This window comes from Trichomycterus rosablanca, chromosome 10 (assembly GCF_030014385.1).
Source record: "Trichomycterus rosablanca isolate fTriRos1 chromosome 10, fTriRos1.hap1, whole genome shotgun sequence".
Lineage (NCBI taxonomy): Eukaryota > Metazoa > Chordata > Actinopteri > Siluriformes > Trichomycteridae > Trichomycterus > Trichomycterus rosablanca.
In genome coordinates this window covers 3,846,487-3,969,786 of record NC_085997.1, presented here as the reverse complement: position 1 = coordinate 3,969,786, position 123,300 = coordinate 3,846,487, and the positions used below count along the sequence as shown (strand labels likewise).

At 41.0% G+C, this 123,300-nt stretch overlaps 3 protein-coding genes across 3 annotated transcripts; 1 reads left to right on the top strand and 2 right to left on the bottom strand.

Moving 5' to 3' along the window:
* Window positions 1-8,273: 8,273 nt before the first annotated feature.
* rgs7b (regulator of G protein signaling 7b) lies at window positions 8,274-70,444 on the bottom strand. Its single transcript, XM_063003552.1, has 17 exons — window positions 70,355-70,444; window positions 67,148-67,260; window positions 37,913-38,009; window positions 29,158-29,208; window positions 25,939-26,045; window positions 25,695-25,746; window positions 23,278-23,342; window positions 22,329-22,405; window positions 22,141-22,222; window positions 19,423-19,497; window positions 17,969-18,067; window positions 17,805-17,866; window positions 16,066-16,176; window positions 15,640-15,765; window positions 13,961-14,147; window positions 9,813-9,902; window positions 8,274-8,294 (listed from the first exon to the last, which is right to left on the bottom strand). Exons 2-17 carry the CDS (start codon window positions 67,223-67,225, stop codon window positions 8,274-8,276), a joined length of 1,380 nt encoding a protein of 459 aa, XP_062859622.1. The 5' UTR covers window positions 67,226-67,260; window positions 70,355-70,444.
* Window positions 70,445-76,872: 6,428 nt separating this feature from the next.
* Window positions 76,873-81,790, bottom strand: fh (fumarate hydratase). The gene is made up of 10 exons (XM_063003551.1): window positions 81,637-81,790; window positions 80,421-80,555; window positions 80,175-80,285; window positions 79,836-80,012; window positions 79,513-79,695; window positions 79,246-79,411; window positions 78,956-79,159; window positions 77,438-77,565; window positions 77,189-77,342; window positions 76,873-77,090 (listed from the first exon to the last, which is right to left on the bottom strand). The coding sequence occupies exons 1-10, from the start codon at window positions 81,757-81,759 to the stop codon at window positions 76,948-76,950; spliced, it is 1,524 nt and encodes a 507-aa protein (XP_062859621.1). The 5' UTR covers window positions 81,760-81,790; the 3' UTR covers window positions 76,873-76,947.
* A 5,557-nt stretch (window positions 81,791-87,347) lies between these two features.
* On the top strand, window positions 87,348-94,967 carry hhex (hematopoietically expressed homeobox). The gene is made up of 4 exons (XM_063003550.1): window positions 87,348-87,847; window positions 92,873-93,051; window positions 93,369-93,419; window positions 94,613-94,967. The coding sequence occupies exons 1-4, from the start codon at window positions 87,457-87,459 to the stop codon at window positions 94,823-94,825; spliced, it is 834 nt and encodes a 277-aa protein (XP_062859620.1). The 5' UTR covers window positions 87,348-87,456; the 3' UTR covers window positions 94,826-94,967.
* Window positions 94,968-123,300: the final 28,333 nt, after the last annotated feature.

The following is a 123,300-nucleotide window of genomic DNA, read 5'->3' as shown; positions in this document are numbered from 1 at the left end:
TTTACTTTTCTCCCGTTTAATTAGAAAGTAAACGAAATCATGTTTGTACAGACATCTCTTACATCTTACATCTTACATCTTACATCTTACATCTTACATGCACAGCTCACTACTGCGGTCAAGCCAGCCTCCACCTCGAAATGCTCAGTCAAATCAGCCTCCACGTTGTTTTTAAGGATGTGCCTATACTAAACATTACGGTAATAGCGTCTGGAAAAACTGATAAAAAAAAGTCACGACCTGAACGTGACTACATCAGTTATAAATATAGAAATATATCAGTTAAAATATATATAAATGTATCAGTTAAAATATAGAAATATATCAGTTAAAATATATATAAATGTATCAGTTAAAATATATAAATATATCAGTTAAAATATATATAAAGGTATCAGTTAAAATATATATAAATGTATCAGTTAAAATATATATAAATGTATCAGTTAAAATATATAAATATATCAGTTAAAATATATATAAATGTATCAGTTAAAATATATAAATATATCAGTTAAAATATATATAAATGTATCAGTTAAAATATATAAATATATCAGTTAAAATATATATAAATGTATCAGTTAAAATATATAAATATATCAGTTAAAATATATATAAATGTATCAGTTAAAATATATAAATATATCAGTTAAAATATATATAAAGGTATCAGTTAAAATATATATAAATGTATCAGTTAAAATATATAAATATATCAGTTAAAATATATATAAATGTATCAGTTAAAATATATAAATGTATCAGTTAAAAATATATATAAATATATCAGTTAAAAATACAGAAATATATCAGTTAAAAATATAGAAATGTATCAGTTAAAATATATAGAAATGTATCAGTTAAAATATATATAAATATATCAGTTAAAAATACAGAAATATATCAGTTAAAAATATAGAAATGTATCAGTTAAAATATATCAATATATCAGTTAAAATATATATAAATATATCAGTTAAAAATACAGAAATATATCAGTTAAAAATATATAAATGTATCAGTTAAAATATATACATTTATCAATTAAAAAAAAATATACATATATCAGTTAAAAATGAAAAAAATAAATAAACCCATTTCTTCTTGCAAACTGTATTAGGGATACAATTTCAAGCTTTGAAAAAAAGAGTTGGTAATAACCTGACAGCAATTCTGATGTGTCTTTTCTAAATAAAAGCCTTTATATTGTTATATTTCTATTATTTTCACTCTAGACTGTTATTAAAACGAATTCTCTAGTTTCCACAGAATAATTCCACTTCATCATGATAGTACACCATCTGTAGATGTAACTCAGTTAATATCAAACAATTCTGATGTGTCATTTTTAAATAAAGGCCTTTAGTAGTGTAAAGTACAGATGGTACACTATCATTATTAAATGGAATTGTCTTGTGGAAACTAGAGAATTCCTTTTAATAAAAGTCTGAAAATAATGGAAATTTGACAATATAAAGGCCTTTATTTAAAAATGATACATCAGAATTGCTTGATATTAACTGAGTGACATCTACAGATGGTGTACTATCATTATGAAGTGAAATTGTTGTGTGGAAACTATAGAATTATTTTTAATTAGAGTCTAGATTGATAATAATAGAAATATAATAATATAAAGGCCTTTATTTAAAAATGACACATCAGAATTGCTTGATAATAAAATGGACCAGCCCCAAGCTACCTTCGCGGTCTAATCAAACCCCGCTCTGTACCACGCAACCTCCGAGCCACTAGTCTCGCTCGACTTGAGCCTCCACCCAGGACTAAAGGAAGACAAGCATCAAGGCTCTTCTCTGTTCTAGCACCCAAGTGGTGGAATGAACTTCCTCTGTCTGTCCGAACATCTGAGTCTCTTGCTGTCTTTAAAAAACGATTAAAAACCTTCATCACCTTTTTACTAAACACTTAAGCTGACTTGTACCTACACTGTAAAAAGGACACTGTGAAATGTACAGTAACTTGCTGGCAGCAATTAGCCGGTAAGTTGCTGTAATAAATTTTACAGTACGCATACTGCAAATTTAAATACAGTATCTATAAAATACTGTAATATTTATTACAGTAATAATCACAGTACTGCAGCTCTTATTACAGTAATTTCACACTACTGTAACCTATTTACAGCAATCACTTTACTGTAATTGTTATCACAGTAATGCAGTCTTTTAATTACAGCAAATACAGCAAAGACTACTTTAAAAGCATTACAGCATTTAACACTAAAATAATATTCGAAAAATAACTATACATTGTAAAAATTAAGACACTGCATTTGTAACAAAAAATCATCGTTTTTAATAAAGTCTACAGTTAAAATAATAGAAATTTGACTATTTAAAGGCCTTTATTTAAAAATAATACATCAAAAATGCTTGATATTAACTGAGTGTAATCTACAGATGGTGTACTATCATTATGAAGTGGAATTGTTGTGTGGAAACTAGAGAATTCCTTTTAATAACAGTCTAGATTTAAAATAATAGAAATTTGACAATATAAAAGCTTTTATTTAAAATTGACACATCAGAATTGCTTGATATTAACTGAGTTACATCTACAGATAGTGTACTATCATTATGAAGTGGAATTATTCTGTGGAAACTAGAAAATTCGTTTTTAATAAAGTCTAGAGTTAAAATAATAGAAATTTGACTATTTAAAGGCCTTTATTTAGAAATATTACATCAGAATTGCTTGATTTTAACTGAGTGTAAACTACAGATGGTGTACTATCATTATGAAGTGAAATTATTCTGTGGAAACTAGATAATTCCTTTTAATAACAGTCTAGAGTTAAAATAATAGAAATTTGACAATATAAAGGCTTTTATTTAAAAATGACACATCAGAATGACTTGATATTAACTGAGTCACATCTACAGATGGTGTACTATCATTATGAAGTGAATTGTTGTGTGGAAACAAGTAGATTCCTTTTAATAACAATTAAAATTAAAGAGCTAAGATCAAATTTTAGTTGACTTTAAATTTAAAGTAAAATCATAATGTCAGGTTATTAGTAACTCTTTTTTTCAAAGCTTGAAATTGTATCCCAAATACAGTTTGCAGGAAGAAATGTTTTTTTTTAATTATTAAATTTTTAACTGATATATTTATATATTTTTTAACTGATATATTTACATATTTATTAACTGATACATTTATATATTTTTAACTGATATATTATATTTATATATTTTAACTGATATATTCATATTTTTAAGTGATATATTTATATATATTTGTAACCGATATATTTTTATATTTTTAACTGATATATTTATATATTTTTAAGTGATATTTTTACATATATTTTAACTGATATATTCATATTTTTTAAGTGATATATTTATATATTTGTAAGCGATATATTTTTATATTTTTAACTGATATATTTATATATTTTTAACTATTATATTTATATATATTTTTTAGATGATTTATTCATATATCATGGAACAACACGCAGGTAGGCAGCGGTTATGATTTTATGCTGCTGTGTGGTTGATCTGGGTCGCTGTGCTGTTGTTTAACATGCACTTTCATTTTGCAATGATGGCAAAGCATTATTAAATATTGAACTATTATCAAATATTTTTCGGGATTTTTTTTATACTCATTTCTGTGTAGTAAAATGGAGCATAAATGTGAGATTCTGCTGGTTTGTTTGATATAAATGTTGTCAATATGAATACAAATACAGCCCTGTAATAATACAAAATATAAACACTACAATGTTTTGTATTTTTAAGATAACTTATAAACAATATAAGCTAATATAAGTGGTCTGCCATTGTACCTTAAGTTTACATTATATTGTATCGTATCGTATAGCGCCACTTCTCAAAGGCATATCGAGATATGAGTTTTTTAGTCATATCGCACAGCCCTAAGTATCGGTATTGGTATCGGCGATACTGGCCCTGTATTTACTTGGTATCGGATCTATACCAAATATTGCAATATCGCACACCACTAACTGAAACCCGATTTTATGGAGATAATAGTGTACGTAAAGTATGGACGCACCTTACACACTTTGCGCACCCTACACAAATGAATCGGAGCATGCGTAGTGAGGCTCTTATTCCGTGTGTTTATGTTTTGACTATGTGCTTATAAATGTAAACAGGATAGCATCGATTTTTTATTTTAAATGAACAAGGACACATATATTCAGTCAGTATTAAAAATGTACATATTTATTCACCCAGCAAACACAACTATGTGGTATGAGTTAGCCGCTTGGTGGTGATACACCATGATGGTAATGTTGTGAGAAAGTAAAGCACCAGAAACAAGAAATCGGACCGCTTTAAAGAACTGAATTTATTTACAACCCGAATGAGAGCAGCTACTTACAATAAATGTATGTATTACAATAGTACACTTAAAGGTCATGAAAATTCATTCAGATTTAGCAGTTTGATGATGCATCTACCTTAATTATTAAAAAGTATCGATATCGGTATCGGTATCAGCGATACTGGCCCTGTATTTACTTGGTATCGGATCGAAGACCACTACCTAATCCCTCAGACGATGCTGCATTCAAACACACCCTCGATCTGTGTAATAATATGATGTAAAGAATAATGATTCAGTGATGCATGAACTATTTTGTCCTTGTACTGTTTGCTAACTGTTTATTTGCTTTTTGTCTAGTGTCCCACCCAGCTCTGTATCCTTTCGTCATCCTTTCATACACTGAGCGTCGAACTTCGTGAACGAATATGAGGCAGTGAACGCTGCATGTAAGTACTGTAATTCACATTTATCACGTGATGTGTTCGGTCGACCGTTATTATAATTATAATCAAAAATAGGGTACAGGATGATTGTGCAATTAAAAATACACTTATTCTTAGTTTAGTGTTTCTAAACTTTACTTTCTCTCTTTGCTTATCCCGGATATGTACAGAAATTTACAAAACGCATGTCCGAGGCAACTATGTCATTTAAACATCCCTTTACACCTGTGTTAACATGTGGCAGTGCGATTAACCGTGAAGGAAAACGTGATAAATTACAAAGAAATCATACAATTCTTTCATAAAATAATAAACAAGCTTGCCAACTTCAATATAGTACAGTTCGTACAGTATATACTCATTTTGTTACTATTCACAGATTACAACAGACAGCTAGAGCTGATGTGTGAAACTATATTAATATGGATTCATTATGGATGCATTATGGATTCAAAATCTAAAATACATCAATAAATCCAGAAATGTATATAAATGAACCAGCATAATATAAAAGACCTACGAGTAATTATAAAACACAATTAATTGAATTAAATGAATTGATTCATTCATTTATTCATCATTACTTATGAACTAACAGGGCTTGTGCCGAAACACTGGGTCACTCACACCAGGTACAATTTAGACTAGCTAGTTTACCAACACGGGCGGCACGCTGGCTCGGTGGGTAGCACTGTCGCCTCACAGCAAGAAGGTCCTGGGTTCGATCCGCAGGCCGGGCTGTCCGGGTCGTTTCTGTGTGTTCTGGAGTTTGCATGTTCTCCCCGTGTCTGTGTGGGTTTCCTTCGGGAGCTCCGGTTTTCTCCCACAGTCCAAAAACATACAATCAGGTTCATTGGAGACACTGAATTGCCCTATAGGTTCATGTGTGTGTGTGTGTGCATGTGTGTCTGCCCTGCGATGGACTGGCGCCCCATCCAGGGTGTTACTGTGTGCCTTGCGCCCATTGAAAAGCTGGGATAGGCTCCAGCCCCCCCCCCCCGTGACCCTGATTGGATAAGTGGCTAAGAAAGTCAGTGAGTAAGTTTACCAACATATTTGTTGGCGCTGTTGGGCTCCTAAACAAGGCCCTATACCCTTAATTGCTTGCACTGTATTAGTAACTGTAACTCGCTTTGGATAAAAGCGTCAGCTAAATGCCATAAATGTAAACATAAAATGTTTATAGAACATGGGAGGAATGTAAAGTACCTGGAGAACATACATTTTGCATTTACATGTACTGCATTCAGTAAACCATTATTTAAAATCCAAAAGTGACTTAGAATTAGGAATACAAAGCAAGAAATTCCGGATAAAGGGCCTTGATAGGGGGCCCAACATTGACAACGTCTGATCACCAGTCCAGTACCTTAACAACTAAGCTAGCACTATCCTACAAACCAAACCCAGGTCCTGATGCTGCTTGCATCCGACCTACCTGCTGCTCCACTGTGCTGTTCACTGTATTTATTTTGTGGTGGAGCAGGACGCTGGCGCAGTGGGTAGCGCTGTTTCCCCACAGCATGAAGGGCTTGGGTTCTGTTTCTCGTCTCGCCACTTGGGTTTTCCCCGATGGTCCCATTTCCACCATAAATCCAAAGACATCCAGTCCGGTTAACTGGAGCTACTAAAATTGGTGTGTGTGGACTGGTTACCTGTCTTGGGTGTTTCCTGCCTTTCGCCCAATTAATCAACCCTGACCAGGATAAAACAGACAGTGAATGAATAACTAGGTGCTCGGATAGTGCAGTGGTAAATTACACTAGCCCACTACTCGAATCCACAGTGGTGCTATCAGCCGGTTGGGCGTTTAAATACAGACATGATTGGTTGTGTCTGAGATGTGACTGAGGCCCATATGAAAAATAATATTAACGTTTTACAGTAAAAACACACTCCAGCACACCAGCGCTGGGATCTCGAATACATCGTATCGAATCTCAGCACTGCCACATGAACGACGATCGGCCTGTTGTTCATATAGGGGTGGGGTAGTAGTAAGCCAGATAGGGTCTCCTGGTAACTGATGCAACTACGATCTCTGGTGGCTGATTGATGGCACCTGCACAGGGGCAGGGAAGGAGTGCGTTGTTCAGGGTGTGTCTCTCCGTACACAGGGCTGATTCGCATATATGCACTCGCCTAATGCAGGTGAAAAGATGCATACGGCTGCTGCCTACGTGTCGGAGGGGGCGTGGGTTAGCTTTGTTCTCCTCAAATCAGAGTCTTTGGTTCATTTATAGATATTTCTGATTATGCTGACAGCCTGTTTTAATCCACAATTTTCTAAATTTCATTTGAATTTAAAGATGAATCCATACTGACTGAGCAAACGGAAGTCTGTAAAAAATAAAAAGAAGTCCTTAGCCGGGACAGATGCAGACGTGTAAATAGAACAGAAATCCATAGCTGACCTCCATCTATCAGACATGCAGACTGCTCTACATTCCTGTGGATTTATGATGCTTTGTAGTACATGGAAAGACTGTACAAATCGTTTACTCTTCTTCTACAGCTCAAGTGTGATTGCAAGAAGGTGGAGGACTGAAGAACCTGCATGGAAGAAGCCAGAAATGTCAGTACATCAGTACAGCACATTCACAACACAATCAAATGCAAAACATAAAGTATATAGAATTACCAGAGTATTATTTGCCACGCAGATATTTTCTGAGGTGAATGATGATCTGTGGTACTCACTGGCCCTTAATTTTGTAACCATGGCAAAAAAAATCTCTTGATGCATGCTCAATAATCCAGGTACACAAATCCACAAAATTGAATCAGTTCATCTGGACACAAGTTTGTTGTAGAGATACGTCTGAGCTGGTGGTGAATACCCCAACCTTATATGTAGGCGATTTGCATAATGACCATTATGCAAATAATATTGACAATACGCTGATTAGACCCACCCAAAAGCCTCGTGTCAGCCACATGCCCCGACTGTAATACTTATCTTTGACTGAATTGTATTTTTAAATAAACTTACCGTCCGCCGCTCAGGTGGCGCAGCAGTAAGAAGACATGCTGCAACCAGAGCTGGATTCTGAGTACATCGTATCGAATCCAGCTCTGCCTTACCGGTTCGAGGCTGAGTGGCTGGATGAGCAACGATTGGCCGGTTGCTCAGTTGGGGGGCGGGACAAGGAACCGGATGCGGGTCTCTCTCTGTCAGAATGCGATTACGACCTCTGCCGGCTGATTAGATGCGCCTGCACAGAGATGAGGAAGAGTGCCCTTAGGGTGTGTCTCTCCGCATGCAACGCTAGGTGGCACAACACTCATCAATGTGTGGGTGGCAAAAATGCCTCCGGCTTGCTGCTCATGTTTCGGAGGGGATGTGGGTTAGCTTCGATCTCCTCGGTCAGGGCAGAGTTCGGCATAGACAGAGAAGAGGCACGATGCAAATTGAACAATTGGATGCGCTAAAGGGGGGAGAAAAAGGGGAAAAATTAAAAATAAATAAATAAATAAACTTACCATCCAAATACTCCTTCAGAACAAGTTCTTACTTTTCTGTAAAGAAAGGAAATAATAATATGTAAGTTATCTTCATTTTTCATGTAAGTTTTACTTCATTTTTTAGATCCTGGTCTAGGTACATAAGTGCTGCTTAGTCAATGTGTGTATTGTAACCCAATACCTGGAAGCAGATACAAAATCCCAAATGCTGTCCTATTGTACTGGTATTACAACCCCAAATCAGAAAAAAATAGTTGCTGATAACAGTCTGGATGGTCCTTTTTGCCTTTGGTCATTTATTTTCCAAAAAAGACCTGGAATGCTGATTTATCTGACCACAATACACGTTTCCACTGTGTGATGGTCCATCCTTGATGCCTCCGAGCCCAGAGAAGTCGACGCCGCTTCTGGACATGGTTAACATAAGGCTTCTTTTTTGCACAGTAAAGTTTTAGGTGGCATTTGTGCATGTAACTCTGTATTGTAGTGCTGGACAAAGGTTTGCCAAAGTAATCCCTCACCCATGTGGTTATATCAGCTATTGTTGAGTGGTGGTTCTTGATGCGGTGCCGTCTGAGGGATTAAGTGTGCACCCTTGGCCTTTATGCACTGAAATTCCTCCTGATTCATTGAATGGTTTAATGATATCATGCACTGTAGAGGGAGAAATATGCAAATCCCTTCCAATCTTTCTTTGAGGTTCATTGTTTTTAAACATTTCAATCATTTTCTCACACATTTGTGGACAGTCTGGAGATCCTCTGGTCATCTTTACTCATCAAAGACTCAGCCTTTCCTGGTGCTGCTTTTGTACCAGTCCATGATTACAATCACCTGGGCAGTGAATATATGTTGCTTGAAGGTTATTCTGTTCCCCTGTGCACAAAGTCAGGTCCCTAAAGACATGGTTTAATGAGCTTGATGTCCAGGAACTCTTGTGGCCTGCACAGAGCCCTGTCCTCTGTATTAAACACCTTTGAGATAAATTGACACATTTCAAAACATGATGGAAAGCCTTCCTTTTTAAAAGAGTGGCAGCTGTACAGCAGCAAAGTGAGAGGAGCTTTATAATCGTGCCCATGGATTTGGAATGGGGCGCCCAACAAGCTCTTGGACAAGTGCCCACCCATATAAATAAAAGAAAATGAAGAGACAAGCACTGAAAGCAGAATGCAAAACTGGGGCAGTAGGAGGCAGCCGAGGACAGATCTACGCACTAGGGGGAAGAGGTGGGCGGAGAGGAGACAGAAGAGGCAGCAGAGGGTAGCATGAGGCAGCAAATAACTGAACAGATCAAAGGAATTATAAATGGGGCAGTTGAAAGGAGAAATATTGGCAGTGGATGAAAAAAAAAAAGTGCATATGAAAGCTTGACGGGGAAATAAAACGAGAAAATAAACTGGGATATTATGAAGCAGATGGTGACCGAGTGGGCCAGTAGGCAGACTGGGTTGAAAATGAGAAAGAGGAGGCAGCAGAGGGCAGAAACGTGCAGAAAAGAACAGCAGGCCGGGCAGATGTGCTTGCTGATTGAGGTTAGATAGCAGTCTTTAGTTGTTTAAGAAACTTTACCTTCTTCTTGGCCTGTAAAAGCTCCTGGTAGGCACTGGATCGAATGAAGCGGCTGTACGAGTCGCTCTTCATCAGCTTGTAGATGTGCTCCTGAAACAGATGAGCCGTGAATTTAATTCTCATGCACAGCTGGTCCTCGTATGCCCCAGAGCTGGGGGTGTTTTCAATTTGCATCTTCAGTGTTGGTGCTGCTTTGGTCTATTTCAGAGTTTTCCAACTAGGGGTGCGTAGCAGCACTATAAGGGATTCATACGAGTGATGAAAATACACCGATCAGCCATAACATTAAAACCACCTATTTGTTTCTACACTCACTTACCATATAGAATCACTTTGTAGTTCTACAATTACTGACTGTAGTCAATCTGTTTCTCTACATACTTTTTTAGCCTGCTTTCACCGTTCTTCAATGGTCAGGACCCCCACAGGACCACCACAGATCAGGTATTATTTAGGTGGTGGATCAATCTCAGCACTGCAGTGACACTGACATGGTGGTGGTGTGTTAGTGTGTGTTGTGCTGGTATGAGTGGATCAGACACAGCAGCGCTGCTGTAGTTTTTAAATACCGTGTCCACTCACTGTCCACTCTATTAGAAACTCCTACCTAATTGGTCCACCTTGTAGATGTAAAGTCAGAGACGATCTATTGCTGCTGTTTGAGTCGGTCATCTTCTAGACCTTCATCAGTGGTCACAGGACGCTGCCCACGTGGCGCTGTTGGCTGGATGTTTTTGGTTGGTGGACTATTCTCAGTCCAGCAGTGACAGTGAGGTGTTTAAAAACTCCAGCAGCGCTGCTGTATCTGATCCACTCATACCAGCACAACACACACTAACACACCACCACCATGTCAGTGTGACTGCAGTGCTGAGAATGATCCACCACCTAAATAATACCTGCTCTGTGGTGGTCCTGTGGGGGTCCTGACCATTGAAGAACAGCATGAAAGGGGGCTAACAAAGCATGCAGGGAAACAGATGGACTACAGTCAGTAATTGTAGAACTACAAAGTGCTTCTTTATGGTAAGTGGAGCTGATAAAATGGACAGTGAGTGTAGAAACAAGGAGGTGGTTTTAATACTACGGCTGGTGGTTTATTTAAATTGAACTATGAAAATTAACACTACTGTGTCGCCGTGACTAAAATGTGACTGATTCATGGACTTAAGTCAGTGGACCGTGTATTGTGATTATTATTTTCACGTTACAATTTAAAGCAGATCTCAGTACATTAAAGGCTGGGTATGTATGCAGCCCCATGCCAGCTTTTCAATCCACCACTGCCAAATCACCCCACTGCTGTGCCGTAGCTGCTCACATTTAATTTAGGCAAGACTATACAGTGATGTAGCCTAGACCTGCCTCAATCCCCCATGTGCAACTCACACCCTTTAAGCCAGAAGCCTGCCTAATTTTGATTTATCACTCAGGACTCAAGGAGGAAAGGCACCAGGGTACTGGTGCTACCAGCCAGCTGGTGGAACACAACTCACTTGCTTACAAAGTCTCTTGCTGTCCTTAATATTACCTTTTTACTAGATATTAAAAACAAAACTAACCACCATGAATGTACTAATTGTAATACTGTTGTCTTTTGTATTAGAGCAGGGGTGCCCAATACCTCGATCGTGATCTACCAGTCGATCACACAGTAGATCAGGTCTCATTCAAACTGGTCAACACGATTGACATGAAATGTGGCCACCGTTTCTTTAATTTACAGTTTGTTACCATAGCTACGCCTCAGCCCACCTACAGCACTAATGATCTTGAAAGTTTTCATTAATCATTAGCCAGTTTGCACCATTTTTACATTTTTCCTTTTGTTATCTACACTGTTTGTGAAGACAATTTTGGAACTTGCTGGCTGAGAAAAATATCCAAACATGAAAATTTGCCACATATTTGACAGCATTTTTGGATCAACCTACTTGTGTGAAATAGCCTTTTTCAACATGAAAATAAATAAGTCCAAATATCAGTCCACCCTTACTGATGAACACTTGGAAGACTGCTTGAGAATTGACAACAGCAGCTACTGTCCAGACTTTTTAAACCTGGCTGAAACCATTCAGCACATCGCAATCACGATGACCTGTCGACTGAAATAGTAGATCTCAAGCCACAAAAGAAACACTTCGATAAGTTGCTCTGGATGCTGTCAATGTTGGTGTTCAAAAATGATCATTACGGTGGTAAAAGGGCCACTAATAGCCTGTATCCCCTATAAGGGTGCAGTCCACTAATGCCCCCTATAAATCACACCATTGCTCTCTGTACTCCCTGGTTAAATGGCCATCTTTCTATATGTCATAATATCCACTGGTTCATGTTTATTTACAGAACTCTTCTTGGTTACTCTCCCCTTTATCTAACTCAGTTACTGCACCCGATGTCTGTGGCCGAGTATAATACAAGGTCTTCACAATAAATCAGAGTAAAAACCCATAAATCCAATAGACTCCTCGGTCGGATATTATTTCAATTTGCTGGAATCTGTGACATAGTTGCTGCACTTAAGGATTCAATCAAGGGCATTTTTAAAGATACTTGTATTTGTTTTATAAAATGTGTGATGCGTCTCTTTTCTTTTTGCTTTCTTTTCCCCTGTCCCTCTTTTCCTTGTATTCTTCTTTCCACAAGTGCTCCTTGGCACTTGCCAGACTGTCACTGTAAATAAGAACTTGTTCTTAATGTCTTGCCTGGTTGAATAAAGGTACCTTGCTTTGCATAAAATATCTGTTTCATGCTATGACAGTGTTACTTAACTATATGAATACATTTGCCTTGAACTCTTGCCTAGGCCATGTGAGCTGTAGTCGAATCCTTTTGCAGCAGCTTAATCACTAGTCACTAGTTCAAACCCCCCCAAAACACCACTCAATTCTGTCAAAATAACAACATTCAGTTTGAAAATGTCCCAAGACACAGAAACCTCTTAAACAGGAAGTGGAGTGCGTTTGAGTCAGAATGCTGTGGGTGTTAAAATGCAGGCTCACTCTGTCGCCCACTTAAACATCAAGTACCATTAGCGATAATACATCAGCCCACAGTGACAAAGGACCGGAGGACTGGAGGCCGCGTGTTCATAAAGAACGCGGAAACAACTACTCAGAAATACATGTAACAGATATTGTGACACTGGAAGATGTTTAGACTGAAATGGAGACCTAATAAATGAGGGGAAAAACATAACAAGTGGTTCCGGACAGCGTAGCTCAGTATACATTAAATTAAGCATTTAACGTCCTACTATGATCTGTGGCTTAGTGGTGCAAAAACCAGAGGCACCGGCACACAAAAAATGATCTTGACAAGTGAGTGACAGTAATTTAATTTCAGGAACAGGTTGGATTTGGATGCACAAGAATCAGTGGGTGCAATGCAGTAACACACTCCAGACAGGACACCAATCCCCCCTTCAGACATAGCTAATTATGTCTGTATGTAGACACCCAACTGGCTTATAGCACCCTGGATTTGAACCCTGGATCCCAGCGTCAGTAGGCTGGCATAATGTACCACTACGTCACCTAAGCACCCCAAGTGGATAGTCCAGGAGTTAATGCTTGCTGTAAATAAGGTAAAGAATGTGGGAAAATTTTTTACACTAGCAGTATTATTGATACTCAGAATGAGTAGACATATTTAGGGCATGAATGCCAGTAGTCATTTACCAATGTTCCAAGAATACTGCAACAATGGAATGTTACTGGATGTGTACATGGTGTACATGTTGCATTTTATGACCTCCAAAGCCCAGATCTAGCTGACCAGTTTGGACCAGTTCCTATTCTAACTAAGTAGAATCTTCCACAGCCATACAAGCTTACTGATGGGAGTATAAAGGGTGTTATTTTCTTTCTGTCTTATTGCATTTACAGAGTCTCCATGTGAGACTGGGTTTTTCCACCATAAGTTGGCGATTCAGATGGGGCAGTTTATCTGAGGTCTGACCTGGTGGATGTGGGGGCGCCCATGAGGACTGAAAATTGATCTTCATCCTTTTACCTGACTTTTGGAAATGAAGGAAGTTTTGGCTTCCCTCCAGAGTCTTTTCCACTAATCGCCCAATATCGTCATCTGGCCTAACACTGTACCAGACTTTCTAAATCGTAACCAATATACTGTAAAATCAGCCCGACCTGAGCATCTTCAAACGTGTAGCGTCCGGGGTCCTTGACGTTCTGCATGGTTTTGTCGTAGCTCTTGGAGTCGAGGTTAATGGCACTCGGCGCCCCAGGGGCGAGGAACTCCTGCCAGATCTCTTCCACACGACTGGGTACTTCACGGATCGTCCTCTTCTTTAACTCCTGCACGGCCAACCAGAACCTGCGACACACAGACATGCCAAACGATCAGGCAGACAAAACACAAACATATAGAAGCACTTTGTAGTTCTACAATTACTGACTGTCGTCCATCTGTTTCTCTACATGCTTTGTTAGCCCCCTTTTATGCTGTTCTTTAATGGTCAGGACTCTTCCAGGACCACCACAGAGCAGGTATTATTTAGGTGGTGGATCATTCTCAGCACTGCACTGACACTGACATGGTGGTGCTGTGTTAGTGTGTGTTGTGCTGGTATGAGTGGATCAGACACAGCAGCACTGCTGGAGTTTTTAAATACCATGTCCACTCTATTAGACACTCCTACCTAGTCGGTCCACCTTGTAGATGTAAAGTCAGAGACGATCGCTCATCTACTGCTGCTGTTTGAGTCGGTCATCTTCTAGACCTTCAGCAGTGGTCACAGGACGCTGCCCACGGGGCGCTGTTGGCTGGATATTTTTGGTTGGTGGACTATTCTCAGTCCAGCAGTGACAGTGAGGTGTTGGAATCAAGGGTTCAAATACCTTGCGGTGCTATCGACCAATCAGGCAGCTGCATGCAGACATAATTGGCTATGTCTGAGGCGGGGAGGGCAGCAAAGGCCCCAAGAATGGAGCTCGTCAACATCTTTTTATCTCCTATTTATTAAAACAGTAGCATTACATGTTTACCTTTGAAAATACAGACTCATGTCCTTCTGCCTTGCCATTTATGCACTAGTTGGTGGGTTTGGATGCCATCCTTGGCTTGTTCTTGTTTTTTTATTTTTACTTTATCCGCCATATTGTGACATCTAGTTTTCATTTCTGCTTGATCCCTTTTCTATCCACTTTCTCCATTGTGGGCTGCGGGTATTTTTATAATTTCACTTGTTGCTTTGTTGGTTTCTGATATTTTTACCTCTTTACCTATTTTTGTTTGTGGTTTTCAGCCACAGTATTGTTCTACCTTGGTTAAGCAGTGGTGTCACATGACCTGCCGCATTACACATACATTAAACTTTAATAATACTGTTATTAATGTTATTATTCTACTGTATTCCAAACAGTGGCAGCTTTTTTTTCCAACAAAGTGTTTCACTCAGTTATAATTTGAATGGTTGAAATTGAATGGTATGATGAGTAGAAATCAGATACTATGGCCTCCATCCAAATAAACACCTGTAAGAGAATTTGGTGTAGCAGTCTTATATGTTTACCCACCAACATGAACAATTTAAGCTCCTAAGTTTGAATCTTAGCAGTGCTACTGGCCTGGCCAGACACTCGACAGACACAAATGGTGTGTCTGAGAGCGGGGTGGTCGGATATGATTTTTTTTTTTTATTGGTGCCTCAACAGTGACTCCTGCTTTTTTGGTATAGGCACTGACACAAGTAGTGGAGGAACACATAGGGCATAGTGTAACTCACTGCTGGCTGGTGTAAAAAAGGTCAAGATATACGTATTTAGTGCATGAATGCCAGTAGTCATTTACCAATATTCCAACTTACCACAAGTTTTCTGAACTGAATTCTGATTCCAGAAACTTCAGGAACTGGTCTCTTCCTACGGGATCCTTTAGAACCTCGTCAAAGCTGAAACCCCACCGCCTCACCCTCTGCTGACCCGGCTCCTTACTGTCATAAAGAGAGAGAGAAGTCGGATTCACACATGAACACCCGTTTTATTTCTCAGCAAAAACAGCACAGCATCGTCCTGCTGGGAATTTCACTTTAAACCTTCCCTCGAGTCACTGTCATCTCAGAAGTTTGACTTTTTCCCATGTCCAGATTTCCTCTGGGTACTCCAGTTATTTCCTACTACAAAAATATGCAGTTGATTTGCTGGCTGATGTAAGTGAATGGGAGTGTGTAAGGAGCTCAACACCCTGTACACCCTGTACAGCCTTTAGCCCAGTGGTTCCAGTGGATTCCTACCTGGCTTCCAGTTCCCAGAGTGTATTGTCGTCTGAGATCCAGGGGTTTGATGGTTCAGGTGAGTTGAAGACGGGGTCGTACTCCATATATTGCTCCGTATAAGACAATAAACTGTTGTAAGAAAGACCAGACATAGTAGTAGGAGTTTTAGTAGCAGTAACAGCAGTAGTGGTATTAATACATGTAGCAGTAGCAATAATAGTAAGCATTGTAATAGTCTTAGAGTATCAGCATCAGTAGAAGTAATAGTAGAAGTAAGAGTTAGTAGTTGAAGTAGTAGAGTAGCAGTACTATCAGTACTTGTACGTTTTAGTAGTTGAAATAGTAGTAGAAGCAGCAGTGGTAGTTAGAGTTTTAGTAGTAGTAGTAGTAATAGAAGAGCAGCACTAGTACTAACAGTAGTAATAGTAGATTAGCAGCTCTAGTACTAAAAGTAGAAGTAGTAGTGGAGTAGCAGTAGTAGTAATAGTAGTAGTAGCAGCAGTAGTACTAAAAGTGGAAGTAGTAGTAGAGTAGCAGCACTAGTACTAAGAGTAGTAGTAGTAATAGTAGTAGTAGCAGCACTAGTACTAAGAGTAGTAGTAGAGTAGCAGCCCTAGTACTAAAAGTAGAAGTAGTAATAGTAGTAGTAGTAGCAGCAGCACTAGTACTAAGAGTAGTAGTAGTAGTAGTAGCAGCAGCAGCACTAGTACTAAGAGTAGTAGTAGTAGTGGTAGAGTAGCAGAACTAGAACTAAAAAGTAGTTGTAATAGTAGTAGAGTAGCAGCACTAGTACTAACAGCAGTAGTGGTAGAGTAGCAGCACTAGTACTAATGGTAGAGTAGCAGCACGAGTACTAAGAGTAGTAGTAGAGTAGCAGCACTAGTACTAAAAGTAGAAGTAGTAATAGTAGTAGCAGCAGCACTAGTACTAAGAGTAGTAGTAGTAGTAGTAGAGTAGCAGCACTAGTACTAAAAGTAGAAGTAGTAATAGTAGTAGTAGTAGCAGCAGCACTAGTACTAAGAGTAGTAGTAGTAGTAGCAGCAGCACTAGTACTAAGAGTAGTAGTAGTAGTGGTAGAGTAGCAGAACTAAAACTAAAAAGTAGTTGTAATAGTAGTAGAGTAGCAGCACTAGTACTAACAGCAGTAGTGGTAGAGTAGCAGCACTAGTACTAATGGTAGAGTAGCAGCACTAGTACTAAGAGTAGAAGTAGTAGTGGTAGAGTAGCAGCACTAGTACTAAGAGTAGAAGTAGTAGTGGTAGAGTAGCAGCACTAGTACTAAGAGTAGAAGTAGTAGTGGTAGAGTAGCAGCACTAGTACTAAGAGTAGTAGTAGTAGTAATAGTAGTAGTAGTAGTTCAGCACTAGTACTAAGAGTAGTAGTAGTAATCGTAGTAGTAGCAGCACTAGTACTAAAAGTAGAAGCAGCAGTAGTAGACATCCAAAAATTGTAGCAAACACTGTAACTGGTATGAAAATTTCGACTCTCTGACCCATTCATTTCTTATATCTGGACACATCAACAGTTATTATTTGGCTATAAACACGTTTCACATTTTGTTTACCTAAAACTTTGATTTTAATTTTTAGTTTTAATTTGAATGTTCTGACAATAAATTGCTCATATTTTCCACATTTTTTATTGGTAAATTAAACCTGCAATTAAAACTGCAATCACCCATACTTCCATCAGTCATGTTTTAAACACCCCCATGTTTCCCACTACTGACCCCATCAACGAGAGAAAACAAAACAAACCTCTCAGCCACTTTCGACATTTTTAATCGATGTCTGTCCATCTGGCTTTGCCAGTACTGTATCTGCAAAATAAAAACACAGTTACAGGGCATCATTTCAGGGCATCGTTTTCTGCATTAAGATGATTTAAGTTACATACAAGTAAGTAATATATTTATTGGTACCTTTTCCTTCAGCTCATCCTCGGTGGGTTCTTTAACTTCAGGTGTGCTGGTTTGTGTGGGACTGTGACTGCGGACATCGTTCTGTAGACCGTACACCGACTACAACAACAACCACAACCACAAGTACTAACAGTAGTAGAGTAACAGCACTAGTACTAACAGTAGAAGTAGTATTAGAGTAGCAGCACTAGTACTACAGTAGTAGAGTAGCAGCGCTAGTGCTAACAGTGGAAGTAGTATTAGAGGAGCAGCACTAGTACTACAGTAGTAGAGTAGCAGCACTAGTACTAACAGTAGAAGTAGTATTAGAGGAGCAGCACTAGTACTACAGTAGTAGAGTAGCAGCGCTAGTGCTAACAGTGGAAGTAGTATTAGAGGAGCAGCACTAGTACTACAGTAGTAGAGTAGCAGCACTAGTACTAACAGTAGAAGTAGTATTAGAGTAGCAGCACTAGTACTACAGTAGTAGAGTAGCAGCGCTAGTGCTAACAGTGGAAGTAGTATTAGAGGAGCAGCACTAGTACTACAGTAGTAGAGTAGCAGCACTAGTACTAACAGTAGAAGTAGTATTAGAGGAGCAGCACTAGTACTACAGTAGTAGAGTAGCAGCACTAGTACTAACAGTAGAAGTAGTATTAGAGTAGCAGCACTAGTACTACAGTAGTAGAGTAGCAGCACTAGTACTAAAGTAGTAGAGTAGCAGCACTAGTACTAACAGTAGCAGAGTAGTAGCACTAGTAATAACAGTGGAAGTAGTATTAGAGGAGCAGCACTAGTACTACAGTAGTAGTAGAGTAGTATTAGAGTAGCAGCACTAGTACTAACAGTAGTAGTAGTAGCAGTAGGAGGAGCAATATGTAGAAGTAATTTAGAGCAGCCAATCCTCCTTTTGCATGTTTTTGGCCTATAAAATACCCAGTGGAAACCTACATACACACTTCTACAGTGGAATAAAATGATTGTCTGCATATCTCAGAGAGCAGGGACAAAACAGATAGGGGTAAGGGCCCAACGGTAACTGCTTGGCAAGGCCAGGATTCAAACCCCTTAATCTGCCAATTGACAACCAAGAGCTCTAAATACTGACCTAGCACTGAGCCATTAATTCAAATGGTTCTTGTGAGACCAGCTCTGAAAAGTGGTCACCACAGCACAGTTTGCCCCTCCTGATGCAACCCTTTTATCCGGGCTTCGGTACAAGCACTGAATGTCTAGGCTGTTTCGGCCATAACCCCCTTCCCCAAGACACTAGTCCATCATATATCTTTCAGTCTAGACACCCGACCGTCTGATAGCACTACCGAGATTCAAACCCCGGATCTCAGCGGTAGCAGGCCAGCCACAGGAGTCTCTATTGAAAAGATTTATTAGCAATTCTCTCTCTACTTTAGCAGGATTTTGATGTTCAGCATGATGTGTGAGAGTGAGGGGAATAATCTTGAGGAGGTTTTTACCTTCCGTGTTTTGTGAGGTTGTTTCATCCTGGAGGATTTTTTGATGTCGGCTTCTGTCGTGTTCACACAGCCGGGCTAGAAACAATCACAAAAACGGAATTAATAACGAATCAGGTTTGATTTGTACAAACAAACAGCACATGAGATGACGCTGCTTCTGCTTTTTCGGCAAAAAACTTCAGCCCTAATGTGCTGACAATGGAGCAGTTTTTCATATATGGCATTCTTTTAGCTCTCTGTGATTCAAAGCTTGCTTGACTGTGGCCAAGATCTTGTGAGTGACTGATTAGTTTTTTTTTTGCATTGAAGTGTGTATTAACAGGGTTTTAGTCTAAGATACAATAAATTCTTCTGAAAATTAGGTTCAGAGCAGATTTTCAGGATATTTTGCAAGAATTAAACTGCTTTTCTGCATGACCGCATGACAAAACGGTCAGCAGCTTAAAGGAAACAAACAGAAAGACAAAAGTAAAGGACTGATCAGCATTACGTCTCTTTCAGCAGCTCTAATCCCATCAGCTAAACAGTAAATGTTAGTAAATGTTAATAAAGCTTGTCATGTAAATACAGTCTAAACGTGAATATAATCAGATTATAACTCATACACTGCAGAAACGTAAACTGCCATTTCCAATTATTCTGCACAACCTGTTCATGCAGACTGCAGTGTGTGTGTGTGTGTGTGTGTGTATGTGTGTGTGTATGTGTGTGTGTTCCGTTAACACTACAGGGTGCTAATGAGAAAATAAAAGAGAAGCCTCTGTCTGAAAGTGTCACTGTATGAGTGTGCACAGACGTGTATAGTAAGGTGGCCTGTAGGTGCAAAACAAACTAGAAAATAAAAAAAACACCCCAGCAAAGCATGACCGAGTCCTAATCCGAAAACACGGCAGCAAAAGTAAAAATATGCCATTAAATGCCAAAAAAACTGTTGTGTTTTTAGATTTGTTGATAGATTTGTTTTCTGATAATATTCCCATATTCCCACAGGATAATAACGTCCCCACTGTCCCCCATACATACGGCTCAAATTATTCATAACAGTTTGATAAAAAATTAAAAAAGAAAAAAAAACACATCTGGCATATTTTAAATAGCAGAGGTAATCAGAATACCCAGATGCTCTCTTTCGTCTGTGCGTCTCAACTGGCAGCCTCCTATAATTAGCCTACTTTATCCTCGAAATATTGTAATTTCATCCTCAAAATACTGCAGTTGTATCCTAGAAATATTGCAATTTTATCCTAGAAATACTGCAATTTTATTCTCATAATATTGCAATTTTATCCTCATAATATTACAACTATTCTTACAATAATACGACTTTATTCTCCAAGTCAAATATTTAAACAATATTTTTGTATTTTCCCCCCAATTTTCCTCTCAATCTAGTCGTATCCAATTACCCGGTTGCATTACGCTTCCTCTCTACTAATGCTGATCTCCACTTCTGATTGAGGAGAGCGAATCTGACACACGCCCCCTCCGACATGTGCAGTAGCCGACTACATCTTTTCATCTGCACAAGGCGAGTTCTCATGCGGATCAGCTTTGTGTATGAAGAGCCCCACACTGATTAACGAATTTTTCCTAGACTCTGTGCAGGCGCTATCAATCAGCCAGCAGAGGTCATAACTGTATCAGTTATGAGGTCCCCATCCGGCTCCCCACCCTGTATGAACAACAGCCAATCGTTGTTCGTGTAGCCGACCAGCCCAGCCGGATGGCAGAGCTGAGTTTCGAACCGACGATAATGTCAGCTCTGGTGTGCTAGCACGTTTTACTGCTGAGTGTCCTCATTTAAACAATCTTTAACAGTGTCCCTATGATGTTTATATGATAAAGTCCTCCTACATACAAAGAACACCCACATAGATGAATTCAGAAAGTGCCAAGTTCATACAGACAGTAACCAGAGGGATTGAACCCAAATCCCTGAAGTTACAATAAGAATTAATATTAATATGTAATTAAATGGTTTGAAATGTTATTAAAAGTGGAACAAATCTATACAGTAGAGATTCGATGTAATTAATATTCATGCTTGTTCATTACAGTCTCTCACTGAAAAGCCCCGGTCTAATTGGGACTGATTTACATAACCTCTTCTATTCATTAAAAACTTCACTCTTAATTATTTTCATCAGCACAGGCTCCTTCATTCAACAATGCTTTCTCATTTCCTGTTTTAAGATCCTGCTTTATGTATACATAAATATACGAACACAAAATTAAATCAGTATAAAAGAGAACCGAATCCTTTAATGAGGTCAGATTTAAAGGTGCATTTTAGCTCCAGTAGTTACAAGGTGAAGTAAAGGGCTGATGTGTTTTCTCTGCAATCACAGTATCATAAAATCCTAGCCATTCAGCAAGGTAATCTGCCATGTTTTCATTTGTGAGTAGTAAAGACTGGTGAAGTGAAGGGCTCTTTAGAGCATGTCTATAACGTGACTGGCATGAGGAACGTAAACAAGCCAGTCTGGTTTTCAGATGCTGTAAATAAATTGTTTGAGTAATTCAGTTTCATTGTGTTGACCAGTCCACCTTTAATCAGTTACAGTAATGCTGAAAGTCCGTAATCTTAAAACTCATCCCACTAGAACATTTAATCAATCCCAGAGATTAACTCAAATGATTGAAAATCACTTTAACCAGTTTAGTACTGGACGTTATTAGAGAGCTGATTGGCTGGAACGGGGATGATAAATGGCTCACCACAGGTCTGTGTACGTCCCAGAATGCTCTCTCCTGACTGTCCAGGATCTTCCTCTCGACTTTGTCTCGTTTTTTATCCACCCTAAAAGTGAAATACATATCCAATGAACCGATAATAATGAATGTAACATGATGTAGATCATTAATGTTCAGATTTCTATATTTACCTGTATAATTCTCATACTCACTTAGCTTGTGCTTCTGCCTGCATGAAGATAAACTCCCACTTACGTGCAAATGCTCTCTGTAGCCGTGCTAAACTCTCCTAAACACACACACATCCACATATATACATATATACACACACACATCCACATAAATACACATATGGACACAGACATACACATGTATACATATATACACATATGGACACACACACATACACATGTATGCATATATACACATACATGTACACACGCACATCCACATAAATACACATATGGACACACATACACACCCATATAAATACACATATGGACACACACATACACACCCATATAAATACACATATGGACACACACATACACACCCATATAAATACACATATGGACACACACATACACACCCACATAAATACACATATGGACACACACATACACACCCACATAAATACACATATGGACACACACATACACACCCATATAAATACACATATGGACACACATACACACCCATATAAATACACATATGGACACACACAAACAAACATGTATACACAAATATATGCATAGACACAAACATACATACACATATACAATCACACCCACATAAATACAAACAAACGTATATACATTCATACACACGTGCATAAGGATGCACACCCATGCATAAATGCACACAAAGACACACACACAGACACATATGTATGCGCGCACACACACACACACACACACACACACACACACCAGTGACGGGTTAGCACATTAGACCACTGCACTACCCAGGCTCCTTTTATTGAATTATTTAAAAAGAAAAAACCATACAAACTGATACAAATCAATGGCATCAATGTATGCCACTAATACCCATCAAATTTTTTTTTTCCAAAAACGGAAAGTCTGTACAAGCCTGGTTAATCACACATTAATAGACAATACAGTAATAAATGGTGTAGGAGAAACAAAGGGTGGTACTTACAGCTTCGTAGTCAGCAAGTTCAAGCCTGGCTTTATTCTGCATTGTTCGTTTGCAAAGATATACAGCTACATAGAGAGAAAAGGGTGAAAGAGGAGAGATCAGAAACTGAAAGAAAAAAAGTTGGCATTGCAATGTGTGTTTAAACTTTTAGTCATAACAAAACAACACATGCAGAAATCATTGCAATCCCAAGACAGCTGTATTGCCCTACAGGTGTATGTAAACGTTTGACCATCCATCCACTTACCATTGATACATTTGTGTGGCTGTAAGTCTGTCAGACTGTCCATCCATCCATCCATCCATTTGTTAATTTATTTCTATCTATCTTCTTTACTTCCATCTATCTATTCAACCCTCAGTCCAACCATCTATCCATCTACCCATCCATCTACCCATCCAATTATCCATCCATTAATCTACCCATCCATTCGTCCATCCATCTACCCATCCATCCATCCATCTATCCATCCATCCATCTACCCATCCATCCATCTATCCATCCATCTACCAACCATCCATCTACCATCCATCCATCCATCCATCCATCCATCCATTCAATTGCATATCGACGTTCTTATTACTGACCACAAACATAAAGTGTATTCTATTAAAAACTGGAATAAAAGTAACTTGTGATGTGAGACAGTTTGCATAATTAAATCTTTAACAAAACTATAATTCTGTTCTGTTGCTTCGACTTGGTGACATTAGTTTTTATTTACTGAAGTAAACTGACACACCACCCTGGAGATCAGTGTATACAGTAACCACCACGTCACACATACACACTGCATATTGATTTCTCCTCAGGCTTCAGTGTGCCGGACAAAGAGTTTTACTTACAGTCTGCATGTCCGGTTAATAGAAAACTAAAATCAACAGAGATCAAAGGTACAGCAGTAGAGGGCGGAGGAGGGATTTTCTCTCTATTGTGTGGGCTGGAGACAGGAAGTGAGACTCACTGGAAACCTTCATACATGCAGATTTGTTTACTTGGGAGCACACATGTTTCTTTAAAAGAAGAACCTTGCACCCATCCGTTCATCCATCCATTTGCCCATCCAACCGCCTGTCTGTCTGTCTATCCTTCCATTCACCTACCCATCCATCCATTTGTTTATCCATTTACTTATCCATCTTTTTAACTGTCCGTCCATCCATCCTTCATTCCTTTCCTTTTGCCAACCATCCATCCATCCACTTACCATTCATACATTCGTGTGGCTGTAAGTCTGTCAGACTGTCCATCCATACATCCACCCATCCATCCATTTATTAATCAATTTACTTCTACCTATCTACTTTACTTCCATCTATCTATTCAACCCTCCATCCTTTGAGCCATCCATCCATTCATCCATCCATCCTTCTTTCATTCCTTTCCTTTTGCCATTTATCCATCCATCAAGAGGAACACAAGAGGAACATTCATCCATCCATCCATCCATCCATCCACCCAACCATTCATACATTCGTGTAAGTCTGTCAGACTGTCCATCCATCTATCCATCCATCATTCCTTGTTTTATACATCCATCCATCCATCCATCCATTTGTTAATTTATTTCTATGTTCTTTACTTCCATCTATCTATTCAACCCTTTGTCCTTTCATCCATCCATCCATCCATCCATCCTTCTTTCATTCCTTTCCTTTTTCCATTTATCCATCCATCAAGAGGAACACCAGAGGAATATTCATCCATCCATCCACACATACGTGTAGATCTGTCAGACTGTCCATCCATCTCTCCATTCATTTCTTTTTTTCATCCATCTATCCATTCATTTGTTAATCCATTTACTTATCCATCTATCTATTCAACTGTCCATTCATCCATCCATCTATCCATTCATCCATCCATCATTCCTTGTTTTATCCATCCATCCATCCATTTATCCTTTTGTTAATCCATTTATTTATTCTTCTATCTATTCAACTGTCCGTCCATCCGTCCATCTATCCATTAATCCATCCACTTATCCAGCTATCTATCCAACAAAACAACCACCTTCAGCCATACATCCACTATCCATCAATCAGTTCATCTGTCTATATTCATCCATTTATCTGTTCATACAAAGTGAATTAAATAGGTATTCAGACCCCTTGACTTTCTGCTCACTTTGTGTTGTGAATTTGATTTGAAATAGATGTAAACATCAAAACTTAAACTAAAGTCATAAAAATTACCAAACTGTGGTATGGTGCATCCTGACTTTAATTGCTTTAGTAATCTGTGAGATCCTGCAATCTAAATGGGTTGAACATGGTTCGGAAAGATAAACACCTAGAAGGGCCCACAATTTATGCTACATTGTCAGGACAAAAACCGAACAATGAATCCAAAAAAAAGTGTCTGTGGATCTGTCGGTCATCCAATAAATGTAGGATGATGAACTTGGTGTACTTACCATAGTCTGTGTTCTCTGGTTCCCAGCAGTTTGATGGCCAGAAGTAGGGTGTCTGCAGGAAATGGAAAGAGTAAGGGTGCTAGCAGTGATGTTGCTTCCAGTACAAAACTGAAGACAATCACAGAACTCCAAACACAGGTTTGATGATTTATAATATTATAATATATAATAAGTAGAGAGACGTGTATGAATTAGATTTTAACAAAAGGATTCATCTTTTGGATAAATAAGTTGCTGTTTTTACCTGAAATCTGTAAAATGTCCCATCATCCTTCAGTGTCAGTACGTGATCTGAGATGGGGAAAAAATATCCATGTGCAGACATCAACGTTCCCAGATGTAGCACCTCGACTAAAACACACAAAGGAACACACACACCCATGAGCTCAAAGGTTTACATACACTTGTAAAAGACACTGATTTCTGCCAGGATTTGGGATTTCATTGGTACTAGTGTCCTCTGTAACCGTGTTAAACCTAAATGCACACGCACAAACATGTATACATATAAAAACACATATACATGTATACATACACACAAATACATAAATGCACACACATACACACATGTATACATACAGTGCCTTGCAAAAGTATTCAGCCCCCTTGAACTTTTCAACCTTTTGCCACATTTCAGGCTTCAAACATAACGATATGAAATTGTAATTTTTTGTGAAGAATCAACAACAAGTGGGACACAATCGTGAAGTGGAATGAAATTTATTGGATATTTTAAACTTTTTTTAGAAATAAAAAACTAAAAAGTGGGGCGTGCAATATTATTCAGCCCCTTTACTTTCAGTGCAGCAAACTCACTCCAGAAGTTCAGTGAGGATCTCTGAATGATCCAATGTTGACCTAAATGACTGATGGTGATAAATAGAATCCACCTGTGTGTAATCAAGTCTCCGTATAAATGCACCTGCTCTGTGACAGTCTCAGAGTTCTGTTTAAAGCGCAGAGAGCATCATGAAGACCAAGGAACACACCAGGCAGGTCCGAGATACTGTTGTGGAGAAGTTTAAAGCCGGATTTGGATACAAAAAGATTTCCCAAGCTTTAAACATCTCAAGGAGCACTGTGCAAGCGATCATATTGAAATGGAAGGAGTATCAGACCACTGCAAATCTACCAAGACCCCGCCGTCCCTCTAAACTTTCAGCTCAAACAAGGAGAAGACTGATCAGAGATGCAGCCAAGAGGCCCATGATCACTCTGAATGAACTGCAGAGATCTACAGCTGAGGTGGGAGACTCTGTCCATAGGACACAATCAGTCGTACACTGCACAAATCTGGCCTTTATGGAAGAGTGGCAAGAAGAAAGCCATTTCTCAAAGATATCTATAAAAAGTCACCTGGGAGACACACCAAACATGTGGAAGAAGGTGCTCTGGTCAGATGAAACCAAAATCGAACTTTTTGGCCACAATGCAAAACGTTATGTTTGGCGTAAAAGCAACACAGCTCATCACCCTGAACACACCATCCCCACTGTCAAACATGGTGGTGGCAGCATCATGGTTTGGGCCTGCTTTTCTTCAGCAGGGACAGGGAAGATGGTTAAAATTGATGGGAAGATGGATGGAGCCAAATACAGGACCATTCTGGTAGAAAACCTGTTGCAGTCTGCAAAAGACCTGAGACTGGGACGGAGATTTATCTTCCAACAAGACAATGATCCAAAACATAAAGCAAAATCTACAATGGAATGGTTCACAAATAAACGTATCCAGGTGTTAGAATGGCCAAGTCAAAGTCCAGACCTGAATCCCATCGAGAATCTGTGGAAAGAGCTGAAAACTGCTGTTCACAAACGCTCTCCATCCAACCTCACTGAGCTCGAGCTGTTTTGCAAGGAAGAATGGGCAAAAATTTCAGTATCTCGATGTGCAAAACTAATAGAGACATACCCCAAGCGACTTGCAGCTGTAATCGCAGCAAAAGGTGGCGCTACAAAGTATTAACGCAAGGGGGCTGAATAATATTGCACGCCCCACTTTTCAGTTTTTTATTTCTAAAAAAAGTTTAAAATATCCAATAAATTTCGTTCCACTTCACGATTGTGTCCCACTTGTTGTTGATTCTTCACAAAAAATTACAATTTCATATCGTTATGTTTGAAGCCTGAAATGTGGCAAAAGGTTGAAAAGTTCAAGGGGGCTGAATACTTTTGCAAGGCACTGTATATACATGTATACACACATCCACATAAATACACATATACACACACACATGTATACATACAGTATATACACGTATACACACACATCCGCATAAGTACACATATGCACACAAACACGTATACATATACACATGTTTACACACACATTCACATAAATACACATATGGACACACATATACACATGTATACATATATACACATATACACACATCCACATATATACACATATGGACACACATATACACATGTATACATATATACACATATACACACATCCACATATATACACATATGGACACACATATACACACGTATGCATATATACACATATACACACACAAATACACATATGGACACGCATATACACATGTATACATATATACACATATACACACAGAAATACACATATGGACACACACACACATATACATAAATACACATATGGACACATAAGTATACATGCATACACACATGTACACATGCACACATACATGCACACAGGAATAAAAACAAATAAGTTCTAAAAAACACTCATTTCTGCCAGGATTTAGGATTTCATGGGTTTCTGCAACTCTTCTTTTTCTGTGACTAAATGACCAATTGAATGGCCAACAAACTCATGATCATTGTTTTTCTTTTAGCTGGTTTTTAGTCATCGCCACAGCAGATCATAATAATAGTTCGCATATTAGACTTGGCACAGTTTTTATGCCAGATCCTTTTCTTGATGCAATCCTTCTATTTTTATTAGGGCGTGGGACCTGCACTGAGAACGCACTGACAATGGCACCTCACAATAACATTTCAGTTCTTTTGACTGACTTTTGACTGACTGATTATTTCGCAAAAGACTTAAGCCACCATAGCTTTGTGGTGACCATCCATATGTATTTCTTGGTCTCTGTTTATAAAATACAGTAAATATGTAAACATAATTAAAAAAACAAAACAAAATTGCTTCTAGAGGCAAAGGATCCTGGTCAGGTGTCCACAAACCTCTGGCAAAATAATGTACATGTTTTATTATATGTATTGGATTACTGTCTGATTACACCATAAACCAAAATGTAAGGTCCAGAAGGTGCAAACTGTAACCAGAGAATCCATAAATGAGAGAATGTGAGGTAGAGAGAGAGAGAGAGACACACAGCGCCTCTCCAGGAGATGGGAGGACAAGTTCAAGGTCAGAGCTAGAAGCATCAGGGGGTTTTTTTCTCTCTCCGAGCAAACAGAATGACTCAGACAAACAGGTTACAGACAAACAGCGTAACTCACTTTACCTGGATCATCAATGTTCAGGTTTTTCATCATCCACTGCACAATATCTGAGCCTGAAACACACCAAGCAAGAAATGAGAACGTTTGTTGTTTTTCAGCGGTTTTAATCAGAAGCTTTGCTGCACTTTTTATTCGCTGAATTTGATGTGAAAAGGTTTGAATATGTTTCCTTTTCTATTTCCAGCTTCAATATTAGCAGACGCTTTTATCCAGAGTGACTGACAGAGGGGCTTTGTGTTCCTCCAGAGAACATTAGAGAACATTGTCTTACCTCAGTACAAACAGACAATAGCATAAGAACACACACATAAAAGACCTTTTTACTATATAGAATAAATACACACACAAACACACCATATAGAAGCACTTTGTAGTTCTACAATTACTGACAGTAGTCCATCTGTTTCTCTGCATGCTTTGTTAGCCCCCTTTCATGCTGTTCTTCAATGGTCAGGACGACCACAGAGCAGGTATTATTTAGGTGGTGGATCATTCTCAGCACTGCAGTGACACTGACATGGTGGTGGTGTGTTAGTGTGTGTTGTGCTGGTATGAGTGGAAGACACAGCAATGCTGACTGAGTAGACTGAGAATACTCCACCAACCAAAAACATCCAGCCAACAGCGCCCCGTGGGCAGCGTCCTGTGACCACTGATGAAGGTCTAGAAGATGACCGACTCAAACAGCAGCAATAGACGAGCGATCGTCTCTGACTTTACATCTACAAGGTGGACCGACTAGGTAGGAGTGTCTAATAGAGTGGACAGTGAGTGGACACGGTATTTAAAAACTCCAGCAGCGCTGCTGTGTCTGATCCACTCATACCAGCACAACACACACTAACACACCACCACCATGTCAGTGTCAGTGCAGTGCTGAGAATGATCCACCACCTAAATAATACCTGCTCTGTGGTGGTCCTGTGGTGGTCCTGTGGGGGTCCTGACCATTGAACAACAGGGTGAAAGCAGGCTAAGAAGGTATGTAGAGAAATAGATGGACTACAGTCAGTGCTTCTATATGGTAAGTGGAGCAGTGAGTGTAGAAACAAGGAGGTGGTTTTAATGTTATGCCTAATCGAACACATATTTCAGTGTTTTTATACCTTTTGTACCTCAAAGCCACAAATTCTACTCAACTTCAGTCTCAGATTCAGTACGGAACTAATCCACCCTTCTCTGTCTAAGTGCTGTAATCACTGCAGGCCTGGGAAATCTCCTTAATCCTTCAGCTACCCCTTAGCTTCAGCTTTACTCTCAAAGAGTGTGTATATGGAATAATAGAGAGAGGTTTTTAATAACCTCCTGCTGCCATTTCATTTTCAATAAAAAAAACTGTTTATGCAATAATTGTATGCAGAAAGTGTTACATTCATAAGTCTTGGGTCAGGGTTGAAACTCCTTAACACCAACTATTGGTGGGTACTTAGAAAGCACGTCTTGCTGTTTCAGACATACATCAACCCAGCGGTCTGGTCACAAGTGATTTCAACACGTGAACTACCTTCAAGGGCAGTTGAAGCCTAGTGGTTAAGGTACTGGACTAGAAATCAGAAGGTGGCTGGGTTAAGCCCCACCACTGCCAGATTGCCACTGTTGGGGCCTTGACCAGGGCCCTTAACCCTCAATTGCTTATGCCAAGTTCACACTACACGACTTTGCAAGTGGTCAGGTCGCTGTACAGTTCACACTACACAGCTGGATCTCTTGTAATCGGGAGTCTTTTAAGTCGGTGTGTATTTTACACTATAGGGGGTTACACACTACACGATCTATCAACAACTGGAATCGCAGGCGAGCTTCTCTGGTCTCCTAAACTACGTTTTGTCACGAAAAAAAAAAAGTAGTGACAAGGGGTCTAATGATACCACGTCCAAAAATGCACGTCAACAAGTAGCGAGCGATTCAAGTTTGTGCGCTGATGTGCAGCGTAAAATCAAGGAGAAAAAATAAATGAATCTGAGTGGATTTGGCAACTTGACCAGCAGCAGGGATGGATTGTTCTATAGTGAGTTGGAGGTTAATAAATATTTTTGCAATACAACATTAGTGTTATGTTTTGTAGAGAACGATAAGGTCAGAAATACTGTATAAAACGTGTGTGTGTGCTGATGTATTCTGATATAAACTGTATTATGCCCCGTCCCACCTTTTACACTCCTCCCCTGTGTTTCCCCCCACACCGTATCTTGCGTTCTCATTTACTGTTCGACATAGCACTCATTGCCAGTTGGGCGACTCATATTTAGATATTTGACATGCTAGATATCTGTCTTCAGTCGCAGAGCGCTCGGCGAGTGCTCGGATCGGTTTGTTGAGTAGTTCACACACAGCGATTGAGAGCCGAGCTTCGATCGCCGAGCGAACGCCGAGTTCCTCCCGAGCCGGCAAATCTAATTCCGACCAGTCGGCGAGCGAAAATCAGGGCAATCAGGGCATTAGACAGTGAGTGTATATCTTTTTATCTAAACATAAGGTTTTAACCAATATTTAGGACTCAAAATAGGTGTAGTTAGGACTCAAAATACATCCAAAACTCATACAAGCAGGATTCAACAGCTCAGATGCATCACACCTAATGTTTAGCTCATCACCAGTGTTAAAATAACATTCAATTTGAGTCACGTTAACCCCTCTTTTGTTCTGTACCAGACGTAAAAAACTTTGGTTTTCTATGGCATCAATGACTCTTGGCCTCCCAACAACCTGTTGGCGGTTCTACCTTGTCCCTCCTTGTACCACTGTTGATGGGTACTCAGCAAGCACCCCTTGCTGATTTTGAGATACATCAACACATTCATCTGACCATGACGATTTGGGGCTTATCAATGTCCTTCAGGTCTTTATGCTCATCATAGCTGCTGATTTCAACAAGTAAACGATCATCAAGCCAAGATCTAACAGATCCCAGACCACCAAATGCACAATTGTTACCAAACAGGCAAAGCAATGCACATTTCTTAGGGTGGTCCTACTCCTTTGGCTCATGAGTGTATATCTTTATATCTAAACATTCAGTTTTAACCAATATTAGAGTCGTTAGGACCCAAAATACATCCAAGCAGGATTCAACAGCTCAGATGCATCACACATAGTGTTGAGCCAACAAGCGCTTGGTGCACACAATAATAATCCTCCTGATACTGAGGCATGTTCAGCACTACCACACTGCTGGCAACTTCCTCCACTCCACCAGCACCAGCTGTTACCCACAGCTAAATATATACACCTTTAATTATCACTCCTTATCCTCACCCCCTTGTGTCCTCCATATGTTTCCTTCATTACTTTAGATATTTACAATCATAACATGTCCTCATGTCTCATCGTCTTCCACCTCTCATGCATCCTGTTTCCTACCTATTCTATCGCTCTGATGTCCAGTTCCGATGCCAGCCTGACCACTGTAGACCACTGTGCGTGTTTCCAGACATTTTAACCGGCCTGATAACAGAGGGGATTGATGCAGTGTGTTGTGACACAATTTATACAGTTGCTTCAGGGTAATTATGCGATTTAATTCAAGCTATAATGTAAAACAACTGACAGTCAGGATTAGGTATAATATCAGATGAGTCGAGTACACCTGCCACGCCCACCTTTCCAGGAGCACATGGTGGAGGAGTGTTTGTTTTTGGTGACAGGCCAACTCCCCCTCAGTATGATTGGTCTCCTGTTAACGACCCACAGCTGAACCTTGTTGAGGGATAATTATCTGTGTATTTAAGGAGGCGCTCGTTTGCTGTGACTCTGTTTTGGCGGTTTGCTTTATGCTTGAGTTCACCTTGGTCTGTCTGTCAGTTTACCCTTTACCTTAATCTTTGTTCATTAGCCTTAGCCTTTGTTTGTTTAGCCATTAGCTTATCGGTTATTATAAGTCGCGTGTCTTGTCTTGTGAATCCCTTGTCTTGTTTGTATAACCTTTGGGTTTGGTCATTAATAAATTGTGTTTATACATCTCTGTGTGTGTGTCCAGCCCCTCTTGTCTAGTCATAGCCCAAAGAGTTACAAATTCTAACAGTTTAAGGACAATATTTCATTAAAATTAGGAATTTAACCTATGATGATGATTTCACCATCTACAGTCCATACAATTATTTAAATAATTCATTGCTCAAGGGCCCAACAGAGGCAACCTGGCAGTGGTGGGGCCTAAATCAGCGATGTAGTTTATTTACAGGGAGCCATATTCTGTGTGTGGTGCTTCTTAGTAAGAGAGTACAGTTGCTAGACTGACCTGTCTGCAGTCCAGGCAGTATCTGATAAAAACATGAAGCATTATGAAGCACACAGAGAATCAGAGAATCTTGACTGTTGAAAACAGTAGCTACTGTAGGGCAGTGATAGAGCAATGGTTAAAATACTGGAAGGTTGTTGGTTCAATTCCCACACTTGCTAGGATTGTATTTGGTCCTGATTGTGTCGCTTTGGATAAAAGCGTAAAAAATAACTACAAATAATTTGGATAATGTAATCAAAGTGTGTAATATGAAATATACACCGACCAGGCATAACATTATGACTACTGACAGGTGAAGTGAATAACACTGATTATCTTTTCTATTACGGCACCTGTTAGTGGTGGGATATATTAGGCAGCAAGTGAACATTTCATCCTCAAAATTGATGTTAGAAGCAGGATAAATGGGCGAGCGTGAGGGTTTGACGAGGGCCAAACTGTGATGGCTAGACTCTTGTGGGGTCTGCAGTGGTCAGTCTCTATGGTCCAAAAGTGGTCCAAGAAAAGGAACAGTGGTAAACCCGGCGACAGGGTCATGGGCGGCCAAGGCTCATTGATGCACGTGTGTGTCCGATCCAACAGACGAGCTTCTGTAGCTCAGATTGCTGAAGAAGTTAATGCTGGTTCTGATAGAAAGGTGTCAGAATACACAGAGCATCACAGTTTGTTGCGTATTGGACTGCATCGCCGCAGACCAGTCAAATAGGAAGGTGGTCATAATGTTATGCTTGATCATTGTATCAGAAAACAGACAACAATACAGTGTCTGATTAAAACAATTCATGGCATGGATTAATAAAAGAAACGGATAAACAGATGGATTAGATAAATAATCATTTACTGCAGCACTACAGTGGTCTGGTCTCTAAACACCCTGAATCACAGGACAGCGGAGCTTTTATGATTGAAATGAGTGACTGATTGTGTAATAATAATAAATAAATGTAAGACAGGCTTGATTTGTGTATGCATGTGACGAGATGAGGACATGATGTTCTGCTCTGTAATCAGGCGCTCCTGTGGGGGGAATCCAGTGCTGCGTCCCTAATGGCCACGCCGCCAGAACACTGCCAAATCGAGCCGAGTACGCCTTATCCCCCCGAGTGTGTCTGTCTGTATGTATGTACGTCTCTCTCTCACGCACACACACTTGGGTTACTTAGATTAAGTTAGGACATTAAGAAAACTTTAAATAAAAAAGACATTTATTTGTTTATACACCAATCAGCCATAACATTAAAACCACCTCCTTGTTTCTACTCACTGTCCATTTCATCAGCTCCACTTACCATCTAGAAGCACTTTGTAGTTCTACAATTACTGACTGTAGTCCATCTGTTTCTCTACATACTTTTTTACCCTGCTTTTACTCTGTTCCTCAATGGTCGGGACCCCCACAGGACCACCACAGAGCAGGTATTATTTAGGTGGTGGATCATTCTCAGCACTGCAGTGACACTGACATGGTGGTGGAGTGCGCTGCTGGAGTTTTTAAATACCGCGTCCACTCACTGTCCACTCTATTAGACACTCCTACCTAGTTGGTCCACCTTGTAGATGTAAAGTCGGAGACGATCGCTCATCTATTGCTGCTGTTTGAGTCGGTCATCTTTTAGACCGTCATCAGTGGTCACAGGACGCTGCCCATGGGGCGCTGTTGGTTGGATATTTTTGGTTGGTGGACTATTCTCAGTCCAGCAGTGACAGTGAGGTGTTTAAAAACTCATACCAGCACGACACACACTAACACATTAACACACCACCACCATGTCAATGTCACTGCAGTGCTGAGAATGATCCACCACACAAATAATACCTGCTCTGTGGTGAGTCCTGACCATTAAAGAACAGCATGAAAAGGGGGCTAACAAAGCATGCAGGTAAACAGATGGAATACAGTCAGTAATTGTAGAACTACAAAGTGACCAGTCCAGACTGTAGGCAGGCCGGTCTTGCACCTGTACTCTAACTACAGAGGCAGGTTTTTTATAACAAACTGTAATAACCTAGCGTATAGAGCTTTGGGCTATCAATCGGAAGGTTGTGGGTTTAAATCCTGGCTCTACCATGCGGCCACGGTCAGGATCTTGAGCAAGGACTTTAACCCTCTTGTCTCCAGGGGTGCCGTACAATGGCTGACCCTGCGCCCTTACCCCAGCTTCCAAACAAGCTGTTCGTTTAGGGTTACTGTTGGGCTCTCTCCTACCACACTGACCAACCCTCTTCCAATCTGGATGCTCAATAAGACCGCATGGTACACTTGAGGAAGGTAAAAGATTGCAGCAGGTGTAGTTCTAGACACATCTTAAAGATAAGTAAAGCCAACAGGATGCACCTGATCGCTATTCGGAGTGCCCCAGCCAGTGGTGGGAATACTTGTAATACTTGTGTAAAAATTTGGGTTTTATGGGTTAAAGTCAAGAGATCTGAATACTTTCTGAACCCCACATCGCCCCATCAGACATAGCCAATCACTTCTGTGTGTAGATCCCCACCAATATCATTGCTAGGGACTTGAACCTGCATCCCAGTGGTAGTAAGTTAAATCAATTTACCACTGCACTACCCAGTTATTTAAAAAAATCAAAGAAAAACATGTTTTTTATTACTTCCAGGAGACCAAGGATAATTACCAGAGTCTCCGAGCAGATCCGCGAGGGCTGGCAACCCTATCTGCACTGTGCGTTATCAGCAGTGTCACAATGCTATCTGCTCTGCTAGCTCTACTCTTCATTAGTGGGATCATTTAATGAGTTTAATGCGCTCTCAGCCTGTACCACGCGTACCCACTCTATCCCCTCTTTATTACGATACGCTGTACTGTGAGCACTGTCTGTACCTGATGGTAGGTTGTCTTTTTTTTTTTTTTGCCTAAAAGCTGTAGAGGACCAAAATCCAGCACGGACGTTCTAGTAAAGCTAGAACAGCAAATCCTACAACTAATATACAAGCATGTGTACAGAAGTGAAATTTACATTACGCTAGTTATTTATATAACTCTAAAATGCCAAGCGTATCAAATTTGATACATGAGTTTTAGAGACCTCTACATCATCAGTATGTATATTGTTTTTTTAAAAACAAATTAGATACATGTCTTCTGCCCCCTGGTTAATTATTCATGTACTGTATGCACCAGAGGACCTTTTACTGAGAATACTGTCAATTAGTGACCCACCTGTGATTTTGCATGGATGCTTTTACCAATTTTGTGAAATATAAGGTTTACTAATCTTTTAATATGAATATTTAGTGGATTGACACACTCGATATTTTGTCATTTATTTTGTTGTAAAATCATGTTAAATTTGCGTGTATCAAATTATATACAGCGGGTATATAAGGTCATTATCAGTCAATTGTAATTTTATGCATTTACATTTATGCATTATGTATTCCAAAAAGCAAAATACACAGCCATAACTTTAAAACCACCTCCTTGTTTCTACACTTACTGTTTATTTTATCAGCTCCACTTACCATTTGGAAGCACTTTGTAGTTCTACAATTACTGACTGTGGACCCCCACAGGACCATCACAGAGCAGGTATTATTTAGGTGGTGGATCATTCTCAGCACTGCAGTGACACTGACATGGTGGTGGTGTGTTAGTGTGTGTTGTGCTGGTATGAGTGGATCAGACACAGCAGCGCTGTGGGGTTTTTAAACTCCTCACTGTCACTGCTGGACTGAGAATAGTCCACCAACCAAAAATATCCAGCCAACAGCGCCTTGTGGGCAGCGTCCTGTGACCACCGATGGTCTAGAAGATGACCGATTCAAACAGCATCAATAGATGAGCGATCGTCTCTGACTAGGTAGGAGTGTCTAATAGAGTGGACAGTGAGTGGACACGATATTTAAAAACTCCAGCAGCGCTGCTGTGTCTGATCCACTCACACCAGCACAACACAGTACACACCAACACACCACCACCATGTCAGTGTCACTGCAGTGCTGAGAATGATCCACCACCTAAATAATACCTGCTCTGTGGTGGTCCTGTGGGGGTCCTAAGCATTGAAGAACAGGGTGAAAGCAGGCTAAAAAAAGCATGTAGAGAAACAGATGGACTACAATCAGTAATTGTAGAACTACAAAGTGCTTTTATGTGGTAAGTGGAGCTGATAAAATGGACAGTGAGTGTAGAAACAGGGAGGTGGTTTTAATGTTATGGATCAGTATATATTTCCAACTCTACCAGTCCCACTAGCAGGTTGGTCATTGCTGCACACTTGAACTTTGCTCAAACCCACACTTTTTTAATAATTTAGTTGACATCCAAAGGTTTCTGGGGTTTTTTGAGAACCCAGTTATTGTTTTAAAAAAACCTGATGTATCAGATATGCTACAAAAAACTCATATATGCAAGATCTTATTTAATTTCTTTTTTGTGTATAACATTTTCTGCCAATCGTTTGGTGGTTTAGGCTTTCCAAGGATAATGAAGTCTGTCTTGACACATGGCTTTTTTTCTAAGATCTCAGATTAGCTGTAACCAGGCATTTTTACCTCACCTGAAAAGACGCTGGGGATCTTGGACAAAAAACTCTTGACTGTGCGAATGGGGATTCCATTTTTTTCATCTTGCATTCGAGCTATGACGTCCTCCATCTGAAACAGAAGTGAGAGGAAAAGGAACTGAAGCAAAGATGGACATGAACCTTGGAAACAAGAGACATAGGAAAGGGGAAAGATGTAACCAAAGAGAAGGGTCTTACAGTATCATTAATAATCGGGATAATCACGGGCTCCCTAATGAAGCTGTTTAGTGTTTAATTACATGCTAACCTCTGTGTAATTACATGTGCTGAATCAGGCCTCACATTTACTCCTTCAGTCCTACACACAGGGACCGGATCTCACAATCTCATGCCACGCCTATTACTGGGTTTAGGCGATGGTGTCCATTTGGTGTCCTGCAGCCAGTAGGCATTGAAATATAAATAGTTGCCATTCATTTCTCCCTTTTTCTCCCAATTTAGTGTAGCCAATTAATCTTCCGCTGCTGGGGACCCCGATTGCATCTGAGGAGGGTAGATTTGACACACACCCCCTCACCCCCCAATGTGTGAGCAGTCCATGACCCCTTCTTATTCGCCCATACTGTGGTGAGGCCAGTCTTGCACATGGAGAGTCACGCATCAATCTCCTGCAGGCACCGTCAATTGTGCCTGCTAGGAGCGCCCAGCCGAACGGTAGGAGAGTTCAGAATCCCAGCGCTGGTGCGCTAGTGCTTTATCCCGAGGTCAAAATATTTTGTCAGCAAATGTATGGTGGTGCGGCTAGAATTCTTGCCTCTGGGCAGTCTGTGTAAGAAGTTCACTGCTGACCCTCATTCTCATTAGCTTAATGATCTCATTGAATTAGAAAGCCCTTCAACGTTACATCAAGCGTCCGTTGGCAGAAAACAACTCCGCGGGGCGATGGGCCTCCTTACTGATAGAGGCCTCGACTTTAAAATGTTTAATATGTCAAAAAAATAAAGCTGTGTGTAATTTATGGATTAAAATGTTCTACCTAGAGTAGTGAAAATCAATGTTCCATCACATGGTGCAAGTACCCGCTCTCCAAACTGATGCTTTGTTTTTAGTGAACCTCCGGATCAATGGCTTCTCGGGTCGATCTGATCAGCAGACCTCGGCTGCGCAGGACTTTGTTTAATAGCTGTGGAAGCAGTCGGGGTGCACTTACTTTTTCCAAACGTTGCTTCTGCATGTTGGCTGACCTTTTGGCTAGAAATGTTATACCTGGTGTTTGTCTGCTGGTGTTAATGTACTGAATTGTATGACCTGGTTAGGGGTCACTTTTGTGACTCAGGTTTTTTGGTGGTGCTATCAACCGGTCGGGCATCTATGTAGACACGATTGTTTATGTCTTTGGGATGACGATAGCCGAAGGCCTGAAATAGATTGGCACCTGGAAGACCGGAACTTGGTTAGGCAATGTCCAGGTCATCTATTCATCTAGTAATCTTCAGTAAGTACTATATTCTGGTCAGTGCTGCAGTGTATACAAAGCCTACCTAGTACACAACAGTACTGCCTTACTCATTGCATTATTTCTTGTATAGGATTGATTCTATACATTCATTCATTATCAGTTTGACCACTGCTTTATCCTACTCAGGGTCCCGGTGGGTCCAGTTCATTGGGTGAAAGGCAGGAAACACCTCGGGTAGGTCGCCAGTCCATCACTCCACACAGAAAGGACCCGGACCGCTCAACCTGGGAAACCAGTAGCAATAGATGTGGCTGAAACAGACGAACTCGATCATTAGGACGAGCGTCCACGTGTTTTAAAACACACAAAGTATAAAGACTAGGGCAACTAGGGCAGCTGTGGGCTGCTCAGGTGGCGCAGCGGTAAAAACACACGCTGGAACCAGAGCTGGATCTCGAATACATCGTATCGAATCTCAGCTCTGCCTGCCGGCTAAGGCTGAGCGGCCACATGAACAACGATTGTCCTGTTGTTCAGATGGGCGGGACTAAGTCAGATGGGGTTTCTCTCTTCCATGACTGGTGCAATTACGACCTCTGCTGGCTGATTGATGGCGCCTGCACAGAGATGAGAAAAGAGTGCTGTCAGGGTGTGTCTCTCCATACACAACGCTGAGCTGCACTGCATTCGTCCAAAAAGTGCAGGTGATAAGGTGCATACGGCTGCTGCCCACGTGTCGGAGGGGGTGTGGGTTAGCTTCGTTCTCCGCAATCAGAGCGGGGATCGCATTGGTGGAGAGGAAGCATGATGCAATCGGGCAATTGGATGTGCTAAAAAGGGAGAAAAAGGGGAGAAAATGCGTAAAGAAAATAATTTTAAAAAACTAGTGCAGTTGTAGCCTAGTGGTTAAGGTACTGGACTAGTAATCGAAAGGTCACTGGTTCAAGCCCCACCTCTGCCTTGTTGACACTGTTCGGACCTTGAGCAAGGCCCTTAACCTTCAATTGCTATGGCAATACACTGTGAAAGTACTGTAAGTCGCTTTGGATAAAAAGCGTCTGCTAAATGCCGAAAATGTAAACGTACCCTGATTACACACAGCAGTGCTGCTGTGGCTTGTTTTCAAAACCACCCCAGACAAAATGAACCATTAAGGTTATATCACATCCCTAATTTAAGGATTGAAAACCTTATAGTTTGTACCAGTGTCAGAACTAAACAAATACCACACCAGCACTCTCCGGCGGGCGAGCTAAAAGCCGCCGCTGCTACACACACCCAGCACACGGTGTGATCTTGTTTACAGCTGAAGGTGCCGAACGCTGGGAAATCGAACACAAGACGAATAGGTTTAATCAACTTACACTTTGGAAAGATTACCCTTTTACACCCCTTTCTATTTAATCACACTCAGGTCCGTGAGCAGCATTACTCTGATTCAGGTGTGGGTGTTTGGTAAAGGAACTGGAGAGTCTTTCTAGGAAGGGTAAGTCTTGCGGGGCCAGACTGTTCTTCTGGTCAGATTTAAGTCTGGACAACCTGTCAGGTGGTAATAATCTCAGTTTGAACTGGATATGCTGACCTTCAAAGCTGCCTTGTCTCAAATTGCACACTACTGTACTTATTAAAACCTCTGATTAGCACACTTAGTGGTTTTTATTTATATTATTGATATTTATTCAGTACTAGAATTCCCTTTTGGCAGAAATTACAGCTGCAGGGTGTGTTAGATAGATAGATAGATGGATGGATGGATGGATGGATGGATGGATGGATGGATGGATGGATGGATGGATGGATGGATATATGATAGATAGATAGATAGATAGATAGATAGATAGATAGATAGATAGATAGATAGATAGATAGATAGATGACAGACAGACAGACAGACAGACAGACAGACAGACAGACAGATAGGAAATTAAGGAAACAATGTCGTCTCCCTATCGGGGAATCGAACCCCGGTCTTCCACGTGACAAGCAAAGATACTGTCCACTATACTAATGAGGGATACGTCTGTACAAGATTTGCACACCAGGATTTGGGCAGTTTATCCCATATTTCATGACAGATCCTCTCAAGTCCTGTCAGATTGGACGATGACTATCCATGAACTACCAGCTTCAGATCTCGTTGCTATGGGTTGCCATATGCCACAAAAGTGGCTTTCTTGGCCTTATTTATGAAGTGCTGACGATAGTGCGGTCCAAATTTGGCTAGAAGAATGTGGTTAAAACAATTTGGTAAAATGTGCATCCCTAATTCCCAGCCGTGTCCTTGTAGCTCACAAAGCTAGCTAAAGAAACAAGCTTCAAATACCAAACCTCTCTTAGCTATTCTGCTACCTTTAGGTTTAGTAAAAATGGTGTCTTAGCTCTGCTACCGGTCACCTGAGCGCCCCCTAGCAGGCACAACTGGCACTACCTGCAGCAGACAAAAATTGGCTACCAGTCTGCTAGGTGGGAAAGACCGGAGTAATAAGTGGGTGGGGTCTTTGATGCTGTGTAAGGACCCTGGTTTGCAGCCTGAGGTGCCTGTTCAGAAGTCTTTAACTTTCAGTGTGTGATATCCAGCCTAACATGCAAATCCACAGAAGTATGGGTGAATAAGAAGGGGTCTAGGGGACGAATATACACCCTTCTTGGACATGATCGGGATCCCCAGAAGTGGATTAATTAGCTACACTAAAATCGGGGAAAAAAGGGAGAGTGCATAAATAAAAATAGTAAATAAATAAAATAAGTTCTTCTTATATTATGAAAGCAATCTCAGCTGCCTCACACTCTTCTAAAACATGAATACTCTTGATGCTTTGCAGATTTTGTACGCAACACACTCCTCTGATTATTCTGCTCTGGTGTTTCTAGGAAACTGAACGCAGCCTCGCTGACTCATAGGTTTTATTTTTATGCTAAACATCTAGGGTTTTTCCTACTGAGACCTACTCAGTTCTGAGGGCGCATTTAGATAAAACCAGCAAAACGGCTTTTGTACTGACTGTGCCATCGTGTCCAATGGAGTGTGGAGGTGCCGCTTAGCTTGCCACGGTGCTTCCCCAAGCGGTGGGCACTGCGTGCTTTTCCCGTATTGACTGACGAGTTTAGCACTGATTAAACTTGTACATGGTAAAAGCGACTCATGGCTCCTAGCAACACCAAACTTCTCCCAATTATTAATGGTCATAAGTTCTCACTACGGCTGAAATGATGAACTTTTTCCTCCAAACTAGTCGTATCCAATTACTCGACTACATTTAGCTTCCTCAATACTACTGTGAATTACACACGCCCCCTCCGACACATATGCAAAGCTACTACATCTTTTACCTGCATGGATAAGATCATACGGGGTTCAGTCTAGCGCACGGAGAGTCACGCACTGATCCCCATTATTCCAGCAGAGGTCGTCACTGCATCAGTTATGAGGAATTCCCTCCTGCATACAACCCAATGGACCCAATGAATGATTGTTCGTGTAGGCGCCCAGCCTGCCGGTTGCAGAGCTGGGATTCAAACTCAAGAGTTTGAGATGTCAGCTCTGGTGTGCTAGCAATAAACAATGCACTTAATAATAATCTTTATTTAAGGCAAGGCAAGGCAAGTTTATTTGTATAGCACCTTTCATACACAGTGGCACTTCAAAGTGCTTTACATAAGGAAAAATTTAAAGCATTAAAACATTCCTGAGATCTAAAACCTCAGAAAGACTTCTTGCAAACATTTAGTTACAATTAAGAGAACATGAAATTAAAACAGAGAGATAAAAAATTAAGAACATGAAAAAACTAAAAGAAAATATAGTAAAATGAGGGCCACACAGACCCAGAGCCACACAGACTCTCAGTAAATAATGATAAAAAACGGCCACACAGACCTTGGGCCACACAGACACTGGGGTCACACAGACTCCCCTTAAATAATAATAAAAATAGGCCACATAGACCTTACCACACAGACCCTGGAGCCACACAGACTCCCCTTAAATAATAATAAAAATAGGCCACATAGACCTTACCACACAGACCCTGGAGCCACACAGACTCCCCTTAAATAATAATAAAAATAGGCCACATAGACCTTACCACACAGACCCTGGAGCCACACAGACTCCCCTTAAATAATAATAAAAATAGGCCACATAGACCTTACCACACAGACCCTAGAGTCACTAAATCCATTCCATTTCACTTTAGCATGTTACAATGACTGGGTTTAAACCTAGTCACTGTCTAAAAACTTCTCCCAGTGCTTGTGTGGGTCCCAAAACATCCAAAAGTTGGATTTACTCCCCAATGTGCTGTTTATGCAGGCGCCCAGCCTGCCGGCAGCAGAAATGTGATTCGAACTCATGACTTCGAGATGTCAGCTCTGGTGTGCTAGTGCGTTTTACCACTGCGCTACCTGACCACTGCTTACTTTTATTAAACAAACTATATCAATCTTTAGGTGGTAAGGTTTCTGTTTTAGAGCTGTGCCACCTAAGCGCCCCTCCAGAAACCCATTATAAGGTCTGTTCAGGCGACTTAAATCCTAATCCTATGTGTGGTGTAAATATAACAAGGCAGGAACTATCTTTAGATCGATACGTTCCGTACCAGTGATTCAGACTCTAGATTCACTGCTGACGTGCACTGATTGAGTTCATACAGGCTGTAATCAGTGTTGTGTAACAATGCAGCCGTTTGACTCATCTGGTATAAAATCCTCCTCCGAAATTAGGAACATTTATGCAAACAGACTTTTTTTTTCCAGGAGTCAGAACAGAAACTGATAGCAGAGCTGAATCATCGCTACTAGCGATTCACACTACATGAGTGTGTGTGTCACTACAATTATGTAACGTAGGTATTATTGAATGCAGCACAGCAGTAAAGTTTGGACGGAGTGCTCTGATCCTCGAGGAACGAGGCGATAAAACAATTTGTTTCGAGTCACTGATTCCATTTAACTTCAGCATGTTAATAATACTAATAACTCAGGAATAAACCATGACTCTAGTCACTGCCTGAGGAGTTTAAAATGTTGAGGCTCAGACTGGGGTCAGCATTGCACCACGATGGAGGGGGAGTATGAGGTGCCACTAATGCCTTGTTCACACTACACGACTTCTGCCCTGATTTTCGCTCGGCGGCTGGTCGGCGCTAGATTTGCCGGCTCGGGAGCAACTCGGCGTTCGCTCGGCGATCGAAACTATGTGTGAACTACTCAACAACTCGATCCGAATCGAGATTTCTAGCATGTCAGATATCTGATCTGAGTTGGTCGACTGGCAACGAGAACACATGACACGGTGTGAGGGGAAATGCAGGGGAGGTGTGTAAAAGGTGGTACAGGGGCTTATATAGTTTATATCAGAATACATCAGTAAACACACAAGTTTTACAGTATTTCTAACCTTATCGTTCTCTACATAACACCCACGCTGCATTGCAAAAAATATTTATTAACCTCCAACTCACTATAGAACAATCCAAGCAAAATCCACTCAGATTTATTTATTTTTCCTCTTTGATTTTACGCTACACGACTTGGAAAGCTCTTGGCATACCTCTTCAATATGCTCGTCCCTCAGACTGGAGCTACATTGCTTTTCAGTGCTAGTTTAGCATAGGAACGTGATACAGCACTTTAACCTCATGCCTAGAGCTGAACGTCCCAGCCTGGTGTGTAAAACACGATGACGTCAAATTGTCTATAAAGGATACAGAACGGTCACTTCACATCCAGCCTTGAGCTCGGAGAAAAGAAAACGCAGCACAGAAATAGAACGTCAGCGCCACTTGAGTGCAGAAGTAACGACGGTACATTTCTGTCTCACAAAGACATAGAGGACGTTCAGCCCGGTCTCACTCAGTCACACTGATATAGAGGTGAGAATTCATACAAAACACACAAAAAAAGACAGATGACCTTCTGACATTCTGTTTTATCAGGACAATCAGTAGGAATTAATTGGGCCTCGCCGCCTGAACGGCTCTGGGAATTACACGAATAGCTGTCATTGAGCCGGACAAACATCTAAATACTTTCACAATGGATGCACAAATGATGGCCAATTAACAGCAAGCGTTGACTAATAACTGCAGCATCATGAACACAACCCCCTCTAGCTCCATATCCATAAACACGGGGATAATTTGCAGATCCTAAAAACAGTAATGTATACACTGATCAGCCATAACATTAAAACCACTCATTGTCCATGTTATCAGCTCCACTTACCATATAGAAGCACTTTGAAGAACAGCATGAAAGGGGGCTAACAAAGCTTGCACTCAATGGTCAGGACCCCCACAGGACCACTACAGAGCAATTATTATTTAGGTGGTGGATCATTCTCAGCACTGCAGTGACACTGACATGGTGGTGGTGTGTTAGTGTGTGTTGTGCTGGTATAAGTGGATCAGACACAGCAGTTTTTAAACACCGTGTCCATGTACTTTCTACTCTATTAGACACTCCTACCTAGTTGGTCCACCTTGTAGATATAAAGTCAGAGACGATCGCTCATCTATTGTTGCTGTTTGAGTTGGTCATCTTCTAGACCTTCATCAGTGGTCACAGGACGCTGCCCATGGGGCGCTGGATATTTTTGGTTGGTGGACTATTCTCAGTCCAGCAGTGACAGTGAGGTGTTTAAAATATATGTGCATATACACATAGAGATAAAAGTGGATTGGTCATATGTAAAGCCCTACCAAATTCACAGCCGTGAAAATTGTGTCACGAACTGTGAAATGAGCCTTTTGCTGTGAAATGCAAAATTTAGGGTTTGTGTTTAACGTTTAACATTTAACGTTAATTCGCACTAGTGTAACCGAGCGTCTTTATGGTCTGCTGAGTTTATGAAGTAAGAAATAAACTATACATAAACAACCTATCAAGAGTGTAAAACTTTACTGGCTTGTTATGTTGAGGCACAGCACAGACTACAGAGAGATGATCACATGTGTAAAGAAGCACACTTGATTACTGATTATGGAATCTGCAAAGGGACAAAATGCACTCAATACATAAGACACTACAGCACAGAAAAGTCTGTTATAGTAGCAATCCTACGGCAGTTCAGTTAGCAATCGGTTAGTCAAAACGTCCAAGATGTTGATGTTTAAAGCAGATAAAAACACTTCGCATGTCAAACTAACAACTAACAACTAACTGATGGGCATGTTTTAGGGAGAACAGAAACAAAACGGCATCAAACCCAAAACTCTGCAGTTGTATAGCACCAATGCTACCTGCTGTGCCTCCCTCAAAAATCAAAAGCATCTTAGCCGCTCAGGTGGCGCAGCGGTAAAAAGAAACGCGCTGCAACCAGGGCTGGATTCTGAGAAGCGTGGTATCGAATCCAGCCTTGCTTTACCGGTTCGAAGCCGAGTGGCTATATGAGCAACGATTGGCCGGTTGCTCATGTGGGGGGTGGGACAAAGAACCGGATGTGGGTCTCTCTCTGTCAGAATGCGATTGCGTTCTCTGCCGGCTGATTGGAGGCGCTTACACAGAGATGGGAGAGGGTGCCCTTAGGGTGTGTCTCTCCGCATGCAACGCTAGGTGGCGCCAAACTCGTCAATGTGTGGGTGGCAAAGATGCATCTGGCTGCTGCTCGTGTTTCGGAGGGGATACGGGTTAGCTTCAATCACCTCCGTCAGGGCAGGGTTCGGCATAGACAGAGAGGAAGCACGATGCTAATTGAACAATTGGATGCGCTAAAAGGGAAGAAAAAAGGGGTAAAAATTTTTTTTTTAAAACAAAAAAAACACCAGATTTACAGTAGTAACAGGCTGCCGATTTCCATTTTATCATTTCAGATAAGTCACTCCCTGCAAGGCTCCAGGCTAAGTGAAATCTGGTCAGAGAATTGGTTATGTGTCCAGCAGGCCTGACGAGTGATGACCCCGCTTCAGCATTTTAACAGCACTGTGAACACTGGGCCAGTGGTAGCTCAGTGGTTAAGGTACTGGACTAGTAAACAGAAGGTTGCTGGTTCAAGCCCCGCCACCACCAAGTTGCCACTGTTGGGTCCCTGAGCAAGGCCCTTAACCCTCAATTGCTCATCGTGTTCAGCTCATTGTGTAAGTCGCTTTGGATAAAAGCGTCTGCTAAATGCTGAAAATGTAAAAATGTAAATGAACAGTTCTATTCTGGTCAGCGTCGCCGCAGGTCCACTAGGCATAAAGTAAGTACACCCAGAATAGCACGCTGGTCCCATCGCAGGGCTTCGGCCAACCCCTTCCTCTCCTAGGTAGTCGCCCAGAGATACAAACCCGCGGGTCAGCGACAATAGCCCGCATCAACAATCAATCGCTTTTTGCTGAAGTGTCTCCCAAAATACAGAATACAAAATACAGAGCGGCAGGAAAGATAAAAGCCTGAAAGAAAAGAACCTTTTTTATTATGAAGTCCACAGAGATCTGTGAAACCGACTCTATTATAAAGGCGGCGGGTGCACTAATATTTCGGTCCGACGTAAAAGTCTCCGATCCGAAGCTTCTCGCGGTGCGTCTGCATTAACGATCTGTGCGAGCCGGGTGAGCGAGGAGAAGCTCTTTTAACACCCAGGGTAGAATATTATTTCCAACACACCATTAAGTGTGCTTTTAACACTGTGTAACTTGCATTTACACACACACACACACACATACCAGTTTATTATATGAGCAGAAACCAGTGGTTCTTCATTCATTCTGTCACACTAGGAGCCTTTGTGTGCTCCAGTGTGCCTAGTTGCCACACCCTCTCTTTCGATTGGTTCCCAAGGACTAATGGGCTCCAGCTGCCCTCTATTTAAGAGGTGTGCTGGAGCACAAACATTGGGAACTGTTTTGTTTTCATGTGGACTTTTGGTGAGCACGGTAGGGGTTTTGTTTCTAGCCTATGTTCCTAGCTTATGTTTAGCCTATGTTCCTAGCTTATGTTTAGCCTATGTTCCTAGCTTATGTTTAACCAATGTTCCTAGCTTATGTTTAGCCAATGTGCCTAGCCTATGTTTAGCCTATGTTACCAACGATGTTCTTAGTTTATGCTCATGTCAAGTCATGTTAGTAGTTTATGCTCATGTCAAGTCATGTTAATAGTTTATGCTCATGTCAAGTCATGTTAATAGTTTATGCTCATGTCAAGTCATGTTAGTAGTTTATGCTCATGTCAAGTCATGTTAGTAGTTTATGCTCATGTCAAGTCATGTTAATAGTTTATGCTCATGTCAAGTCATGTTAGTAGTTTATGCTCATGTCAAGTCATGTTAGTAGTTTATGCTCATGTCAAGTCATGTTAGTAGTTTATGCTCATGTCAAGTCATGTTAGTAGTTTATGCTCATGTCAAGTCATGTTAGTAGTTTATGCTCATGTCAAGTCATGTTAGTAGTTTATGCTCATGTCAAGTCATGGTAGATAGCACTGTTCTTTATTAATAAATATATTAGTAGACATCTCTGCGTGTGTGTCCGCCCCCTTTTGCCTCGGTCCGTTGACCCCGCGTGACATAACAGTTCCCCCTCTTACCAGGACACAGCGAGATGTTTTTGGTCCATGAATTCCCGGAGTTTAACTCCATGAGGTTTCCTCAGACCGTACCGTTAAGTAGGCCAGCTCCTTATGATGGAAGCGACCCGTTTGTCGAAGGCTTCCTGCTTCAGAGCCAGCTCTACCTGCAACACCTTCGGGACCCCCAGCCAGCTGAAATCGACAAAGTTCGGTTCATGATGTCTAGGCTGAGGGGTCCCGCTCGTGAGTGGGGCAGGCAGCTGTGGTCTGACAGGGGAGTTGTGCTGAACTCGGTTAAGGTGTTCAAGGACCTCATGAGAGCAAAATTCTCACAGCTGAGTGCTGTTTCTCCAGTGTTTTCTCCAGTGTTTTCTCCAGTGACTTCGGACGCCTCTCCAGGGTCCTCACAGCTGAGTGCTGTTTCTCCAGTGTTTTCTCCAGTGACTTCGGACGCCTCCCCAGGGTCCTCACAGCTGAGTGCTGTTTCTCCAGTGTTTTCTCCAGTGACTTCGGACGCCTCTCCAGGGTCCTCACAGCTGAGTGCTGTTTCTCCAGTGTTTTCTCCAGTGACTTCGGACGCCTCCCCAGGGTCCTCACAGCTGAGTGCTGTTTCTCCAGTGTTTTCTCCAGTGACTTCGGACGCCTCTCCAGGGTCCTCACAGCTCAATGACGTTTCTCCAGTGTTTTTACAGCTTATTGCAGATGCATCTTTTCAAGGCTCAACGCAGCTGACTCCCGGAGTCTCTTCACCAGGCTCAACGCAGCTGACTCCCGGAGCCTCTTCGCCAGGCTCAACGCAGCTGACTCCCGGAACCTCTTCGCCAGGCTCAACGCAGCTGACTCCCGGAGCCTCTTCGCCAGGCTCAACGCAGCTGACTCCCGGAGCCTCTTCGCCAGGCTCAACGCAGCTGGCTCCCGGAGCCTCTTCGCCAGGCTCAACGCAGCTGGCTCCCGGAGCCTCTTCGCCAGGCTCAACGCAGCTGGCTCCCGGAGCCTCTTCGCCAGGCTCAACGCAGCTGGCTCCCGGAGCCTCTTCGCCAGGCTCAACGCAGCTGGCTCCTGTTTCCTCGATGGCGCCCCCTGACGGCGCTCCTGTTTCCTCGATGGCGCCCCCTGACGGCGCTCCTGTTTCCTCGATGGCGCCCCCTGACGGCGCTTCTGTTCCTGAATTGGCGCCCCCCGTTGGCGCTCCTGTTCCAGAGTTGGCGCATCCCGAGGGCGCTCCTGTTTCTGAGATGATCCTAGTTGGCGCTTCTGTTTTTGGGGTGGCGCACCCCGAGGACACTTCTGTTCCTGAGTTGGTGTCTTCCGACGACACTTCTGTGCCTGAGTTGGTGTCCTCCGACGGCACTTCTGTTCCTGAGTTGGTGTCTTCCGACGACACTTCTGTGCCTGAGTTGGTGTCCTCCGACGGCACTTCTGTTCCTGAGTTAGTGTCTTCCGACGACACTTCTGTTCCTGAGTTGGTGTCTTCCGACGACACTTCTGTTCCTGAGTTTGTGCCCTCCGATGGCACTTCTGTTCCTGAGTTGGTGCCCTGCGACGGCACTTCTGTTCCTGAGTTTGTGCCCTCCGATGGCACTTCTGTTCCTGAGTTGGTGCCCTGCGACGGCACTTCTGTTCCTGAGTTTGTGCCCTCCGATGGCACTTCTGTTCCTGAGTTGGTGCCCTGCGACGGCACTTCTGTTCCTGAGTTTGTGCCCTCCGATGGCACTTCTGTTCCTGAGTTTGTGCCCTCCGATGGCACTTCTGTTCCTGAGTTGGTGTCCTCCGACGACACTTCTGTTCCTGAGTTGGTGTCCTCCGACGACACTTCTGTTCCTGAGTTGGCGCATCCCGATGGCGCTCCTGTTCCTGAGTTGGCGCATCCCGATGGCGCTCCTGTTCCCGAGTTGGCGCAGCCCGATGCCGCTTCTGTTCCTGAGTTTGTGCCCTTCGACGGCACTCCTGTTCCTGAGTTGGCGCCCCCCGTTGGCGCTTCTGTTCCTGTGTTGGCGCCCCCCGACGGCGCTCCTGTTCCTGTGTTGGCGTCCCCCGACGGCACTCCTGTTCCTGTGTTAGAGTCCCCCGATGGCTCTTCTGTTCCTGTGTCGGAGTACCCTGTCGGTGCTCCTGTTCCTGTGTTGGAGTTCCTCGATGGCACTCCTGTTCCTGTGTTGGAGTTCTTCGACGGCACTCCTGTTCCTGAGTTGGCGCTCCCTGTTGGCGCTCCTGTTCCTGAGATGGCGTACTCCGATGGCGCTTCTGTTCCTGAGATGACGCCCTCCGATGGCGTTTCTGTTCCTGAGATGGCGTACTCCGATGGCGCTTCTGTTCCTGAGATGACGCCCTCCGATGGCGTTTCTGTTCCTGAGATGACGCCCTCCGATGGCGTTTCTGTTCCTGAGATGACGCCCTCCGATGGCGTTTCTGTTCCTGAGATGACTCTCTCCGATGGCGTTTCTGTTCCTGAGATGACACCCTCCGAAGGCGCTTCTGTTCCTGAGATGACGCCCTCCGAAGGCGCTTCTGTTCCTGAGATGACGCCCTCCGATGGCGTTTCTGTTTCGGAGATGACGCCCTCCGATGGCGTTTCTGTTTCTGAGATGATGCGCGACGGCGCTTCTGAACTCTCGTCGACACCCCTAGATGGTGCTCCTGGCTCCTCGTCAGCGCCCCCCGACATCGATTCTGAACTCTCGTCGGCACCCCTAGATGGTGCTCCTGGCTCCTCGTCAGCGCCCCCAGACGGCGCTTCTAAACTCTCGTCGGCACCCCTAGATGCTGCTCCTGATTTCTCGTCAGCGCCCCCCGATGGCGCTTCTGAATTCTCCTTGGTGTCCCCAGAGGGCACTTCTGAACCCTCGTTGACGCCCCCCGACGGCACATCTGGATTTCTGTCGGCAGCCTGCGTGCCACCATTTTTATCACGCCTGCCTGAGGACATCTTAAATTACTTCAAATTTGCCCCTCAGGGCCCAGGACCTCCTTGTCTTTTTTTTTTTTTTCCTATTTTTAAGGCACTCCTGGAGTAGTGCCTTTGGGGGGGGCATATGTCACACTAGGAGCCTTTGTGTGCTCCAGTGTGCCTAGTTGCCACACCCTCTCTTTCGATTGGTTCCCAAGGACTAATGGGCTCCAGCTGCCCTCTATTTAAGAGGTGTGCTGGAGCACAAACATTGGGAACTGTTTTGTTTTCATGTGGACTTTTGGTGAGCACGGTAGGGGTTTTGTTTCTAGCCTATGTTCCTAGCTTATGTTTAGCCTATGTTCCTAGCTTATGTTTAGCCTATGTTCCTAGCTTATGTTTAACCAATGTTCCTAGCTTATGTTTAGCCAATGTGCCTAGCCTATGTTTAGCCTATGTTACCAACGATGTTCTTAGTTTATGCTCATGTCAAGTCATGTTAGTAGTTTATGCTCATGTCAAGTCATGTTAATAGTTTATGCTCATGTCAAGTCATGTTAATAGTTTATGCTCATGTCAAGTCATGTTAGTAGTTTATGCTCATGTCAAGTCATGTTAGTAGTTTATGCTCATGTCAAGTCATGTTAATAGTTTATGCTCATGTCAAGTCATGTTAGTAGTTTATGCTCATGTCAAGTCATGTTAGTAGTTTATGCTCATGTCAAGTCATGTTAGTAGTTTATGCTCATGTCAAGTCATGTTAGTAGTTTATGCTCATGTCAAGTCATGTTAGTAGTTTATGCTCATGTCAAGTCATGTTAGTAGTTTATGCTCATGTCAAGTCATGGTAGATAGCACTGTTCTTTATTAATAAATATATTAGTAGACATCTCTGCGTGTGTGTCCGCCCCCTTTTGCCTCGGTCCGTTGACCCCGCGTGACACATTCATTCATTCATTCATTCATTCATTCATTGTGTTTTAACGCCGCTTTATCCTATTCAGGGTCGCGGAGGGTCCGAATTACTGGGCGGAAATACCCTGGACGGGTCGCCAGTTCATCACAGGATACACACACCTGACTGCATGTCTTTGGACTGTGGGAGGAAACCGGAACACCAGGAGGAAACCCACACAGACACTGGGAGAACATGCAAACTCCGCACACCGGCGAATCAAGCTGTAAGGCGACAGCGCTACCCACTAAGCCATCGTGCCCCCCAGTGGGTCTTAAACCTTTTTAAACCTTTAACTGGACTCCAACAGGTCACAACAGTAAACGGACATCCAGAGGGACTCACAAATGCTTTGATGTTTAGTATTAATAGGTCCAAAGGACAGCGCAGACCGAACCTCCACATGTCGTCAGGTGTGCGTGGAATAATCAGAATCAGAATCAGAATACTTTACTGATCCCAGAGGGAAATTGCAGTTTTTACAGTAGCACCCAATTATGTAGAAATAATAAACACTCTACTAGCTTAAAACAAAGAAAATAAGAAGAAGAAAGTTTGCAAATAGAAGTTAGAAAGTTATTTACACATAATTAAATAATTAAAATGCTTATGTTATTATTATTGCACATATTAATACTGAATATTGCACAGATAAACCATAGTGAAATATATTTAATAATATAATATATTTAAAAATATATTAAATTAAAACTAGTGATCTAGCAAGTGACCCAGGCAGAGAAGGGATCAGATGTTTACATACAATTTTAAGGAATTTCATTTACCTTGTGTGGTGGAGATGTATAGTGGGGACTCAGGGTATCTATTATTCTAAGTCTGGAGCACAGCTGGTGCATAACTTAGCACTAAAACTTAGGCATAAAATATAAAACTCAGAGAAAAAGGCGAGAACGAAGTGAGCCTCCCGTCAAGATAAAGCTTCACTCATGTAAACACAGAGACATGCGTCAATTAGTGGACAATTACTGAACTACTGGGATTTTTAAACAATCAGACCGGGCATTTGGTTTTCCAGATTTTGTCTGTTAAATCCAAAATCTGTTAAATGGAGGTCCGTTAAATCGAGGTTCCACTGTAATTGTATTAAGGAGTTAATTTTAGATTCTAACACATGCAAAAGAAGAAAGTAATTAGGTGAATAAGGAAAAATATGTAGAGCAAAGTTTGTCACCCTGTGTAGGGTGTATACCTGCTTCACACTCAGTGATTCAGAGTGGCACCGAATGTACCATGACCCTGATCATTTTGCCACACCACCCACCTATTTTATTAATACTCAATTCTGCATTGCAAATTTCTTTATTGATTTGATTGATTGATGCCCTGTCATAGATTCTGTGCACATACTGTGAGTCTAACGGCTCAGACCGTCACACAGATTGATTCGTCTCCGTGTTTGATCAATCATGAATGCATGAATGTGAAATAAGCCTGCGTCCCAGTTCACCTCCGCGAGCTTCGTCCTTCTTCCTCTCTATTACAACCATGACGCTGAGAAAAAGTGACTCGGTGCAGCCGAGGCAGCGGAACAGCTCGATTCCGTTCAGCGTTTCAGGGAGGGGCTGAATCTGGAATTTTTTTTACATCCCTATTAGGACGTGACCGGTCACCCGAAAATAGGACGCAGCCTGTTCCGTTGATAGCGCTGGGACGAGCTTTGTTATTACGATAGCTAAAATAAACCCGTTCCGACCGAGGTGTGATGATGAGAGCTGTCGGAGGGACACTCGGGGACAGAGCCGTCAGAAAGAGAAGAAGAAAGAGACGAGGAACGGAGGGAGAGTCGAGATGTTAGAGGTGACAGTCAGCCGTCGATGGGAAGCGGTTCTATTTTTATAAGCAGGTCTGGATAAGCAGAGATGTCCAGATGTGCAAAAACATGCACAGGCACTTGACGATTGTGGATACCTGACAGCTCTGCCCGTCTCATCACCCTTAAGGAGACACTCATGGCTAGACAGCGTGCACATGATAATATCATGTCTGTTACTTGTTGGATTCTGGTTGCGGCATTACATTTATTTATATTATTTATACACTGATCAGCCATAACATTAAAAATTACCTTGTTTCTACACTCACTGTCCATTTTATCAGCTCCACTTACCATATAGAAGCACTTTGTAGTTCTATAATTACTGACTGTAGTCCATCGGTTTCTCTGCATGCTTTGTTAGCCCCCTTTCATGCTGTTCTTTAATGGTCAGGACCCCCACAGAGCAGGTATTATTTACATGATGGATCATTCTCAGCACTGCAGTGACACTGACATGGTGGTGGTGTGTTAGTGTGTGTTGTGCTGGTATGAGTGGATCAGACACAGCTGCTGGAGTTTTTAAATACCGTGTCCACTCACTGTCCACTCTATTAGACACGCCTACCTAGTTGGTCCACCTTGTAGATGTAAAGTCAGAGACGATCGCTCATCTATTGCTGCTGTTTGAGTCGGTCATCTTCTAGACCTTCATCAGTGGTCACAGGACGCTGCTCACAGGGCGCTGTTGGCTGGATGTATTTTTGATTGGTGGACTATTGTCAGTCTAAAAAACGCTACTCTTTAACCAGTAGAAATAGTAAAAAAACAATTGCACCTGTGTAGTGCATCTACAAGTAGAATACAAAGGAAAACATAAAAAAATAAGAAATGGAAACCAAAGTACCCCGAGAACACCCACATGGACCCTGGGACACCCTCCAAGCAAGATCTGAACCTAGGTACCCAGGACACCGCTACTACAAAGCACCCACACTACCTGCTCCACAGTGCTGTAATGGTATGATGATGTTTACCAGCTTCATCAAAGCCCATTAGCTGTACAATTAATCGTATGATTGGCCGCTTAGACAGGTCAGTTCTTGGAGTGGCCTGAATAACACTAAATGCTTTTGATCTTTTATTCTTTCAGCTGACACCACCGGTCAAACACTTTCAAAGAGATCAGAAGAACCGTCAGATCTTTTCATTGATCCGGCTGCGCTGTCCCGCTGGGCCCTGGGTCACCACAGAATAGAAGCAACATCCTCGGGAGGACAGAAATCCCAATACTTCCCTTTTAAACACATGAAGTAGAGCAGCTGTTCAGTCCACAGAGGTGAGTACGTCTTCACATCAAGGTGACGTGAACAAAGCGATCAGATGGCTCGGAGCAAGGTTTGGAGCAAGAGGAAATGCGCTCCTCTGGGAAGTGTATCTGTCGGAATTATTACCTATTTATCCAGAAAAGCATTTGATGTTGGACATGGTTGCTTGGCGCGCAGTAGTTCATCCCAAAGGTGTTCGATGGTGTTGAGATCAGGGTTCTATGTGGGCCATTGAAGTTTGTCCACACCAAACTAACCCAATCATGCCTTTATGGACCTGGGGTAGAGTCATTCTGAAAAGGAAAAGAGCCTTCCCCAAACTGTTCCCACAATTTTTGAAGCATACATTTGTCCAACATGTCTTGGTATGCTGAGGCGTTCAGATACTGATCAGCCATAACATTAAAACCACCTCCTTGTTTCTACACTGTCCATTTTATCAGCTTCACTTACCATATAGAAGCACTTTGTAGTTCTACAATTACTGACTGTAGTCCATCCATCTGTTTCTTTGCATGCTGTTCTTCAATGGTCAGGACCCCCACAGGACCACCACAGAGCAGGTATTATTTGGGTGGTGGATCATTCTCAGCACTGCAGTGACACTGACATGGTGGTGGTGTGTTAGTGTGTGTTGTGCTGGTATGAGTGGATCAGACACAGCAATGCTGCTGGAGTTTTTAAACACCTCACTGTCACTGTTGGACTGAGAATAGTCCACCAACCAAAAACATCCAGCCAACAGCGCCCCGTGGGCAGCGTCCTGACCAACTCAAACAGCAGCAGTAGATGACCGATCATCTCTGACTTTACATCTAGAAGGTGGACCAACTAGGTAGGAGTGAGTGGACACGGTATTTAAAAACTCCAGCAGCGCTGCTGTGTCTGATCCACTCACACCAGCACAACACACACTAACACACCACCACCATGTCAGTGTCACTGCAGTGCTGAGAATGATCCACCACCTAAATAATACCTGCTCTGTGGTGGTCCTGTGGGGGTCCTGACCATTGAAGAACAGGGTGAAAGCAGGCTAACAAAGCATGCAGAGAAACAGATGGACTACAGTCAGTAATTGTAGAACTACAAAGTGTAAGTGGAGCTGATAAAATGGACAGTGAGTGTAGAAACAAGGATATGGCTGATCAGTGTATGTAAATAAAAGCATTCTAATTCACTCCCCATGTCCTCCACTAGGCAGCCAACTACACTATATTAATTATTCTCTATTAATGAATATTAATCGCTATTGTGAAATGAGCTCTTATGTAGCACGGCGTGACCTTGTAGCCTCATAGACGTGCTATAAGGTGTGAGAGATTATGAAATCTGGGTCAGCCAAAACAAAGCCTTAACACATCATGATGGATTTGGCATTCATTGTTACTTTTGCTGTTGACCTACATATGTGAAGATATGCAGGAACACACACACACACACACACTTGTTTAGTGAATGTTTTATAACCACTATTTGCACTGGTAATATTCTTAGCTAGATGGATATATGAGCTGCCACAGGTGACATTGAAGGAGAACAGCCATGCTTAGACATGGACCACAGACTCTTTTGTATTAAAGCAAAAGAAAATATAGGTGACATGGTGGCACGACTGGTTAAAATGGTGCTGTACAACCCTCGAGTCCTTGGTACTTCAAACCTTCACTCCAGTCACTGTCTGTGAGGAGTTTGGCATTTTCTCCTCGTCATTATGCATTTCACTTCATCGTGTTGCCCTGCCCAGGGTGTGTTGCTTGATCCTAGTCTTGGAAAAAACTGGGCATGAAGGTACACCTAGACTGGAATCCACTCACCCCAACCTGGAGGCAAATCAAGGCTAGCCAATCGCCGCTCGGGTGGCGCAGCGGTAAAACACACGCTCTTCACCAGAGCTGAGATTCCGGATACATGGTATCGAAACTCAGCTCTGCCTTGCTGGGGCATGCGGGCGGCTGCATGAACAACGATTGGCCGGTTGTTCAGATGAGGGGCAGGACTTAGCCGGATGGGGACTCTCTCTCAGACTAGTGCGATTACGCCCTCTGCTGGCTGGTTGGTGGCGCCTGCATGGAGATGGGGAGGAGTGCGGTGGAAGGGTGTGATCCTCCGTACGCAGTGCTTCGCCACGCTACACTCGTCAAGTGTAGGTGATAAGATGGTTGATTGCTGTGCACGTGTCGGAGGAGGCGTGGAGCAGCTTCATCAGCCCTAAATGGGAGCAGGGATCAGTATTAGTGAGAGGATGACTGACGGGTAGAAATTGGATGCGCTAAAGTGGGAGAAAAAGGGGTAAAAAAAAAAAAAGACTAGCCAATCTATTATCCGCATGCTTTGGGAGGCTGGTGGAAACCAGAATACCAAGCAAAAACCTTTAAAGACTTAAGAAATAGGGGGAATTTCTCAAATAAAGGATTCAAGAAAAGGATTGAACCCAGATCCACAGATCCTCTGTTGCTGTTCAGCACTCACACCACCACGCCTTTTTCATTTTAGTGCCACAGCTAACGATAATATTATAACTGATCCTGGTCCGTGTGTTGACACGAGCGAGGATGTGAGTGGGTGATCCAAAAACATAGAAACAGAGGAGAACGAGAAGAGGGTAATGAATCGCATCCTGGGAAATGAAACACGCCCCGGCCATCGTGACGTCATCATCTAGACTCCTCTTGTCAGCTAGCAGCAGAAAGGACATGTTTACCCGAGCTGAAAGGGTAGACACACAAGCACACACCGTCATGCCAATCAGTCTCAGACACGAGCCTTGGCGGGTCTCGGGTATGTTTATCCCTGCCAGTGTATTCCTGTATCCAGGCAGCGCATCATGCCTGGTGTAAAATGTATCAGCGGGGTGTGCGGTGCATTATTCAGAGCCAGAGTAGCACAGACCTCACCCAGTTTGTACTGAATTATTAAACGTTATTAAATATATTCAATACGCGAGGCAGCGAATTAGCGCCGGGGTTCTCATCAAGCCTCCCACAACGGAAAAGTCCCACAAGGACACGCACGTGTCTCAGCAGGTCCGGAGATTAGTGCCGCCGATTCGGCAGATGCCGAGTCTTGTAAGTTTGCTAATGTATCAGGTACGTGTGGTCAAATATTCCGACCGCGAGGGCTAGATGCCCCCTCAGGAGAAAGTAAAGGTGCAGCACTAAGCGCAACTTGATACGGCCACATTATGGCACCCGTGATGCCTTGGACAGCAACATTCGATTCACGAGGGTTGTATCCAATTACACAACCTGTGCTTGGCACTGCCTACTAACTGCACTCTGCTTCCTGTGGAGGGTTTAAAAGCTTCTCAGTATGGTCCAAAAGTTCAGCAGCGAATAGAGATGAAAGCTCAGGTTCTTTTTACAACCCCAAATCAGAAAAAGTTGGGACGGCATGGAAAATGCAAATAAAATAAAAATGCAGTGCTCCTTACATTTACTTTGACTTTTATTTGATTGCAGACAGGATGAACCTGAGATATTTCATCTGTTAATATACTGTACCTCCATTACTGCATTTCAGGCCTGCAACACATTCCAAAAAAACTTGGGACGGGGGGCAATTTAGGGCTAGTAATGAGGTGAAAAAACTAAATAATGATGTGATTCCAAACAGGTGATTGTAATCATGGCAGCATCCAGGAAAGGCTTTGATGAGCAAAGATACTCAGAGCATCTCCAGTTTGTCCACAAATGTGTGAGAAAATGATTAAAATGTTTAAAAACAATGAACCTCAAAGAAAGATTGGAAGGGATTTGCATATTTCTCCCTCTACGGTGCATAATATCATTAAACCATGCAAGAAATCAGGAGGAATTTCAGTGCATAAAGGCCTTCTTGTTATGGAAATTACATTCATTTGCACAATGACTAGGAAAGTAAAGGCACCAAGTAAACCGGCAAAATACACTCGCTAATCTGTTGTTGTTTTTATCTAAACTTACAGATTATTTGTTTATTTCTATGCTACATTTCCAATATATGTTTTGTGTAGATTATATTGACTCGTGACTCGACTCAGACTCGTATTTTGTGACTTGTGAACATCTCTGGTAAGAGTGCAGTTGGGAGCAGCTCTCAGAACTCCATTTCCCAGAAGCCCCAGCACTGATTACTGCTGATTATGGCTGATCAGGCACACCTGCAGGGCTCTGCATAAAAAGCTCACCCAAACCATGGCTCAGTGCTGCACCTTTGTAGAGGGGCAGACGGTATGGTAACTAGAAAAATGGTGAAAAGCAAAGAAAAATACAAGTGAAAGAAAGAAAGAAAGAAAGAAAGAAAGAGAGAAAGAAAGAAAGAAAGGAAAAAACAGAAAGCTAAAACAGAGTAAAAAAAGTAATATAATAATAATATCAAAGGAAAATCTGGGTGAAAAGTGTGAGCTGAACTTAAAGGGTTTAGCTCACTGTCCTTGTCTAAGTTTAGTAACTTCTGAGAACACGAACATTGTAGTTAAAGGAGTGTTTTCAGCCCTACGGCTGAGGATAGTTTTGTGTTGGACTTTATCTGTTTACTACTTATTTAATTTTTAGTAAGAAATGCTGTTATTTGCATTTATTCAGTTTGCATCACACAGATGATGTGTGATTTGCTTACTATTGTCTCCCTTTGTTTGAGTATGCCATTTTCAGCATCTCCTTTGTTAGCCGTTCCCTCCTTTTTTTTTTACCACCACTTTTTGTGAGTTATTTTTCCACTCGTTTTTGAACTCCCACTGGAGAGCAGTGGTAAAGCACTTTGGTAAAGCTCCTTGGTTCAGTGGGTTGCCGGTTCGAATCCGGCCTCAAGCACTCAACTGTGAAAGCACACAAACACTGTATGTTCATCTCCACAACTCATACATGGTTTTCTTTGTTATATTAGTTCACATTCACTGTAAAGTACTAAAGTAAATGAACCAGGATCTCTGCTCCCCCCCCCCCAATCCCATAACATGTTGCACCAGCCTTCCTGCATAGTCCACAGCTCATGGTGACATTGGTTGGCTCGCTCTCACACACCAGGATTAGTGGTTGGTTTTGTGACATGGGAAGATCAGTACAATCTTGTGGCTGCTACACAGCGACTTGGGTTCAATCCTTGCCTCGAATCACTGTCCAAAGAGTTTGGCTGGTTACCTGCTACGACTCTGAAGTAAAATAGTAAAAGTAAAAACAGAAATGTAAAAATGATTGCAGGTTTATTTTAAGTGTTGTGCTGAAGTCAGACATGCAATCATTCAGTCTTTTATCTGAATAAAAGCCATAATTCAGCCTTTGTGCTCATAATGGCCTGGAATTAAACTCCGGCGAGGCTCTTCTTTATAGGCCACGTCACCAGTGCACACACAATACACACTACGCATGGTAATGATTAAAGAATCATTATCAGTCATTGTTCAAATAATGCTGTCGGTTAAAAAGGTCAAATACATTCATCAACACCAAGAAGTGACGTTTGATTTGAGCCGAGAATTCAGGCTGCTGTTCTAATTTGAACGTCAGCATGGAATCTGTCTGCGTGTATAGCTGCAATCAGAAATATTCAAATCCCATCCAGCTTATTAAGTATAATAGTAATGTGTGTACATAATTTAATAAAAATCTACAAGAGGAAACAATATTTATAAGATACATACCAGCAATTTTGAGAACATCAGTCAATATCATGTTGAGTTCTCTTGACAAATGTCCATTTGCACTATTATTCCACTAGCCTCAGTACTTGGTGGAACATCTAACAGAAAATGGGCTTCTGACACCTCTTGTGGAATCTTCACCCATTTCTTCTGCAGTAGCTTCCAGCTCTTTGAGGTTTGATGGCTTTTGTGCTGCACAAAGATTTTTACATAGGATTTAAATCCAGAGACTGACAAGGCCAGGATATTCCAGGTTTAATTCCTTAACCAAGCTTCATACCAAGGATCACAGTCTTGGTGGAAAGTCCATTTATCACCAAGGTTCAGTTTGTCCACAGTAGGCAGAACATTCCTCCTCAATTTCTTGGTATGTCTGTGAATCCATGATTCCAGTCACATGGTGAAGCATAAAAACAACCCTATGTCGTCACTGACCCACCTCCATATCTGACCGTGGGGGTAGTACTCTTCTGGTTATAAGCCTTGCCTTTTCCAGTCTTGAGTCTATGATTCAACTCCATAGAATCGTGTCCCAGAACTTTATCCTATCTAAATCCCCTTCTGGTGTATTCCAGTTGACCCTGTCTGTGCTTCTTGGACCATCTGTGAGTCTTTTGCAGCAGCAATTGGTGTTTTTATTGTCCGGATGAAATTGCTGGGACCTCTGGATGATATCTTGGGTTTTCTGCTGCGCCATAGGGTTGGAACTTCCATGCAATACTTCCAACACGGTCTTACATTTACAGTATTTAGCAGACGCCTTTATTCAAAGTGACTTAAATTGAGACTGTACACATTGGAAGCAATTGGAGGTTAAGGGCCTTGATTTAGGGTCCAACAGTGGCAAGCTGGCAGATGTGGGGCTTGAGCCAGCAAGATTACGAGGTAGTCCTGTACCTTAACCGCTGAGTTACCCCTGCTCCCATTGCTTCTTACACCCTGCATTCTTACACCATTCCCTTTTTGGTGCAATGAGATGATCCCATCTCTTAGCTTTTGTGACGGTCTTCATGGTTTTGATGAAAAAATGCAACTCTGATTTATAATTTGATGAGATGTTTTATGCTTGCTGGTTATTAGTTAACCATCAACTAATGATGGTCACAGAGCGGTTAAAAGACTTACAAATGGCCAAATGTGCACACATACAGAGCCACAACGCTGTACTCCTCAATGTACTGAACACCGTGGATGATCAAAGATGTGAATAAGTAAAAGTGAAAGTCTAAAGATAGTAGCTTAGCCTGCTTGGATTTCCACTGAATGGAGAAATTGGAGTAAAAATGGATTCAAGCAAGAACAGTATTTTCTCTAATAAATAATAAAGGCTTGTCATTTCCTATCAGCATCATTTCATTGACTCCATGCTCTTTGTGGTTGCTCATGTGGATTTCTCCTCTCATTATCCATGTTAGCCTGTACATTTGAAGAGAAACTACTTCAGCCAGCATGTTCTCTCTCATTTTATCTTCTAATGCTTTTTCTGGAGAGGTGGAGAGGGTCACAGCAGCATCAGGCAGGTTCCTCCATCCAAAAAGCCAAGCTCCTACTCCTTACTGAGGGATAAATTTGTCCTGGAAATGCCTGGAGCAGCTTTAGCAAAAGCCAGTCAGGGTCACCTTGATAAGATTTCCAAATCACACCGACTGGCTTCTTTTAATTCAGTGGAGAAGTGGCTCTGCTCTCAAGAATGGCAAAGCTTCTTACTTATCCGTTCACGGAGAGTAAGCCCAGCCACCCGGGGGAGGAACCTCATCTCCACTTGTACACACATCCTTGTTCTTTTAGTCATTACCCATAGCTGTGATGACAACAGAAAGCTTTTTTTCACAAGCTTAGCTTCTACTATTCCAACCAAAATCAATATCATGAACACATAACTGAATGTCGCTTTTATTACACATCTGTCCAAACCGTGAGTGAATTAAATGTAACTAAATGGTCATTATGGGTCAGTAAATGGTTTTGTTTTTGCTGTTGTTGTTGTATTTTGCAAGTGTGGGTATATACTGTATATTGCTCAAACGATTAAGTGAACACAATCATCACAGCAACCGGCCAATAACCCAGCTGGGGATTTGACCCTATTCATCACTCCGCCTCCCTAGAGCCAATGATTGACATCTTACATTACATTTTCAGCATTTAGGAGACAGATTTATCCAAAGTGACAGTCTAAAAAAAGGGGCTAAAAGGCTTTTTTAGGGGCCCAACAGTGGCAACCTGGCAGTGGTGGGCTTTAAACAAGCGACCTTTTAATTACTAGTCCAGTACCTTAACCTCTAGGCTACAACTGCCCTTAATTATAGGGCATGCTAATAATATATAAATAATAATAATGCATAAAATGTTTCTGTTCGGATCAGCACGCTTTGTAAATGGGTATGTAAACTGGCGCATGCACACTGAGGGTGGGTAATGGTCTGAACTCTTCCTCAAAAGCTCCACTCCTAGTTCGAATCAACCATTAGCTGTTGGAAATAATTATGAATTAGCTTTTTTTATGCATCTTACTCCCCATTTTTCTCTCAATTGAGCTTGACTTCCGCTGCCGAGGGATACCCGATTTGCATCTGAGGAGAGCACGTCACTACACACACATCTTCTGACGTGCACAGCTCTCCTCTTCTCACCCATGCATTCTGCACAGGCGTCTCTTCCGCCAATCAGGGTTCTTACACAGCGTATGAAGACCCACCCACCCACCCATAGTCCGGCCTCCACCCTGCAGACACTGTGGCCAATTAGTATCTGCTGCAGGCAGTGCCAATTATGCCCGCTAGATGGCGCCCAGCCGACCGGTGGCTGGTGTGCTAGCAGAATATCCCGCTGCACCACTTGGGTGCCTGAATTAGCTTTTTTAATCGACAGAATAAATCAAACATGGACTTCATTAGCATCCCTACTATGTCATGGTTTTTCAAGGCTCGCCACCCAAGGGTCGCAAGCTGAAAAACATGACAATGGGTCGCTGAGAAAAATAATAATAATTAAATAAACAAAATGTAACAGGCACTTAAACATGAAATTAACTCACACGAACGCACCCTTGTGGAGGCTTAACTTTACATCTTGTAAACCGTAGTGGGACCAGATTGCCACCAATCTCATTAATTAAATATATTACGTTTTTGCGTTGTTTGTGTTGCCTGGGTCGCTAAAAAAATCATGGATAAATTGTGGGTCAGTTGGACTGTGTGACACTGCAAATTAAATCCTTTACAGTGGAATTAAAGTTTTACGCAACTGTTCTACTTCTTCTTTCGGCTCCTCCACAGTGAATCACTCGTCTCCATCTTGCCCTGTCCTGAACATCCTCGTCAATCACACCAACCACCTGCATGTCCTCCCTCGACACATCCGTAAACCTCCTCGTTGGCCTCCCTCTGATCCTCAGCACCCTTCCTCTCACAGAACTCTCATCCCTCCTCTGCACTCGCCCCAACCATCTCAACCTCGCCTCCCTAAGATCCATAAATATCGTGTCAAATTTGTGAAATGAAGCGATATGTTTATTAGGCATTACTGACTGTTTCAGCCACAGATCAGTGTCTTAATATTGGCACTGATTGAGTCTTTAGCACTAATCCTCCTAAAATTGCTGTACTTTCTATGAAGTGTGAATGTAGGTCATGTCACACTCCATCTGTACGTATATCAGCAAGACAAATAGGCCCCAAAATGGATCCATAACAACTGCATGCGATACATGAGAGCATTTCATCAAGCAGGGAGCAAAACCCAGTGACTCACATGTGTGACGGAACTGGTTTATGTATGTTGAACGTAACGTCTAGGACAGTGATGACAGCAAAAACGGCTCCGTTCCCATGACGTGGGGAGAGGTGGAGCGGTAAGAGACTGGACAGTCGTGTGATGTTTTTGACAAATGAGCCAAGTAAAGTCATTTACTCAAGGTATCGAGACCAAAATACACCTGATCGTAAGCCAAAAAAAAATCAAACACAAATAAATAGTCAATTTATGATCTTGAGATCAGATAGACAGAATATCTAAAGATAAAAGCAGCACTGATGTTCAGAAACGCGGCTACGTTGACTGAATGAATCAGACACGTTGCCTTGAGTATAAACAATGAGTCAAAGCAACCGATGACTGATTAGCCCATTCGTTATCTCCAAATCCCCCCTCGGGCCCCCAAAACAACACCTTCAAGGTCGCGAGCTGCTCCTCACATCGCTGTATAGCAATGATTGCCTGCTTTTTCAAGTCCTGAAATTCATTCGTTCAATTATTCTCTCATTCACTGTCTGTTTTACCACCCCTTTATCCTGGTCATGGTTGTGCTGGGTCTAATTCATTGGGCAAAAAGCAGTAACCACCCTGGACAGGTTGCCATGCAGCCCATCACAGGGCAGACACACACACACACACCGGAGGAAACCCAGACAGACACAGGAATAGAGAACAAACAAACTCCTTCCAGAAAGGACCCTGGCCCCTAACCCTAACCCAAACCCTAACCCAGACCCTTCTTGCTGTGAAATGAAATGAAATAACTGTGATAAATAATTGAGTTTAACATAGTGAACCAAATCAACCAGCTATGGAATAACACCCCCCCCCCCCCCCCCCCATCTCCTCTATTTCTACATATGTCACATTAAATGGTTTAAAATCTTTAAACCAAATATTATAAAGACAAGAAAATAATAATACAAATAAAGCAGCAGATCATTTGTCTGCACTAGGGGTGTACTGACATGTATCCCCCCCAATATCTAGGAGTTTCTGATTTCTGGGGGTTCGACTCCCAGACTGGGCTCACAAACAAAAAGCTTATGGCCTTACATGATCCTAGTTATATTTATAAATGAGGCTGATGTGTATGACTGAGAGACAGGAAGGAAGATGTGTCGTCACTAGGGATGTAACTATACACCCACGATGCGATGAGATACTGGGTTCACGATACGATTTTTTTAAACAAAATGAAATTGAAGACAAATTATGACAAAGTTTCCTTTTATTATTTCTCTTTATATAAAATACTGTGTTTATATTTGTGCTTATCTTTTATTTATCTAAATAATGAGTGTCCTTTTATTTCTGAGGTAGGTACAAACTATGCAAAACAATGCTGCACATTTCTCTTTTTGTATAAAAAACCCCCCTAAAATTTTAAAAAAATCCCACATTAAATAAATAAATAAATGAATAATACAAATAAAGAAAGTACCCTCACATAAACAAATTTGGCTGGAAAATTCCGAACCTGGCAACCGTGTAGTGACGTCAACCGGGCAAGGTGAATAGCGCCTGCGCCCTCTGCTCTATAAAGTGAATATCGATTCATTATACATGTAAACCGATTTGAATCGTTACACATGTGAATCGATTTTTAACTGTCTTGTGGTGCATCGTTACATCCCTGGTCGTCACCCATGTATCAGTGTGGATCTGATCACACAAATACAAGCAAAACTACTTAAACCCTCAAGAAGAGAACAGCTTTGGGCCAACGCTCCCGTGTCTGCAGCATTCTAGTGACTAAAATTACATTAATTATATACTGTAGATCGCAGTACTATGCTCTGTCAGGTGACTGAGTGTGTCTTACAGGGGGCATGTGACAATCTGCAGCCCTCCTCATTCGGGTGTGGAAGGGAGTGGGGTAGCTGTGGCACCGGGAGAAATCGGATGCAATTAGATTGGGGAGCAAATGAGTGGTTACTGGGTAAAATGACCAAACTGGAAAAACAAGAGAACATTCAAAAAAAGAACATATGAAGACCTACTTTTCTGTAGACAAGCATGTTGGGAGATTCATCGGCTACTCCGTTGCTGCTCTGTTTACAGCTGTTAGTCTGCGCCATACTTGCCACTTATGGACATCCAGCACTGAGTAGTCCTGGATTAAATAGAAAGATTGCATTAGTGAAATAAGATCTAACAACCTGACAACCAATTAATTGGACATCCTATTTCAAAATGCTCTGGCTACCAGATCCTCCATTCTTCTCTCTAGGCTTCCCACACTAATCTGGAAAGTGCCTGTGAGCCTTTGTGCCCATTCAGCCATAAGTGCCTTTGTAAAGTCAAGGCTCAGATGTTAGATGAGAAGGCTTGGCTCACGGTCAACCTTTCAATTCATCCCAAATGTGGTAGGAAGGTTGGGTTCAGAAGCGTGAACATTAATATGGAGGTGGTCACTTTTGAGAGATGACCGCTTAAAGTCACTTCAGTTCCACAAGTGTCAGTAAGGTCAGGCAGTGATGTTGGGCAATAACGCTCATAGAGGTACCTGGCTGGCAAACCAATTTTTCAGGAGCTCACCTTGTGCACAAGGACATTCGGGGCATCTCATTTATTCAGTGCTGTCAACTAGTTTCCTCCTCAATTCATTTCTGTTCATTCCAAACCTGTTTCCTCAAGGGCACGAGGGAAGGAAACAAGGACGCAGGAATCAAGGCTGAACGTGGTCGTGAAAGAAGGACGTCCTCGCTCACTGAAGCATCAATTTAAAGCCACGTCACTTATTGACGACGTGTTTCCAGCTGTGTTGCATCACCGGCATCAATGACAGTAGTAGAATTATTATTATATTAAAATGAAGTACATTAAATAAAAATTAGGGTTCACGCAGAGAACTTGCACACAAAGATCCAAAAAACTTCCACCTCGATTCCTCGGGGTGAATTTTTCTAAATGAGACGTCAAGATGTCTAAAAGATATACGACTTTAGACGATTTCTATGTCACAAGAAGAAAAATGTAGAATCTTTCTGATTTAATCAGGCATCTTTTTAATGTCATTAATGAACCAGAACTGAACCGGCAGTCTGATGTCCTAAAACATGCCAGTCAGTTAATTAGCCGCTTTAAAAATACAAGTGAGTTAATGAGGCCCTGCACTGGTGCCCAGAACGCATTTCTGCCAGGCGCCCAGTGTTCCCAGGATCAGCTCTACTGGCGATAAATGAATAAATGACTGACAGACACATGGATATTCAAACTTGCCATTAATTAAACTGGTCTGAGAAGCTTAGAGACCTGCAAAACGTAATCCTGTCAGGACCCTGATACTTCATCCACAGAAATCCATCCTCCATCCCAACCAGAAATGAGCTCTACCTGTTCTTGGACTTCAGAGTATTAATCAGGTGGATGCCAGATTGGCATGAAAATCTGCATAAGCGCCATGAAAGCGGTATGAAAGTGATGCATGCCTGGATTGCTTGTTAACACCAATGGTGGAAGCATAAATAATTTGATACCATTATTTTATACAATAGGTGTGGCTTACACACCTACATTCTATTATTATTAGTGCTTATAAAGGCTTCTAGAAGCACTTATTTCCTGTAGAACCTTCTAGATAATATAAATCTAATATAAATCTGTCAGCAAGTCTTCAAGCACCCTAAGTGGTTTTTTTTGTTCCACATTATCTAAAAATGACCTGTTTTACGGTCCAAATGGTTCATAGCCCATAAAGAGGTCCTTCTTTCTCTTTTTTCTTTTTTAATCAATCTAGTCATATCCAATTCCCCAATTGCACCCCTGTCTTGACTGAGGAGAGCTGAAGACTCTCCGGCTGCTTATCGTCACCCACAGAGAGCCTTATCGCATGCACAGAGCCATGCTATGCTATTCCATGCGTATCCACGTCTTTTGCAGTAATGCAGTCACCCTCCCTTTCTTAGGCTGTGCTGGTTGGACACTCGGTCAGGTCGATAGCACAGCTGAGATGTAAGAGGGTTAGACCGCTGGGTCTCTGAACATGGCTCTTTCTGCATGGTTGTGGTGGAAATCGAATACCCCCACCCCCATGTGAGATGTGTATACAAGACATGACACTGACACCCTGTTTTTGGCACATAGGATAATGTTCGTCTAATGTTCAGTGGTATGTTGCTCCACAGCTTTGGCACTTTGGAGCAGAATAAGGACACAGCAAGCTTTAAAAGACAAATACAATGATTTAAAAGACAAATACAATGACCGCATCCCGCCACTAGATGGCAGTGTTTCCACATCAGCATTTAACTAAGGCAGTTTTCCAACAAGTGATGTTGAGAAATATTTACAAATAATCCCAAAATGTACAAGAAGGGAAAATTGAAGCAGAGGGAAAGTAATTTAATGAAAAATGGGAACGTGAATACAAGTTTATGCTTCAAGATTGTTTGTTTGTTTGTTTATTAGGATTTAACATCATGTTTTACACTTTGGTTACATTTATGACAGGAACGGTAGTCACTCATTACACACAAGGTTAATCAGTTCACAAGGTTATATCAAACACGGTCATGGACAATTTAGTGTCTCCAATTCACCTCACTTGCATGTCTTTGGACTGTGGGAGGGAACCGGAGCTCCTGGAGTAAACCCACGCAGACACGGGGAGAACATGCAAACTCCACACAGAAAGGACCCGGACCGCCCCACCTGGGGATCGAACCCAGGACCTTCTTGCTGTGAGGCCACCGTGCCGCCCCTTATGCTTCAAAAAGAGAAACCGGTACGTCTCTTGTGTTATGAGGCCGTGTCTGTGGTAAAGGAGTACAATATAAATGTAAGAAAAACAACAAATTGTCCGAAACTTAAAAGGCAGACTGCAGTCACAGCAGGATACGTTACAATCGGCCCTTTAAGGGCCACCATAATGCAGATGTGGCCCTCGGTGAAAATGAGTTTGACAACCCTGATCTAAACAGAGGAGTCAATATGACTGCATGAATGTAAGGCATCGTAGCATCAGGTCAGAGCACAACAGGATCATGCAGCCATCAGTATTTACACTAGACATGGCAACACGCAATAAAATGCATCATTTTATTGATCCAACCATCAGCCAGATGTTAATGCATGCACCAGGTCTGATGAATGAACCGCTGCTTTGCGCTGTCAGTGTCAGTAAACGTCAGTGTTGTGCACGGTGCTCTGCAGCACCGACCCGGTTCTATCACGCATTGTGTGTACATAATAAACATCAGTATTACCTGCTGTAATGTCCGCTCGTACGATCCCTCCTGCCACCGGGCTTCGTGTATCCACTGCGGGTTTACCAGCCTGCAGATAAGCCACGCATTGGAAACCGCGGATGTTTTGGCGCTCGTCCGCCGCAGCCAACTACCACCGCTTCCACAGAGCTGACGGGCGCGCGCACGAAGCTCCAAGCGCTGACACGTGCACGCGCTTCAGCGTCACCGCGCAGGCATCCGCGTGTCCGCAGCCTGACTGAAATCGTTTCTACAGTATACTAAGTGCAAATTCAAGTATATATTCAATACATTCATTTTATTGTACATTTATTCCTTCACTTATTCATTTAGTGTCAATCTGGTCAGGGTTGCGCCGGATCCTGAGCCTATCCAGGGAACTGATGGGATCCAGGGAACAGGGAAATGTTTTATATATTTATATATATATATATATATATATATATATATATATATATATATATATATATATATATATATATATATATATATATATATATATATATATGGAATAATACATTATTCCATATATATATAATGTTTTATTCCATATATATATATATATATATATACAGTGTATCACAAAAGTGAGTACACCCCTCACATTTCTGCAAATATTTTATTATATCTTTTCATGGGACAACACTATAGAAATAAAACTTGGATATAACTTAGAGTAGTCAGTGTACAACTTGTATAGCAGTGTAGATTTACTGTCTTCTGAAAATAACTCAACACACAGCCATTAATGTCTAAATAGCTGCAACATAAGTGAGTACACCCCACAGTGAACATGGCCAAATTGTGCCCAAAGTGTCAATATTTTGTGTGACCACCATTATTATCCAGCACTGCCTTAACTCTCCTGGGCATGGAATTCACCAGAGCTGCACAGGTTGCTACTGGAATCCTCTTCCACTCCTCCATGATGACATCACGGAGCTGGTGGATGTTAGACACCTTGAACTCCTCCACCTTCCACTTGAGGATGCGCCACAGGTGCTCAATTGGGTTTAGTCCATCACCTTTACCTTCAGCTTCCTCAGCAAGGCAGTTGTCATCTTGGAGGTTGTGTTTGGGGTCGTTATCCTGTTGGAAAACTTCCATGAGGCCCAGTTTTCGAAGTGAGGGGATCATGCTCTGTTTCAGAATGTCAAAGTACATGTTGGAATTCATGTTTCCCTCAATGAACTGCAGCTCCCCAGTGCCAGCAACACTCATGCAGCCTAAGACCATGATGCTACCACCACCATGCTTGACTGTAGGCAAGATACAGTTGTCTTGGTACTTCTCACCAGGGCGCCGCCACACATGCTGGACACCATCTGAGCCAAACAAGTTTATCTTGGTCTCGTCAGACCACAGGGCATTCCAGTAATCCATGTTCTTGGACTGCTTCTCTTCAGCAAACTGTTTGCGGGCTTTCTTGTGCGTCAGCTTCCTTCTGGGATGACGACCATGCAGACCGAGTTGATGTAGTGTGCGGCGTATGGTCTGAGCACTGACAGGCTGACCTCCCACGTCTTCAACCTCTGCAGCAATGCTGGCAGCACCCATGTGTCTATTTTTTAAAGCCAACCTCTGGATATGACGCCGAACACGGGGACTCAACTTCTTTGGTCGACCCTGGCGAAGCCTGTTCCTGAGTGGAACCTGTCCTGGAAAACCGCTGTATGACCTTGGCCACCATGCTGTAGCTCAGTTTCAGGGTGTTAGCAATCTTCTTATAGCCCAGGCCATCTTTGTGGAGAGCAACAATTCTATTTCTCACATCCTCAGAGAGTTCTTTGCCATGAGGTGCCATGTTGAATATCCAGTGGCCAGTATGAGAGAATTGTACCCAAAACACCAAATTTAACAGCCCTGCTCCCCATTTACACCTGGGACCTTGACACATGACACCAGGGAGGGACAACGACACATTTGGGCACAATTTGGACATGTTCACTGTGGGGTGTACTCACTTATGTTGCCAGCCATTTAGACATTAATGGCTGTGTGTTGAGTTGTTTTCAGAAGACAGTAAATCTACACTGCTGTACAAGCTGTACACTGACTACTCTAAGTTATATCCAAGTTTCATGTCTATAGTGTTGTCCCATGAAAAGATATAATGAAATATTTGCAGAAATGTGAGGGGTGTACTCACTTTTGTGATACACTGTATATATATATATACTGTATATGGAATAAAACATTATATATCTGGAATAAAACATTATATATCTGGAATAAAACATTATATATATATTGAATGTGTTATTACATATATATACTGTATATATATTATGTGTGTGTGTGTGTGTGTGTGTGTGTAATTTCATATATATATATATATATTATGTGTTATTATATATATATATATATATATATATATATGCAGAAAGATATATATATATAAAGATATACATATATATATATATATATATATATATATATATATATATGTGTGTGTGTGTGTGTGTGTGTGTGTGTGTGTGTGTGTGTGTTACATTTTTGTTTTTATATGTGTGTATATGTGTATGTTTTATTCCATATATATCAGTGTTTGCTATATATTTCCTGTTTGGCTTGCCATAACACATGCATAATACGTGCAGCCAATGGGGGGGGCAGTGAGGTGGGTGGTTGAGTTCATGTCATGGAGACCCCCCCCCCCCCCCCTTCCCCCCGCCATGGGCCCCAGTGCACCTGCCTCCCCTGCCCCCGCTGTAGTTACACCACTGCACCTGGGCCTTCATGCGAGGGGATCTACTACACAGTCTGCACTCCAGAACGTCCCAGAAAGCGTCAGTGATGGTCAAATCTGCATAAATCTGAAAGTAGTTTATTACAAATTACAAACCACAATTTTGCTATATTGGAATTCTGTTAGTTGCCTCATAGTCCTTGTCCTGTCTGTAACGGGGCCACCTGCCATGGAGCTCCGCTTGAGCTCGGTTATAGAATAATTTGTTTCTGCCAATATGGCCAGCAGAGGGGGCATGGAGGCGCAGATGATTGAAATGTTGGTTCCTCTTAACTAACATTTGAGGCAGAAGTGATCTTTTTATCACAGTAACATGCCGAAATGGTTTATCAAGGAAGAATGCAGAAAAAGAAAATTCATGTAACATGATTTTAACCATAACTGGGTCCCAAATATAACAGACCAATGCGCCACCTGAACACAAGATATTCAATGCTTCATTTTATTTACTACTGGGTCTGATTCATTGGGCAAAAGGCAGAAAACACCACCGGACTGGTGGCTAGTCCATTACATAGCAGACAAACACACACACACTCACACTAACTGACCACCTACAACCAGTGCTAACAGGGTATGTGTTCCTAATAAAATGCCAGTATGTTTAAACAGGATTTAAAAATCCCAACCCCAATGCTGCACCTGATATGCTCATACCAGCATCACTACCCCGTTATTATCATGTCAGTATTGAGAATAGGGAATCAATGCCTGCTGAGCTTCTACAAGTTGAATCCACCACTCCCCCCCCTTGTGGCCACCTGTGCCCAAGGTAACGGCATCCCCGCCTGTCTCTCTGTAGCATTACTGCATAACCATTGGCATTTTGGGAAACAGCCATTCAGGCAGGACCATATGGCACTTTCTCTCTGGTGCCCTTCACACGCTCTTTGTTTTAATATAAATCAATAGAAGAGGTCCTAATGCTAAACCCAGGGGTACATCACATTAGTTTAGGATTTACTCAGGATTATGGCTTACAAAGGGCAGGGAAGAAGAAGCAGGAGAAAGTGAGAAGTGCCAAAGCCTCACACGATGATAAAGTGCTAGCTTCATGCTGAGGGAAGCGCTGCACGCCTTCATGAGCTGTCAGCAGGTGTCTTTGGGAACATGACTGCCGGGATTTGTTCCATTTTGCCAAATGAGCATGTAGTGTGTCAGGTTGGTGACCTCTAGGATGATCTGATAGCATAGCTGTTGCATTCCTTAGGCATTCACTGTTTGTTTGTCTCTTTGCTTTACAGTACTGCGAATAATTGAATGTCCACTGCTCCACAGTCCAATATCAGTGTGCTTTATATCAGTCCAGTTAATGCTGATCCATAGAAATAATAATCCATGAAGCTTTGCTGTCAACAGTATGAGGACACCTGACCTTGAGCTTGTTGGACCTTTTATTTCAGAGGCACGGGAATTACATTTGGTACTCTTTGTTGCAGCGATAGCAGTCTCCACTCTTCTGGGAAGGCTTTTCACAAGATTATGGAGTATGTCTGTGGAAATTTCTCCCTCTTTATGTGTGTATTACGTTACAGAGGAGAAAATATAATCCATACGCAGATTAAAATATATGCTTACAGCTTTGTGGCAACATTTTGGGGAAGGTCGTTTGGTGTGTCCCTGTGCACAAAGCAGGATTCATAAAGACATGATTTCACTAGGAACTTCAGTGTCCTGCACATAACCCTGACCTCAGTTCTATTAAAAACCTTTGGAATGAATGGAAACATCAAGTGCATGCCAGGCCTTCTCATCCAGGATCAGCACCTGACCTCACAAATGGGCACAACTTCCCACAGAGACACTCAAAATCATGTGGAAAAACCTTTCCAGAAGAGTGGAAGTTGTTAGAGCTGTAGATGGATTTGGAATGGTCAGGCGTCCATGATAAAATATAATAATAATAAATAATAATGATCATCATTGTCTAGGGCACTAGGGCTCCTCTTTTCACCAGCCAGGAGTGCATTAAGCCTTAATACGCATGGAGGAACACGCTATACTCAAATATTCCTTTGGTAATTTGACCACCAGTCACTATTGCAACAACAAGGCAATACCCCATTCGGCCTTCCCTTCCTCAGACATGGCCAACTGTGTCTGCAGAGCACCAGACACAGTTGGCCATGTCTTACAATGGTGGACTAGCAAATTAGCCTCTTTTATAAGGGATCTGTTTTCTTGATCTGTTTGGAATCCTGTAATTATCTAATACTGATGCATTAACTGCTGCAGACTTTTAAACAAAGCTCCGGAATATCATGCACAGCGAGAGCGCTGCTTACCAGATTATACTAACAAATGCAATCTTTCATCTTCAAGCAGCCTACGAGTGCTGGTACTCCACTGGAGGAAGAATAAGAGCACAGCTTGTGGCTATGGAGACTCGTCACATTATACTACTTGAATCACAACCAGGTTTTCTGCAAAAGAAATGAAAGCTCAGTGTCAGAACATTAAGACATGGCTGTGAGCGGTGCGTGGGTTGGATAAACGGATCGGTTACAGTAGCAGCACACCAAGTACCAGAAAAAGCACACGGGGGACAACAAAACAACATTTTGACGGATTTTATGTCAAAACCTGTGATTTTTTTTTTTTTTTTTTTGGACTGTATTAGTCATCACTGGCTGAAATAACTCAGGTAGGTGGTTTATGGGCATCACTGGAATGTAAAGAGGGTTTGGATTAGAGGAGAGTACTACAACATATTGCATCAGGAAACAACCTGGAAACGTCACCAGTCCATCAAAGGACACACACATCTAGCCATCACAATCTGGCCCTCGTCAAACTCACTCAGATCCTCACGCTCGCTTATTTTTCCTGCTTCTCACATCAACTTTGAGGATAAAATGTTCACTTGCTGCCTAATATATCCCACCCACTAACGGGTGCTGTGATGAAGAGATAATCAGTGTAAGTGTTATTCACTTCACCTGTCAGTGGTCATAATGTCATGCCTGGTCGGTGTATGTTAAACAGTGTTCCAACCTCCTGTTCTGATGTGAATACATCACTTAGCATTTATAGTTCTCTTACAAACGTGACACACATTTGTGCCAAGGTACATGTGAGTACAGATGCTAGACTGGCCTGCCTGCAACCCAGACTTCACTTATTAGAATAATGCAACACATCATGGTGGGCAAAATACAACAACACTCGAACGTTTGCACATCTGCTTTCAAACTGCTCAACTGGTGTCTTCTATTCTATGCCCAGGTGGCGCAGCGGGATATTCCGCTAGCACACCCGAGCCAAGATTCTGAATTGATTGGTTCGAAACCGGTCAGCTGGCAGTGCCTGCAGCAGACAATAATTGGCCACCGTGTCTGCTGGGCGAGATGACCGGACTAAGTGGGTGGGGTGCTCCTGCCTGAACTTGGAGTGTGTTGTAGGCATCGAATTGTGAATAAGCATATATTTCCAAAAATAATTCATTCATAAGGTAAAACATCAATTTTGGTGGTCGGGTGTCTACATGCAGTCAAGATTGGCTGTGTCTAAGGGTGTTGGTTAGTGCCACGTGATGGATTGGCGTCCTGCATTGTGTCCAGTGATACCAGAAAGCTAGACCCATCACAACTCTTGACTTTTACCCTGGTCAAACAGAAATAATGTTGCTCATCACATGCAGTGGTGGCGGCTTAGTAAAACGGCAGAAATCACATTATCGTTAATGATTTATAGCTGCTCAAACTGAATTTACGAACTTTGACTCTTATTTGGAATTAAGGGATCTTAAGATTAAAGGAAAACCACACAGTGAAACAAAAACACTGTTTTATTGTACAAAGTCACAATTGCATACATTTTTTCCACATATTCGGATGGTAATCGTTTACTTAGGGCCGAGCATCTCCTGAGGACGCACCCACTGGTCGAACTGCTCCTCGGTCAAATAACCCAGCTTGATGGCGACCGCTTTCAACGTCGAGCCCTCTTTGTGTGCAGTTTTGGCAATGGTAGCAGCTTTGTCATAACCTGCAAGAGAAAAGGAGCACAGACACGCAGAGTTGTCAATATCAAGTCTGATTAGTACAGAGCGACCTCTGTTGGTGGACCAGTATAAGTGAGCTTGCCTATGTGAGGGTTGAGGGCGGTGACCAGCATCAGAGACTCGTTCATCAGTTTGTTGATGCGTTCCGTGTTGGGTTTGATCCCGACCACACAGTTATCAGTGAAGGAGACCGAAGCGTCGCCGAGCAACCGGGCCGAGTTGAGCACGTTCTTAATCTGTGAACAAAGAAAGAGAAGGATCATGGGGGGATTAAAATCCTGACGACGTGGTACGTGTACGTGAATGAGGTGTATACGCAGAAAATACCTACAATCATGGGCTTGAACACGTTGAGCTCAAAGTGGCCGTTGCTGCCTCCCACCGTGACGGCTACGTGGTTTCCCATCACCTGGGCAGCCACCATGGTCATGGCTTCACACTGTGTGGGGTTGACTTTACCTGTAACACACATATAAACATAATGAGTAGATGCTCACAGATAGTAGGGAGTTCTGCATGACACGATCATTTATGGACAATTTGGTGTCTCCAGTTTACCCCACTTGCACGTCTTTGGACTGTGGGAGGAAACCGGAGCTCCTGGAGGAAACCCACACAGACACGGGGAGAACATGCACACCCCATACAGAAAGGACCTGGACCTCTCCACCAGGGAATCATCCCTGTGAGGCGACAGCGCGACCCACCGAGCCACTGTGCCACCTGCATCCTAGTTTCAGGTACAATTTCAGCGGTGCTATCAGCCGGCTGAGCATCTACACAGACATGACTGGATATGTCTGAGGAGCCATGTCCAGGGTACTCCTTGCCTTGCGGACAGCGGGTTTGCTGCAACGTTGACCAGGATAAATTGGTTAATGAAAACGAAATGAACTTTAATTAGGGGGTCTGGTGGCTCCGATATGCTGTGAGGGCATTTTGCTAGCATGGTGTGGGTCCAACTGGCCCCTGGGACATCAATACAATTAATATTATTTGGACAGAACACCAATATGATGGAACATTTCGATTTTCATGGTGACAATTCCAGCATCAGAAATTGAGGAGTCACTTATCAAGGTTATATTCTTCCAATACAGTTTTAAGACCTTTGGTCCCATTCAGTTAACTGAGCATCCATGAAGTCAGGCACTGACACTAAACAAGACCTGGATTCAGTGTTCAATGGAGCTGAACCATGGGGCACAGATCACTGGAGTACCTTCATACAAAAATCTTCAAACTGTTCTTATGGACCTCAATTCGAGCACAGGATCACAGTCAACTGTTGCCACAAATTTGGAAGGACATACACCCAAATGTATGTGCGATGGGTATGGCTAAAGCACCTGAAAGGGTGTCCACATACATGTACACGTTTCTAACAAGTGTATGTAATCTTCTGGCTTCTAAATGTGTGTGAGTCACTGACACTCACAGTGCTGCATAGTGCAGAGGTCACTCGGCCTAAAAGAAGAACTGAAATGTGAGCTCGGTTCCCAAGGAGCAAAAGAAGCTCTGAGGTGACTTAATTATGCACAGCTGAAGTTCACATACGCCCGTTAAAACCAAATACGAGTAGTGGAAACCGCATAAAGCACAATGTGACTCTGTGTGCTATATTATTTAGAGGTGAGAATCCACCACTGGCTGGGGTAAAGAAGTGGCCAGAGGCTGCAAATGGGTGAAAAGGAGGAAACATGATATACGCAAATACATGATTTCTTTTGATTATGTTTGTAGTTTGGATGCATTTAAACATTTAGCAAAGTTCATTAGAGGTAAGATGAATCATTGGCCCTGTTCCCTGAATCTCACGCTCTGATTGGATGGCTGACCGCTAACTCACCGGGCATGATGCTGGAGCCCGGTTCGTTCTCGGGCAGGATGAGCTCTCCGAGTCCCGAACGTGGCCCTGAACCCAGGAAGCGGATGTCGTTGGCGATTTTCATCATGCTCACGGCTACTGTGTTCAGAGCGCCGCTCAGCTCCACCAGGGCATCGTGGGCTGCCAGCGCCTCGAACTTGTTTGGTGCCGTCACGAACGGGAGACCTGCAGACGAGAGGACAGGGAGGTTATTTGTGGACACTTGATAAGACACACACACACATTATTATCATTAATCGAACTTACTGTACCTGTGAGAGCTGAGACTTTATCGGCCACTTTCTCAGCAAAGCCGATACGAGTGTTCAGTCCGGTGCCCACTGCGGTGCCGCCTGCTGCCAGCTCGTAAACTCTGGGCATCGCTGCCTTTACTCGCGCAATACTGTACTTCACCTGCTGCACATAACCTCCAAACTCCTACACATGGCAGAATCACACACACACACACATACATTTAGCTTATTCTGTTTTAAAATAATAATCCACAGCATCACCATATAGGTATATGCCTACATCACCTGTCCAAGGGAGAGGGGTACGGCGTCCTGTGTGTGAGTCCGACCGATCTTTATGATGTCCTTAAACTCCTCAGCCTTGGCGGCGAGGGCATCATGGAGCGTCTGCAGGCCGGGCAGCAACACCTCGTGCACCTCTTTAGCTGCAGCGATGTGCATGGCAGTGGGGAAGGTGTCGTTGGAGCTCTGGGACACAAACACAATCCAGTGGTTTCATTTAATCACCTCGACGTCCAACACTAAGCGTTCCAACTGGCTTTCTAATGACTATTGTGATGATTAGGAGTGTTAAGGGTAGCAGGTTCAAACTGGCAAAGAACACCCACCTGACTCTTGTTGACGTGGTCGTTGGGATGGACGGGGTCTTTGCTGCCCAGCTTGCCCCCGAGGATCTCGATGGCCCTGTTGCTGATCACCTCGTTGACGTTCATGTTGGTCTGAGTTCCCGAGCCCGTCTGCCACACCACCAGTGGAAAGTGCTCGTCCAGTTTACCAGCGCTTACCTGGACACACCGGCACACGGCACAACATGTAAGGGTTTAAACAGTGTACTGGATGACTGATTAGAGTATCCACTAGGTATATCCCTCGTTTCCACAGCCCCCGATTGGCTGAGAGGATGGGAAACAGAAAACAAGCCTCTGATAAGCCACAGACAGAAGTACCTCATCTGCAGCCTGTACAATAGCAGCGGCGATCTTCGGATCCAGACCGTAGTCCTGATTCACCTCAGCCGCCGCTCTCTTAAGAATCCCAAACGCCTTAATCACCTGGATCTGAATAATACACCAACATACACCATGAGTGTGCACAAGACTCTTAAATGTAATTACATTTAATCTCCACCCTTGTTGACCCACAGACCCTGATCACATGGTAAAAAAAGGTGCATTCCTTGCTTTGGGACTTACCGGCATCCTCTCTGTCACTCCTCCGATCTTGAAGTTCATGGTGGACCGGACGGTTTGAGCTCCATAGTATTTATCGCTCGGCACCTTCAGCTCCCCGAACGTGTCTTTCTCAATTCTGTAGGACTCTGAACTTGCCTAAAAAATACAGAACACAGTTTGCAGTTAGATTGGGTATGTACAGTCCCATAGAAATACATGTCAGACTGGTGGCACCATCCCAGAGATCTTTTCATGTGCTTGTAAATGTTCTGGCCAGCATGGGGGTGGTGCAAGCAGAATTGGGAGATGACTAAAGTGGAATAACAATAAGTAAAAAAAAATCCATCATTTTGAAAATAGCTTGACAGCTAAGGGCCTTGCTGAAGGGTCAAACTGTGGCCACCTGGAAGTGTTGGGGCATGAAAGAAGTGGTCCGGTTATTACTCCAGTACCTCAACTGCTGATCTACCAGCATTTTAACTTTGTGTTAAAGGTGTTCAGTGCTGTTTAAATAATTCTAGTGTATTACTTAGTAACAACTAAGCAATTACAGTGTACTTGATCTGTAATATTTGACAAGTATTTGGAGGGTCCAACAGTGGTCACTTGGTGTTGAACCAGTAAGATTTTTATCAATAATCTAGGACTTTAATTTGCACTTTCTGGAATTTAATGTGCATTATTATTAACCCCCTGAAATAGGAGTCAAATAGGATTATATCTTTGAATAAAATTAAGGATCCCCTTACAATAGGTCACAAGCCCCCAGGGTTTCTATTTATTCTATTTATATATAATTATATTGTCCTGTACTAATCAATCAGACTTTGACCTTGTCTTAAACATTTTACAGCTGTTATATTTAAAAAGTCACTGTGTAGTTTATCTAGACAGCATGTGTGTAGATTTTGCTTATTAAATAACTAAATAAAAACAATTATTAAGTATTAAAAGAAGTACTGAAATCCTAAACTACAAAGCTTTTTTCCCTACCTGTTTTCCAAAAAACACAATATCGTGCTCTGATTGGCTGATAACGTCGCTGCCCTGCGCTCCGATTGGTTAGTTTGCTAAATGAACATGTCAATCCAAGCACAGTAGGCGGGACTTGGACGAAAACGGGTAGGAAATAATCATATCATATCATCTATGCTAGGCTAAGCACTGAAAAAGGTCATTTGGATGTACCCGGACTATCTGACACTTCTCTACATCATTATAAATCATGCATGTTTACCATTCTGGAGCAGCTGGGCTGTAGTGCAGGTATCAGGCGGTGGCTTTTAAGAGAAAGACGGCGCGGTAGGGCGTACAGGCTGCAGGACAACCTGCTCAGGGTTCTGACAGAGCTGAGATACATGGCGCTATGTGGACCAGACCGACTGCACTGAGGGGCGGAACCCCTGTCAACTAACCACAACGTACTTTTATCAGAGGCGGAAACATTTCATGGGGACACCAGGGGTGCGTCCCAAATCGAGTGTCTTGTGTGAACTACAGGCTTGTTAGGGTTTCATCGATATATAAACAAATTCAAGAAAAAAGTGAACATAACGTTATTTTCTCAATCTTTCTCCTCAAGTTTGAGAGAGAACAGCTTCTTGCTTGAAAATATTGGTGCACAGTGCCTGAACTTTTCTTAAATAACACCAAAACGCAAATGTTCATTCACAGTTCAGCTACAGAAAGTTATAAAACCCACTAGTGAGAACTGACCGAAAGGGCACGTTTTGCTCTTATATTGCAGATGTAAAGAGATTTTATTTACTAATGCAACGTTAGACTTGAGTCACTAAAGTCTCACAAAGTTGAGTCATGCCACATTTACATTTTCAGCATTTAGCAGACACCTTTATCCAAAGCGACTTACACAATGAGCGGAACACGATGAGCAATTGAGGGATGAGGGCCTTGCTCAGGGACCTAACAGTGGCAACTTGGTGGTGGCAGGGCTTGAACCGGCTACTTTCTGTTTACTAGTCCAGTACCTTAACCACTGAGCTATCACTGGGCTGTTGGAACATATCAGAGCTTCAGGAAAGTACACATGGGGGGCATTTTTATTTTCACTAACTACTTTATCCTGGAGCCTTTTACACTGTAAAACACTGGGCACAAGGCAGGAATACCCTGGACAGGGTGCAAATCCATTGCTGGGCTTCGGCCACCCCCTCCCCTAACAGACATACCCAATCGATGTCTGTTTAGATGCTCGGCCGGCAGATAGCACCACTGAGAACCAGAAAAGAATCAGAAAACTGATATTAAACACAGGTGACTAAAATGACATTCTACCCCACACCACCCACAAACAAACACATAAACATGGTGACACAATGTACTCGAAACCCCTCAGCCCCAAACTCTCACCCACTGTCTGCCTTTTGCCCCTAGCATATAGTTACCCTAGTTTAGATCTGTCTGTGGTACTTTGACCACTGTCACATACCAACTAATCAATAACTGAATCAATTTTACTATCAGATTTTTATAGATTTTGTTTATTTGTTGTTGAAGCTATTAGCTATTATCAGTCATCTAAAAGTTTGGCTATTTCTCTGGGTCAAATTTCACGCTTTATTGATTTTTACACCTAAAATCAGTTACCACATTTTAGTCAATGTGTTTTGTAAAACAGTCATTTCTTTCAGCTATGCAGCTCCTCTTCAGTACCTCTGCAGTATTCTTTAACTCATTCATTGTCTCCACAAGAGGGAGTTATTAGCACTGTTGTATAGTTTTATGTTGAGGTATACTACTGGTGCTATCAATTACACTCCAGGAGTCCTTGCTCCAGTGATTGTAAAGCACACATTTGGAAAAGCTTTCCAATAGATAGTGAACCATGACTGCATGGATTTACACACATGGACTTACAAGGGCATAACAAGTACAAGAGTTACCAATGGGTAAATGATCTAAATGGCACTTTTGGGAAATAAAATAATAGAAGTAAAATAATTTAAATAATTACAAACAGGGTATTTTCCTTTTTTTTTTTTTACTATTTCTGTTTGAGATTTGAGATCTGGATAACAAAGCGAGTTCATCATCTGATCACATCTTATCTCAGTGATCATGATTAAACTTCATTCTAACACTGTAGATAAACTAATTCTGTTTCCTAAACAACATCCTCACACTCTTCATTAAACAGGTGATAACAGTCAAATCCTCTACATCTTCCTCCTTTCAGTTAACACCACGTTAACTGTTCTTATGTGTTCTTATCATGTTCTTATGTGTAATGTACCAGCTTCTAAAGAAGTCTAAATTAGCATCAGTGTTTCCAGATAACTCATTAATCACTGGATGATAAAGCTGAGACTCACTCTGAACAAACGCTGAACACTGTGATTGTTATTATCATTAAAAATACTACATTTTGATGCAAATTAAGACTAAAGTTAATTTAACAGGCTGAATTAAAAAAGGTGCAAGAATATAAAATAATTATAGAGCTTTTTCTTTAAGGGGAACTCATTAAGATTAAATATAATTTTATTATAAATACTAAAGTACTTCAAAAACTCTCAGTATGTATAATTTTTGTTTCATGTGTTCTTTTTTCTTCATTATTGTTATTATAATTATTATTATTACTATTATTATCATTGTTTTTATCATTATTGTTATTATTATTATTATAATTATTGTTGTTATTATTACTATTATTATCATTATTATTATTATCATTATTGTTGTTATTATTATTATTATTATCATTATTATTATTATTATCATTATTGTTATTATTATTATTATTATTATTATTATCATTACTATTATTATTATTATTATCATTTTATTATTATTATATTATTATTATTATTATTATCATTATTATTATATACACACATAAATACACATGTTATTGTGTCGACGTTATTGGGGTTTTAAAATTTACATCTGTACACATACAGCACTAATAGGGTATGTATGTTCCTAATAAAAAGGCAGTACGTTAAACAGGATTTTAAAATCCCAACAACACCTCTGCACCTGCTACACTAATAACAGAACAACATACACTACAATGTTAGTGTCATCAACGTGCTGAGAACGTTCAACCACCCAAACGTTACCTGGTTAGTGGGGGTCCTAGGTCCCATTCAATTTATAAATAGGGCACGGGGGGGATAAAGTGTACAGAACAACATATGGGAAACAGTCAGTAGTTGTATACCCACAAAGTTAATCTGTGTGGTAAGTTTAGCTTGTAAAATAATTGATCAATGATTAGACGTGCATAGGTGCAATATATAACAATATACTGTATAACATATTGTGCAATATATAACATTGATAAATACACACTTAATACAGACTGATGACTTTTTTTTTAACTTTTTTATTGTGTATTTATAAATATAAACCAAAAGGTGTGTTCATAAAATAAAAAGTAAATAGATATATGGATTACAGACATGTTAACAAAAACTACATTGATTAAATACTTGTGTGAAAATGTACAGCTTTTGGACTTTTTTATTTTCAGCCTATTTAATAAGGCCAATTCTACCTTCTGATGAGATGCTAAACCACGATAAAAGGAAAACTTAGTAACAGCTGATAGTCTCTATCATTTCCTCTAGATCAGTACAGTGTTAATGATTATAAAAGCTCAGCCCTGCGTCTTCAGTCACACTTCTGCTTTCATGTATCTCTGTCCTGTGATAAAGTTAACGTGATATTAACTATCAGCCTGATGGGTTTCTGTATTACACACAGCTGACCTGACCTGATCAAGCCTGCATCGTGTTTACACTCCTATCAGTCAGCTCATGAATGCATGATGGGAGGTATTGTTCTCCTGCTTTCATCTAAATACACTCAATTTAACCAGATGATAACATGCTGTTCACACACACACACACACACACACACACACACACACACACACACACACACACACACACACACACACACACACACACACACACACACACACACAATCTATTACTGTGATGGGAAATTCATTGGTAACCATGTGTATCAGTAAAATTACTTCTGGTACCTATAAGAGCACGTCACATCTTTAATAGCTTATTTTTTACCTGCTGTCAAATGTAGTCTAGATGCTTAATAGGTGTATTGTTGTTATTTGTGGAATTGTTGAATTTGTCTAAAAAATAATAGATAGTAAATAACCAACTTTTTGTCTTCTGTTTTCCTGACATTTGAAGTGATGAAGATATAGGGCTGCAGCTATTAGGGAAAGTTAAAAGGGAAAAATTACTTAATGTTTAAATAATTAAGATGCAATGCATGGTCGGAAATCTTACACAATCTTACACAGAAATTGGCTGAAAACCTGTTAATGGACTGAAATAAAATAGTTTTATTATTTATAACATTAAACATTTTCTTTCATAAAAACAAAAAAGACAATATTTGTCACCTTGTTTCTTAACAGTATAATCTGATGATTAAATAAAATGATTTTTACTTGATTACATTTATCTAAAATTATTTTCATTTGTTTATTTACCATATAAATTAATATTGTGTTTTAATTACACGCTGTTTTGCAGTGTATATTTGGTTTACACCAATACTCTGTGTCCATATGTTGAATTATGGGATCAACCTATTTTCACCAACAAAATACGTTTTAAAAATGAAGGTTTTAGAACAATAATGTTATTTTTAAGGTAAAATTAATCGTTCTCTAACTTGTTTAATAGGCAATAAATATACAGTAAAAATATATAAGACTATAACGACAATAGTCGCTCTTATAAAAGACCACCTAATAAAGGACCGGTTATAATGTGCGTTTATTAATGAAAATATATAGTGACAGATTTTTAATGTTCATAATATGATTAACTAACATTTTAAGTGAAATTAATTACATTTTATCATTATTATTATTTATATTTTTATTTCCGGCAACTTTATCCCAAGCAAGTTACACAGTCTAAGCAACTGAGGGTTATAGGGGAATGGCAGTGGTGGAGCTTGAACCAGCAACGTTCTGATTACTATTCCAGAACTTTAACCACTTGGCTGCAACTGACCTATTATTATTATTAATGTTATTGTTATTGTGGTTGATGTTGTTGTTGATATTATTCTTATAATTATTATTAGAATTATTATTATCATCATCATCATCATTATTTTTTTTTAATTATTATTAGAATTATGGTTATTATTATTATTAGATGTGTTGTTATTATTCGTATTTTTATAATTATTATTATCATTTTATTATTATTATTATTATTATTATTATTATTAGCATAGTCGTAGGTGCCTTGAACGAGTTATAAAATTCAAATTATTATAAATAGTAAAACGTAGACTAATGCTGGCGTCTTGGCTTAACATTAATATTGTAATCATATATTGATATATCAATGTAAAACATTAAGACTTATTTGTATATATAATTATTATATTATCTATAGGGGTTTTGGCTTAATATTTTAATCGTTATAAAATGAAACAACAACAACAACAACATAATACTACTACTACTACTACTACTACTAATAATAATAATAATAATAATAATAATGTTGTAGGCGTTTTAATGCAGACTGAAAATTAAATGATTTGCCAACAAAGTTAAAAATTAATTAAGCACTAGAAGCAATGTCGCTACGTACACACTCTTAAACAACAAAAACAAAATTGTACCCATAATCAGGCTTAATGGTATGTTCATTTTTTCTAGGTAAAAAAATACTACAACTACTTTGGGGATGCACCCCAGTATACATTTGCAGTAATAAAGAAACTGCAGCCTATATTAAAGAACACATTTAACTGAACCTGCATGAAATAGTAAAAACAGGTACGTTTACTATTTACACGCATGAACATGCGCATTGTGTGTTCGTGCTGACCAATCACAGGCTGTAGTTGTTCTGTAGGAAGTGTAGGTGTCGCTTTTAATCTCCTCTCTTGCGCTGTTTTCGGTCAGTAAGTGAATGTGGATTGAGTGACTCTGCTGGGTGAAGAAGCGGAGTGACGCTTCAGCTGAACTTCACTGAGACGAACCTTGAACAAGCATCAGCTTCAGATCTGCGGATTTACACACACAGTCATGCAGTACCAGTCCGCTGCCAGGCCGGTGCCACTGTACGCGCCAACCCCAGTTCAGCCCGCACAGCCGACTCCCTTTTACATAGAGGACATTCTGGGCAGAAGAGATGGCGCATCAGGAGCGTGCTCTCCGCTCGCACCCGTACCCACTCTGCCCTCTCCGGTGCCCACTTTACCCACACCCGCGCCGGCCTTACCCTCCCCGAACTCGTCGTTCAGCAGCTGGGTTCCGGCATACCGGGGCACCGTGTACGAGCCCACGGCGGTTCACTCGCACCATCATCCTGCGCTCGCTGCAGCCGCTGCGGCCGCATACAGTCACCCGCTGTACCCGCTCCAGCGCGCGCTGCTCGGGGACTACTCACACGCGCTCATCAGACACGAGACGCTCGGTAAGTGCGCACAACAAGCGGCTTAAAACTATGTAAAGTTCTTGTAAACTATGTAAAGTTTAACTTTTATCAACTAATACAAACTAAATCTGCACTATCCTTTTTAATGCATTCATCTTCTCAAGTATTTAAGGGAAACAGACACGTTTAAATCTGCGAGATCACAAATTGTGCGTTATTTTCCTTAAATCCATAATAAAATGGGAGCACAAACAAATCAATAAAAAACAAAAACTTAATTTTATAGCCCAGAATGCTTTTTCACTGATTAATCATTAACCTTCTTGTTTGTGCTGCCACCCTGATTCTTGGGAGTTGAGTTATTTTCTGCTTGGTAAAGACCCCAGGACTTACCTGATTTACTTTTGTCTGGTGTTTTCTGATTAGAAATCAATTATTAAGGAAAAATATTATGTCATGACAGACCTTCTGCATGCTAATAAATATGCAAAAGTGACTTTTATTTAAATTAAACTTGAATAATTTGGAGAAACACTGGAGAATATTTTTATACTGAGCATTTTTACTCTGGTGAAAGTAAGGTATTTTGTGTAACATTCTTACAGCAATTGCATTTGTGTGTTTTACTCATGTTCATATGAGTTCAACAGGTCTGATGCTGCATCAGATGATATCAGATATACAACAACAATGATAAATAATGTATATTAAATGATCAGCAAACACTAAAGAGTGAAATAAGGCTACATGGATTATAATTTAACTATATTGTTATTATATTGTTATTACTTAAACAATGGTTTCTATTGTGTTTTTGTTTTAATGTGCAGTGAAGAAGAATACATATGGGTTTAATCTAACCTGTAGTGATGATTTAAGGTATAGAGAGTATTCAGGTATAGAGAGAAATTCATGCTTACACTCCCACAAATACAAAAATAGTAAATAGTAAATTTACTTTGTTTGAATGGAAGCTTTCTAAGAATGCATGTTTTTCAACGTAGGTAACTTACTGAAGTGTACTTTCCAGCAAGATTTCAGTGTTGAATAAACACGTGGTTTTATAAAGGACCAAGTATAAATGGACTTTGCATGTTTTTTTTTTACCATATTATAGAAACAATCAATTTGACAGTGAAATGTTTGGGCAACATAGTGATCATTTCTACATACATAGGTGTTAATGCTTAGTAAAGTTTGCGTCTATTTCTTACAGCATTTATTTGTGTCCATTTCCTTTTCCACTATTCAAATACAGCCAAGGTTTAGATCTATCCTTAGCATCCAACATTGTGCATTTCCACTTCATGCAATAATCTCACTTCTTTTGTTTTCCTCGTTTTATACACTTTATACATTTCCAAAGGTCAAAGATAGCTCTCCAGGTTTGGTGATTATGTTTAGCAACAGAGCATGTGGTTAATACACATACACCAAACTGACCAAAGAGGAAGTCATACACTGAGAAACTTCTCCTCACAGACTATTGCATAGTCTAGTGTACTGTTAATGCTTACAAATTCAAGAAGTACAGATACACAGCACTGTATTTGCAATGGGAAACGTGGTAAAAAAGAACCCAAAGTTTTTTTTAGATCTGTACCAGGTCATTTAACACCATACACTGTTCTTTAAAAACATATTTCTGTAAATCACATTGACATGGTTTACCATGGTAGATATTTGTTGGTCTATTTGATTTATTTTCATTAGAATTGTGCATTAATGTGACAATCAGATTAATCTACGGATAAGATGCTCAGGGAAAACAAAAGTCACTTGTAATAATTTAGGTATATCTACAAGAAAGCTCCTCCAAACCAGCAATAGCTCAGCAGTTATGAAACTGGCAAGTAATTAGAGGGTTGCTGGTTTAAACCCCACATCTGCCAGGTTGCCACTGTTAAGTAAAGCCCTCCACTTCTAATGCTTTGATTGTATAGAGTCGTAAATGACAATTTCGGGTTACATGCTATAGCTTTAAATAACAATTAAAATGAAACATTCTGACTACACACATTGTATCTATTAAGATGAGGCTGCTTTTAAATATACAGAGTGTTAAAATAGTATGAAGCTTATTTTTTAAAGAAGCACCTATTACAAAAAATGTCTATTGTTGTTGAACACAGGGTGTTTATGTGGGTATAATGATAGCACTTAATGACAGCACAACACTTGCACAACACTTGCTTACATTTACAATTTCGGCATTTAGCAGAAGTTTTTATCCAGAGCGACCTACAGAAGTGCTTCTTTAGTAAACATTTCCTTTCTCTAGTTCAAGCAGACAACAATCTACGGTCACAAATCTAAATTAGAACCAAGTATAGATAGAATCTTTTTTTTTAATAGTGTAAAAGTGCATGTTCTAGGTGGGATGATTTTGATGTAATGACACAGTTCTACCAGAGAGGTCTCCAAAGTCTCTAAAGGCTGTGCATCAGAGCTTTAAATTATGCTTATCAATGGAACTAAATGGAACTTAATGGAACTTAACATATCCCATTCCCCACATTCAGTGAGTGTTATTTCTAGATCTATTTAAGTAGCTAAAACAACTTGACCCTTTAAGGCTACTTTTAAATCTACTACACTATCACAGAAGCTCACATGAGCTCACCAGATTGTACAGTAAAACAATATAATGAACCAGTAAGGAAAGTAGTGCATTAGGCTAAAGTGCTAAACTCTGGCTGAATCCATTGTGATTGGTACTGAGGTTTTAAGTGCGTTTTCCTGTGCAGGCAGGAAGTGTTGGTCCTGTTGATAGGAGCCCATGTGCTTTGAGGAGCAGCAGGTTTTCCGCAGCAGAGTTGTGCGCATTGCTGATTGCCTTTATCGACATCCTCAATACAGACACATTCAGGAAACACTCGGCCTCTGATAGCCGGGATCCGTTTTTTTTCTCTGATTATTTTTCATTTCCTTCTGATGACCTGACTGCAAAGTAGCTAAAATTAAAGAAGCAACCCTCTGCACTTAGGCACTGCTGTGTGTTTATTATATATGGTTGAAGTTCAGTGTTTACATGCACTCGTAAAGGATGTGCATTTAATGGCAGTTAATAATGGGATATTAATAACATCTACAACTGTTCTTTTTTCTGTCTAAATTGTTAGAACACTTAATTCTTTGTCTCGTATATTGTGGGATTTAAATTGGAGGTAAATACATGCAGAAATTTATAATATAATCAATAAACTTGGTAATTCTCACTATAGATAGTGCCACATTGTGCCCATATAAATAGAGCTCATTTGACTGCACCAATTCCAATAAATAGTGGGTTAAAAAACAAGTCTGCAATGGTATCATAAGATATTTTGTGATTTCTACTGCTACTATTCTTGCTGCTACTATCTCTGTTGGAGAGATGCCATACAAAATTTATTTGTACCTGTGTATAGTGACAATAAAGATTCTATTCTATTTTATTCTATTCAAATGCCATTTGTGCATCTTTCACAGCCACAGCTATAAAACCAAACCTTTGAACCAAAAATGGACACCTTAAGCTTGACAAAAGTCTGCTGATGATCACAAGAACGAAGTAGAAGCAGAAGCTTTTAATTTAAATCTAACCTAGCATATAAAGTCATTCAAATGATGTCACAGAAAAGTTGCTTATATTAAGACTGCCATGAAATACTTGTATTTTTAACAAGTGTATGAAATCTTCTGACCTTTTTACATGAATAAAATATATTTTTATCTAGTTTTCGTGTTGGAAATGCATTTAATAATACTTCAACGAATTAAATTTAACTGAATAATGATGAATGAGTTTTTATAGCTGGCTGTGAAAGATGCACAAATGGCATTTGAATAGAACAGAATAGAATAGAATCTTTTTTGTCACTATACAAAGGTACAATGAAATTTTGTATGGCATCTCTCCAACAGCGATAGTAGCCGCAGTATAGAAAAGAATAATAGCATATATAAAAATATAAAAAACTTTTTTACACTCTTAAAAATAAAACAAAAAATAAGATTTGTTGGGCTTTCAGAAAAAAACATTTATTCGTTTTAGTAAATAATATTATAATTAGGTGTGAATGTGGTGTTAGCATGCCAAACAAATCTGTTTATTCAGTATACAGAACATAAATGGTCCCTTGTAGTGGCTACCTTTCTTCCAACATTAAAACTAATCAAAAGCTCAAATGTACTTCGGCACCAAAGGTTAAGATTTTAGTTCAATAAAACCCAAATTTTGTAAATACACAAAAAAAAACTGTATTTATATGTATGTATAATTAAACCAGAATGATCGTTGGGTAATGTTAACAACAAAATAAACCATTTAAAAAACTTTCTTAGTTTGCCTAAACTGTTAACAGAGATATTGTAATAAAACATAATAAGCTATTCAGTCAAATAAGGCTAAACATTACAAATAACCAATTTTACTGATATGAAGGCAGTATTTTTTGCTGATTTTTTATAAAATAAAAGGGAACAAAACAACAACTGAATTATCTGTTTATTTGGATTCAGTCTAAGCACTGATTAACATCTTTTATAATAATATTCTATACTGTAGTGTTTTCCAATAATGCCATGGGTCAGACATGCATATCAATATTCACCTCAGACAATCCTCGTACCTCTTTGTATTGCCTTTTTTGGGGGAACATAAATCAGTTTCCTATGCATTTTTGGCTGAGTGGATGAAGGACGGATGTTGAAGCCATTCAGCCGATAAACCAACAGGAAACACATTGGCGGAAATTTTGCCATAAGTCCTCCTGGCTTCTGCTGCTTAGGTTTCAACGGATGTGAACACTGTCAGCACTGAGACATGCTTTCTAACAGATTTATTCTCTTTAACCGAAAAACATTAACATACACATCTATCTCTCCATCCAGGATAAAGAGGAAGAGAAAACCAAGAGAGTTATTTTAACCCTTAAACTCTCAAACACTAAACTCTCAAAACACATCATTTTAGTAATTTATTTATTTTGTCTATAAGTTACATAGTATCATAAATTATATATTTAATATTTCAAGATGCTTTTTTCTGAGAAACATTTCTTGGTGTGTCTCTGTGTTCAGGTAAACCTTTACTGTGGACCCCGTTTATCCAGCGTCCTCTGCACAAAAGAAAAGGAGGACAGGTTCGATTCTCCAACGATCAGACTGTAGAGCTGGAAAAGAAATTTGAGACTCAGAAATATCTCTCACCTCCTGAAAGAAAACGATTAGCCAAGATGCTCCAACTCAGCGAGAGACAGGTACATTATTATTACCAATATAAATATAAAACAACGTAGGGCAGATGTAGCCTAGTGGTTTAGGTTTATTGGAATAGTAAGCAGAAGGCTGCTGGTTCAAACCCCACTACTGCCAAGGACCTTAACTTTCAATTGCTTTGACTGTATACTTACTGTACGTCGCTTTTGATAAATGCCAAAAATATAAATGTAATTGTTGTGACCTGTTATGACTGCTATGACGGATAATATGGCCATGTTATTTTATTTATTTGGTCCTGTTTTAATGGTCAGTATTTGATTCCATTTAAAATATAATTTTTTGATCTTTCCAACAGGTAAAAACGTGGTTCCAGAACCGCAGAGCCAAGTGGAGGCGACTGAAACAGGTACATTAATAAACATCTTTACTAGCAAATATAAATGATCACTAATGGCTTAAAAACCTAAACCTAACCTAAGCATTTGACAAATGTTGTATTATAGATTTTTTTTTAGCTGTTTTTCGTATTTATTAATAATGATAATCCACGAAATAGTCAACATGAGATGTTTATGTAACGATTTTAATAGCCTATAAAAGAACGTTGAAATAAGGAGGTATTTTTTTTACATTGAAATGTTGCCTTAATTATAAATAAACTATTTCAACTATCTACGTAGCTTTTTGTTTTCCTATTTTTTCGTTCTGAAAATAAGCACTTTAAAAATAAGCATTTTAAATACAGGAAAATAGAAAACAAATGCGATGAATTGTAAAAATACAAAAATACTTAATTATTTTTTATTATTTACTTATTTAAATAAACAAATCTATGCCTCATATATCGTCTATAAAAACAAAAAACATTGTTGCATAGTTTATTTTTAATTAGCTACACCAAACATTGCCCTAAATAAAGAAAACTAAATGTTTTAATTTAAAAAATGTTTTAAAAATGTTATGTATATATACAGTATATATATACATATATATATAATCTACATATATATATATATATATATATATATATATATATTGAAAATAATATTGAAATACATACATATTTATACAAATAAATAAATTTCAATAAATAAATAAATAAAAACATATAAATAAAAAACATTATTTTTTGCTGCAAAACGTAAAAGTCATTTTTATTATTTACTTATTTAAGTAAATAATAGTCATTTCAAAACCTAGGCCTCATATATCGCCTTTGGTAAAAAACTACGTTGCATATTTTTTTTTCCAAAAAAAATATACAACAGCTACACAGGAACACTGTCCTAAATTTAAAAAAGTTATATTATATTATATATGATGGATAAATCTGAAATATAGGTGAAATATAGATTTTATATTTCAGATTTATTATTATAAATCATATTTTACTCTGTGATCAGTTAGGCCTGAATTCTCTTGGATTTTGACCTGCAATATATATTTTAAATTAAATGTTATATCAACTCACTTGTCTTTTGATTTGCTCATTTGATTAATCTTACATAATACTTTGTTGTCAACAAATAGCAAATAAACTTATTATAGAAGTATGGAAGAGTAAAACAGTGGATCTAATCTGATTGTCTCTCTGTACAGGAGAACCCGCAGAGCGCTAAGCGCGATCTCGACGACGAGCACGCGGACAGAAGCTGTGAACTCGCAGAGAACCGAGGCGCGACCCCGCTCCCCGCGCGCTCCCGCTCGCCCTCCTCACACGAATGCGCACTGATGGAATCGGATGTGTCAGACGATTCGGACAGAGAGTTGGACATTGAGGAGGACGTGGACAGTTCTCTCAGCCCCCTATGAGGAAAATGTACATACCAGACCTGTGGACTTTAATTTATCTGTGGACTTTAACAGCTTCTCCTTTACTGTAAATCAATGAACTGCTGCACTGTAAATAATAATAATTAAAAGTGTTTTTTTTCCTTTGTCAAGTTAACAACAAGTTGACTCACATGTGTTTTCCTCACACACAATGTGTGGCATTTATGCATTTATTTACACTAAGGATAGTGGTGAGTCCAACACCTCCCAGAAACACTGGACAGGGAATCACTCACTTACACACAGAGGCATTTAAGAACGCTCAGTACACCTATTGCATGTTTTGGGAGGTGAGAGGAAACCAGAATTCTCAAAGGAAACCCATAGACCCAGGGAGAACACAGCCAACGTTGAAGATTGAACCCTGGTTCCCAGGTCCCATGTTGCTATGGCACATATACTACCTTTTGAACAGGACCATGTTCAGCCTGGTATTCTTTCACCTTTAAAAATATTCTGGTAGATTGCCTGGGTACTCCAAAGTGTAGGAGTCAAGTATCTTTCTTCCTGTATTTACATCCTGCACCCTGCCATGGATTCTGCAAGCCTCTGGAAACTTATAGGGATGGAATTACTACAATCTTCTGAGAGAATCTCACTCAGTTGGTGTTGATGATGGGGTGGAGAACCTCAGACCCTCAGATAGGTGTTATTGGGTAGATATTTGGTGACAGCAAATGCTCATGACCTGTGGATGGGGTATTGTCATCCTGGAAAAGACCTCTCACATCAGGATAGAAAAGTTCATCATACTCAGTCGTGTTTAATGCCAGTAAAATGCTTCACAAATGCAGCACAACAAGCTTTAATTTTGTAAATATACACACATTTTGAATTTACTGGCTGCAACACATTCAAAAAAGTTGGGACAGGAGCAACACTATTTGACACATTCCACAATAAGCAGGTGAACTGGTAACAGATAAGAGTCCATCCAGAAAGGACCAGATTGTTATAAGTGAAAAGTAAATAGCAAAGACCAGCATCTATCATGGCATAGAGATGCATCCGTTCCAGTGGACGCTGAGGCTTATATTGGTATTTTAGAGAGACACATGGTACCATCAAGGTGACAATTTTTAATGGGGAGTTCATGGTTCATTATTTCAGCATGGCAATGCCAGGCTTCATTCAACATAAGATACAATGGCGTGGCTTTGTAGACACATAGTGCTTGTGTTTGACTGGCCTGCCTGCACTCCAGATCTTTTAACCTACCACAGGAAAGGTAAGGCATAACACACACCACTTAGAAATACTGGACGTAGGGCTGGAACACTTGGGCGTCAGTAAGCACTATTCTGTTCATAAAAAACACAGATAGCTAGCTCAGAGCACAGGACCGGCACTAAGGGTGCACTGATATGAGCCCCCTTCCCCAATGGCTATGCTCACATAACACCATGCAATATCTAAATACCCTGGTTCTAAAATATAACCGTTGCCTAACATGGCTGGGGAAGGCAATACCTAACACACGGCCCCTATGACACGTGCAGTTGTAAACCGCTTCTTTTTACCTGTGCAAGACGGGTTAATAATTCGTTTTAATCAGTCAAGAGTCCTGATCACAATGAAATGAATTTACAGTGAAGTCATTTGTTTACAACGCTGATTTAGTGTTGAGGTTCATCAATGAATCACAAGGCCTTGATTCTTGCTCCGAACACTAACAATAGATTGCGAAATCAGCAGGGTAATCTGCTCTTGTCTTTGACGGCACTATTGGCAGATTCAACTTTAAATAGGTTATCATTTAGAGGAGGGTAAACAGACGTTAATGATTGCATGAGCCCAGGGGGTACTATGTGATAAACGGTTGTACACTGTGCCCCCTCTATGCTCACTCAGACAGTTCAACAGCCCCGGAGCTCTATCAGAGCAAGGCCAAAACCAACAGGCGACGCATCGATTTCACTCGTGAATTGAGTAATGCTTCACAAATCCTGTAACTGAAAAGCCAACATTAAAAACAGGACGGTGAAAGTGGTCGATCAGGATAACAAGACACATTCTCCGGTCAGACCCGGGGTGAATGACACCATCATGGCTTATCTAAAATGGTCCTAACTGAGAAACAGTTTATACACTGCATGGCCCAAAGTATGTGTGCTCAAGTCCTGCTCTTGTGATTGTATTACAGCTGTAGGCGTAATAAACCATTTAAACTAAATAATACACCGATCAGGCATAACATTATGACCACCTTTCTAATATTGTGTTGGTCCCCCTTTTGCTGCCCCATACACAACAAACTGAGATGCACCAGCATTAACTTCTAATGCAGTTTGAGCTACAGTAGCTCGTCTGTTGGATCGGACCACACGGGCCAGCCTTCGCTCCCCACGTGCACCATGACCCTGTCGCCGGTTTACCGCTGTCCCTTCCTTGAACCACTTTTGATAGATACCGACCACTGCAGACCGGGAACACCCCACAAGCGCTGCAGTTTTGGCGATGCTCTGACCCAGTCGTCTAGCCATCACAATTTGGCCCTCGTCAAACTGGCTCAAATCCTCACGCTCGCCCATTTTTCCTGCTTCTAACATCAACTTTGAGGATAAAATGTTCACTTGCTGCCTAATATATCCCACCTACTAACAGGTGCCGTGATGAAGAGATAATCAGTGTTATTCACTACACCTGTCAGTGGTCATAATGTTATGCCTGCAAAAGACACCAGTTGCACAGTTTGGTGTGGACGAACTCCAGTGGACTTTACAGAGCCCTGACCAAACTCCACTAAACATCTTTGACTTGAATATAATCACTGATTGTAAGTCAGACCTTCTTGTTTAACAACAGTGCCTGACGTCATATAAGTTGTTTTTACTGAATGGGTACAAATTAATACATACACACTCCAAAATCTAGAGTTAAGGTTACCCAGGAGAGTGAAAGCTGGTACAGCTGCCAAAAAGGAGGGGGGCTAAATGGTAATGCCCAGTGACTTGAAATAAAATGTCCAACAAGCAAGACTGTCTTTTTATTGGAAAAGATGATTAAGAACAAACATTATTTGCGAAAGACCGAGATGGAATAGGCTCAAGACAATTTAAAAAAATATATAACCCTGCTGTGTTGGTTTTTAGGCTTTTGAACAACTGGACAACCTGGTATCCTTTACAAATTGTCCAAAGTGCCTTATCCTATCCGGGTAAATCATGCCATTTGGATAAAAGCTATTTATGATCCTGGCACTGTTTTTCCTCCATTGTGCCTGTTTGGACAAGTAATCATTTTATGGCTCAAAGTGAATTGGAGATTCAACCAGAAAGCGCTGAGCTCATTTAGAGTAGCAGCTGAGCATTTAAAAAAACGCTCTATCTCCATTTCAATGAGGCCTAATTGAAAAGCAAACAGCACAGTTGACTGGGCAATCGCTGGCTGAGTGATATTTTCCTAGGCTGCCGGAGGAATCCGGGCCCGAGCCGGCGTTCGCGACGTTCGCCGTGTCACCAGACGGGGATGAATTGATGCTTTAGGTATTAAATCTCCGGTAACGGAGGGATAAGTGGTCTCTTAGACGACAACTGGCCAAATATTGACCCGATCATGAGCGGACAGGGAGTCCTAAAGACCTGCCAACTTGAGAGAGGTCTAATTGTTTAATTGACAGAAAGTTGCTCCATCAGATGAATTAACAGTGCTCTCCTCCCCTCGTGTTAGCCCTCCTCTATCAGGAAGATTGCATGTACCTACGAGCGACCTTCCCTCTCTCTTTGTTTCTGGCTCTAAAACTGCAATCACTCTTTCCTCGTGATGTGTGAGAGCACCTCGGTCGCACTAATGGATTGTTTGTTCCTTTTCAGCAGGCAGTGATTAAAGCTGGAGAATAAACCTGCTCAATAGTTTAACATGCACATATAAATGGGCCTTGATAGCGAGCCAACTGATCATATCTGGAGCCCGAGGCCAGCAGATAGGCTGTGATTGTTCTATCTCTTAAACAGAGAATGCTGGTGATACATGCTAACAGTGCTTCCATTAAACATACACACGACTCATGGAGTCTTTTTTACATCTAATAACTGTAGATCTGCACTTAGAGGCCAGCAACTGCTTTTTACGGGGAAGGGGTTGATTAAAATGACACAATATCATTAATCAACTGTAAGTAACGACAATTAGATCTGATACATAAATCCTTGTACTGTATACATGCATACAGTACAACAAAATTCTCTTTTTGCATATCCTAGCTTGTCTGAAAGCTGGGGTCAGAGCGCAGGGTAAGTCATTGTACGACACCCATGGAGCAAAGAGGATTAAGAGCCTTGCTCAAGGGCCCAACAGTGGCTGCATGGCAGAGAGCTGGGATTCGAACTCTACACCTTTCAATTGATAGCCCAAAGCTCTACCCACTACGCTTCCCAGATGGCACAGTGGTCTATTGCACTAGCCCACCATCACTCAGATTCAAGCCGATTGTCTACACAGACATAACTGGCTATGTCTGAAAGGGTGGATGGTCAAACCCCTGTTATGGATTGATATTCCCGCCTTGTGCCCTGTGTTATCCAGTGGAACCGGACCTGCAACGACCTATAAAATGAAAATGATTTTAATACATACTTTAATTTTATTGCAATTTAAGAAGCACTGATTTGAAATACTTCAAAATATTTTAAATGGTAATGAAACCAAAAATGTGGCTAAAATGACAAATGCATTCTAGGAATCTGGTTCAATATATTGAGTTTTAAGTCAGGGGACTGGGATTGCCATGGCAAAAGTTTGATTCAGTGGTCAAGGTGTTGTTATTTTGAAAAACATATAAGTAACATCATAGCAAAAACAGCTAAAGTTACATTTATATCATAAGAAAAGAAAAGAAAACAAAATACGGTTGTGCAATATACGTATATCTTACTTGAACCTTTTAGTGGTGGTCAGCTGTTTAATGTCTGAACAAATACGCTTTTCTCCAAGGGTAATTTAACAACCTGGGGTAGGGGTATTGGTGTGTGTGTTGCTCTTAATGAATTAAGGACTGGTCAAAAAAGCAAGTACATATGAGTGCTGCAGTAGATTTATAGCACAAAGGCTAACAGAGCTAATGGAGACGCTGCTGCGAGTAGGGGAGAATGATTACCAGGAGAATCAAACCAGGCACCCTGGAATTGTGGGACATTAATACCACCTGTTTATTAATAATTACTATCATCATCTTCATGTTATTACACAGTAGGTCTGGTTTCTCCAGAATCACTGGGTGCGATGCAATTAAACACCCCAAACGGCGCCCAGGTGGCACAGCGGGATATTCCGCTAGCACACCAGCGCTGAGATTCTGAACTCCTCGGTTCGAAACTCGGCGTTGCCACCGGTCGGCTGGGCGCCATCTAGTGGGCATAATTGACGGTGCATGCAGGGAGGGTTGACAGGAATATGTGGACGGGGTCTTTAAACGCTGTATATTGGCGGATGAGGCACTTGTGCATGGATGTGCATGGGTGGAAAAGGGTTCCGTTAAGGGCTGCGCGCGGATCGGAGGAGGTGTGAGCAGCAATATACAATATATATACTGTATATATATATATATATATATATTATATACTGTATATAAAACACCACAAACAAGACGCCAATCCATCAAGGGGCCTTGGCCACCCCAGACATAACCAATCATGAAGGGTCGAACTGCAGGGAGTCGAACTCTAATTCTTAGTGGTAGTTGGCTTAGTGGTGTTCCAAACCAATTGCTACCCACTAGTAGTGTGTCAGGGCACCACTTCATATTTACTTTGATAGTATCTGGGACAGACATAGAAAAGTGACTAAACACAGTTTGGCCAGATGTATGTAAATGTGTGGATTTGAAGAGTTTGTGGCCCGTGTTTGCATATCTGGCCTCCAACAGGAAAAGCTTGGACATCCCTGATGTACATGTTTCAAATGTATTAATGGATATGAGTAAGTTATCACACTTGATCTGATTTGATCTGAAAATCATGTCATGATTTAAAGACTCAGATCATGTTAGTTAATAGAGGCTACTCTGAACCCAGTTATTCACCACATATTTCCCATTGGCTATAACTTTCCATATTAAAAGCATCAATAATTACACGTAAATGTTTTTTAAATGTTGGATGGGAAGGTGCATCATTCGTTCCGAGTGCAGCAGTGTCACAGAGCACAGTTCAGAGAAACGGTATCAAAGCAAACAGCCCACATTCATCAATTCTCTCAAATTCTGATAATAACGTTCGCTTATCCAAGGTCAACAGTGCCTGGAAACACACACTCTCCCTCTTACTCACACACGCAAAAACACGCACTGTGTGGTGTCTAAATTCTTTAAGTCTACGTATTAACCAGGACCGCGTATTAACACCGTCCAGACTCTATGACTCTATGACTGGCTGTACTTAAGCACTGATACAGGTAATCAAATTGATCATGATTGCCTGTACTTACTGTAGCTTGTCTGATAAATTGATTTGGACATGTCGGCAGCTCTGTGAGGTTCGTTAACCCTTGTGGTTTGTCCTTTGAAGAATTTTTATGGAAACAAAAATGGTTCTTCTATGGCATCACTCTTAAAAACCTAAGGAAAAATATTAATAAGAGAAGTAGACAATTAACAGAACTGGAGACGGAGAGGGTACGTCGAAAAAAAGAAAACAATAACGTGATAAGAACAGGAAACAAGACAGAGACAAATTGACGATACACCTAATCGTCCTTGTAGCCCAAACCATAAACACCCGTTCTAACACCTAATATGTTTATCGACCTGCTCACACAAAGAGCTTGTTGTAGCGCTACGGGATGGGCCCAGGCGAGTGCGATGGAATTTAACGAGCAGGATCAAAGCAGCGATTAGCACCTTATCTCCACCGCCCGTTCTGTATACAGTAGTCATACATTAGCCATAAATCCAGGCGCTCTCAGTACCAGTAATGGACTACACACGGCAAGCTTATCACCTGGCCCGAACAGCAGGTCTAGGCCAGAAGTTATCGATCGGCAGTAGTTTTATTGGAGGTCTCGGGATTGTTGTGATGTGCACGGCAAACAGAGCGGTTGTAAAACTGACTGGACGGGTAAAGAAACTCAGTGTGCAGTGGTCACTTAAACACATGGGTTATTTACTTTTTGCTCACTGTGTGTGAGAGCGAGACATAAAGCTGAGGAATCAATAACAGACGCTGTCCAAACAGTCTCTTGGTTAATAATGGTGGGCAGTTGAAAAACTGGGACTACAAGTAAATAAGTTGCTTGTCTGCTTGCCTTTTTCTTTACCTTACACTTGTGGATGAAAAATAAAACAATAATGCTTGTCAAAACCTATAAACAATAAACATTAGCTTCGTCTCACACTGAAAAAATGAAGAATAAATTAAACCTTTATTTATGGTACATTAGTTTGAGAGCTCAGGTGGCGCAGTGGTAAAGTACACTAGTCTACGACCACTGAGATCCATTTACATTTTCACCATTTAGCAGACGCTTTTTATCCAAAGCGACTTACAGTACTGTAACAGTATATTGTCTAAGCAATTGAATTAATTGTTAATGGCCTTGCTCAAGGGCCCAACAGTGACAACCTGGCAGTGGCGAGGCTTGAACCAGCAACCTTTGAATTACTAGTCCAGTACCTTAAATGCTAGGCTACAAATGCCCAAATGCTTGATGGATCTATTGTACAATATGCGCTATTGGTTAGGTTGGTGTATGCATGGACATCATTGGCTAATTTCCAAGGTGGGAATGGATGAAAACATTGCTAGATGCACTTGTCAGTGAGCTCTCAGTGCTGGTCCCGAGCCAGGATAGAGCATCCGGCATAAAAACTGTGTCACATTTTGTATGCAGACCAGATTCATAGGAATCAATTTCATATTAAATATTAAATACGACAGCATTTAATACTTTATATGACATCACATCGCCAATAAACAGCATCTAGTCCTCTACTATAGTATCTTGTAGGATGGAGAATAACAGATGGGAATTTGAGACCATCATTTCTTTATAAAGATTCTCTCCAGGTCATTCAGGGTCCCAGATCCTCTTTAGCTCCCCATACAGATTTTCTATAAGGTTTCGATAATAGGACTGATATGATCATGGCATATGGGCTTGGCAGGAACTTGATTTTGTGTTCTGTAACCCAGTTTTTTGAATTAGTCCTGCTGGATTTATTGATTGATTGACGTCCTGGTACTTTACGGAGTCCGGGATGCCATGTATCCTTATGATATTGCCAGGACTTTTGGAGGAAAAACAGCCCTACATCATTACAAACCCTCCACCACACTTCAGGACCAATGGGCATCAGGATCTTCTCAGTGTTGCCATTCTTCTTTTTCTATGCCAAACCCACCTTCAGTATTTGTTAGCAAACAGCCCAATTTTTATTTCACCTAACAGTAGAACATGGCTCCAGTCAAAGTTCCAGGTACATATATCTATGATTAGATGGCAGGAAGACTTTTTCTGACAAGCTGGTATCTGGGATGTGGTATCTGATGGTAGTTTTGGAGAACAAATCTCTATAAACTAGATATTTTTACCTAGCTTTACCAAGGCTACCAATAATTCTGGAGCATATGTGAATTCACAAGATGTGTAGGGATCTAAACCTACAACAAAATGTCATGTTTGTTTAGGAACATTTGTCTAAGTGGGTGGCACAGAGGCTTAACGGGTGTCGCACAGCAAGCTGGGTCCTGGGTTCAAACCTCGTCTACAGTTAGAGTCTGTGAGGATTTTCTTTTAATGTTTGTGTTCGTTTTTGCTTAGTAGATGAATCGGCTGCTAAAAATTGCCTTGAGGTAAGACTGAGTGAGGTAGTGCTGGACATGCCACAAGCCTGACCACTATGAAGTGGTTACTAAGGATGAATATTTATTTAATGAGGTGAACAGTTTTACTACGTAATCATTTCTTCTGAATTTGGTCGTGAGGTAACAACTTTAGGGAATGATTTTTCCTGCCAGTATTCACTACCCTCCCCTTTGCTGTCTGTAAGGATTCTTTTCAGTAAACGCTTTCGGTAAGTGCTGGTAAGGTCACGCTGCTGCTGAGGGCTCATATCCTGTTTTCGGCATTGTGCACCATCAACCAAGGGTCTCTATCTCTCTTTAAAACAGTTTCCCTGCCTCCTTGAGCTAAGACAGGATGTGGCACAGCAGAAGTGATGAAAGGATGAGAAAGAGAGAGAAAGAGAAGCAGAGAGAGAGAGAGAGAAAGCGAGAGTTGGACTTCAAGGCCCTTAGTAAGCTGCTAGCGAGCGGCCGGTTTCCCCCAAACACAGACAATCCACATGACTCAGGAAGTTATTCTTGCATGTATGTTTCCACAAATAATGTTATTGAGAGAGCTAAGGGCTCTGAACAATGGCAGCTAATTTGTTTGGCTTCCCCTTTGGCTCATGACAGGCTGTGAAAACAAAGATGAAAATGCGAGGAAACTCCCTTAAATTAGCGAGGAGGAATGCTGGCCGGTGGCTCGGCCTGAAGTTTTAACTCGGTGGAGCCGCAGGAGTGCAGGGTGGATGGTTTAAATGCTTCCTCTGGCTTTCCGATGCTCGTTTTGTTTCGGTGCTTTGAATGCCTTAAACACAGGATCTTGCACTAAGGCTAATCGCTAATAAATGACATGTATGTTCTCTGTATGTGACTGATAAAAGCTTTAAAATTACATTTTTAAGTGTATTTAGAAATCACATTTTTTCCAGAAAGGAATTGAATGGTAATTAGCAGTAAGTAAATTGATTGAAAGGGAATAAGATCATTGATTTATTCATGTTAATTACACCCCAATTTTAGCTGACTGTCTGGGTGGACGTTTTGGATTTTTGGGTGGTAGGACAGGTAGTGTAGGTCAGTAATTATGTAACTAGGCAGGTAGGGAGGCCGGACATACATGAGGATAAATGATAAGGTACAGTGGGTAGGTAATTAGGCTGATAGGTTGTGGTATACAGGAAAGTAAGTAGGTAGGTGGGTATGTAATGCAGGTAGGGTGGAAGTACATCAGTAATGAAGGTTGGTAGAAAATGAGATCTAAGGGTTGCTAGACAGGGAGGTAACTTGGTATGATGGCCAGCAGGTGTGTAGGTAGGAAGGGATGGTTGTAGGGTGGCCAGTCGTCCGGCTTTAGGTCGGACAGTCCGGTTTTTCAGCTGCCAGTCCTCCGCCCATGCAACGGTAGGACGGACACTTAAAAATCCTCTTTTGGAGTGAACCGGTTACATTTTTGATGATGTCAAAACAAATGCTTTGTATTTCATTGGTTTAACAGCCTCATTTGACTGCTTATAGTGCTACCTATCGTGACTCGCCCACCACTGGCCAATCGCAGAAGGTCCGCCCTCTAAATGCTAGTCTGTGATTGGGTGGTTGAATTTCGCCCGCTCTACTTGAGTCAATTAGTACCACAAATTCCTGGCCAATAGTAAACTTTTTGGAGGCAGCGAGGAACAGACTTAAATATCAAAAGTAGACACAACATTTGGTGAGTAGTAAACAGTAATTTGTTATAGAATTCTTGCTTAAATAGGTAAAAAACTCTGTTATATAATAATAATAATACATTTTATTTATATAGCGCTTTTCAAGATACTCAAAGACGCTTATATGGGTTATGGTTTCATTCTGTGTGTTGCAGTATCATGCCCCCCTGTTCCTGGTATGACGTCCTCCTTTTAGGTTGTAATGTCCTCCTTTTTGTGACTATAAATGTGGCCACCCTAGATGGTTGGTAGGTATTGAAAGCATGTTAAGTACAACTGAGCGCTAGGTACATATGTAGGAAAAGAGGAAGTGATGGTCAGCATGATTGGACAGCTCAGATCAGATTTCACGTGGCCTCTACATCGTTGTGTTAATGTGAAGAATAATGATTTTTTTGGTGAAGTCAAGGACCTGCCTTATTCACGGCCATGAAAATTGCATCATGGACTGTGAAACGTGCCTTTTGCTGCCCTGTGTAATATGCGATAACGTTCAAGTGCCTTAAGTGTACTGGGTAATCTGCACTATGAGACAGTCCTTGCAATCCTACGGCAATTTAGTTAGCAATCGGTTGATCAAAATGTTCAAGATGTCGAAATCAGCAGCTAAAAATATGACTTTGGAAAACTCCTAATGAACTCTGTGGATGTGGAGGGGGGGGGGGGGTGTTGGTGTCAAAACATGGACACCAAACTTTGAGACAGAACACCAATGTTTGGGGCTTGCCACTGTTGGGTCCTTAAGAGAGGCCATTAAACTCTGCTTGGATTGTATTGGATTGTTGCTTGGATTGTATTTGCACATAACTGTGAGTCTTTGGGTAGGCATGTCTGCTACATGCCATAAACAGTCAATTTAGATTTGGTTGCTTATTATTTGCTTTATGTATACTCGGATAAAAAATGAACTTTAAAAAACCAAAGTCAAACTGCCCTGAAAGTCTGTAGCCTCAATCCCTTGGTGTCTTTTTATTGTGTCTTGCAAATACTGGCTTTCTGCATTTTTAGAAAGGTGATATGAATAAAATGCACGTCGTTCAGAGATAAAATATAGAGGAACAGGTTTTTTTAGTGTGAAAGAATAGATTGTAATCTACAAAAGTCTTTAATCGTGAAGAAGTGATGATGTACTTGGGTAAGTGTTAAACCTAAGGTGTTAGTTTGAGCTAAATAGGCTGATGGGTTGGTAAGTGGGCGACTGTACTGAAAGATGGGGGTAGGTTAAAAATACAGGTTAAAGATAGAAGGTAGATGGTAGGTGGGTTAGAAGGTAGGTTTAAAGGTAGCCAAATAATAAGGGAAATGGGTTAGGGTTAGGGTCAGCAGGTGAGTAGTATGTAAGGAAATTGGGTAGAGAGGAGAGTGGGTATTTAGGGTGTTGGGTACAATTGATTGGTGGGTAGACTTGCTAAGAGTCTAACTAATAGTACCTAATCTGAGTAGTATTACAAGCTATGTTTGCTCAAATCTAATTGACACAGACAACCTTTCCGCTACATTGGTTTAAATGTGCAAGCATCTTAGCTCAGGGTGGCACATTGTTCTAATACGTTAGCCCCCCATTGGCCTCGAGTTCAGATCTCGGCAGTGCTATGTGTCTGTCTGGCTGATTAACAGATGAGTGGTTGTGCCTGAGGGAGGGAAGTTGAATGGGTTCCTTAGTGCTAATGCAACTGCAGCCTCTGCCGGGTAAAAAGAAGCGGACACGTGCCAAAGGTGGGCGTGATAGTCTGCGGATCTGTGAATCTCTTGTATCCATGCGCTGGTCAACACTCAGTCATACCCTATAGAGGATCACACTATGCCCTATGTGTTCCTCCACCATCAACTGACCAGACGGTCTCACTGTTGCAGCAGCAATGAGAAGAACCTATCTGACCTTTCCTCAATTAGGAATGACCAATTGTATGTTTTAAGAATCCAGCCAGACCCAAACATGCCCAAAGACAACACAACCAATTCTGAATATGTTCATGTTAGTATCAAGCTAACGTCAGCCTCTTTGTAGCAACAAAGCTAGCAATGTGAGCAGAAGTGACAGCAGTACAAATAGGCTATTCAGATTTGGTCACTTGCTATTTGCAGTATGTATGCTCAGTCTAAAATGAGATTAGCAAAAGTAGCTATATTTGCAGTGCAGTCTGAACGCAGCCTCAGTGCGTCTTTACCTCGTGCTGAGAAAACGCAGCTTTTCTTTTTGTTTTCATGCTGCACTTTTAGAAAGGTGATATAAAAAAATGCTCGTTTTACATTTTATTCCGAGATAAAATAGAGGAACAGATCTTCGGTGTGAAAGAACAGATTATAATCTTTATAAAGTTTTAATGTACATGTGTAGCCGTATTTGTCGGTCTGTGTTAGCTTGAGGTGTCGGGTTGAGTTGTGGGGGGAACTATGCTGCTGTTATTTTGTTCAATGATGGCTATCATTACAGATCCAGTTCACACACCATCTCTCATTCAGGTTGCACAATTTAACTGGTCTGCTTCAGCTTCCTCTATACACACAATCTATCTATGTTAGACAGGGTTTTGTACTGTGTGTATGTGTGTGTGTGTGTGTGTGTGTGTGTGGACAAATTTACACACACAGCATGAGTAGTCAAAAGTCTAGCATGCTAAAAACTAGCAGTGCTAATGACAGGTGAACTAAAGGAGTATTAAACCATTTTTTTATGCTTTATCATAAACTACAATTAAATGTTTCAATTATGCTAAATGGACTGGACACTAATAGACCAAATTTTAGGAACTTTTACCTAATATGCTGTAAAATCAAGCTGACTTGATTGGACATGGACTCCACAAGACTTGTCTTGATGTATCTGAGACCATGGGTCATACTATTAAACAGCTCCATTGTCCAGAAAGCTCTTTCAACAGTGGACAGTAACATGGACTACATAGCCTTCTGCACGAAAGGGGCTGCACATATTAAAATGATCTGCAATTTCAGCCACAGTAGGTCTCCTGTTGGTTCATACCAGACGCAACAACCTACACTGCACTTTGGCATTAGTGAGTCTTGGCCGCCCAGCATTTTGACAGCTTGTAGTTTGTCCCTCCTCGAACCATTGTCTCTGGGTATTCACCACGGCTGCCTGTTTCCAAGACCAGACCTGCCCATATTTGCTACATGACATGTATGTAACTAGGCATGTAGGGAGGCTAGTAGGTAGTACATACTGTAAATGAAGATATGAGGATAGGAAATGAGGTACAGTGGGTAGGTAAATATGATGATAGGTTGGTATACAGAAAAGTAAGTAGGTAGGTGGGTATGTTATGAAGGTAAGTAGGTAAGCAATCAGGTAGGATGGGAGTAGGTCAATAATGTAAGTTGGTAGGTAATCTGGTAAAAAAAAGGGGTTATCACTGCATTTAAAGGCAATTATCACTGCATTTAAAGTATAAAAATTCACTAATAATAAACAGCAATTAATTTTATTCATTCATCACACACTCATTCATTCACACATGGGACTCATTCATTCATTCATTTCAGTTTAAGCTGCATAATTGAATTTGAGGTAGTCTAATAAACATAGTCTGTTTCTATTAATTAATTATTAAAATAAAGCATTTTAGTAATTAATGCAACAAACGTACACAGGCAAAATATCATGGCCTATGTTGGGATGAAATAACAAAGTATAGAACCAGTCACTTCACCCAAAATTCACCCAAGTGGCAGAAGATCTAGTGGTCTAATAAGACTAGACAGTATTTGATGTGTCATACTGGTCACATCAGTCAGCTAACACCAGGCTTATTGTAAAATACGGTGGTGGTAGCATCACCTTATGGGGTGCTTTTCAGCATGAGAGACTGGCAGACTAATTAGGATACATAAGTACTGTACCTGGTTTAGTCATTTCTCAGATTAAAAAGTATAAACACTTTTAAAAACATTTAAAACATTAAAAAACACTGTCCATTTTATCAGCTCCACATACCATATAGAAGCACTTTGTAGTTCTACAATTACTGACTGTAGTCCATCTGTTTCTCTGCGTGCTTTGTTAGCCCCCTTTCATGCTGTTGTTCAATGGTCAGGACCCCCACAGGACCACTACAGAGCAGGTATTATTTAGGTGGTGGATCATTCTCAGTGACACTGACATGGTGGTGGTGTGTTAGTGTGTGTTGTGCTGGTATGAGTGGATCAGACACAGCAGCGCTGCTGGAGTTTTTAAACACCTCACTGTCCCTGCTGGACTGAGAATTATCCACCAACCAAAAATATCCAGCCAACAGCGCCCCCATGGGCAGCATCTTGTAACCACTGATGAAGGTCTAGAACATGACCGACTCAAACAGCAGCAATAGATGAGCGATCGTCTCTGACTTTACATCTACAAGGTGGTCCAACTAGGTAGGAGTGTCTAATAGAGTGGACAGTGAGTGGACACAGTATTTAAAAACTCCAGCAGCGCTGCTGTGTCTGATCCACTCATACCAGCACAACACACACTAACACACCACCACCATGTCAGTGTCACTGCAGTGCTGAGAATGATCCACCCAAATAATACGTGCTCTGTGGTGGTCCTGTGGGGGTCCTGACCATTGAAGAACAGGGTGAAAGGAGGTTAAAAAGAATGTAGAGAAACAGATGGACTACAGTCAGTAATTATAGAACTACAAAGTGCTCCTATATGGCGAGTGGAGCTGATAAAATATACAGTGAGTGTAGAAACAAGGAGGTGGTTTTAATGTTATGGCTGATCAGTGTATATCCGCTGTACAAGCAATTGAAGGTTTAAGGCATTCTGATGACTAGACCTGTACTTTAACCTCTGAGATACCTCTGTCCTACTTCTGGGCGATATTACTGCGTTAAAACTACAAATAATATATTTTGTCAGACTGGACTACAGGACTGCTAACAACAATGCTTTTCAATTAGTCAGTACTTTAGCTGTATGAGCAAGCTAAACTCTCTCTCTCCCTCTCTCTCTCTCTCTCTTTTCCTCTTCTATTTCTCCTTCTCTTCCATCTGCCAACCCAAGCAAAAAAACCCTGAAGAGGACCTGAGTGAAGGCAGTCGTCTGGTATGGCTTCTCAGTCTTTGGCTATTTCTGTTCTGTCCCTTTCACAACTTCTGGGAAGGCAGCGAGTGAAACACACATTTGCTGACACAACCACACAGGCTTACCACTAGCGACAGCTAATCTACAGGGTCAGGGGTCAAATGTGGGGAAAGTGTGTGTGTGTGTGTGTGTGTGTGTGTGTGAAAGAACACCCGAAAACAACACTAAACCTAATCTATTGCTGACAATGCTGACAATCAGATAATTAGTGAATTTGTATAATTCTATAATTTGTCAAAATTTAACCAAGTATAAAAGTTAGTTAGGGGCGTCCAATTGTTTGCATACTTTTACAGATACCCTACATGGCCAAAAAGCATGTGGACACTCATCCTAATTATTGAATTCAGGTATTTCCACCACACTTGGTGCTAACAGGTGTATAAAATTAAGTATGTGAGATAAAAAAAACAACCCTGTATTTTATTTGTGGCAACAATTTAGGGAAGGCTCTTTCCTGTTCCTTGATGACTTTATATACACACACACACACACACACACACACACACACACACACATATATATATATATATATACACAGTATATGATGCCTCTCACTGTGGTTCAGTAAAGTCCAAGAGTAATTGTATTCCTTTCCAAAGGGATATATTTATAAAACGTCAGATATTTCTTTAGACAGTAAACATTGTAGCTCAGTGGTTAACATACTGGACTAGAACCCAGATGGTTGCTGGTTCAAGCCCCACCACCACCAAGTTGCCACTGTTAAGCCCCTGAGCAAAGCCCTTTGATGGGCAAGGTTCAGGACATCTAACATTGGGTCAGGTTGTTCAAATAAGCTATCAGTAACCATGAATTGAACATTTCGGGTTGGGGTAAAAAGTGTGGCAAATCTACCTGGGAGGGAGGGGGAGGAGGGTGTTCCTGCTGTTCTAAAACATTCCTTCCATATCAACAACTGATGGCAACACTGATGCCTTGTACTGAGTAACCAAAGACACAAATAATAAAGTTTTTACTTTGACTGAACGTTGAGTACCATCACACACCAACAAACTAACGTCCCCCCCTTTGTTTGCCTGTGTTATTGCATATTTTGAATGTGCCAGCACTGTTGTTTTTAGCTGGTGCAGTAGTGAAACCAAGAGTATGTGTCCACTTTCATTATCACACACAGAACAACACACACAGATCTAGACAGAAACCACATATGGAACCATGTGGACACATTGGTAAAAATACATTACGAAACACACAGAACACACTCGTACAGAATGTTTTAGAGAAGAGGTTTTCCTGGGTTTACTTGAGGAATAAACCTGGTCAAGCTTTTACTGAACCAATACTTTGGTCAAAAATAAAATGCACCCATTTCCCTGAGGTTTGCCTATAAATTATCACACTTACCTTAAATCGTGTTCTGTTAATCAGTAATTTCAATCTAATGCACCATTGGTGTAACTAGGAGCTTATGGGCCCCAGTGCAAAAAAAGTTTTGGGCCCCCTCGACAAATTTCATATACATATATATATATATATATATATATACTGTATATATACGTATATATATATATACAGTATATATATACAGTATATATATATAACGTTAAGCAGGTTACACAGAATCCTAAAATCCCTTGCTGTGCACTCACTGTATATTTTGATTACATGTATTCTGATATTTCATTGTCTACTGTAGAGGGTCGGCTCACCTACCCGCTGCGACTGCTGCTCGTACGGTGGGGATGCTTCTATCTATCTATCTATCTGTCTGTCTGTCTGTCTGTCTGTCTGTCTGTCTGTCTATCTATCTATCTATCTATCTATCTATCTATCTATCTATCTAGCTATCGTTTTGGCTGACCAGCTTGATTGTATTTATTTATAGAGTAAAAATTATGTCCCAATAATTAGGTAATTATAGCAAGTGAGGGTGTCATAAAAAAGAATCTGCAAGCAAAGACAATAAGTGGCTCACTACTTTGTTCCAAACTTTGTAATAAAATCAATATGTTAAGTGGTTCATTGCAATACTTTATGAATCCACTGTATATTTTCAAATCAACAACAACCCTAATCATTTAGTTTACTACACATTTGAATTAGATAGACCCCTGAGACTTAGATCCTTTTCCTTCTACGTCCATGGGAACCTCATCAAAATGCATGGACTCCATTAAGTACCAGAAGATATTGGGTGCACTGGGCAAAGAAAGCTATTTTATTTATTTATCTTTTAAACAGTAAGTTTTTCCAGTCCTAAAAAAGCAGCTGTCAGATGATCTTCCCTAGAAAGTTGTTGGCATGGTGGCATTTTATGTTTATATGTAAAAAAGCTGATCTGGTTTTAGCTGTGTGGTGTTAATTTGCCTTGTCTAAAGGTTTGAATGAAAAAACACCCCAACAACTGTAAATATCAGTAGTTATAAATACCCTTCTGTTCACCGGTTGAGTGATATGATCAATTTCCTCCCTGAGGGTTTAGACAGGTTTTCACGATTGCCTACCAATAGGAAGTGAAACTTGATTTCTATTTTTTTACACAACATGACACCTAGATGTCTTTATAGGTGCATTGCATTACAGTAAAGACTTCTTCAAATTCAACATTAGTTATTGTGAAGGCTGTTATAGCAGCAAAGGTGAACCAGATCTACACAAGTTTACCAGTGTTTATGGTTTTGGATGAGATTCTATGATGACTTTGATGTCTATAATATCATGTCCAAAGGAAAAAATGATTCCCAATTGTTAGTGTGGACCATGCTGACTTATACTATGGTATTACAGGAAGGAATACAGGCAGCAAAACTGACCCCCAGACACACAGCAAGACGATAAAAATAACAGCAAAATTGGCAGAGATGTGCAGATGTGCCTGTCTCTCTGTCTTTCTGCCAGTCTTGCTGCCAGTCCAAACTTGACAGTAAAGTTGACAGACAAAAACAAAGGTTGTAAGAAGACTGGAAGTGAGACAGGCAGTGAGACATGCAGTGGGATAAGCAGAGAGACTATGAAGAGTTTAATAGCAAGACTGGCAGCTAGACAGAATCAGGGTCTAGTGGTAAAACTAAATGCAAGACTGGCATAAAGGTAGGCAGTGAGACTGGCACCAAAAGTGGCAGTAAGACAGACATTGAGACAGATAAGGAGACGGGCTGACAACGGGCTGACAACGGGCTGACAACAAGACTAATAGACACTGACATTAAGTTTGACAGCAAGATAGACAGTAAGACAACAAGACAGGTACCGAGCCAGGTAGTAAAACTGACAGAGACGAACACATAGTGAGACACAGAGAGACAGAACATGACATGGGGTCTGTCTAAAAACCCAGTAAGCTGCCTTGCTGCCTACTGCCTACCTGGGCAACTGCCTAAGTAGAAAGGATTCTAATAAGACATCAAACTTATAAGGCAGTCAAGGCATGTAACAAAACATAATAAGACTCACAGTGGAACACACAGCGAGACAGATAATGAGACATGCCTTTGTGCCTCGGTACTTCAGCAAAACAGCCTCAGAGGAATTGCTATCACCAGTTGCATATGTTGGTCTGCCAAACAACAGGCACTATCAGGCCCAGACAGATTTGCGTGTTGGTCTTATTGAGATCCGAGGTTTCTGTAGTGTGTGGAGGATTCGGAGGCAAACGTTTCACTTCTGCTTTCCAAATGAGAGCTCGAGCGTTCAGCCGAAGAGAACACGCACTCATTTCACAAGAGCCAGAATCAAACACAGTCAGCTCGGGACATTCTCCAGTACGTACACCAACTATAAGATAGAGAAAGAATTACACCAGGCTGGTGTGGTTCGCTTGGACCGATGACGTCAACCACAGATTAATGAAGCACCATCCCGGACAGGGTAAAATCCATTCATTGGGCGCACTTATGCGCCTTAAAGTGCAGTTTCGAATGAGCAGAAACTTGTTGTTTTGGAGTATTGTTTCCGGAATTAGAGGAGACAGACGTGCTAGAGAGGAGAAGTGTGGCTTTTGTGATTACATGTCTGGCTAGGAGTCAAAAATAGAGCCGGTTTTAAAAGGATCACTTGCTTTAGTTTAATAAGACAATGTTCAAATGATAAAAAGCGTGCATTATAAAACTGAATGATAGAAATAATCTACGTACCTGTATAATACAGCTCAAGTAAAAAGTCACATCAACGTGCCATGAATTACAAGATGCTGGAACATACGCAACACTGTCCACAGTCAAGCAAGTTTTACATCACCATGGCCTTAGAGGCAAATGCTTCAGCATTTTCTTCATCCACATGCTCAGCAAAAAATTTAATAAGTAAATAAATGTAGAAAAATCATTCCATTTTTAAAGTGGTAGTTTTGGTGATGTGAAGTTGGCCGAACAATGGTCACCCATGTTCCAGGGACTATTTTGGTGGTTCTTTGATTACATCTGACCATATGGAAAATGGATTTTTTACAATTTAAGATTTTAGACTCCAAATATTGAGTTTAAGAAGGGGTTTTCTTGTAGAATTAACAATTTAGGTTATTTATCCGACCTTCCGTGTCAATTTTAATAGGTGCGAACTGTGCAAACTAGTCCACAGAGAAGTCACCATCTATAAAGAATTATAACAATAAATCTAATAAGCTGGCATTTCTCTAATTACATTGCCATTCTTAAGTAAATGGGACCAGGGGCATCATCAGACCCAATTTACTGGGGCACGCGCCCCCTATATTGCTGAGCAGAATTATAGTACACATGAGGTGAATTCACTACAGACTACATTTCCCATAATTCCCCAGCATCTTTCATCAATACTTATAAAGAGACACTTTCTTTTATTTTTTTCCTAAGAGGTAATGGACGTGTGAATATTTAAAAGAAAGGCAGCCACGCAGCAGACAAGCTAATGATATGTTTTGGCTAGCCACTTCTACGGCAGACGGTGTCATATCAAATAAGGAAGTGCAAAAGGGAATGAATTACACAATTCTCTCACGCGCACAACTGTAAAGGTTCAGGCGGTTACTGGGTTTATTTGTTCTAGAGAGTGGACAAAACAAAAGTCATTAATAAAGAATTTTTTTACAAATGTATTTACTTCTCACTGTTAAATTACTATACACACATACTATATACTCTATACGTACACTATAAAAATACATATATTTATTGTTTAACAGGTTTTATTGGATGCAACAGCATTTTACTGTTACAACAATTAAGTTAAGCAAGAATAGAAACATTTTCACTTTTACGACTACAACTGGTCTCCTGTTACAAGCTGATGTAACACAATGGTGAACATGGCTCTGTCCCAACTTTTCTGGAAAGGTAGTTAAAAAATCTTTTCTTTTTGTACTGTTTTTAGTAAATACAGGTTAAAAATGGTTTGCAAGTCTCAGATTTTTTCAACTGTCTCAAACTTAAAAATAAAGTCAAAGAAGCAACACCAAAATGCTAATGACGACATCTTGCCTCCTAAGTTCTAACAAGTCAATTGATACCTGAGTCTACAACTAGAGTCTACAGCTAGAAAGGTGTCAAAACGTTTATACATGCCATGGTTACTATATTATTTCCTAGTATTTAAATATAAAGTAGCTGTATTTGGGCAGTGGTAGCACAGCAGTAAAAGTACTGGACTAGAAACTGGAAGGTCGCTAGGTCTAGCCCCATGACTGCTGTCTCTTGCTTGCAGAAGAAATTGTTTTGGTGCCAAAACATCTTTAACCTTTGTGACAAGAAATGGAATTGTTACAAAGTGGTAAATGCTTTACAGTCCCAACGTTTTATGAAATGTGTTGCAGGCCTGAAATGCATTAACAAATGAACTGAAGTTAACCAGACAAAATATGAAATACATTGGGTTCATTCTGTCTGCAATCATTTGAAAGTCAAAGTAAATGTAAGAAACACTGTGTTTTTTTCTTTGCATTTTCCACAGTCCCAAATTTTTCTGATTTGGGGTTGTAGATTGCATTAATCACAAATGTAAGTCGCTTTGGACTTGTCCAAAATTGTCACACTTTGAACCCTCCATGTGCTTCTGTGTGCCACGCCCCCCTCTCCGTCAGCACACACTGTCTCCTGCCACACCCCTTCACTGATTGGTTCATTTTGACTGATTAGCTCCAGCTGCCCTCAATAAAAGGAAGGCTGGAAAACCGATGCTGGGAACTATTTTGACTTTGTTTGACTCTGTATGGCTCCATGTTTCCTAGCTCCATGTTTCCTAGCTCCATGTTTCCTAGCTCCATGTTTCCTAGCTCCATGTTTCTAGCTCTAGTTATTAGCCATGTTCCTAGCTTTTGTTACTACCCATGTTTCTAGCTCTTGTTACTACCCATGTTTCTAGCTCTTGTTACGTCATGTTCCTAGCTCTTGTTACGTCATGTTTCTAGCTCTTGTTACTAGCCATGTTTCTAGCTCTTGTTACGTCATGTTTCTAGCTCTTGTTACGTCATGTTTCTAGCTCTTGTTACTAGCCATGTTTCTAGCTCTTGTTACGTCATGTTTCTAGCTCTTGTTATTAGCCTTAGTTAGCTGTGTTTAGTTTAGTTTAGCCTGGTTTGTTCTGTTCTGTCCTGTCTTTTGTTAATAATAAATATACTTTGTTTTGTATACATCTCTGCGTGTGTGTCCACCCCTTTGTCTTGTCCTTAGCCCCGTGTGACAAAAATGCTGTAAAAGTGTTTGTTGTTTTTAATCGTCTTTTGTAGCCTGGGGTGCCCAAACCTTTGCACAACTGTGAATTTTCTTTCATAATTTGTCTTTTCTTGACACTTTGTTTTTGTTCTTGTATTTTTTTCCCTCTTCCTGTCTTTCTCTTTAAGTATCTTTAAGTGCAACTTCATCATTGCGCCGCACCGTGTGTCCTCGAGGGCTCTTAGTTGTTCAGGGGAGCATTGCAGAGACGAGTAGGTTTTTACCGCACTTGACGTGTCTCTCTGTCTCTCGTCCGTTAGTCAGGTGCACTTTGCTGATATGCATACATGACTCTTAAAATCTTGAGACACAAGAGCACTAAGCCTGGAGCTCCAGAGTCTGCTTGAATATCTCCCTAAAACCACAAATATGTATGTCAAGAGCACTATCTAAACAAATTAGTGGTTTTCACATGCCATGTTGGTCAACACACAGCTTTCAAAGGTAGACTAGTATTGATCCCAGTCAGCAAACTTTCCAGGTGATCCAAGGACTAATCTAATCTCGGGCCTCGACTAAAAACACAATTAACTCAAAAATAAATGGTAGGCAAACATGAACGAGGCCCTGGCTGAACCTCTGATAGGAGCGGGGCCTGTGAGGCGGCAGACTGGCAGCTTGAGGTCTCCTCAACCTAAAACTCCTCTGCTAATGAGCACTACACGTCCATGCTGCATGAGGAAGCCGACAGCGTTTGCTTGTCAACAGGTGACCGAGCCGGTCTTCGAGACTCATTAGTCAGACCGTGGCGATTCGTTATGCTTTGAAGCTGACACACGGCCTTGGAGAGAAAGCACATCAGTAATCATACTGCACACGCTCTGGAGAAAGAGAGGATGTCGCTCTAGCAGGACACAATAGGCATGACAAATTTACGTGACACAATTATCGTACGGACCAGAGGGAAAGGAAATACTAAATCCCAAATGACTCCCTTTGTTCAGTATATAGTAAAAGCAAGTAGACGTGTAGTGCACATGTCATGACAGTATGGGGATTTCCATGACTTTTGGAACTGTTATTTTCATTATTGACTTAATTCCTAATTCCATGTTAGTATTTATTATTAATAGTAAACAGGGATCAACTTCATCTATTAAAAAAATACATGGAACAGTGCTCACTTACCAAGGTCAGTGGAAAAAACCCAAACTGTCACCTTATGCTGAGAGAATATTAGTCCATATGGACATAAGTAATCCAAGTACAACCAAGAGACAAGTTCATCATGAGTTAGATTCTGCAATGCAAAAAAGAAGCCTTGAATAGATAAACCAAAACATTAGGACAACCCCCCTTCTTCAAATATATGCAAGGCAATGCCTGTATGGTAAAAACTATGTATGTGTGGGTGAGGGATCTGTTAAATGTTGGGCTGATGGTAGTTCCCCATAGTTCATGTTGAATGCAGCAGATCTGATCAGCATAAAGAGCTGAGTGACTTTGATAAGGGTCAAATTGTTATGAAATGACTAGGGGCAGCTGCAGCCACAAGGGGCTAGCCATAGTGAATACCCCCTAACAGTGGTCCATGAAGGGACAAACCACAAACTGCCAACAGGTTGTTGGGCGGCCAATCCTGACGCCAAAGGACATGAAGTCCATGGTGTCTTGTACTGACCAACAGAAGAGCTCCTTTGGCACATGAGGTGAAAGTGTCACGATACACACAGTCCATCAAACCCTTCTGTGTATGGGGTCACAATTGCAGGCTCATTAAAGTGCATATGTTAACTCCTTTTCACTGTAAAAACACCTACAATGGACATGCGGACATTGTAACTGGACATACCACCTACAAAATCAAAAGCCAATATGAAATGCCCGTGACCTTAAAACCTATAAACGAACATGCTTTTTTAATAACCACGTGTGCAAGTTACGATTCCCACAACAAGATGCAGGGATACAATCGAAGGAACAATGAAAAGGCCATTAAGAAGCCTGAAAACTCAAACAAAAGACAGGATGTTCTGGAGAAACACTATCCATATGGTCACCAGGAGTCAGAATCGACTTGACGGCACTTAATAATGAAAATAACTCAAAACAGAAAGCATATTTTAACAACATCCAGAAATGCTGCTGTCCAGAAAACGTGTGCTGTGGTCATATGAGTCCATCCTTTTTAAATTATTGTTGGAATAAGGGGCATTGTGGTCTCCAGGTCAAAGAGGAAAAGGGCCAAAGTTCCAGAACAATTACAAAATGTTGTTGAGAAGACAGAAGTAAACATGATCCTGTCCCTACTTTTTTGTTTTTTCCTTGCTGTCCAAACTTCATTGAATTGGGGTTGTATATACAGCGTACTACCTAGGGCGTACAAGCCATTATCTTCTATGTAGTGTGCTTTACAAAGGAAGTAGGGAGCCATTTGGAATTCAGCCAGAGTTTTAAGGTGGCCGGATTGCTGAGGCACAGGAAACAGTTGAGCGTGATCAGGAAGCACACTGCGAGGAGATAATGGTGCACTATGACCGGGTCCAAGTACCCCGATGGGCCCCGTCCCGATTCCAGCAGCGCTTCATTATCTGGCTCGTCTTTTTTTCGTGCACGGCTACGGCGTTGGAACAAACGCTGCTTCCGGCAGATAAATGAGCTCGGAGAGGAAAGTCAGCAGAAAGGCCCGTGTGCACAATGGCGTCCCGGCGGCCGCTATTCCCGCGCTTCAGACACACATATCCGTTACAGATGGGTGCAATCATGAGCCGCTTCTTGTTTTTCCTCTCTGCAATGAGGAAACTCCATTGTTAAGGCTCATGGCCACAGGGGCCAATGAAGATCTGATGGCACTCTATTGGGATTGCACCTGGATTAGTGGGAATTTCCTGACAAACATCAAGCACATGGCATGTTATAGGGTAAAGACGTCTCTCGGGGGATGATTTCCAGAATGTAGATTCCTGTCATTTAAAATTTACCATCCAAAATTCATGTTTAGTGAATCAGCAGAGACTACGGTAACTGATATTTTACCTAATTCACGATTTACATTTTTAACTACATTTTCTGTTGTTTTACCCCGAGGTGGTTCTGATGGAAACCTGTTTACCCACCCGAGGTTAAGGGATGAAGTCGAGACTGCCGTGCCAACAATGCTGCTCCTGCCAGATGTGACAGAAACCTGCCGTGTTTGCACCAAGAATGTCAAGAACTCAGACTGGACTGATAACTTTTAGTTCATTTTAATTTGTGTGTGTATGATTTGTGTAAATCAAATTATTCTCCAGGTCACCCAAGAAGGATGGGGGTCCCTGCTGAGTCTGGTTCCTCTCAAGGTTTCTTCCTGTAACTTTAAGGGAGTTTTTCCTTGCCACTGTCGCCCTCGGCTTGCTCAAAAGGGGTTTTGGTCTGTTGGTCCTGGATTCTGTAAAGTTGCTTTGAGACAATGTCTGTTGTAAAACGCACTATATAAATAAAGTTGACTCGACTTGATATGACTTACGGTCCATCCAGAATAGTCCTTCATGTACTGGATTCCTAGGACATTTTTAATACTGACCACAATTACATTAAAATGTATTTGTAATGAAATCTGGACTGAAGTTTCACTCTCAAATATCACAGCACCGCCTAGTGGTTGCGATTGTATCTGCTCTGCAAAAACATTTGATTCCTGAAATTTCCCTTCTCAGTTTGTACTAAAGCTATAAGGCTAAGTATAGCTTCCTCATTAACTTAACAACTGGGGCAATTCGGAGAAGCCAATCCACTTACTGCATGTTTTAAGATGTAGTACCCAGAGGAAACCTATGCAGACACAGCAAAACATGCCAAACATTGACCGAACATTGTGCTTTGGGACCCACGCAACCTGCTAGGCCACCCACAGTTTTCAAATGTCCTGTTAGTACCTGAAATAATGCTAACAGATGTTAGCCAAAATGAATTTCAAACATGGCTAGCTGTAAATGTAGCATGGAAGCTAACTAACTTGTTAGCAATGTTTTTATCCAGCTGTCCCGCTCAACGTATATGTTAATGCTTACTGTTTAATAAAATAAACTTAAATAAATGTAAATAATTGTTAGTTTTACACACTAAGAATGTTAGCTAATGTTTAAGAGCAGAATTTATAACTGAAATTAGCATTATAATTTGTATGTAATTTATTTTTACATGATAAAATCACATCTCTACATTTAGGATATTCCTGCCTGTTCTTATGCTCAACCATTGTCCTTTGTTTAATGGACCCATGTTGCACGAACACACAGAAATTAGTTTCACGTCTTGTTATATGCTTTTAATGCAATTCCATGTGACGGTTATGAACCAGGTTTGAAAAAACATGTAAAATAAAGTAATAATAAAAACACACACACACACATGTAAAACCGTGTAAAGGGCACCACAGCCAAGCTGCCCCGTTGGACCCTTGAGCAACCCCCCTTAACTCACAATTGCTCAAATTGTAATCAGTCGTAATTTAAATAAAAGCACATACTAAATGCCATACATATAAATGTAAAACACACTGTCAAATATCCACATAAAAAGTTAAATTGTGTAAAACACGACATGTGAAGTGTTCAAGAAACACTTATAATTCATATTTAAATATTTACATGAAGTTAATATCATTTTTTTACTGTGCAAACTGGTGGTGTCCAAATCAAGCCATTTATTTCCACAGAAAAAAACCAGCACCAATAAAACAGAGACTTACCAAAACCAAATTCACACAAATTCAGAAGTAAATTAACTGTAGGTAGTTTACATGAAAAGTACAGCAGTAAAACACAAACCTGCACATGTTGGCTTAGAAACTCTCACACAAACACACTTGTTGATATGAATATACATATACACCGATCAGCCATAACATTAAAACCACCTCCTTGTTTCTACACTCACTGTCCATTTTATCAGCTCCACTTAACATATAGGAGCACTTTGTAGTTCTACAATTACTGATTGTAGTCCATCTGTTTCTCTGCATATCTTTTTAGCCTGTTTTCACCCTGTTCTTCAATGGTCAGGACCATTATTTAGGTGGTGGATCATTTTCAGCCCTGCAGTGACAATGACATGGTGGTGGTGTGTTAGTGTGTGTTGTGCTGGTATGAGTGGATCAGACACAGCAGCACTCACTGTCCACTCTATTAGACACTCCACCTTGTAGATGTAAAGTCAGAGACGATCGCTCATCTATTGCTGCTGTTTGAGTTGGTCATCTTCTAGACCTTCATCAGTGGTCACAGGACGCTGCCCATGGGGCGCTTTTGGCTGGATGTTTTTGGTTGGTGGACTATTCTCAGTCCAGCAGTGACAGTGAGGTGTTTAAAAACTCCATCAGCGCTGCTGTGTCTGATCCACTCATACCAGCACAACACACACTAACACACCACCACCATGTCAGTATCAGTGCAGTGCTGAGAATTATCCACCACCCAAATAATACCTGCTCTGTGGTGGTCCTGGGAGAGTCCTGACCATTGAAGAACAGCGTGAAAGGGGGCTAACAAAGCATGCAGAGAAACAGATGGACTACATGGTAAGTGGAGCTGATAAAATGGATAGTGTAGAAACAAGGAGGTGGTTTTAATGTTATGGCTGATGGATTAATCATGTATTTTGGCAGAATTCACTTGCAACGACCCTGAGACACTATAACACTGATTACTTCAGCAACACACTTACACCATCAGTAACTCCTTTCCTGCAGCATACAGGGGAAATAGTGCAGCATTATTAAAAAAAATCAAATTAAATTAACCTAACACAGCAGGCAAGATGTACGTAGCTTATGAGTTGCAATGCGAAAATGTCCAATCTGCCTGCCACCTTAACTGTATTTATTATCAGTCAATTTAATAAATCTGTAGCTCATCACAAAATGCACCCAAACCCTAAACTGGTTTTTTTTTCTTCTTCAGTTTAGTTGTTGGTCAGCTGTGAAATGGTGAGGAGCAGGAATAGACACAGGACTGAAGAATCCAAGTGCAGTCACAAATAAACACATTTGTTAACAGGTAATTTTAAAGTCATTTTGAAAAAGGACACTGGTGTCAAAACAGGTAAATAATGGCTAAAATTAGTAGTAGTAGTGGTAGTAACACAAAGTCTTTACAATGTTTTATAGTGAGAAGACTTTGTGTTACTGCGCCCCATAGTGGTTCAGCACACTTGGACTAGCTTGCATATTTGTTACACAGTAGGAGTGGGTTTAATTTCCTACTCAAAAAGTGGTTGGCTTATATACTTCCAGTCCTGGAGGGCCACAGAATGTAGGACCAAGCTGGTC

Coding starts and splice junctions, on each gene's coding strand:
- rgs7b (XM_063003552.1), bottom strand. CDS start 67,225: ATGGCGCAGACTAACAGCTGTAAACAGAGCAGCAACGGAGTAGCCGAT. Junction 22,223..22,328: donor CAGGCAGAAGCACAAGCTAA/GTGAGTATGAGA, acceptor TTTCACTTTTAG/GGTGGATAAAAAACGAGACA. Junction 16,177..17,804: donor ATGTCGAAAGTGGCTGAGAG/GTTTGTTTTGTT, acceptor TTCTTACAACAG/TTTATTGTCTTATACGGAGC.
- fh (XM_063003551.1), bottom strand. CDS start 81,759: ATGTATCTCAGCTCTGTCAGAACCCTGAGCAGGTTGTCCTGCAGCCTG. Junction 80,013..80,174: donor TTGTACAGGCTGCAGATGAG/GTACTTCTGTCT, acceptor CGGTGTGTCCAG/GTAAGCGCTGGTAAACTGGA. Junction 79,696..79,835: donor ACCACGTCAACAAGAGTCAG/GTGGGTGTTCTT, acceptor TTTGTGTCCCAG/AGCTCCAACGACACCTTCCC.
- hhex (XM_063003550.1), top strand. CDS start 87,457: ATGCAGTACCAGTCCGCTGCCAGGCCGGTGCCACTGTACGCGCCAACC. Junction 87,848..92,872: donor CATCAGACACGAGACGCTCG/GTAAGTGCGCAC, acceptor CTCTGTGTTCAG/GTAAACCTTTACTGTGGACC. Junction 93,052..93,368: donor TCCAACTCAGCGAGAGACAG/GTACATTATTAT, acceptor TCTTTCCAACAG/GTAAAAACGTGGTTCCAGAA.